This window comes from Adiantum capillus-veneris, chromosome 26 (assembly GCF_014529385.1).
Source record: "Adiantum capillus-veneris isolate H3 chromosome 26, ASM1452938v2, whole genome shotgun sequence".
NCBI classification, from domain to species: domain Eukaryota; kingdom Viridiplantae; phylum Streptophyta; class Polypodiopsida; order Polypodiales; family Pteridaceae; genus Adiantum; species Adiantum capillus-veneris.
Window position 1 is genome coordinate 135,774,390 of NC_140956.1, and position 144,179 is coordinate 135,918,568.

At 42.7% G+C, this 144,179-nt stretch overlaps 1 protein-coding gene across 1 annotated transcript; it reads right to left on the minus strand.

Annotated features, from left to right (window-relative positions):
* Window positions 1-13,305: 13,305 nt before the first annotated feature.
* Window positions 13,306-72,475, minus strand: LOC147424247 (pentatricopeptide repeat-containing protein At2g03380, mitochondrial-like). The gene is made up of 2 exons (XM_086501296.1): window positions 72,235-72,475; window positions 13,306-17,075 (listed from the first exon to the last, which is right to left on the minus strand). Exons 1-2 carry the CDS (start codon window positions 72,296-72,298, stop codon window positions 13,825-13,827), a joined length of 3,315 nt encoding a protein of 1,104 aa, XP_086357422.1. The 5' UTR covers window positions 72,299-72,475; the 3' UTR covers window positions 13,306-13,824.
* Window positions 72,476-144,179: the final 71,704 nt, after the last annotated feature.

The following is a 144,179-nucleotide window of genomic DNA, read 5'->3' on the forward strand; positions in this document are numbered from 1 at the left end:
GCCAAGACCGGCACCCGTCCCTCTCCCACATATGATTCCAAGAGTACCTCCACCGGCCCTGCCTCCTCACATAGGTGACTTGGCAGCGTTTGCTCAAACCATAGGTCGATCTATCGCGGAAAATATGCGTCATGCATCTGATAGAGAGCCTAGAAGTAAGGCAGTACAAATTGCCAAACTCACGCAAAAATTCAATGGGGACGAAGATGCTAGGAAACACATTGAAGTGTTTGAACAAGTATGTGATTCCTTAGGGGAACGCAACGAACTACATAAGTGCAATGCCTTAAGCTTGACATTAAGTGGGAAGGCTGGAGATTGGTATAGAACCCTAAGGGTGGACGAGAAAACAATCTACCCTACCCTTCGAAGGTTGTTTCTAAAGGAGTACATACGAGAAGGTGTGCTTTGGGGTGTAGCATCTCAGCTACAGAAGGCCGAACGTAAGGAAGGAGAGTCAGTAAGGGACTTCATTAGTCGTCTAAAGCACTTAAACTCTCGCTGCCCTGTAAATGAGCGCTTCAACAATAACCAACTGCTTGATCGATTCATTCGAGGGTTGAGGAATGAAGGAATCTATAATGGACTAGTGATTAGAGGTATCACAACCTGGGAAGATGTCACTGCCAATGCAATCCAATTAGAGGACAACTTGATGATAGCAGGCATGAGGGTGTCTACTGACACGAGATCCACTAGCTCACAAGCCATTGAGTATGAACCCATGACTGCAAAGCCCATTGCCAATGAGCCAAAGGTATTTGAGACCTTCTTGACAGACCTCACCAAGGCAATCCGAGAGTCTCTTAAGGATAATCGACCCCCTCAAAATAGTCACATGTATCCAAGAAGGGAGCAACAATGGTGTTCCATTTGCTTAGGTCCACATAGCACTAGTGAGTGCCCTACGTTTAGAGTAAAATTTAATGGAACTTGCAACGCATGTGGTAGGTATGGTCACCAAGCTAAGGATTGTTTAATGATCAAACGTATGATGGCAAATAGACCACCTATAGCCTGGACGGATGCACCTCGAGCTCCTGTATTGATGCCTACTCCACCTGTTGAGCAACTACCGCAACACATGGTCCCTAGATCTCAAAATGTTGTACAAGCTACACCGCTACCACCTCCTGTGCTAGGACCGCAGCCCCCGCATCCAAGAGTCGCCCCTATGAACCAAGTGGGTTGCGAGCCATCAAATGCTTATCCAGATGGCTGTGAGGAGGAAATAGACACTAGTATTGCCTACAGACTTGATACATTGGAAGAGTGTCCTATATACTACATGGAAGATTGTTGGGGGCAAGTCAAGCCGGTTTGTCAAGCTGCTGCTCTCGCATCCAGAGGTCAAAATATCAACACCCAGGCTAGGAGGCCACCTCTTCAATGCTACGAGTGTGGTGGACCACATCGAGCAGCGGAGTGCCCTATTAGGCTGCAAAAGAATGCTGCACAGATGCAAATGAATCAAGGGAGCACGTCTGCAATGCCAATACTCACATGTAATCGTTGTGGCATAGATCACTTGATTGCCCAATGCCCCTATAACCCAAATGCGCCTAAAATCACACCCCTGAATTTGGTCGAAATTGCTAGTGTGACGTCGCCAATACCACCCGTCGCACCCGCTTATGCGATTACACGGTCCATGCTTCAAGGGCCAGGCCATATCCTCGAAGAGAGAGATACCGCGTCAGTTATCCAAGCAAAGAAAAAGAAGACACGAAGGAAGAAGTCACAGAATACGGAAAATTCAAAGCCAAGTTCCAAAACAAACATAGGAACAAGAGATGACCCCGTGTATATGAATGACCTCGAGGATGATTCAAATTCAGTCGAGACAATGGAGACTAGAACCAATACCACAAAGGGAAAGACCGACAAAGAAAACCGTAACATGGAACCAAATGAAAACCGAATAAGAGAAAACCATAAAGAGCCTCTGAAAACACCACAAGTGTTTCCAAATCCAATCCAAGACCCCCAAGATAAACCGCAGGGGCAAAAAGGGAAGAATCGTAAAAAGAAGATTGGGACGTACCCAAACCCAGTAGACGAGATTGAGCAGGTGAAACATCTAAGAGGTTTAGTGGAGGAGACTCAAAGGAAACTAGAACCAGAACCCATGCATGTCAAAATTCATGACACAGTGTTTCCCATGCAAGTTCATCCACCCCACATGAACCATAGACCGTTAGCCATATCTAGTATCATCCAAGAAGGGAGTGAGGACGGGACATCAGAAAGTGAGCATACACCTTTCTTGTTGGAAAGGATGTTTAACGAAGGAATACCTGATCCCATTGAGGAATATGAGATTCCATCCTCACCAGTTCTTAGTCAAGGACCTACACCCTGCAAAACGCCAATGAATGTTGCCAAACTAGTGGACTTCATGTCTTCTGAGGTCCGAACCACGATCATAGCAAAGCTGTATGGAGATCCTGAGTTATTCCTTGCACTTCGAGCATTCCTTAACGGAGAGCTACGAACGGGATTACCGCAGTTTGCGCAACCAAATAGGCCTGACTCGATTATGATTGATGAGGAAAATCATGTGCAATCACTTGACTTAGATGGACACGAGTCTGTGATTGAGGTACCCATTAACGAATTAGGGCAGTATTTTGAAGGCGACGAGTCTAATGCGACCCTACCCATCACTACCAAGGGATTAACTATAAAGGGAATTCTTGATGGTGGTGCAGGAGTTAGCATCGTTACAAAAGATTGTTGGGAATCCATGGGAAAACCCCGCCTCAGTGTTACTAACATTGTGGTAAAGATGGCAAATGGTACCATAGCCAAACCTATGGGGATGCTCAAGGATCTTAAGATCAAAGTTCTAGGACACAAGGTACGACATACGTTCATTGTAATGGATTTCTCTAAACACCTTATGTCATATGAAATGATTTTAGGACGACCATTCATGAGGGAAGCACAAATGGTTCATGATTGGTCTAAAAATCATGTCTATTTGCAATTCCAAGACTCTGTCCTTAGAGTGGATTTGGTGACTGGTAAGGTACACCCCTTAGGGAGTAAAACCATTATTGATCATCGCTCTGACACCACAGTTCACTCAGCCCCACTGCAATATTGTTACACTTGTAAGAAGGATACAGACATTGGCCAAGATTCTCCTTATATGGATATCCTACCTGGGATGACTGAGTCGGACAATGTGGATTGGGTCCACCTAGCAGCAACCATAGACACTTGGGGAAATAGGGGGATGACCTGGGTAACACCTGAGGGGGATGAAATGCCTATACCCTTAAATATGCTACAAGCAATGCATATCGCTTCCGACAAGACTCATCCTAAGGTAACAAAGAAAACATACAAGTGGGTCCCTAAAGCTTCCTTAGCGACCATAGCTAGTGCTAAAAAACAGAAGCCTTGTAAGAAACGTACCACTCGCTCCAAGAAAAGTAAGAAAATGTTGCGATGGATCCCTAAACGACTATTGGAAGCCCAAGGCTACTATCAAGGAAATGATCAAATCTGGGTGCCAAAACGTAGATTGTGCTCTTACCTATCACCTGACCCAAGTGAGCCCAATCCCGTAGCTCCAAAACGAATCAATGATCGTGGAAAGGAAAAAATCACAGAATGCTACACACCCGCTCCCGAGCTAGTTTGGGTACCAAAGAAAGAACGATTTGTTCCACCTAGCTCAGGAAGGGGGGAGTCCCATGAAGATTCTAGCTCCTCATGTAATACATCCATAGAGGTAAAAGCTTCTACACAGCCTCCATCTATAGTAGTGGACCTCCATGAAGCTACAAAAGAATCCACACCTCCCAGTGTTCAAGAATCACCTGATGAACCACTTCAAGTTCGATCCTGGGAGAGTACCTTACCACCCTTGCAACTTGACGAGGCACCTAGGGTAATAGAAAACTATTGGCAAAAATCCTCACCTATTACCAACTGGAACAATTGGTTTCAAAGGGTGACAAGCTCATTTCAAACGGTATGATCTACCCAAGGAAGGGGGGAGTGTTTGTGGACAGTCATCATTCATTTGTTTCCCACTCAACCTTTTTCCCTGACCTCTCAATCACCAATCTTAGGGAATGTACATATAAAGCTTTATACTCACAAAAAACAAAAAAATAAAGAGCAAGAGCAATTAGCAAACGAGTATGCACATTAAAGTCAAAACATTGACTCAGACCTACACATGTCACATCTGGTACAGTGAAACAGAAACCTATGCCATAAAAAACCTTTGATCCTCATCACTTGAGTGATGGAGGGTAGGTAAGATTAGTACGATAGGAGTGTTTCTGTTTTAGAGTTGAGTGATTAGCGAAGTTCTCTTTTCCCACTAATGTGCCTCCTGGAGGTATTCCTTTTGTTTCCTAGTGTGTACAGGAGCGTGTTGCTATTGATAGGATTTGGACCTTCATGGAACCTTTCTCTCGTTCACACTTCAAATCAAGCGCGACCATCGACACAAACAGGTGTTTCTTGTCCATTAGCATTGCCCTTATCTTTTTGCATCCATGTTTGTCTGCCTTGATTGTGATTGGTAGAATAATATTCATCGCATTTGTTTAGTATCAAACATTTAATTCAATGTAATGTTTTGTCATAATCACTTGTTTAGGTTTAAAAATCAAGCAGTCCGACTAAGCTAGTTTGACCAAGCTAGGTATTAGAAATCTTCTCTTAATACCATGGGGAATGCCTTCCTAATAAGCAATGGTTACTTAGGTTCTTAGTCCAATTTAGGCAGCATTGTATGAAATATACTAGGGCTTTCTAGTGGGATTAACCCTATTGACCTTTGCCTTAAGTATTATAAAGGGAGTTTACTAATGTGATGAGCCTGGGGAGGGTAACAGTGTTATATGACCCCCCAAAGTTACAAAATTTAAATGCTGAAAATGAACAAACAAAAAATCAAAGTGCCACAATGTAAAATTTTAAGCTGGAAGAGAAATCTCAGCTTGATTTGGTACTTCACTCACATGTATTGCCTATGGTACTTGAGCCCTAGAGGTTCCCAGTGTGGGCGCTTTTCCTTGAAAAGCAAAAAACCCAAGGCATACAAAATAAGCACTCACTTCATAATTGAATCAATGTGAAAAGACTTTGGGGGGTCAATGAAAAAGTAATCAGTCAGGTGATGATTTCATGAGAAATTCCTTTTATGGTAGCTTAACTACAAGGTTTTCTAGATATAGCCTCTAGTCAGCCCTCGAACATCAATACTTGGCTCTCGCGATTAAACAACTTAATTGACCACAGATAATTAAGAAGCTTACCCATGGTATTAATATTCGATCTCTAGTGCCTTTCGACCGTCAAATTAGCGACCCCAGACTTGTTTAATTTTCTACCTTTACATCTGTTTATGCATTTGATTACATTGCAATTTAATGTTCATTGCTAACAAATTGTTTGAAATTCTTTGACCAATCAATTTTTCTACCTAAAACTGCATATGCTTTTTAAGAGAATGCAATTACTGTGCCAATGTTGTTTGATTTTGCAGTGACTGAAGAAGGCTAAGGACATTCATCTCAAATGCTCTTCCACCTCGACGACCCAGCTTCAACTCAATAGCTTCCGAGGACGGAATCTACATCAGGAAGGGGGGCATGTTAACCCTCACGGCACACGGACACCCTATGATCTATAAACGTTGTATTATTTAGAGTCAGGTACCGGGCTTGTCGGACCAATAGGGAAAGGTAGAGTGATCGCCGATGAGAGGCGCACTCTAACACGAACATGCTAGGGTTAGTTGGCTGAGCATGGGCGCCCAAGTGTGAATGGGGTGAGCTCCTATAAAAGCCAACTAAACCTAATTTTTACTCATTCTCTCATTTGTGCAATAGAAGAGTGCTCTTGCTCCATCTCCATCTTCTTCTTCTTCACCTCCTTGTGTGTGTGTGTGTGTGTGAGAGAGAGAGAGAGAGAGGGAGAGTGTGTGTGCGATCGAGCATTACGAAGGCACGACGGCGGCGAGGCGGTTGAGCGCGGCACGACTGCAGCTTCTTCTTCATCGCGGCGAGGAATCCACCACGAAGGCGAGCGTAGAGCGGTGAGTGACACACCCTTTGCTCTCTTGAGCTTGCTAGTTTAGGCTTGTTGTGTGCTTGGAGCCGTTTGTGGCTCGCACACGGTGTATTGGCAAGTCCCTTGCTTCAACAGTGCGGCAAGGAGCGCACATTATCCAACCGCACAACATGTAGATCTTGTGATGTCTATCTTTGTCTATTTTCATCTTTCATGAAGGACCTTTGTTGTATGACTAGAAAACCTTCTGTGATGTGAAAGGTCCTCGGAGCCAATAGCATTATGTAATGAAGTGGCTGAGTAAACCTCCTCCATTAAAAAACATTCCATAAGCACTACCCAGGATCAAAGATCTTGAAATATCTTTCGCAGACAGATTTGTATGGTATGGAATCACTTACTGAATTTGGTTGAAGAAATTTGTAGATCTTATTGCTATCCATCATTACTTTCATCACTATAAATGTTGCTTGGTGGTATAATTGTTATCCATCATTACACATTTGGTTGCATTCCAAGGAGGTACCAAAATCACGATCCATCATGATCAAGGTCCTGGAAACTACAACAGAACATACTACGAAGGTCTCCCTAGGGTTTACGAACACTCTATGGTTGGAGTGTCAAAAACCAGTCATAAACGCTCTCAAATCAGTAGATTTAGCCTACTAACACGTAAAGTTACAAATCACAATAAAATCGACAATGAAAGAACTTGAATGAAAGAGCATCAAACAAGGAACACAATGCAAGTTTCAAAACTTGAATGTCATTACTAGAGCTCAAGATATGATGATTACAAGTTTCCAAAGAGTTGTCACTCTCAGTCGTACGCTCAGTACTTCAAAACTTGATAATGATAAGGGTCTTTTTCCCACTTTACAACATAGGCTTTATACCTAGGGCTCTCTTGGACAATGGCGGACTTGACAAAACTGGGACCTTTTATAACTTTTACAACTTTACATCTTAGAGCTTGCCTATCTATAATCAGGGACTACAAATAATAACAAGGCTTTTCAAAAAATGAACAAAAAGATATGGAATTTTAAGGCTCATGGAAAAAGGAGTCGACTCGAAGAGCGCCCGTCTGGCTTGACCGCCAACAATTTTAATTTAAGTTTATAGTAGGATTAAGGTTTGCATTTTTCTAGTTACGTGTAGGGTAGGTTTTCAATCCATGTTTTAAGTTTAGGTCGTAGGTTTAGGTTTGCCTTTTAGGTTTACAGTTTAGATTGAAGGTTTAGGTTTTCATTGTTCGAATTAAGTATAGGTTTGAATTTTTTGTTTCCTGTTTAGGTTTAGGTTGCACGTTTAGATTTATATTTTAGGTTTAGTTTTAGGTTTGCATGTTTTAGTTTAGGTTAGCAACAACGATTATGGGTTGTTTGATCGAAATTCCTATCTCTTGGTAAAGGTTTTCAGCCCTTGTAATCAATGCAAATGAGTTGTGCGTCACACATGGTGTGTTGCATAGCACCGTGTCCGCAAATACAGCGACTTCAGTCCATCAATTATGGATCTTCTATTACCAATTACAAGTAACGACTACATGTGAGCAACAGTAGTGAGACTCTTATTTTTTACTTATTGGACTTACCTTTTATGAAAAAATGAAGTTCTCAATTCTTTATGACTCAGACAATGGCCATCATGCAGCAATTTTGCAACCCACAAGGCATGTTTGCATGCAACCACTCAACCAAAAACCATGGAGGCTATTTTTGAAGCATCATCAAACTCGCACGGTGATGACAGTGGCACATCACATCGACAATGCCCTTCACCTTAGGCACTCACGTGAGTCCTTATAGGCCCGATGCTCTTGTAATGGACCAGATAGATGTTGTGGTTGTGGTGCCACCAATGCTTCCACATCGCCTTGTAGCCACCAATACACCCATATCTCTCCTCTCTCTTATTGTTTCCACATTCATTTTAGCTAGGGCATTGAAAGGTTCTCTTATATATGCTCTTGTGTTCATCCATGCACTCTATTTCACCCTCCACTACTCTCTCTCTCTCTCTCTCTCTCTCTCTCTCTCTCTCTCTCTCTCTCTCTCTCTCATGTGTGATGATCTGGTGTAGTTTTGCTCCCAATTGCACAGATACGGTGCTCTTTTTCCTTGATAAAAACCTTAAATTTACGCTTCAATTTGTTGTCTTTACCATTTCATGAAAGCTTCAGAACTTCATTAGACAAGCCCAAGTAATTATTTGAAGAGGGGAAATCCTAAGTGGTGGCCTCACAGCCTCGAACACAGGGTGGAAACAGCATCGGACTGTACTAGCACCTTCCCTTGCAATGGTTGTATCTCCTTCATTAGATGTCCAGAAGAGCTTCTTTTTTTCTCTATAAACTCACCTCAGCTTAAGCAAGGATGAAACCGTCATTGCTGGGGCATTTAGGACTAGACTTAATGCATTAAGACCAAGAACATGTAAAAACAGAGCATAATGAAGACTAGCATAGAAGCAAGAAGACAGAGATTCAATGAAGAAATGCGGGTATGTATTCATAAATAAAGGCAAAGGAAACATGGTTTCATACCTTGATAAGATAGGTACATGCTAAATGTGAAACCATCCTAGTCCAAGAACAAGGTGAAATTTCACAATAGCCTTCTAAAAAGAAGATCAAAATGTGAGAGAATCTACATTTATTTTAACTTTTCATACAACTCGCAAAAAGGTAATGAGCAAAAGAAAACATATTACAAAAAGAGAAATTAAAATGAAAAATGGGCTCACAAAAAATATATATATATATATTCTCTAAGGGGTAGTCACATGAGGCATATTTATCAGTTAATTTTTTTAATAGCTATGCCTTCATCTTGGTCATGCACAGAAAACTAGTAAGCATTGCAGAACTATGCATAGGTTGTAATTTTCATCTTTCTTTCTTTTTGCAGTACTCAAGTATTGTATTAACACCAAAAACAATTACAATGGCAGCCCTGCACAAAGAGTGCCAAGGCATCCATAGAGCATTTCCTACGACAATACAAAGGCTAGGACAAGATCCACCCGATAACTTCCATGTATGGCTAGAACTGGAGCCACCCAAACATCATAGATATAAATGTGCAGAAGGGGCCTCAGGCACAATCCAATAATGCTAAGAAGATAAAACATACCGAGGATACCACCATCGTGAGGCGGTGGCCACCTCTGCTCAGAATGTTCAGTGAAGTGTCTAAGGGGCAGCCGAAGCTTTTAAAAGAAGACTGAGTATCACTGTCACCACATGACCCAGAGCTTCCGGACCACTAGCTCAATCAGAGCATCTCCAAGAGAATAACCAACATGCTACAAACCACAAACCACAAAGACCAATCCCATCACTAAGATCCACCACAATAGAAAACTTATGTTAGTGTTGCCCAAGGACCAGAAGCCCTTCTTCAACCTCTTGCATACCATGCCTTCCATGGAGAACTGACACACCGAAAAAATGGACCTGCACAATCCTTAATAGCCCCTAAACTTTGTTGTGATGCACGCTCTCCATGCATCGATAGTACCCCTCACAACGGGCTTCATCCCAAGCCTAAGTGTGCAACCCTACCAAAGAAATATCAATGTTCCTCGTATTTCTGTAGGAGGTCCCTTGGGCCCCTGGGATCCAAAACGCAAGGGATACCAAAGCCTGTCGTGAGGAGAAGAAACTGCCCACAGATAGGGCCCTCTCCACCGAGGGCACCCCCATAACCAAGGATTTTTCCTTGCCTCACTCCCATCCTCAACGGTAAAGAATCATGCAAACCCTAAGAAACGCACTCTCATCCTCAGTGATAGAGAATCACAATCATGGATCTTAGCAAAAAGCTTGACATCTAGCCGAGAAATTGGAATTATTTTTGGACTACATAAGTGGGTTGCATTTTGGAAGCAATTGTGGACCATTGGATAAATCTTTCTAGTTAGTGCCACATGGCAAGCTAATGATGACAAACTTCCTTTTTAACTCTTTTTTTAAGGTTGCAAGAGGGTGGTGACATTTGTTTACCTCCCTTTTTAAACAAAGGCATTGGGATATTGGGCCACAAAGAATCTTTCACTTTGTTTTCTCTTCGATTTCTCACAATGCTTCACAATGTTTTTGGACTACATAAGGAGTCCTTACTAAAGCATTGGATTTTTGGTGCAATTGTAGACCATTGGATAAAGCTTGTAGATTAGCACACATGGAAAAAAACTTTCATTTTTTATATTTCTTTTAGGTCTTTGTGAGAGGTTTTGACATTTGTGGTTTTTATATTTCTTTTAGGTCTCTTTAAAGAGGGCCATTGAATATTGGGTCACACACAATCTTTCTTCTCTTCCACTTTTTTTTTGCTCAATTTTCTACAATGCTTCCAAGTGGTTTCTCAAACATTATGTTTTATGCTTTTGAAATATATTATAGTTCAAATAGTTTATTGTTACACGTTTTTCAAGAAACTTAATATTTTATTGTGATAACAAATGTTTTTAAAATATTTATGTCGCTTTCTTGTTTTCTCTCACAAACATTATTTTGTATGCTTACACTTGTTTTTTGAGAACTTAATATTTTATTGTGACAACAAATGTTTTAAAATGCTAGTAGTCACAATCACTCACTTTCTCATTTTTCCTCTCAGAAAGAAAGCTCTTATTATTAAATTCCTCTCAATAGCCTGATGCAAGCCAGAGTGAACTTTCACCTTGTTTAAATGAGGTAGACTACTCCACTTTCACTTCATCCCAACCGTTGATTATAAACCTCATCATATAGTCCTTTTCAAAGAAAATAATTTAAATCAACAACGCATTGATTTTCACCAGTCAACTACGTCAGCTTTTCACATGCAATTTGTGCACAGCGGCCACAACCGACACAAGTGACCATGACACTCGACACAAGGGCGATAGTCACATAAGAGATGATGATGGAGATTGCAGCAGGCATGATCGACTCAGTGACGAAGATTGGGGTAGACATCATTGGCATGATAGGAGCTATGAAAAACAAAGAGAGAGGATGATTATAAAAGAGATCATAGTGATAGGGATGCGATGATCGTAGAACCCACAGAGTACGATGAATGCCAAAAAAAAAAAAAAAGATTGTACATGTGTCGTAAATTTCCATATATATGATTGATGTATGAAAGTTGAAGAGACCATGACAAAGAGAATTAATGTAGAAGGGACTGTATCCATAGGGAAGCAAGAGCATGATGATCGCGAGGATAGGTGTAATGAATATGTACGGATAGATTAACGCAGAGGCCCGAGTAGGAGGGATCCAGTCGATAGAAACCATGGCTCTTCAAAAAGGCATCAACCACATGACATGCCGGAGTGGAAGAAGGGTTCATTTGGTAAGGCACCAGCATTTGGCCGGCAATCAAAGCTTTTAATATATTAATACAAGGGCAAACACAAAATTTCTCCATTACAAGATGAAAAATGAGCTGGTTAGGTCCCCAAAGAGTTACAATGGTAAGGCTTTGGCCTCTCAACCTACGGGTTGTGGGTTCAAATCCCCCGTTGGGTCACTTTCTAGAGGGACACCTTGTGCTCACCTAGTGTTCACGTTGCTAGGACTCTTGCCTTTGGACACTCGACTGCATCCCCTCCACCCGTGGAGAAGGTTCCTAGGTGGTTGCTACGAGTTCCCTCTGTCATTTCCAGCACGTGGTGTATCGATTAGGTGGCCATGGTGATGCGTATGCGTCGCTCTTGCCCAATGGTACGGGGCCCTTTCCTGACCATGTAACATGGAAGCACCTCCCCTTGTGGAGGCTTCGATGTGTCGGGAAAAAAAATGAGTTGGTCAGAGCAGTCCATAAGAACAAAAGAAAATCAACAACGAGTGTCTACAAACCGACATACAAAACTCTGTGTCAACAAGTCATAAAAGTCTGTCATCAGCTCCATGTCTATGCGTTTGCTTGGACTTCACAACTAGTCTATGGGTAAGGGCATGGATTTTATTCTTTTAATTTATAGAGACGGACACCATTGAGTGCCAACTATCCACCATACTTTTGTGGGGCACTTTTGCATGACACACTATATATGGTTTGTAGTTTGTTTCGTTTCCTCATTGCAAGACGAAAAATTTCACAATTCACATGGTTTTCCTATAGCTTGACAAAACCACATTCTCTACCGTGCACACTTAGACGAGAAGCCTACTTAATGAACAAGTCAATAGTCCAAGTTAATTTTTTCATTTTTCTAACTTTCAATCTATTGTGTGTAAACGAATCGTTTCTTACCCACAACACATCAACAATAAACCATATTAACAATTTTTTATGGCATGACCAACCAAGTAAAACTTGTGTTTGTGAACAGAGTATCCAAAACAGTTGTACTTAGGTTTGGATATGCACAATTTCAATGTCCCTAATAGAGGATCTTTACCCTACGCTACCCATCACTCTTTTATGAACCCACTTTGCCGACAAGCCCACGCAATGATTAAGAGAGCCGAGTTTCCTTGTGTATTTAAAGAATTAGTAATAATATTAAAATATTTAAGTAGTTGGTTTGTAGTAGCGCTTCAATGGAAAATAAAAAGGCTCTTTCAGGAAAAAGAGAGTATTATGAGGGTTTCTATTTTCTTTTACCTTGTTCCCAAGCGCTATTAAGTAATATGATCTTCTTCTGCAAGAGGAGTGTCACCTTCTGAAAGTCCACTACCTTCATCTGAAAACATGAAAATTACTCCACCATGGCAAAAAGACTTTCTGGCTGCATCAGCCATTGCTGCACCCACATTGGAATGACCTCTTTCCCTCTGATCAGCTGCATAGATGTGCTAAAAGTTGTCCCCAAAGAGTTGGTCTAACAGTAAGGCTTTGGCTTCTCAGCCTATGGGTTGTGGGTTGAACACCCCCGTTGGGTCTCCTCTAGAATGGACACCTTGTGCTCACCTGGTGTTCATGTTGCTAGGGCTCTTGCCCTTGATCACTCAAGTGCATCCTCCTCCCGGGGTGGGTCACCCAAGGAGGCGGCTCCTAGCTTGTTGCTACAAGTTCTCTCCATTCTTCCCAGTACATGTGGTGCATTAGTTAGGTGGCCGTGATACCTACGTGTGGCTCTTGTCCGATGGTACGTCACCTGAGGAGGAGGTTCCTAGCTTGTTGCTACGAGTTCTCTCCGCTGTTCCCGGTACATGTGGTGCATCAGTTAGGTGACCATGGTGATACCTACGAGTAGCTATTCCTGATGGTACGCGACCCTTGCCCGACCATGTTTCATGGCTAATTTTTGCAAAGGATAAGCACCTCCCCCTGTGGGCACTCTAATGTGTTGTTTTTTTTTTTTTCTGAAGTGTCGTTAAAAGCAACAAAAATTGAAGCTTCCACCTCAAGTCCATTTTTGCCGCATGTTTTAAAGCCTAAATGCAGGCTCTTCATCTCTAACTGTAGTTGCATCGACGATTATTGGAACTAGATCGAGTTGAACTCTTTGCCTGTGATCAGCTACATATATGTCTCTAAAAGAGACAAGAGTTGAAGCTCCCTTATATCTGATTGGGCCATGTGTTTAGTTGCGAGCTCTGCACCTCTCAAATAGTAACAAACAACCAGCAAAGCATGCAAGATGGAGACATCCACACAACAGCAGCTTCAATATCATGGTAAATATATCGAGTAGCGACTCTGCACGTAAGGTGTGATGGTGCATGCACTTGCGAGGACCAGTCTTTCATTGTGCATACAGTGCCTTCTTTAACATGCTCATTAAAGAAGCCTCGTGGAAGGCAACACAGACTTTTGTTACATCCTTCCTTTGACATTATCGAGAAACGCAATCGTCAAGAAGAGTGTTACCTAGTAACTGTCCACCCACTTCATCAGAAAACATAGAAACCACTCCATCATCAGCATCAGGCCACCAAGATTTTCCTGAGCGGTTTGGCGACATCATATGAACTCCCTCTTGGTTCTCCTGTCTGTGATCAGCTGCATATATGTTGCTAAAAGAAACATAAGTTGAAGCTTCCTTCAAATCTAATTGATCTGCATGTTTAAATGCCCACATTGCAAGTTTTGCATCTCTCAAACGGTGACAAGCGCCCAATAAAGCATGCCAAATGGCAGCATCAACACAAAATGGCAGTTGCAGTATCACTGCTCCTGCTTTGTCTAATTGGCCGGCACGGGCGAATAGATCCACCATGCATGTTAGGTGTTTTAAGGTTGGGTTGATGCCAAATTCTTGTATCATTAGCTCAAAGTACATTTGAGCCTTGTCTAATTGGCCTCCGTGACTGCACGTATTGAGCACTGTGGTGAAAGTGACCAAATCCGGGTCATACCCTTTCGTTACCATTTCATGCAATACATTGAGCATGCTGTCATCCTGTCCAAGCAGGGCGTATCCAGCAATTAAAGCATTCCAAGAAACTACGTCCGTAACTGAAAGCCTGTCAAAAGTTTCTCGCCCCTCCATAGCTAAACCACAATTTGCATACATGTCTACCAATGCACTACTAATTGTGGAATTGTCTAGCCATCCTCTTTTTGTGATCTCAGCATGCAGGTCATGAGACTTGTCTACAGCTCCTAGGCTGCCACAGGCTTTTAGCATGCACACAAAACTAACCACATCAGGCATGATGCCTTCAGATTGCATCTGGTCAACACAGTTCAGGACTTCCTCACCAAGCGCGTGCTGAACATAACCCGTAAGAAGTGCGTTCCATGAGACCACATCACGATATGAAAGCTTCTCAAACACTTCTTGTGCTTTCTTGATCAGGCCACACTTGGCATACATGTCCACCAGTGCAGTGCCAACATGAACATCTTTTTCAAGCCATTTGGCCTTCTCAATCTCAATATGTACTTCCTGGCCCTTGTCTGCCCTTCCTATGCTGCCACACGCCTTCAATATACAAACAAAAGTAATGGCATCTGCAGACAGGCCTGCTACTTGCATCTGCTCAAAACAACTCAATGCTTGTTCTCCTAGTCCATGCTGAGAATAGCCTGCAATCAGGGAATTCCAGGAGACCACATCTCGAATCGCAAGTTTATCAAACACTTCTTGAGCTTTTTCAAGCAAGCCACATTTTGCATACATATCAATGACGGAATTAGAGATCATTAAACTCTTCTCCATTAATCCCTCCCTCAAAATCTGATTGTGGATTTCTTCACCCTTGTCTATGGCACCTGTGCTGGCGCAGGCTTTTAGGACACAAGCATAGGTAACCGCATCAGCAGACAAACCTTCTACTTGCATTTGTTGAAAGCAGTTAAAAGCTTCCTCACCATGCACATCTTGTGCATGCCCTGCAATGATTGAGTTCCATGAAACAGAATCCCGAACTTGGAGCTGATTAAAAATGTCCTTTGCTTTCTCAGGAAGGCCACATTTTACATACATAAATAATAATGCATTTGCAATAACAGCATGTTTCTCAAGCAATCCCTCTCTTAGAATTCTGGCATGTACATTTTGGCCCTTGTCGAGGGCCCCAACACAGCCACAAGCCTTTAAAACAGAAACAAAAGTTATTGCATCTGGAGAAAGACCCTCCTCGTCCATTTTCTCCAAACAGTTTAGTGCTTCTCCACCATGTCCATGTACAACGTATCCAGATATTAGTGCATTCCATGAAACTACATCCCGCTTTGGCATCTCATTGAACAGTTCTTGTGCTTTCTCATATAGGCCACATTTGGAATACATACCAATCAGAGCATTGGAAACTACAGGATCTTTTCCAACCAGCTTATCTTTAGCCATTTGGTTATGTAACTCTTGGCCCTTATCCAGTGCTCCTAAGCTGCCACAGGCTTTCAAGACACAGGCAAAGGTTATTTCATCTGGACGGAAGCCTGCAAATTGCATCTGCTCAAAACATTTCAGAGCTTCTTGGCCTTGCATGTTCTGTGCATATCCATCAATGAGAGCACTCCACAGCATTGCATCACGAACTGAAATCTCATCAAAGACATCTTGTGCTTCTGCCATCATGCCACATTTAGAGTACATATCAACAAGTGCAGTGCCAACGACTATATCTTTCTCCAATAATCCATCAATAACAATCGCAGCATGGACTCCTTGACCCTCATGCACAGCTTGTATGCTACTGCAAGCTTTCAATATGCCAAGAAAGGTGACTGCATTTGGAACACAGCCAGCTTGCTGCATTTTGTTGTAACACCTCAATGCTTCCTCACCATGTCCTTGCAGGACAAACCCTGTCATGAGCGCAGTCCATGTGACGACATCGAGTGTTGAAAGCTCATCAAACACCCCTTGTGCTTTTCCAAGGAGGCCACACTTCACATACATATCCACCAGTGCATTGCCAATCACTCGGCACTGCTCTACCAACCCCTCCTTGACAACCTGAGCATGTATGTCTTGGCCTTTGTCTAATGCTCCTAGGCTTGAACAAGCTTTCAAGATGCAAGAAAAGGTGACTTCATCAGGAAAAATTCCCTCCTTTTGCATGCGTTCAAAACAGCTAAATGCTTCCTTATCATGCTTGTGTCGAACATACCCTGCAATTAATGCATTCCATGATACTACATTTTGGATAGAAAGCCCATCAAATGCCTCTTGTGCTTTTTTGAGTGCACCACATTTTGCATACATGTTTACTATTGCACTGCCAACAAAAACATTGTCCTTAAATATGCCTCTCTTGGCAATGCTAGTATGTATTTGAATGCCTTGACGCAAATCATGTCTCTCTGCACAAACTTTTAACAATTTTACAAGAGTACTTGGCGCACATGTACCAAGGTCAATTCCCTCATTGCCACTGACCGTGCTAACCCCTTCTTCCTTTTTCTCCTCGTCCTCATTCTGTTGTAGCTCATCAACCACCTTTTCCTTGCTCGTGTTCTCCTTTTGTGTAGAGTACTCTGCATTGTAATACTCGGGTGATCTTGCCTGCACTTCAACATGCAGTTCTCGTAATGGTATGCGCCCTGCAACTTCTAGCTCTTCTTGAACCCAACATTTTTTATTGGAAATACTATTGGTAGACAAAGGATCCCTGGTGCTGACCACAAGCTTTGAATCTGAAAATTTCAAAAGAGATGCATTCATCTTCAAATTAAACTTCTGAAATAGATTAACGTGCCAACAAGCAAAAAATGATATCAGCCATGCTACTTGGCTTACAAAAATGCAGAAATAATGAGCCTGCAGATGTGCATGTGTGTGTGCACACATGCATGGCACTCTCTCTCTCTCTCTCAGAAGATTCGAGCCATACTCTCTCGACATCCAGAGTGCAGATGAGGATGGATCCTCACCATTTCTTCCATCTTTGTTTCTCACACTGTTACATCCAGTTTACCGGGTACCTATTGTATCAGCTGCTACACCCACGTAGTTTTAGATTGTAGTAGTAGTAGTAGTATTTTGTTCCACTTCTAGTTCTTTTGTACCCAGACATGGTATTAGATTCACTATTTTGTAACTGATTGGTCTCATAGGTCATTTTGGCCTTTTGAAGACGTTAATATAACATTTCATTTCATTTCTCTCTCTCTCTCTCTCTCTCTCTCTCTCTCTCTCATCACGCCATCTCTCTCTCTCTTTACCATGCTTTCGTTTAGGGTTTGCTGCTGTATTTTAGGGTTCGCGACCTGTTTTTAGGGCTCGCGACCTGTATTTTAGGGTTCGCGACCTTTTTTTTTTTTTTTTTTTTTTTTTGGGGTTGTTGGACAAATCTGCGTTTTAGGGTTTACTGCATTTTCTGCACTCTAGAAACATCAATCCTCTCTTCTCTCTCTCTCTCTCTCTCTCTCTCTCTCTCTCTCATGTCATCCCCAACCTCACATATGGCAACAAGCAAACTCAAATATATGCTTCACTCCAAACGAATTTCCATCATTGAATTGGAAATGAAAGCATGGAGAAAAGAGATGGAAGATTGGAGGAACGCGAAGACCGTTTTCCTCCGAGAAAATGAAGAAAAGGAGAAGAGGTGGAAGGACGAGAAGGATCATCTTCTCAACAAGATCACCACGTTGGAGAATAGCATTTTGGACCTCCACAAAGAAGTGTTGGAAACACGGTCAAAAAATGGGCTTGAAGAGGGGGAATTTCAGCCCTCTTTGAGAGAAGAAATTGACATCATCAATGAGGAGAAGAAGTCATGGGCCGCGGTCATATCCGAAACGCAAAAGAAAGTAGAGGAGGCCGAAAAATGGATTGAGGTTGCCAAGAAAGGGAAAGGTAAGGAAGCTCCTTGTACACCCACTCTTATCAACATGACCCTCGAAGAGGAACAAAGGAGGATGCGGGCTCTACATGTGAGGGTAACCGGCCTCAAGGACATAAACAATGTGGAAAAAGAGGTCACAAGCCTCACATCAATGATGGGGGTGGAGAAGCCTTCACACACAAAGGCATGGAGAGTGGGCAAGAAGAGTGAGGGCCCCGGAGAATCTTCAAAGAAAAGAGCTCTCATACTACGCTTCCCTTCATTGGAAGAGAAGAAGGAATTCTTGAGGAAGAGACCTACTCTCAAGAAGACAGGTATTTTCTTAGGCGATGACCTCACTCTCTCACAACTTGCGCATATGAGAGAAGTAATGCCCGAGATTCAAGCGGCAAGGGAGAAGGGGAAGATGGCCTTTTACAGAGATGGTCGGGTGGTGATTGTAGAGCGGCGCTCTACATGACGGTGCGAGACCTATGGGACCACATTGAGGATGGCGACTTGGAATTGTAATGGGTCTATGAGGTTGGATGTTGGTGCCTTTGAGGACAGTTTCAGAGACAAGGACATTGTTTTCTTTTCAGAGACTCACCAGGCCCCTGGCCAACTGTTGCCACATGTGGTGGGATACAAATGGGAGATAGCCCACAGAACAGTCACGAGATCTGAGCATGGGAGTAGAGGTTCAGGAGGAGTAGCGGTGTTGTTTAGGGAGGAGCTACAGCCACTACTACATATTGTACGGAGAGATGATTAGGCTAGATACATGTGGGTGAGGCTGAGAGCTGGCACACGTCGATTTCTATATATTGCTATATGTTACTTCCCCCCCAGTACGTCAGTATATGCTGTATCCAGAGGGCAGTCGCCTTTCTCAATTCTAGATGATGATATATGGGAGTTTTCTAGGGATGGTGATATCATCCTCCTAGGAGACTTCAATGCTCGAACGGGCAACTGTCAGACAGTCTTCTACGACACTTCAGATGAGATGCTTAGAGAGTTGGATGTGGGTGAGCTGGGGTTTGACAGATGCTCACATGACAAAGAGCAGACTGAGTATGGGAGATACCTCACGGAGATGACGACTACACATGGGCTAGCCATACTTAATGGCTTACAGCGGTTTCCTGGAGCAGCAGGCTTCACATGCTTTCCACACAGACATGGGGCCAGTACAGTGGACTATGTTATGACACAGCCGAGCTTTATTCCTTGTATTCAGGATTTCACAGTGGGAGCCAGACCAGTGGGCGTAGCGGTGGATCATGCTCTCTTGACACTGTCCGTATCTTTTCAGTTTAGTACAGCCTAGAAATCACGAGGCAGGTCACACACCCGTTATACATTTACACCAGAGACTGACTCGGTTTATACAGAGGCGATCTGGGATCGTCTATGCACAGTTGCTCCAAGCCTCTCAGTAGAGGAGTGCACTACTTTTCTGACTGAGACACTACATGATGCAGCATCAGAGGCATACCCACACACTCAACCGGATCGGAGGCGACATTCTGGGAGCATGCCCCAGAATAGTTGGTATGATGAGGAGTGCAGAGAGATGAGAGCCCAGCTTCAGAGGGATCTTCATTTAGGAGTCATCACCTACAGACAGTCGCGGATTGCTTTCCGGCGCCTTGTGCGAAAGAAGAAACGAGCTTACCTGGCCCAGATGGAGCGAGACTTGTATCAGTTGTTCTTGAGTAGAGACTCAGGCGAGGCATGGCGACTCTTCCATGAGCACTCCCCTCCCCCAGTGATTACTTCTCCTGATGTGTGGGGCCAGTATGCGACATCGTTATATACGGTTCCTGGGCAGGATCCCCTTCCAGATCCTACAGAGCCATGTCCACCTACGAGCACCTTCTTTACCACTGAGATGGTAAAGAGAGCCATTGACAGGATGAGGACCAGGAGGGCTTACGATCATGACGGTCTAGTAGCGGAGCACTTTATACATGCTAGGGATATGCTGATGGAGGTTCTTGCAGTGTTGTTCAATCGTGCCATGTGTGAGGGATTACCTGAGACTTGGAGGTTGTCTACTATTGTGCCTATATTCAAGGCAGGTGATCCTACGGAGCCTGGAAATTACCGCACTATTATGGTTGGACACACACTGGCACGATTGTATGCATCCATTATTGAGCAGCAGTTGAGTAATTGGGCAGAGGGTGAGGGTGTACGGGCAAAGGGACAGGCAGGTTTCAGGAGGGGTTTCTCCACTCTTGACCATATTCTGACACTCAGAGCTATCATTGAGGAGGGCAGGTCACATGGGAGACGGATTTATTGTAGCTTTGTGGATTTCCGCAAAGCATTTGACATGGTACCGAGAGCTTGACTGATGCGCAGACTGCAAGAGATGGGGGTGCCCACAGTGTTGATTTGGGGGATTATGGCTTTATACAGATCAGTGATGGGACATGTACGCACCCCAGAGGGGATATCTGACTTAGTTCACTCCACTATCGGGGTGAAACAGGGTTGCCCATTGTCTCCTACTCTATTTGGTATGTATGTTGATGAGGTGTCTGATTACATTGACAGAGAGGGTGATAGAGGTGCCCAGCTGGCAGGGACGTGGATCCCATTGTTGTTATATGCTGATGATATTGTCTTGATCTCTGACTCACCAGAGGGTATGCAACGACAGTTGGATGCATTACACAGTTTTGCAGAGGATAGTGGATTGTCTGTAAACCTTGGTAAAACCAAGGTCATGGTGTTTAACACCACACCGCAGTGGATCAAGAGATCGGCACCGACCTTCACGTATGGTCAAGAGATTGTGGAGTATACAGATGCATACACTTACCTTGGGATAGTCTTCACTAGGCCGAGGTTTTCTTTGGGGAGAGCAGCAGAGACTAGACTGACCAGAGCTTATGCGGCCTTGGGAGGCTTGGAGAGGATGTGTTCGCAGGTTCAGTTCCAGGAACCTCGGACAAAGTTATGGCTCTTTGATACTTTAGTAGCCTCAGCTATGATGTATGGGGTACAAGTATGGGGACCTTCTGTAGGCCAAGATGGTTGGAGACGTATGGAGAGGCCCTTGGTATCTATGATCTCCCGATTGATTAGAGCCAAGGCCTCCGTACCTCACGCGATCATTCGAGCAGAGCTAGCTGCCCCCCCCATGGAGATTGAGGCGCTTACCAGATCAGTGTCCTTTGTGCATAGCCTATGGGATACTACTAGAGACAGATATGCTAGACTGGCCCTTGAGTCTTCCAGACAGTTAGCTCTACAGGGGGACACTTCATGCTGGTATGCACAGATGACTTCATGGTTTCAGACGCATGGCTTCACCATGGACAGGTTGCCCCCTTTCCAGTATTCTCTTCAGGCACCCTCGCTGTCTCTTACACGGGTGGAGATCACTAGACTCATTCGTCAGGACCTGATCCAGCTCGACACCAAGAGGACATGGATAGAGCCGCCTCAGGAGTTGAGCACGAAGATGGCTTTCTATAGAGAGCATCTTCTCCACCTCACAGGAGATGGGTTTGTGATTCGACCCAGCAACATGGACACACATATGTCTCATGGTTTGCGTTGTGCCATTGGTCAGATACGCACATCCTCACATCAGCTCGAGATTGAGACTGGTAGATTCAGAGGGATACCAGCAGACAGCAGGATATGCCGATTATGCCAGAGAGAGCCAAAGACAGAGTTGCACTACATATGTCATTGCACAGTGTTCTATGAGATACGGGGGCGTTTCCACTGCTTATTCAGAGAGGGTTTTGGTCCTCTATCTAGGGTCATGAGTTATGAGGATCAGAGATGTCTTGGACTATATCTACTTGAGTTACACAGGTGTAGAGACACTTTACTGGGGAGAGCTAGAGAGAGGCAGTCCTAGAGACACATTACAGATTTCTTTTCACTAGATATGGGACAGCCAGAGGAGCAGCCACCACTGCAGAGCTCGTCCCACACTCATTCGACCACTACTGGCACTCTCATCGACCGAGCATTGGAGCTACAGAGATACAGACGACCGCGACTGAGGAGAGGAGCTACACAGCATCGACGGAGACTACAACAGAAGATTCGAGCCATACTCTCTCGACATCCAGAGTGCAGATGAGGATGGATCCTCACCATTTCTTCCATCTTTGTTTCACACACTGTTACATCCAGTTTACCGGGTACCTATTGTATCAGCTGCTACACCCACGTAGTTTTAGATTGTAGTAGTAGTAGTAGTATTTTGTTCCACTTCTAGTTCTTTTCTAGTTCTTTTGTACCCAGACATGGTATTAGATTCACTATTTTGTAACTGATTGGTCTCATAGGTCATTTTGGCCTTTTGAAGACGTTAATATAACATTTCATTTCATTTCATTTCTCTCTCTCTCTCTCTCTCTCTCTCTCTCTCTCTCTCTCTCTCTCTCTCTCTCTCTCTCTCTCTCTCTCTCTCTCTCTCTCTCTCTCTCTCTCTTTCTCTTTGTAACTTTCGGGTCTCATAGGTCATTATGGCCTTTTGAAGACGTTAATATAACATTTCATTTCATTTCTCTCTCAGAGCTCATTTGGGGGGTCATGGCATTATACAGGTCAGTAATGGGGCATGTACGCACCTCGGAGGGTCTATCTACACCAGTTTACTCCACTATTGGGGTGAAGCAAGGCTGCCCACTCTCTCCTACTCTATTTGGTATGTATGTGGACGAGGTTTCTGACTACATTGAGAGAGATGGTGATAGAGGTGCACAGCTGGCAGGGATATGGATTCCACTATTGTTATATGCTGATGATATTGTGTTGATCTCTGACTCTCCAGAGGGGATGCAACGTCACTTGGATGATTTGCATAGGTTTGCCCATGAAAGTGGTTTGTCTGTCAACCTTGGTAAAACCAAGGTCACGGTATTTAATACCACCCCACAGTGGATCAGGAGGTCAGCACCCGCATTCACATACGGCCAGGAGACAGTGGAGTATACAAATTCTTACACTTACCTTGGAGTGGTTTTTAGTGGACCAGCATTTTCATTGAGGAGAGCAGCAGAGACTAGATTGACCAGAGCCCATGCAGCATTGGATAGATTGGAGAGGATGTTTTCAGAGGTTCAGTTTCAAGAGCCTCAGACAAAGCTCTGGCTCTGACACTTTGGTGGCTTCTGCATTGCTCTATGGAGCTGAGATATGGGGACCTTCATTGGATCATCACGGGAGGACAGGTCGCACTAATGGATGGGGAGACATGGAGAAACCTCTGGTCTCTATGATCTCGCGGCTCATTAGAGCCAAGGCTTCAGTATCACGTGCCATCATCCGAGCAGAGCTAGCTGCCCCCCCACTAGTGGTTGAGGCACTCACCAGATCTGGCTCCTTTATATACCGCATGTGGGAACTCCCTAGAGACAGATATGCCCGCCTTGCACTTGCGTCCTCTCAACAGTTAGCCATGCAGGGAGATACAGCATGCTGGTATGGGGAGATGACATCATGGTTTTAGGCGCATGGGTTCAGCATAGACAGATTGCCCCCCTTCCAGTACTCACTGGATGCACCCTCTCTGACTCTTACACAGTCCGAGATCACCAGGCTCATCCGCCAGGACTTGACTCAGCTAGTCACCAGGAAGACATGGATACAGCCAGTACATGAGCTGGGCACGAAGATGGCTTTCTACAGAGAGCATCTTCTCCAGCTTATGGAGGAAGGTTTTATGTGACGAGGCCCAGATACATGGACACCCACTTGTCTTATGGGATACGATGTGCTATTGGCCAAATACGCACATCTTCACACCAGTTGCGGATCAAGACTGGGAGATACAGCGGAGTACCAGCAGAGGCCAAGACATGCCCCCTGTGTGACATGGAGCCTGAGACAGAGTTTCACTACACATGCCACTGCCCCGTCTACTACGAGATACGAGGCCGCTTCCACTGCTTGTTCAGAGAGGGATTTGGACCACTCTCCAGAGTCATGCGGTACGAGGATCAGAGATGCCTGGGTTTGTTTTTGCTCGAGCTGGGCAAACACGGAGAGAGCCTGACGAGAGGACAGGCTAGGCAGTCTCAAAGACAAATCACAGACTTCTTTAGAGCAGACCCTCGACACCCGGAGGAGCTACCAGCACAACAGAGCTCGTCGCCTTACACCAGAGGCACACTAATCGATCGAGCGACCAAGATGGGGAGATCGAGACGCCCACGACTACGGAGGACTACACAGCATAGACGGAGGCTGCATCAGAGGATCCAGATCACTTTGGCCCGACATGCACGACGCCCGGTCAGACTACTGACCATGGAGGAGATTGATGAGATCCGCCAACGACCGATGCTGGATCTCTTGTGATTTAGCTATCCCAGCTAGCTGCTTAGTTCACACCTAGCAATTTAGGATTCCATAGCATAGTATTTTTATTTTGTCATTTTGTTACTTTTGCTACTCTGACTTTGTATCAGATCCACCACATTGTAACTTTCTGGTCTCATAGGTCACTTTGGCCTTTTGAAGACGTTAATATAACATTTCATTTCTATGTGTGTGTGTGTGTGCGGTGTGTGTGTGTGTGTCAGAGTGATGACGTGGCATGACCACCCCGGACAGAAGATGACAACATGGCAGACTACGCGCAGCAGTACGAATTTCCGCATATTGCACTGACATGCTGACGTGGCAGGCTGTACGGTTTTTCGGAAATTAGGCTAGCTGCTTTTCAGGAGTCCCCAACGCTAGCTTTTGAGAGCAGATGCTTTTGGGTTTATAGATTTTGAACTATATGCTTTTAGGGCTCTGCTTTTGAGCATCCCTTGTAAGTTTATAAGAACCTCTGGGGCCTCACTATGGAGAGCATCTGGACGCAGAGTCTGAGAGTAGAGGTCCCTCGGAAGTTGTAACTTTGCTCAAGCATTTAAATTAAAATATATGTTGAAACGGACACCACGTTTTGGGGCCAATACCTCTGGGCACGGAACTACAGCGGGCCATGTCGACTAAAGTGTGAGAAAGTTGTGAAGTATTTTAAGTGATTCTCTCGTGTGTCGTGCCAGATTTACGACTTGGGGTGCCCAAGTCTTGTAACAATGTTACAGAATCGTAATGCCCAGCTCAAGGACTTTCCATGTGTATGTACAATTGTGTGGGTTCATGCGCGTATGCCGAGGTAAGAGCCTCTTGTCCAGGTACTGGATTGCTAATTGTTGTACTGGATTGCTAATTGCTGATCCTCCGCACGTACAGGTGAATTCGGAGAGACTTCACGTGAGAAATCTCGTCCGATTCAAAGGGCAAGTAGTCCTACAAGTGCAAGAGTACAAGGGCTTGCCCGAAACAGTAAACACAACATGTTGTGTATTTTTGCGGGTTTTGATCCCTAATACCCCCAAGAGCTTCAGGGAACAATGGGCTAAATCAAGAAATGGGAGGAGGAAAAAGCCACACAGGTGGACGGTAGTGCCCTGGACCATGGTAAGAAAGGCCCTGGGCGCCAAAGTCGCACGAGGAAGGCCTCTCTGCGCTCCCTCATGCGGTCGGAGCTACCCTAGAGTCTCTGGACTGGCCCTTGAGAGTGTGCACCAATTCCAGCCAAAAATCCCGAACAGTCTTGGCCGGGGGGACAAGACGAGCCTCAAAGATGCGAAAGCAACGGGCCCGCCAAATGAACCAGAGTGTCAGGCCGCAGATGAGCTCCTAGCACATCTCTCGCTCGGTGCACCACTCCTGGGGGGTTAGCTCTATGGCTAGCTGGAGTGTAGGTCGACCCCCCTGGATAGCTATCATCCTGCTGGTGGAAGCCACCTCAAACTGGAACGCAGGGCCCGCAAGTGTGGACCAAGCTGCAGCACCCCAAGTGTACTGTCGGGCTGTGAAGTGAGCGGGCATCAGACAAAACCCAAAGCCAAACCTGCTGTGCCATGGGGCAGTCCCACAGATAGTGTCACTGACTCTCCAAGGGGTGACCACAAGCTGCACAGACTGCCGAAAAGCCACTGTGCACTAGCCAACTCCCAATTGCTATAGCTCTGTGTGCAACTAGCCACTAGAACAGAGTGGCTCACCTCGGCTATCTCGAGTCCCACAACGGCGCCCAAAAGTCTAACAAAAACTCAGTTGGGAGACCCTCCTCTGCTAATAAAATGCTGCAACAGGACGAGCCTCTCTCCATGTTGCCAGTATGTGACGCCCCAGTCGAACAGTGTACTAAAAGAAAGGGATCGCACAGTGGTCGGCTGAAGAGGAGTCTCTCCAAAACCACTCTCCAAGGTCCCACTGCACTCGTGTCAGAGGGCAGCTCTCCCAAGCTCAAAGCCTCCAATGGCCTGACTCAAGACTTGCTACTCGTATCTTCTGAAAACAACACTCTGCAACATGTGGAGCCTCTACTGAGATTGTGAAGTCAACGCTCGCCCTGGATCTCCAAAAACATGGAGGGTACAGACTCTGAGCAAGCACAAACTGCAATGAGGAACTCCAATCGCGTGAAGACCCCCATCCATCTGGGAGCTACTGTCTGTAGAGGAGTGAGCCACTTAGCTGGTAAGGCCTTTGTGATGTCTTGGCACATGCTCTGCACCCCTCTTATGCCCTGGAGCTAGGTGCTCTTAATCTCCTCTGGCAAAGCTGAAAACTGAAGTCAATCGCCTAAAGTGCGTGTTTGACCCCTTGCCATGGGACCCCAAGAAACATGAGGCCTACTACCAACCAAGTGGCCTCTTTGAGTGCTAACCATGGGTTCCAAACAAGGGACTGTCTCAAATGCTCCTCCGTGCAAGTTGGGTTGGTGCTGCTCCAGGCCACGCCACAGCTGCTCCCAAGAGCGAAGCAGACTCACAGCGAATCGATCCTCCAGTCTCCTGCTCAGACCAACTTTACGCATCTCTGTAAAGATCCACCTAATGGATGGAGTCCAAGGGCCTCCTGTATGAGGCACTCGAGCTCTCAGCGGCAGTAACTCCTTCCAGGGCTCCTCCCCTGGAAGCAGTCCTCTAACAACAAACTTCCCAAGAAGGGCTCTGCTCTGTTGTGCTGGGTCTAAAATCTCCAACCCCCCTTGAGAACATGGTAGAGTGATGACCTGCCAAGCTACTTTGGCCCTGGCTGATTGAGTATCATGCCCTTACCAAAGAAAATTCCTGATCAGCCTCTCCAATTGGCTAATACAAGAACTCGAGAAGATTCTGCACGACATAATGTACCACATAGTAGCCAACAACACTTGGTTGGCCACTACAACTCTGCATGCCAAAGAGAGCCGAGCTCCAGTGTAGCAACTTCCTCCTGATGGACAAGAGGAGTGAGCGGTCTACTGCTCAGGAGACAAGTCCATGTGAAACGAACACGCGAAGTGGATCTCCTGGCTACACAGATCGCCTACAAACAGGCGTCGGACGAACCACCCGACCATAGCCACCATCCGGCAGCTCCCTTGTGCTAGGGCCAGCATCCGAGGACGTAGGCGTGCACCTGTAAGACCAAGAGTCCCATACCACCCGGCCTCACCTCCTCGAGGTGACCTCGTGCACTCCTGGCCTCGCGAGCTAACCACTGGCACTCTACTAGTAAGGGTCGATAACTACAAATGAGGTCTTGGCCTCCCTTGTATAATAATGGCCGGCCACAATGACCGAGTTTACACTACGTCCGCCTGGACACTAGACGCCCATCCCGACGACGTCTAGGCTAGATCCCCTCTCTTGTGAGCGAGACATAACATACTTCCCCCCTTAAGAACCATTGATGTCCTCATAGATGAAGTGGGGATACTGAGTTTTCAAAGCTCTAACTGAATCCCAAGTAGCAAACCTTTCAGATCAACCCTTCCATTTAATTAAGTACTCGTCATAAGCCTTTTGGCACGAATGACAGGTACGATGATCTAAAACTGCCTCTGATTCTCGAGGAATATGTTCAGTTTGCATATCTTGCCATACATTTTCCTCGATAGGCACAACAACGTAGGCTTCGCCTAATTTTTCTCTGAGGCGGTTGACATGAAACACCGGATGTACACTACCATCCGAAGGAAGAGCTAGTTTATAGGCAGCTTGGCCAATCTTCTTTGTGACCAAGAATGGACCACAATATCTAGTTGAAAGCTTATAATGCTTTCATGTTCGCATAGTCTTGGAATCCTCGGGTATCTTCAGATAGACCCATTGTCCCACATCTACAGTCCTTGGAAGATCTCTTTTGATTAGCATAAGTAGTGACTCGATCACGAGCCGTTCTTATACTATCCTTGGCCAATTTGAGCATTTCTTGCATGTCGTACAAGAAATTACGAGCTTTGCGTTCCTTACTTTCTCTAAGCCAACAGCAATCGGGGATTTAGGCTCGAATCCATACATCAACATGAATGGACTAAATCCAGTAGCAAAATGCTTGCTACTGTTGTAGGCAAACTCTAATTGTCGAAAATACCTTTCCCAATTAGACTGCCGGTGAGAGACGTAAGCCCTCAACATGTCCTCTAACGTATGATTCATCCTCTCAGTTTGTTTGTCCGACTCAGGATGGTATGAAGAAGACATACTCAACTTCGTCTGAAATTACGAGCTTGGCGTTCCTTACTTTCTCTAAGCCAATAGCAATCGGGGATTTAGGCTCGAATCCATACATCAATATGAATGGGCTAAATCCAGTAGCAAACTGCTTGCTACTATTGTAGGCAAACTCTAATTGTGGAAAATACCTTTCCCAATTAGACTGCCGATGAGAAACGTAAGCCCTCAACATGTCCTCTAACTTCTGATTCATCCTCTCAGTTTGTCCGTCCGACTCAGGATGGTATGAAGACGACATACTCAAGAAGATGAGCAAACACATCTCGCCAAAATCGGCCAGTGAACTTAGTATCTCGATCATTGATGATATCCTCTGGCAGACCATACAGCTTGTAAAGCTGATCGACAAATAAAACCGCCAGCTCATGGCTTTTTACTGTCAACTTCGTTGCAGCAACAGATTTCCCCAATTCACGCTAGCTTGCTGACGTGGCAGATTGTACGGATTTCCTGGTTTTGCGCTGACATAATGACTGGACCAGATGCTTTTGAGTTTGAAGGATTTTCATGTAAACTGCTTTTGGGCCCAGGGCCTTTAAATATGAGGCCATGGACTCATTCTTTGGCTTGCTTCTGGACGAAGGTGCAGAGGATGGAGTACCGGCTTGTACTCAGTTGTTGCAATAGAAAGAAAAACCGAAAGGGGCGCCAAGGTTTGGGGCCAATACTCTCTGGGGTGGAATTCTACCACTCCATGTCGCGTATGCTCTCTCTCTCTGTCAGTTTCAGTTGTTATTGAAGTGCTAAAGTCTGTTCAGTATGTTTTTTTCTATTGGCACATGGTGCCCGTCTTGTGACACCCGTACTGGCTATCCGTATCGTCTGCCACTCAGGAATCAGCGCATTATGCGGGTTTCCGTACACATTGCCACGTCAGCCTGTCGGTGCATTTCCCGCAGAGTGTGTGTGTGTGTTTTTATGTCCAGGGGCCTGCCACGTCACCAGTTTGTGGCAACGCAGGCGTGCACCTGTAAGGCCGAGCATCCCATACCACCCGGCCTCACCACCTCGAGGTGACCTCGTGCACTCCTAGCCTCGTGGGCTAACGATGGGCACTGTGCCCGTGGGGGTCGATAACCATAGTAGCTAAAATACGCGTATTTTATTTAGATACACGACGTCCCGTATTGAAACATACAATACGTCCATAGCAGCTAAAATACGCGTAGTTTATTTAGAATACACGACGTCCCATATCGAAACGTACAATACGTCTCATAGCATTTTCTATTCTAACGTTTTTTTGCTCAAAACGTATGTCTTTTTCTATATATACCTTCATAAGTTCAGAATAGTTTGAACTCACGAATTATAAGAGGGGATAAAGCACTCATAAAACTATAAAAGCAAGAGACACAAGAAAAGAAAAAAAAAAACAAAAACAAACAAAATAAATCACTTTTGTTTGCTACGAAACAAAATTAGATAAAACAAAATATTATTAACTTCAAAATGTTTTTAAAAAAGACATGCGTAAAATAAGATGACACAACTTACTTGGCTTAAAACAAGTACTCAACTTTAAGCAAAAGAGGATAAGACATCTTAAAAACTTAATCCTAGAAATCAAACTTCACACAACAACTTCTAAAGGAACACATTCGTAAGTCCTCAAGTAAGCTAAATACGAAATTGAAAAATGAATACTACTACAAACCTACAAAGAGCAAAGATCCAAACTTGACAAAATGTCTTTTTCTAGTTGATCAATTGGGTTTTAGAGCTTCATGGTGCTTGTTTATGTATACTTTTGTCTAGTACGCGTATTGTACACCGGGTATTAAACATCCCGTCCCGTACCGTAGCTGCTATGAATACGTCTCATAATGTTTTCTATTCTAACGTTTTTTTGCTCAAAACGTATGTCTTTTTCTAATTGATCAATTGTGTTTTAGAGCTTCATGGTGCTTGTTTATGTATACTATGGCTAAATATTGAAGAGTCATTGAGGAGGTCCATGAACCGCTTCATTTGTTCTTATTAAAGTATCATATCTAAAAAAGTTGACGCATTTTACTTTTTATTCTCAAAAATACGTCTAGTACGCGTATTGTACACCGCATATTAAACGTCCCGCCCCGTACCGTAGCTGCTACATCAATAACTACAATGCGGCCTTGGCCTCCCTTTTACAATAATGGCCAGCCACACTGGCCGAGTTCATACTACGTCCGCCCGGACACTAGACGCCCATCTCGACGGCGTCTAGGCTAGATCCTCTCTCCTGTGAGCGAGACATAACAGAAGGCCAACCTGACAGCCCAAGTAGCAAACTGTAGTCCTTGGGGGAATCCATCTGAAACCCTCATCTGGCGACCACTCAGGTATCGGAGCACTGCCAACCCAGAAAGCAATTGTCTTCCTCCAGTTGATCAGTGCACCTGACGTCCAGCAAAACACCTCAAGTGCCTGCTGACACCTGTGCAAATTGACCTCCTGGCCCTCCAAGTACAAGGCTGAGTCTTCAGCAAACTCAGCATCAAGAAGCTCATCTGCCCTAATAGGGAGCTCAAGGCCACTTAGGCCAACCTGCTGAGAAGTCAAGAATCTGCTCATTGCCTCAGCATAAAACAAGAAGAGAAAGCGGGCAAGAGGGCAACCCTACCTAGCCAAACGCGTGAGCAGGAAACGCTCCCCTCGGTCCCTTGCCAAGAGCACCTGATTGTGCACACGCCTGTAGAGAGCTGAGACACATTAACCCAAGCATCTGTGAAACCCATCCTGCGTAGAGTGCCTTCCAAGAAGTCCCAGTCAACTCTGTCATAGGCCTTCTCAAAGTCGAGAAGTAGTATCACCAAATCCTCTCTTCGGAGACGGGCAAGGGCAGACGCCTCCCAAAAAGTGAAGATGTTGTCAAGGATGCTGCGCTCCTTGACAAAACCTATCTGAATCCCATGTATAATGCTCTCAAGTAGTGGTTGAATCTTGAAACTCGGAGCCTTTGCTAGAATTTTGTAGGATGAGTTGAGGATGGTAATGGGTCGCCACTGCCGAATCCTCTCTTCGGAGACGGGCAAGGGCAGACGCCTCCCAAAAAGTGAAGATGTTGTCAAGGATGCTGCGCTCCTTGACAAAACCTATCTGAATCCCATGTATAATGCTCTCAAGTAGTGGTTGAATCTTGAAACTCGGAGCCTTTACTAGAATTTTGTAGGATGAGTTGAGGATGGTAATGGGTCGCCACTGCCGAATCTCATCCAAGGAGCCTCCCTCCTTGGGAATCAGGTAGATCAAACCCTCACTCATGCTGTCAAGCATCTCGCCAATGAGCAAAACGTATTGAAATGCGCTACACAAATCTGAACCAAGCAAGTCCCATTACTCCAAGAAAAAGAGGGGGGTCAAACCATCCTCCCCTAGACAACTTCCACGAGGAAGTGCTGTGTAACAGACTTCGACACTCCAAGTCAAGAATCTACCGCGACAGCACCAAATAACCACTTTAAAATAGTTCACAGTTCACAATTGATTTACACTGGCTCGGCGGAGTTCCGTGCCTAAAGATATTGGCCCCAAAGACTGGCGCCCCTTTCGGTATTTCTTTTTGTATTAATCTGAGTTCAAAGTACAAGAGTGCGGTTGGGTCTCACTCTCAGACTCTACGTCCAGATGCTCTGAGAAGTGAGGCCCTGCCCACTTATTTATTGGTACAAGGGATGCCCAAAAGCAAAGCCCCAAAAGCATTCATCTTTTAAAAGCTTTTAAATAAAGCAATTATCCAAAGCTGCCAATTCAGCCAGCCAGCGTAAAACCAAGATTTTCCGTACGGCAGTGCCACGTCAGCAGCTCCGCGTTTTGCACCGCGTTTTTCGAAAATCTGTATGGCCACGTCAGCCTGCCGGTGCTTGTTCGGGGTCTGTGTAACAGACTTAGGGTTTCCTCAAGGGTTAGGATTAGGGTTCCTGGTAAAATTAGGGTTTCAGAAGTTAGGGTTTCTCTGGCAGCCACGTCATCACTTTGTGACATACCCCCCTCTTGAAAGCATTGTAATCACCCCCGATTACGCCTGCAAAACAGACAGAGGCCATAAACCGTCTTAGCAGACACTGACTGTTAGCACCTACGTACTAGGAACACACATCTAGCACATGTACCAATCGACAGTCACATCACAGGACATCACTAGACATCACATGACATTCAACATTCATGCGGATCTTAGACCATGATTTATCGGCAATGTAGCTAGCAATCGCATCTAGATCCAGTCGTGTCACGTGACACATCCCAACCCTATGTGTCCGTGGACAAGCTACACCACAGCAGGGTTCAGTCAGTCCATTCAGTCTAGATTTAGAAGTGATCTGGCACTTTTGTGAGTCTATTCGTAGACCGTGCATGCCCAGTCACTTAGTATGGATGCATATCCTCCGGTTACACACAGCATGATCATGAGTATTTCCTTCAGAATCCATCAGATTCAATCAGGGGAATTTTCCAGTGCATTTAGCCTATTTTCCTATTTTTGGTTCTTTTCACTTATTATTTTTAAGTGACTTTCCAACAAAAGTAGGTAGGGCAATTTTGCTAAGTCAAGATATAAGCAAACCCAAGTTAGCACTTTCTGGCAGAAGAGGCAGCAGGAGCTTCCCGCTCAACAGGCAACTTCTCAGCAGTACCCCCCCAGCACCCCCAGCGTTTTTGGACCTCCATCTTCGTGGGCAATTTCAGCACTTAGCCTTGCCACCATCTCCCCACCCTTGGCGTTGCCTCCCACAGCATTTAGCATCGCCATAAGCCTTTTCTCTGGCGTTTTTCCCACAACAAATACAGCCAGCCATAGCGTTTTTACTAACGCTAGACAACCAGCAGATTTCAGCGTTTTTGTAGCGTTTTCTCAGCAGGTATACATTAGCCTTTGCAGCGTTTTCAGCAGGTGATAACAGCCCTAAAAACGCAGCCTGACAGATGCAAGACTTCAGCGTTTTTACCATCAGCATGACCCCCGCCAAATCCATCATTTTCAGCCATTAAGACAGCAGTAAAACAGTTGATTTCAGCCCAGAAACAGTCCACGAAATTCAGCCAATAGAAGATCACAGATTTCAGCCTAAGTCGTCGTCGTCATCACCGTCGTCGCCATCGGCATGGTCCCATTGCATCAGTCCATTGCATACGCATTGTACACCTTTGTGCAATCAAAGTAGACCACTCTCACCGACGAGAGTGGGGCCTTCGGAGGAGGGTTTTACAACATCTCAGTGTCGTATCTCTTCTCTCTCCTTCTCTCAATCTCATTCACTTGCACGCACAATATCCACTCACTTTGTTCGTGATCATAGCACTCTCCATAAGACGGAAGGCTCTCTCCTTCCCTAAGAACTAAAAGGAACCTTGAGCAAATATAGATCACTAATCTTGAGAAAATACAACATTCATTCCGCTGCACCTTACAAGTTGGGACCTCATCGATGCCTGATTGACTAACCCCTATTGCAACCATGTCTATTCAAAATCAATTAGACCAAATGCTGTTGTCATTTCGTCTATCAGTTCCTGCACTTAAAACAAGTCAAGAACAAATCAGTTTCATATTCAAGAATTCCATTTCATAAAGTCATACAGCAGAATACTATCAGCTCTCAGTATCCCTGAAGCTCAAAGAGACATTCAGTGACTTAGTATCAAAATCGACGCATATGTTGACAAAGGAGCGGAGGAACTCCCCTCTTGTGCATCCCACTGCACCAGATCTCCAGCCAAGCTGAATTCTGGGTTCCATTTGGAGTAGTCTATGCTAAACCAAAAGCTTCGAGGTAAAGTTTCACAATCTGAGGAGTATCTGCTAGGTCCTCCTCCTCCATCCACTTCGCATCCAAAGCAAGATAGTTCTTGAACTTAACCAAGAACCGCCTTCGGACTTTACCTTTATTCTTTGTGTCCTTATGTGCCAAAATCTGTTCAGGAACAAGGATCTCCTCGTTTTCTTCCACTTCGGGTTGCTCATCAGGCTCCCCATCATCAAGCACATCAGCTTTAAAAGTTTTCAAGAGACTCACATGGAATGCATTGTGAATCCTCCAAGTGTCAGGCAGTTTCAGTCGGAAGGAGACATCATTGATCTTTTCAGAGATCTGGAAAGGTAAGTAGTATCGCATACTAAGCTTTGGAAAAAGTCTCTCCTTTCCCTTCTGCTTTCTCAGGCATGCCTTCTCAAAACGTAAGAGCACCCAATCATCCTCCTTCAATTTCAAATCGCAACGATGGCGATCCGCTGCCTTTTTCTGTCGTTCTTGAGATTTCTACAAAGCCTCGCGGACCTTGGCAAAAGCCGTGTCTAAGTCGCGCGTATACTCATCCGCTTCAAAAATCTTATCTTTCATGCTTAGGAAGGGTGGAACCTTCGTAGCACCTTCAACAATCTCAAATGGCGCCTTCCCCATCGAAGAGTGTATCGTGTTATTGTAGGCAAATTCCACCAAAGATAGATGGTTTTCCCATTGAGTCTTTTGATCCGAGATATAAGACTTCAATAAATCTAAAACCACTAAATTGGCAATCTCAGATTGCCCGTCAGTCTGCGGGTGGAACGATGACGAGAACTGCAACCGCGTGCCAATGTTCTCCCAAATTGCCTTCCAAAGCAAACTCGTAAATCTGGGGTCCCTGTCGGAGACAATCGTCTCAGGCATGCCATGTAATCTGAAAATCTGGGCCACAAACAATCTCGCTAAGTGATCCGGCTTGACTGTTTCTTCACTGGAATGAAATGAGCCTGCTTGCTAAATCTGTCAATAACAGTCCAGATACCATCGTGACCACTTTGTGTTCTTCGGAGATCAAAAATGAAATCCATTGCAATACTTTCCAAGGGGCGGGTGGGTATGGGCAAAGGCTGTAACAATCCCTGTGCTTTATGCCTGTCAAACTTGACCTTCTGGCATACCAAGCAACTGCACACAAACTCTTCCACATCCTTCTTGAGTCTCGGCCAAAAGAAGTATCCTTTCATGGTGGTAGCGATGCCGCGGTGACCTGTAAAAGGTGGACAGTGGCATTCAGTCATAACCTTTTCCCAACGGCTGTGTAACGCACAACATGGTTTTTCTCATCAAGTAGCCATCCCGAATGGAATATCCCGCTACTGTCTCCCCATTCCGTATCCGTGTGAAAACGCTGCAAAATTTGTATATGTGGCATACTGGTCGACCATATCCTTGAAGCTCCTACGATGTATCGCGGAAATAGCCAGAACCAACGGCTCTTGAGACAAAGCATCTACCACCACATTCTTTTGTCCCTGAACATAGACAATCTGGAAGTGAAACTGTGACAGATGTTTCGCCACCGCATTTGCTTTTCCGATAGCTGCTTCTGTGACAAGAAGAAGTAGCGCAAACTCTGATGGTTTGTAAAGACAGTAAAATCCGCTCCGAGTAGGTAGTGCCGCCACTGAGTAAGAGCATGGATAGCCGCCAAAAGCTCTTTCTCAAAAATTTGTGTTGTCATTTCCGGCCTTGAGAACAATAGGCTCTCGTAAGCAATGACATGGCCTTCTTGCATTAAGACCGCACCCAGACTACGACCACAAGCATCACAATATACTTCAAAAGACTTTTGCAAGTCTGGCAGAGTCAAAACTGGTCCCGTAGTCAATTTCTCTTTCAATGTCTGGAAGGCAGTCACCTCTGTGGGTCCTCACGAGAAAGGGACTCCTTTCTATGTCAAGATATGCAAAGGGGAAGCAACCTCTGCAAACTTTCGGATGAACCGCCTGTAGTACGAACACAATCCCAAGAGGCTTCTAACTTCATGGACATTCTTCAAATCGGGCCAATCACGGATAGTCTCTATCTTGGCCGGATCCATTTGCACTCCTGCTGCTGACACAATGTGTCCCAAAAAGTGTATCTCTGGTAGGAAAATTTCACTTTTCTTTGCATTAATCACTAACTTGTGATCTCGTAATGCCTGAAAAACCTGAAGCAGATGATCTCTATGTTCTGCCTCATTCTTGGAGAAAACAATAATATCGTCAAAGAAAGTGCCAACAAATAGCCTGTACTCTCGAAAAATCCTGTCCATCATCCGGTTAAATGTCGCAAGATCATTGGTTAAGCCAAAAGGCATCACCAAAAACTCAAATAACCCAAAAGTCGTCCAAAAAGTTGTCTTGTAGACGTCTCCCGGTGCGATTCTGATCTGATGATATCCACTCTTCAAATCAATCCTGCTAAAGCACGAGGATCCCTGTAATCTGTCGAGTATATCATCGATCCTAGGAATCGGAAATCTGTTCTTGATGATGATTTTGTTGAGAGCTCTATAATTGATGCACATTCTCCAAGATCCGTCTTTCTTCAAAACCAACAACACTGGAAAGCAATACGGTGAAGTACTAGGCTGGACAAGACCCTTTTCCAAGAGGTCTTTCACTTGGTTCATAATCTCTTCATTCTGTGCTCGGCTCACACGGTAAGGTGGCCGGTTCGGTGGGGTGCTTCCAGGTATCAGATCAATGGTATGATCTTCAGGACGAGCAGGTGGTAACTCGCCTGGTAGGCCCTCTGAGAAGCAATCGGCGTGAGTGGAGAAAATCTTGGCGTTCTTTATCAAGTATAGACATATTTGTCCTATCCTCATCACTCAATTTTTTCATAAAGATCGGGTAAATAAACAGACTGGATTTCATTAATTTAGAAATGGCCGAACCCGATACAATAGGGACAGACTCACCCTTCAGTTTAATGTCAAGTACAATGGTTCTGCCCTTCTCTGTAGTCAATGTCGCTTTCCTCGCCCGATAGTCAACCACGGCGTTGTTCTTGTGGTATCAAGCAATTCCCAAGAGAACATCACAATCTTCCAAAGGCCTTATGTAAAAGTTCTCATGCCCCAAATACCCCTGACAATGCAACCGAAATTTGCCAATAGCAAGTGTAATGGCTACATCCCTGCCGGGTGCCGCTAGAACAGCCTCCGCAAGTTCATCCGATCGGGAGTGATCTCGAGCCACGCCGCCAATTCCGGTGAAATGAAGTTTGCCTTGGCTCCTCCATCAAAGAAGATCAAGGCCTCTTGGTCTCACTTTGCCCCAAGCTCGGCAAAGTTCTGTACTCTTGTCCATTGTGTTGGGATCGGTACCCACACAATCTGGAACCAGTCCTGTTTTCATCTTGCCTTTTCTTCCACGTTCCTCAACAGCTCTCGAACTCTCAGGCCTTTGTCGTCCTTGTCATTCTGTTCTTTCTGTGCCTTTTTAGGGCACTTCGCGGAGATATGTCCATGTTCCCCGCATCCAAAGCACTTCCCCTCCCTGATGAAGCGAGCTCTCTTCTGAGGAGTAAGGTTGGGTCGTGCATCCTTCTTTTCTGGGTTGCTCTTTCTCTTTCTACTTTCATTTGCTAAAGTCTGTTCGACTCGTTGTGTCATGACCTCATCGGTGGGGTAGGTCAGACTACCAGAGTGAATGGCAAAACCCCGTTTCGCATGACTCATTGACTCCTGAATAGAAGCTGACTTCTGTTCCAAGCAATGATCTCGGATCTCTATAGGTAGACCCAAGGTAAACCGCTCAATCTGTTCTCTGAAAGAGATCTTCTTGAATGAAGAGGCGGGTAGAAAAGAGCTCCAGAATCTCTCGCAATAAGCGTCCACTGTATCTTTCTTGGTCATCCGAAGATGGTTCCAAGCAGCTCGTATATTGCGTTCATACTTTGAGTCAGCCAAGAAGAAATAAAAGCTTCTTAAATTTCAGCCATTTAACTGGCGCAGTCTTGTTTAAAAGAAGCGTGAGCGTCCTCCCACGAAAGCGATGTTAAACTGCTATACAAAAGATAAAGCCTTCGAAGCATCTCTATATCCCGAAAACGTGTCAAATTTAATTGACTGTCCACCTTCCTTAAACTCTCAGACCTTCTTGCTTTTATCTTCCAGAAAGTCATATTGGTTGGCTTTATAAACATTCTTCTTCTTTGCATAAAAGTTGCCGCCGTCAGAGTCTGAACTGTTTGTAGACGAGTCCTCTGTAGAACTGTCACTCATTGGGTGAGATTTAGACTTCTTTGCCTTTTTCTTACCCTTTCCGAAGCGTTGTTTCTTGCTTCGCTTTTTGCCTTTGCGCTCTTCTTCGCTCGAGTCAGATGAGCTAGAAGAACTGTCAAAAGAAGAAGAAGAAGAAGAAGAAGAACTGGTTACTTCTTCAAATCGAAGACGCTTCTTCTGTTTCTTTGCCTTTTCAAATGTCGACTGATGACCCAAATAACCTGGAAAGTCAGTGCCTTTCTTCTGCTTTTTGCCGTGCTTTTTAGCTTTATTTTGCGCGTCAAAAAGCTGAGCAATCCGTGCATCAACCACCTCTTCTAATTCCTTCTCTGAATACTTCTTGTGAGCAGAAGGTTTCTTGTGAGCGGGTTTCAGGGGTGGTGTTGTGGTTTTCTGCCACTGCTCGTGCACTTCCTGAAAAGAAGTCTCGCTCATATATTTTGCAAATATTGGGTCCTTCACAAAATTGAGCATCATCTTTGTTGCATCGCCGATCAATTGACGACGCTCCATCTCTCATCGCTCCACCTGAGTAGGCCGAGGCGGGCCATACTCCTTGCCGGAATCTTCGTTGTGATCCCTTCCCGCATCTGCGGATGCAGAGGGAGTCGACTGATCCTTGCGTGAAGCCATAGATGCTGCAGAAAAAAAAAATGGGATCGGATTTCCCGTAGAAGAGAAATCGGCCGTGCTCTGATACCACTGTAACAGACTCGGACACTCCAAGTCAAGAATCTACCACGACAGCACCAAATAACCACTTCAAAACAGTCCACAGTTCACAATTGATTTAGACTGGCCCGGCGGAGTTCTGTGCCTAGAGATATTGGCCCCAAAGACTGGTGCCCCTTTCGGTATTTCTTTTTGTATTAATCTGAGTTCAAAGTACAAGAGTGCGGTTGGGTCTCACTCTCAGACTCTGCGTCCAGATGCTCTGAGAAGTGAGGCCCTGCCCACTTATTTATTGGTACAAGGGATGCCCAAAAGCAGAGCCCCAAAAACATTCATCTTTTAAAAGCTTTTAAAATAAAGCAATTACCCAAAAGCTGCCAAGTCAGCCAGTAAACTTCAGCTAGCGTAAAAGCAGGATTTTCCGTACAGCAGTGCCACGTCAGCAGCTTCGCGTTTTGCGCCGCATTTTTCAGAAATCTGTACGGCAATCCGTACATCCTCCACGTCAGCCTATTGGCGCTTGTCCGAGGTCTGTGTAACAGACTTAGGGTTTCCTCAAGGGTTAGGGTTAGGGTTCCTGGCAAAAAATTAGGGTTTCAGCCGTTAGGGTTTCTCTGGCAGCCACGTCATCACTTTGTGACACTGTGAGGGCCTCATGGAGCTTCTCTAGCTGGAGAGGAAGCTCAAGTCTCTGTCGCATATCCTTGGTAACAAGGCAAGGCATCTATGTCCAAACTTGCTTCCTGCATGCATCTTGGCGCTCTGACTGAGGCTCAGCTGACAGCAGATCTCGGTAGAAGTTAGTAGCAAATGCACGCATATCCTCAAGCTCTGAGGCCACTGATCCGTCAGGTCTCCTCAACTGACTAACATTGGTGTGCGCATGACGTGGCCCCACTGACTCAAAAAACTCCCCAGTAATTCGGTCTCCCACCACCTAGGTCCACTGAGATAGTTGTCGATGGAAGACAAACTCATGGCGCTGCTCCTCAATGCTACTCAGCTCCTGTCTAGCCTGTTGCATCTGCTCCTTCAACCAAGGGTTGTCTGGATGTTGTTCCTACATCCTCTGTAAGGAAGCAACTCCTCGTCGAAGGCGCTTCTCATCCTCCCTGGCTGCAGCCAAACGGGCTACAGACTCCTGGAGGAAGAAGCGACTAAGCTCTGCCACTCCAGAGGCCACTTGAAACGAACATAGGGAGTGGATCTCCCGACTACACGGACCACCTACAGACGCGTCGGACGAACCACCCGACCATAGCCACCATCAGGAAGCTCCCCCGTGCTGGGGCCAGCGTCCGAGGACATAGGCGTGCACCTATAAGACCGAGCGTCCCATACCACCTGGCCTCACCTCCTCGAGGTGACCTCGCGTACTCCTAGCCTCGCGGGCTAACCACTGGCTCTTTGCCAGTGGGGGTCGATAAATGCAAATGAGGCCTTGGCCTCCCTATTATAATAATGGCCGACCACACTGGCCGTGTTCACACTACGTCCACCCGGACACTGGACACCCATCCCGACGGCATCTGGGCTAGATCCCCTCTCCTGTGAGAGCAGGACATAACATACTTCCCCCCTTAAGAACCATTGATGTCGTCATCAATGAAGTGGGGATACTGAGCTTTCAAAGCTCTAACTGGTTCCCAAGTAGCAAACCTTTCAGATTGACCCTTCCATTTAATTAAGTACTCGTCATAAGCCTTTTGGCGCGAATGACGGGTACGATGATCTAAAACTGCCTCTGGTTCTCGAGGAATATACTCAGTTTGCATATCTTGCCATACATTTTCCTCGATAGGCACAACAACGTCGGCTTCGCCTAATTTTACTTTAAGGTGGCTGACATGAAACACTGGATGTACACTAACATCCGAAGGAAGAACCAGTTTATAGGCAACTTGGCCAATTTTCTTTGTGATCAAGAACGGACCACAATATCTAGCTGAAAGCTTATAATGCTTTCCTGTTCGCATAGTCTTGGAATCCTTGGGTATCTTCAGATAGACCCATTGTCCCACATCTAGAGTCCTTGGAGATCTCTTTTGATTACCATAAGTAGTGACTCGATCACGAGCCGTTATTATACTATCCTTATCCAGTTCGAGCATTTCTTGCATGTCATACAGGAAATCACGAGCTTGGCGTTCCTTGACTTTTTCTAAGCCAATAGCAATTGGGGATTTAGGCTCAAATCCATACATCAGCATGAACGGGCTAAAACTAATAGCAGAATGTTTGCTACTATTGTAGGCAAACTCTTTATTGTGGAAGATAACTTTCCCAATCAAACTGCCTGTGAGAGACATAGGCTCTCAACATGTCCTCTAACGTCTGATTCATCCTCTCAGTTTGTCAGTCAGACTCAGGATGGTCAAAAGACGACATACTCAACTTCGTCTGAAGATGAGCAAACACATCTCACCAAGATCGGCCAGTGAACTTAGTATCTCGATCACTGACGATATACTCTGGCAAACCATACAGCGTATAAAGCTGATCGACAAATAAAACCACTAACTCATGGCTTTTTACTGTCGACTTCGTTGGTATAAACTTCGTCATTTTTGTGAGCGTATCGACCACAACCCAAATAGCGTCATTGCCCCGACTAGTATTTGGCAAACCAACGATAAAGTCCATGGAAATACTCTGTCACTTGGCATCTGGGATTTCCAATGGATGTAGCAGGCCAGCTTTCCTAAGGCGCTCTGCCTTATTGACCTGACATTGAGCGCATCCTTTCACATAGCTCTCTATGTAAGAGCGCATTCTTGGCCAATAGAAATATCGCTTGACCAAAGCCAAAGTTCTTTGAATGCCTGGGTGCCCAGCACTAGGAACATCGTGGCATTCGCACAAAATCCTTTATCGAACCTCATCGATTTCCGGCACGCAGACTTTACCATTTCTGAACAATAGTCCACCTCTAATGGAATATTATCGTTGTCTCGTCTCTCCAGCACGACTCACTTGGGTCTCCCAACCACCCAAGCCTGTATGCGAGTCATGCCCCGCTTCGACCTCGTTCCATATCTTGTCAAAATGGCCATCGGAACGACATAGCCCTCGGAGAGAGAGATAGAAATCCGTCGAGATTTCAGCCATAGACAAGGTATTAACCTCAGAAATCCTGCTGAGTGCATCGGCAACTTGATTGCTGGATCCTTTTCTGTATCGGATCTCAAAGTCAAACGCTTGCATAAGTTCAACCAATCTAGCCTTCCGACCCCTAAGATCACCCTGATCACAGACATAGTGCAAGGAATGATGATCTGTCCATGCAACAAATGTAGAGCTATACAGATAGTGTCGACATTTCCTAAAGGCGTGAACTACAGCGTAAAGCTCCTTCTCATACGTCGGATAACGCATCTTAGCGTCAAAAAGCTTCTTACTTTCAAACACAACAGGACGTCCATCCTGGTATAACGCCGCACCAATGACATAATCACTAGCATCCGTTTCAACCACAAACGGTTTGCTACGATCCACAATGTGCAATATTGGTGCAGTAGTCACCAAGTGCTTTAGTGTCCGAAAGCCCTCGTCGAGACGCTCATTCCAGACAACAGGGGGTTACCTTTACGATGAGGGCCCGAAGTCTTCGGCCCTTTCACCCCTCCTTTTAAAAGTTGCATAAGCGGAGCAGCAACTTTAGAGTAATCCTTGATAAACTTGCGAAAGAATCCAGTAAAGCCTAAAAAGGACTTTACTTGGCGCACATTCTTCAGAATGGGCCAATTTCGGACTTTATCCAACTTTTCAGGGTCAACGCGAATTCCATTGCGAGTAATGATGTGACCCAAGTACAGAAGCTCTTTCTTGAAGAAATCACACTTAGAAGCCTTAGCATAAAGCTTCTCAATTCTAAGTACTTCGAGAATAGCGCGTATATGCGCTAAGTGCTCAAAAAAACTTCGGCTGTAGATCAAGACGTCATCGAGAAATACAACAACAAAATTGCCTAAAAAGGCTCTCAGCAGATTATTCATCATCTGCTGAAACGTAGCTGGAGCATTGGTCAAACCAAAAGGCAAGACCAAAAACTCGTAGTGACCATAACGCGTATGGAAACCTGTCTTAGAAATATCTTCCAGTTTGATCCGTATCTGGTGATAGCCTGATCGCAGGTCTATCTTTGTAAAGTACAGCGCTCCATGGAGTCGATCTATCAAATCGTCCATGCGCGGGAGCGGATACTTGTTCTTGACAGTGAGCTTGTTCAACCCCTTATAATCCACGCAAAAGCGCATAGTGTTATCCTTCTTTCGAGAAAGTAACACTGGCGCTCCCCACGGGGATTTACTTGGCCGAACAAAACCCCTGTCGAGATAATATTTCAGCTGTAGCTGAATCTCGTCCTCCTCGGTTTTACTAAACCGATAGGGTTGCTTTGAGAAGGGCTGACTACTAGCCACCAACTCAATGCCATGATCTACTCCTCTCGAAGGCGGCAAGCCAGGAGGTAGATCATCAAGAAAAACATCCTTGAAATCAGTCATGATTTCTCGGATAAGGTTGGATTCGTCGGAATTCCCAAGTTAAACAAAAGAACATGAAACATTTTTACGAAATTCAGTGACAGAAGTACCAAGCACTAACGAATCAAACCAAGCAGATGGTACACATTGATAAAAGTCAACATCAGAAGACTTTGTATCTTTATACATTTCCAAAGCAGTAACAACTGGTATTGCAAAACCATTATTTACAGAATTCTGATTACAAAGCGACACAGATACATGAGGCATGCCCTGCTTGACAAAAACAAGAGAGTGATGTACATAGTCTATATACAATGAGTCTTGTTTATCATAAAACCATGGAATTCTTAAAATAACATCTGCTCTATCCAGCAGCATGATGTGGAAATCCAGGTTCTCTTTGTAATCAACAAGCTCGAGCGAAAAATCTGGAACCATCCGATTCCATACATCCGTATGCTGGCCACGAGCCATCTTCACACGATACTCATGGTCATTGTCCCGCGTCCGCAGACTCAGTTTCTACACCAATTTTGCATCCACAAAATTGTGTGAGCTTCCATTATCAAGGAGTATGGTCACGTCGTGACCATTGATCTTCCCGGGGAAACGGAGAAGATCGTGCTTACCAAACACTTTGGTGCTAAAAGTACAGTTAGTGCATGAACTGTGCGCTAAATGATGGATTTCAACTTAAATGAAATTAAAGTTACCTGAGATCTCGTCAATCTGAACCGAAGGCCGACCTTGCGGGTTCTGTGTCTTCTTCTTCTTGGGGCAATCCTTGATTTGGTGACCTGTCTTGCCACATCCGAAGCAAGCCCCCTTCTTCACTGCATCAGCAACTGAAGCATTTTTGGCTTTCTTCTTCTCTTGAGAAGATCTCGGCGGTGATTTGAACTTATGCTAGAATCGGGGTCACTTCCTCGAAGCACCCTCACCGGATTGATGGTCTGCAGTTCTTTTCTTCTCATAATTTGCTCCATTTATCAAATGAAACGTCCTGGCCTTTGCCACTGCATCCTTGACGTCAGTCGGGGCTTTGTCCTTGATTAAGGCCCAACGATAATCTTCATGTAATCCCAGCAAGTACATGTGCACAGCGTGCATGGAATCCACCTTGCAGAAGGTGAGCGCTTCTTTGAAAGCTGTCGTATACTTATCAAAAGATAGAGCTTTCATCGAAAGACTCTACAATTTGGCGTAAGCTTTCAAAGGATCCATTTTGGCGAAATCCCTCTTGAATTTCACACAAAAATCAGCCCACGTCGTAGGCTTCTCTGTCATGTCGCATCACCAAGTAAGCACCTTACTGCGCAGATAGAAAGGAATCGTCTGAATCCTCCGTTTATCATGCTCCCAATGGAGGTCAAAATACGTGGTCCACTGATGCAGCCAGTTATTTACAGCCAGTTTCGTACACTCCTTCTCTTCCCATGAGAAATTTGTAGTTTTGTACGGAATCGTGGCAGTTGGACCACTATGCATGATGGAGCTGATGGTTATGCTGTCTCGTGGGTGTATACCATGAGGCTATACCTTGCACTTTCCTTCAAGGGTGAATCTGGGTATATCCTGGATTCATCTAGGTATATATACTAGGTATATATATAGGTATATCTAGGTATATATACACTCTCTGAACTCCCAAAAGCAGCATTCTGCGTCCGCAGTTGCTGCAGATGGGTTTCGCCCTCGGAAATACGCGCAGTCGTCGACTGAGGCATATTTTTCAGAGCGGTAAGTCGGGAACTAAGCCCTTGCACAACCCCTTTGAGAGAGGCCAAGCGAATGTTCTTCTGCACATTCGCGTTTTCCAGAGCGATAACACGTTGATCAAAGCTCTGGAAAGTACTTGTAATCCATGTATAGAGAGTATGCGTGAACGGAATTTGAATATTACCTACCGCATCGTCGCGCTACACATCCGAGCTGGAGGAATCCATGGCAAAATCCGTGAAAGACCGAAAATTTTACGTGAAACTGGACCTTTTTAGCAGTTTTTGATCGCTAGAAGTTGAATTCCCAAAGAACGCTACGCATCGGCGTAAGCATCCGGAGGCAGGCAAACGATGGCGAGAGCACGGGAGTATGAGCAGGTGAGAGAGAGCAAGTGAGAGAGAGGAGCAGAAGAGCCAAAATTGAGTTCTCTGTAAACTTCTGCAAGTCTCTGTAAGTGAGTTTTAATAAACTAAGCTTTCATACCTTCTTTAAAAGAACTCAAAGTGTCCATGCCCTTTTTTTAAATAACTCAAGTGTCCTTGACCATTTAAATAAAAGGCCACTTGGGAGAGTAAATTAAAAAAGGCAGCGTGGAAAAAATTTAACGAGCGGCCAGCGTTTGCAAACGCGTGGAGATATTAAGAAAATCGCATGGGCCGTGTGGATGCCCGTGGCCAGCACGCGAAAGGGGCGCCAACAAGGAGCCAACGCAGAAAAAAAAATTCCACGCAGAGCAGAAGAACTCCACGCTGGTCTGCAATTGAAAATTTCCCTCTCTCTCCAACGCTGAGGAAAGCCACCAGCAGATTGGCAGGTTCAGAGCTCTCTCTGTCTCTCTTTCTCTCTCTCTTCACACTACCGAGAGAGTCTCCCTCTCTATTCGCTCCATGCCTTGCACAGAGAGCATTACACAAAGAGATTACAATGTGCTGAATTTACTCTAAAATCAGCAGTTCAATGAGAAATTCATTAATTTTCGTCAAAAATCAGTAAATTTAATGAAACACTTGTAGTTCCCAGCTTTTCCGCCTGCTAAATTGCTGGATTTAATCAAAAATCAGCGAAAAACACATTACACTTGACCTGCAAACATGCTCATGAGAAGAAAATGATCAATTAAACAGTTATTTCATCAAAACTTGCATGAAATAGTGGTTATCCGACTCTAACCAGCCCGTAGGTGTGCACACAGTCCTTCGTGCAGCCAAGCCAGCTCTGATACCATGAAACGAATGCAGGGAGTGGATCTCCCGGCTACACGGACCGCCTACAGACACGCGTCGGACGAACCACCCGACCATAGCCACCATTCGGCAGCTCCCCCGTGCTGGGGCCAGCGTCCGAGGACGTAGGCGTGCACCTGTAAGACCAAGCGTCCCATACCACCTGGCCTCACCTCCTCGAGGTGACCTCGCGCATTCCTAGCCTCGCGGGCTAACCACTGGCTCTCTGCCAATGGGGGTCGATAAATGCAAATGAGGCCTTGGCCTCCCTTTTATAATAATGGCCGGCCACACTGGCTGTGGTCACACTACGTCCGCCCAAACACTGGACGCCTATCCTGACGACGTCTGGGCTAGATCCCCTCTCTTGTGTGATGAGCGGGACATAACACCACTCCACCAGAAGGGGTGTCCTACGTGTCCAGACTCTCTGACCAAAGTGCCTCCACTCGCTCTCTAAGCTCTGGATCCAGCAAGATCTGCTCGGGGATGTGTAATGTCACACCCCCCCTTCTCTGTTTGTCTGTCACTGTGGGAATCACTGGCGCATGGTCGGAAAAAGTAGTCCCTGCAAGGATGCAAACAAAACCCCCCATGTCACAAATGTGGTCACTGGCATAGAAGGGATCTATCCGAGATAGATTCACTTCTCCTACTTTGCGATCAGAGCGAGAGAAAGACGAGCTGTCTGGGGGTCTCACAAAGTCTAAGTGCTACCAAACATCAGAAATCCTCATAGTCATACATAACCGCTCCCAAGCTACCAACTCAGCCCCGTGCACCATAGCATGGCCACCTCCAATCTTGTCAGAGTGGTCCTCCAACATGTTGAAGTCCCCCCCAACACACCACTGCTCTGCATGCGGCAGAGACTCAACAACATGAGACCAAAACTCTGCTCTCATGCACTTACCACATTGGGCGCATATATGTTCAGGAAACCCATGAGGCAACCCTAAACCTGGATAGTAATCCACTGAGCTCTGCCTAGCACAATAATACCTCTGCCAACAATGGCATGCTGCATAGAATCCGCAATAGACATACATACCCCTCCCTGGATACCTCCCGATCCAAATGCAGCTGACCAAAACATCCCATAGCGACCATGCAAAATCTGGCCACATCGTCTAATGCGGCTCTCACAGAGATGGTGCTCCTGTAGCATAAGAATATCAATCTCACCACCCACAAGGCATCGCTGAAGCTCCTAACGCAACCGACCCCTCTGGCGCTGAAACTAGGGCCCTCCTAATCCCTGTACATTCCATGAGACGATCCTTATGGAGTCAGTGAGAGAAAACAGATACTATCACAGCAGCCACCCTCACTATCTTTGAGGCCCGTTTGGATGGGAGTAATCCGCATCAGAGCGACCTCTAGACTAGCACGTTTGAAGTGACTGTCCCACCCAAGCCCAGGCCGAGCGTGCAGTCTGTAAGGCTACATCCTCTGTCCAAGAATCCTCATGTACAAATACATAGCAAGGACAGCTCTAAGTGTCAGCAAACAAATGCACCACGATGTGCCTACAACCTGCTGCATCCGGTGGCGTCACACTAAACTTGGCTAAACACCAAAGTGTCTGTACTAGATTTGTCACCCCTAGGTCCCCTGTGTGGTGTGAGAACTCAGTGACCTGGATCTGGAGCCAGTCAAGAGCTGTGTGCAGGGTCCACTTTGTAGGATCCCTGACGCACAACGGAAAGAAGCAACCTACCACTATCCAGAGCCTCAGTGCCTCGAGCTGTGAGAAAGAGGATGTGATGAGTTTGCCTTCCATCATCATGCCTCTCAATGGACCCAGCTGGGAGACAGTTCCTAGTGAGTTCTTTGAGACCGTGGGTCCTTGCCATGCGCGCACTAGTGTTTGTCAGTTGAGGAGACCTGATGGGTCAATAGTTACACAGCTTGAGGATATGCATGCAGTTTCTACCGACTTTTATCATGAGTTGCTTTCAGCTGAGCCTCAGTCAGAGTGTCAGGATGCATGCAGAGAGAAAGTTTGAGTTACCGAGGAGATGCGTCAAAGACTTGAGCTGCCTCTCCACTTGGAGGAGCTTCACAAGGCCCTCACGGCACGTCCCCGGGGTAGCTACCCAAGGGAGGATGGTTTGACTCCCAGTTTCTTCTTGGAGTACTGGGAGCTACTTGGTCAAGATCTTTGTAGTGCTTACCAGCACATATTGTACACTAGGGAGAGATGCCTGTAAGCATGAACGAGGATCTGATTTACCTTATCCCCAAGGAGGGAGGCTCCTTGGATGAGATTCGGCAATGGCAGCCCATCACCATTCTCAAATCAGCCTACAAAATCTTAGCCAAGCCTTTGAGTTTGAGAATTCAGCCGCTACTTGAGAGCATTACACATGAGACCCAGACAGGTTTTGTCAAGGAGCACAATATCCTTGACAACATCTTCACCTTTTGGCTTCTGCCTTCGCACGTCTCCAAGCACAAGATCTTTTGATACTCTGTCACGTGACACATCCGACCCTATGTGTCCGTGGACAAGCTATAGCATGACCAGGGTTCAGTTCAGTCAAGTCAGTCTAGATTTAGAAGTGATCTTGCACTTTTGTGAGTCTGTTCGCAGACCGTCCATGTCCAGACACTTAGTGTAGATGCATATCCTCTGGTTGCACACAACATGATCATAAGCATTCCCATCAGAATCCTTCAGGGGAATTTTCCAGTGCATTTAGCCTATTTTCCCTATTTTTGGCATTTTTCACTTATTATTTTTAAGTGACTTTTGTTGGAAAGTAGGTAGGGCAAATTGAGTAAGTTTGTATACAAGCAAACCAAAGCTAGCACTAAATGGCAGAAGAGGCAACAGGAGCCAAGCTCAACAGGCAACTTCTCAAGCAAGAACCTCTTGGCGGCGACTTTCCCTCCAAGCTGAGATCCCCCCCATGCTAGCGTTTTCACATTCAGAATTACCGCTAGGACCTTCCCAAGCCTAGCGTTTTGCATCAGCATCATCGCCACAGAAGCCCAGCTAGCTAGCGTTTTTGGAGACACATCAACCTAGCGTTTTTGCGGACCACAGCGTTTGCAAATTTGCAGCCTTTGCAACCTCAGCATGCAGCGTTTTTCAGCCATGAAGAACCTGCAAATTCAGCCCTAAAAGAGTAGCAGATTCAGCCCGGAAAGACCATCAGTTTCAGCCCTTAGGAACCTCAGTTTTCAGCCCTAAACCTGCAGAATTTCAGCGACAAAGAACTGCAGAAACAGTCCCCAAAATCAGCGTTTTTGGACTAGCCGCAGATTTCAACCCATAGCATTTTTGGACAGCAGATAGAAGACTGCAGATTTCAGCCCTTAGGTCGGTCTCGTCGTCCCCGTCGTCATCACCGACATAGCTTAGACTTGCCTCAGTCACATGCATTCAGTTTGTACCAGTTTGTGCAATCATAAGTAGACCACTCTCGCAGACGAGAGTGGGGCCTTCCGAGGAGGGTTTTACAACATGTCTGGTGTCGTATCTCTCTTCTCTCTCTATCTCTCAGTCTCATACACTTGCACGCACAGCGTCCATTCACTTTGTTTGTGATCATAGCATTCTCTCATTAAGAACGGAAGGCTCTCCCTTCCATTAGAACGAAAAGGAACCTTGAGCACAGTTTGGAGCACTCATCTTGAGCAAAGCACAAACATTCATTCCGCTGCACCTAACATACTCCTCGATTTTGAGAAGGCATACGACAAAGTTGACTGGGATTTCTGGAAGTACACTCTGCACATGTCACAAAGTGATGACGTGGCTACGGATAGCAAAAACCCTAATTTCTGCCAAAAACCCTAAGATTCCTGCAAACCCTAATTTTTGCCAAAAACCCTAATTTTCGAAAATCGCGGAGGCTATTAAAAAATTTAAAAATAAAAAATTGGATCTTAGACCATGATTTATTGGCAATGTAGCTAGCAATCACATCTAGGTCCAATCGGGACCTCATCGATGTCCGATTGACTAATCCCTATTGCAACCATGTCTATTCGAGATCAATCAGACCAAAATGCTGCAGTCATTTCGTCTGTCAGTTCCTGCACTCACAAGAAGTCAAGAACAAATCAGTATCATTATCAAGAATTCCATTTCATAACGTCATCCAGCAGAATACTGTCAGCTCTCAGTATCCCTGAAGCTCAAAGAGACATCAGTGACTTTAGTATCAAAATCGAGGCATTTGTTGACAAAGGAGCGGAGTAACTCCCCTCTTGTGCATCCCACTGCACCAGATCTTCGGCCAAGCTGAGTTTCTGGGTTCCGTTTGGAGTAGACTATGCTAAACCAAAACATCGAGGTAAAGTTTCACAATCCGAAGAGTATTTGCTAGGTCCTCCTCCTCCATCCACTTCGCATCAAATGCAGGAAAGTTCTTGAACTAAACCAAGAACCGCCTTCGGACTTTACCTTTCTTCATATCGTTATGTGCCAAAATCTGTTCAGGAATAAGGATCTCCTCGTTTTCTTCCACTTCGGGTTGCTCATCAGGCTCCCCATCATCAGGCACATCACCCTTAACAGGGATCAAGAGACTCACATGCAATGCATTATGAATCCTCCAAGTATCTGGCAGTTTCAATCGGAAGGAGACATCATTTATCTTGTCAGTGATCTGGAAAGGTCCGTAGTATCGCATACTAAGCTTTGGAAAAAGCCTCTCCTTTCCCTTTTTCTTTCGTAGGCATGCCTTCTCAAAAGTAAGAGCACCCAATCATCCTCCTTCAATTTCAAGTCGCGACGATGGCGATCCGCTGCCTTTTTCTGTCGTTCTTGAGACTCCTACAAAGTCTCGCGAACCTTGGCAAAAGCTGTATCCAAATCTCGCGAATATTCATCCGCTTCAAATATCTAATCTTTCGTGCTCAGTAAGGATGGAACCTTCGCAGCACTTTCAACAATCTCACATGGCGTCTTCCCCGTCGAAGAGTGTATCGTGTTATTGTAGGCAAATTCCACCAAAGGTAAGTTCTTTTCCCATTGAGTCTTCTGATCCGAGATACAAGACTTCAATAAATCTAAAATCACTGAATTGGCAATCTCAAATTGCCCGTCAGTCTGCAAGTGAAACGATGACGAGAACTGCAACTGCGTGCCAATGTTCTCCCAAATTGCCTTTTAAAACAAACTCATAAATCTGGGGTCTCTGTCGGAGACAATCGTCTCAGACGTGCCATGTAATCGGAAAATCATCGTGATCATTCTGTGTTCTTGGGAGATCAAAAATGAAATCCATTGCAATACTTTCCAAGGGGTGGGTGGGTATGCGTAAAGGCTGTAACAATCCCTGTGCCTTGCGCCTGTCAAACTTGACCTTCTGGCATACCAAGCAACTGCACACAAACTCTTCCACATCCTTTTTGAGTCTCGGCCCAAAGAAGTATCTCTCTACCCCCTTCATGGTGGTAGCAATGCCGCGGTGACCCGTAAAAGGTGGACAGTGGCATTCAGTCATAACCTTATCCCTCAACGGCTGTGTAACGCACAACATAGTCTTTTTCATCAAGTAGCCTTCCCGAAGGGAGTATCCAGCTATAGTCTCCCCATCCCAAATCCGTGTGAAAATAATGGCAAAATCTGTATCTATGGCATACTGATCGACCATATCCTCGAAGCTCCTATGATGTATCGCGGAAACAGCCAGAACCAACGGTTTCCGAGACAAAGCATCTGCCACCACATTCTTCTATCCCTGCTCATGGACAATGTGGAAGTAGAACTGTGACAAGATGTTCGCCCACCGCATCTGCTTTTCCGAAAGCTGCTTCTGTGACAAGAAGTAGTGCAAACTTTGATGGTCTGTAAAGACAGTAAAATCCGTTCCAAGTAGGTAATGCCGCCACTGAGTAAGAGCATGGATAACCGCCAAAAGCTCTTTCTCATAGATCTGTGCTGTCATCTCCGGCCTAGAGAACAAACGGCTCTCGTAAGCTATGACATGGCCTTCTTGCATCAAGACCGCACCCAGACTACGACCACAAGCATCACAATATACTTCAAATGACTTCTGCAAGTCCGGCAAAGTCAAAATAGGTCCCGTAGTCAATTACTCTTTCAATGTCTGAAAGGCAGTCACCTCTGTGGGTCCCCACGAAAAAGGTACTCCTTTCTGTGTCAAGATATGCAAAGGGGAAGCAACCTCTGCAAACTTTTGTATGAACCACCTGTAGTACGACCACAGTCCCAAGAAGCTTCCAACTTCATGGACATTCTTCCAATCGGGCCAATCACGTATAGTCTCTATCTTGGCCGAATCCACTTGCACTCCTGTTGCTGAGACAAAGTGTCCCAAAAAGTGTATCTCTGGTAGGAAAATTTCACTTTTCTTTGCATTAATCACTAACTTGTGATCTCGTAATGCCTGAAAGACTTGAAGCAGATGATCTCTGTGTTCTGCCTCATTCTTGGAGAAAACAATGATGTCGTCAAAGAAAGTGCCAACAAATAGCCTGTACTCTCGAAAAATCTTGTCCATCATCCGGTTAAATGTCGCAGGAGCATTGGTTAAGCCAAAAGGCATCACCAAAAACTCAAATAACCCAAAAGTCGTCCGAAAAGCTGTCTTGTAGACATCTCCTGGCGCTATCCTGATCTGATGATATCCACTCTTCAAGTCAATCCTGCTAAAGCACCAGGATCCTTGTAACCTGTCAAGTATATCATCGATCCTAGGAATCGGAAATCTGTTCTTGATAGTGATTTTGTTGAGAGCGCTATAATCGATGCACATTCTCCAAGATCCGTCTTTCTTCAAAACCAACAACACTGAATAGCAATACGGTGAAGTACTAGGCTGGACAAGACCCTTTTCCAAGAGGTCTTTCACTGGGTTCATAATCTTTTCATTCTGTACTCGGCTCACACGATAAGGTGGCTGATTCGGTGGCGTGCTTCCAGGTATCAGATCAATGGTTTGATCTTCAGGCCCTCTGAAAAGCAATCAGCATGAGTGTAGAGAAAAATCTTGGCGTTCTTTTGATCAGGTCAAAACATATTCAACCTTTATCCAGCGTTCAGTTCTCTCCCAAAAGAATGAGTAAGAAACTGAAGTTCATCGAGTACAATCTCTAAGCCCTTCATTTATCAAAGTCGCTTTCTCGGCCCGGTAGTCAACCACGGCGTAGTTCTTGTGGTATCAAGGGATCCTGAGTAGAACGTCACTTGCGTGCCCTGAACACCCCTGTCATTGTAAACAAAGTTTGCCAATGCTCGGTGTAATGGCAACATCCCATCCGGGTGCCAGTCGAACTACCTCTGCATGTGGCGTCAGTCTGTCGGGCGTAATTCCAAATCGAGCCGCCAATTCCAAGTGAAAAGAAGTTGGCCTTGGCTCCTTCAAAAGAGCTTCCTGATCCTTCACTTTGCCCCAAAAGCGGCAAAGTTTGTACTTTCATTCATTAGATTCGGTGCAGGTCCCACGCCATGTGGTACCAGTTCTGCTTTTCTATCTGTCTTTTCTGCCACATTCCTCAACTGCTCTCGAACTCTCACACCTGTCGTCGTCTTTAGCATTCTGTTCTTTTTGTGCCTTATTAGGGCACTTCGCGGAGATATGTCCCTGTTCCCCGCATCCAAAGCACTCCCCCTCTCTGATGAAGCGAGCTCTCTCCTCAGGAGTAAGCTTGGGTCGTGCATCATTTTTCTCTGGGTTGCTCTTTTTCTTTCTACTTTCATTCCCAGAAGTCTGTTTGGCTCGTTGTGTCATGGCCTCATCTGTGGGGTAGGTTAGACTGCCAGAGTGAATGGCAAAGCCCCGCTTCGCATGACTCATCAACTCCTGAATAGAAGCTGACTTCTGTTCCAAGCAGTGATCTCGGATCTCTGTAGGTAGACCCAAGGTAAACCACTCAATCTGTTCTCTGAACGAGATCTTCTTGAATGAAGAGGCGGGTAGAAAAGAGCTCCAGAATCTTTCACAATAAGCATTGATTGTATCTTTCTTGGTCATCCGAAGATGGTTCCAAGCAGCTCGTATATCTCGTTCATATTCTTGCGTCAACCAAGAAGAAATAAAAAGCTTCTTAAATTTCATCCATTTAACTGGCGCAGTCTTGTTTAAAAGAAGCGTGGACCATCAAGTACGAGCATTCCCCTTAGAGTAAGAGGCAACTCTCCGAATCATGGAGTGCTCTGAATAGCGTCCTCCCGCGAAAGCGATGTCAAACTGCTGTATAAAAGACAAAGCCTTCGAAGCATCTGAGTATCCTGAGAAAGTATCAAACTTGATCGAGTGGCCACCTTCCTTAAACTCTCGGACTTTCTTGCTTTTATCTTCGAGAAAGTCATACTGGTTGGCTTTGTAAAATTTCTTCTTGTTCGCATAAAAGTTTCCGTTGTCAGAGTCTGAATTGTCCGTAGACGAGTCCTCTGTAGAAGTGTCACTCACTGGGCGAGACGTAGACTTCCTTGCCTTTTTTCTTGCCCTTTCCGAAGCGTTGTTTCTTGCTTCACTTTTTGCTTTTCCTGTCTTCTTCGCTCGAGTCTGAAGAGCTAGAAGAACTGTCAGAAGAAGAAGAAGAACTGGGTAGGCCTTCAAACTTGACGCGCTTCTTCAGTTTCTTTGCCTTGTCGAATGTCGACCGACGACCCAAATATCCCGGGAAGTCAGTGCCTTTCTTCTGCTTTTTTGCCGTGCTTTTTGTCTTTCTTTTGCACGTCGAAAAGCTGAGCAATCCATGCATCAACCACGTTCTCCAGTTCCTTCTCCGTATATTTCTTGTTCCTTCTCCGTATATTTCTTGGAGGCAGAAGGTTTCTTGAGAGTGGGTTTCGGGAGTGGTGTTGTGGTTCTTTGCCACTCCATCTGTACATCTTCCAAAGAGGTTTGGTTCATATATTTTGCCATCTTCAGGTCCTTGGCAAAATTGAGCATCATCTTTGTTGCATCGCCAATCAATTGACGATGCTCCATCTCTCTTTGCTCCGCTTGAGTAGGCCGAGGCGGGCCATACTCGGTCTGAATCTTCGTTGTGATCCCAGCCCGCATCTCCAGATGCCGAGGGAGTCGACTGATCATTGCCTGAAGCCATAGGTGCCGCGGAAAAAAAAAAAATCGGAGATCGGATTTCCCGTAGAAGAGAAATCGGCCGTGCTCTGATACCACTGTAACAGACTTGGACACTCCAAGTCAAGAATCAATCGCGACAGCACCAAATAACCACTTCAAAACAATTCACAGATCACAATAGATTTGCACTGGCCCGGCAAAGTTCCGTGCCTAGAGATATTGGCCCCAAAGACTGGCGCCCCTTTCGGTATTTCTTTTTATATTAATCAGATCAAAGTACAAGAGTGTGGCTAGGGTTTCACTCTCAGACTCTGCGTCCAGATGCTCTGAGAAGTGAGGCCCTCACCACTACTTTAAAGGTTACAAGGGATGCCCAAAAGCTTCAAATCAAAAGCAATTGCTCTCTCTCTCACAGAGAGTCAAAACTTGAAAGCAAAAGCATTCTCTCTCTTTTTCTCATATTGTAGAGAAAAAGCAAAATTTGCGTCGCTCATCATTTCCCAAAAAAAAAAAAAATTTATAGCCTCCGCGATTTCCGGAAATTAGGGTTTTTGGCAAAAATTAGGGTTTGCAGAAATTTTAGGGTTTCTGGCAGAAATTAGGGTTTCTGCTATCCGTAGCCACGTCATCACTTTGTGACAGTACAGGATGGGGTTTTCAATTGTTTTGATAAGAGGAGTATCAGCTCTCTACAAATGTGCAAGCAGTCAGGTGCTTTTGGCAGGGGGAAGAGGAGAACGCTTCATACTCACGCGTTCGGTTAGACACGGTTGTCCTCTTGCCCCCTTCTTCCTGTTTCTCTTCTATGCTGAGGCGATAAGTGTAACAAACTTGGACACTCCAAGTCAAGATACTACCACAACATCGCTGAGATTCACTTCAAGACAGTTCACAATTCACACTTGAGTCGACACGGCCCAGCAGAGTTCCGTGCCTAGAGATATTGGCCCCAAAGACTGGTGCCCCTTTTGGTATTTCTTTTTGTATTAATCTGTGTTCAAAATACAAGACAGTGGGAGGGTGCTCACTCTCAGACTCTGCATCCAGATGCTCTGGGAAGTGAGGCCCTACCAACTTATTTATTGGTTACCAGGGATGCCCAAAAGTAGAGCCCCAAAACCAAAAGCTTAAAGGCTTTTCAAAACTAAAGCAACTTATCCCAAAAGCTTCAAAATCAGCCAGCGTAGGTTTCAGCCGGCGCAAAAGCAGGAATCCCTGTACGCATGTCAACGCTTTTTGCGGCGCAAAATCCGGAAGTCCGTACATCTTGCCACATCAGCCTGTCGGCGCGTTTTACCGGGGTTCTGTACTGTCTGTTGCCACATCATTGTCCGGGCAGTCTGCTGCCACGTCAACAATTTGTGACATACCCCCCTCTTGAAAGCATTGTAATCGCCCTCGATTACGTTTGCAAAACAGACAGGCCATAAACTGTCTTAACAGACACTGACTGTTAGTACCGACGCACTAGGAACAACACATCTAGCACATGTACCAATCGACAGTCACATCACAAGACATCACAGGACATCATTTGACATCACAGGACATCACATGACAAATCACATTCAAAAATCATTCCAAATCTCAGACCATGATTAATTGGCAACGTATTTAGTAATCGCATCTAGATCCAATCGGGACCTCACAGATGCCTGATTAACTAATCCATATTGCAATCATGTCTATAGAGATTTATGAGACCGAAATGTTGCAATCATTTCGTCTATCAGTTCTTGCACTTAAACAAGTCAAGTACAAATCAATCAGTATCAATTTCATTATCGAGAATTCTAGTTCATAAAGTCATACAGCAGAATACTGTCAGCCCAGCAGTATCCCTGAAACCCAAAGGGACATCAGTGACTCTATATCAAAATATCGGGGCAATCTGTCTATAAAGGAGCGGAATGACTCCTCTCTTGTGCAAACCCGCTGCACTAGATTCGCCCATGCTGAAATCGGGGTTCTATCGGAGTAGACTATGCTAAACCGAATGATTCAAGGTAAAGTTCCACAATCTGAGAAGTATCTGCTAGGTCCTCCTCCTCCATCCACTTCACATCCAATGCGGGATAGTTCTTGAATTTAACCAAGAACCGCCTCATCACTTTACCTTTAATCTTTCTATCTTTATGTGCCAATATCTGTTCTGGAACGAGTATCTCCTCGCTTTCCTCCACTTCGGGTTGCTCATCTGGCTCCCCCTCATCGGGCACATCGCCTTTAAAAGGCTTCAAGAGACTCACATGAAAAGCAGTGTGAATTCTCCAAGTATCGGGCAGCTTCAGTCAGACATCATTTATCTTTTCTTTTATCTGGAAAGGTCCATAGTATCTCATGCTAAGCTTTGGAAAAAGCCGCTCCTTTCCCTTTTTCTTTCTCAGGCGTGCCTTCCCAAAACGTAAGAGCACCCAATCGTCTTCCTTTAATTTCAAATCACGACGGTGTCGATCTGCTGCCTTCTTGTGTCTTTCCTGAGATTTCTGTAAAGCCTCCCAGACCTTGGCAAAAGCAGTGTCCAAGTCCCTCGTGTATTGGTCGGCTTCAAAAATCTTATCTCTCGTGCTTAGGAAGGGTGAACCTTCGTAGCACCTTCAATAATCTCAAATGGCGCCTTCCCCATCGAAGAGTGGATCGTGTTGTTGTAGGCAAATTCCACTTAGGGCAAAAACTTTTCCCATTAAGTCTTTTGATCAGAAATGTAAGACTTCAATAAATCCGGAACGACTGAATTTGCAATCTCAGATTGCCCATCTGTCTGCAGGTGGAAAGATGACGAGAACTGCAACCGTGTGCCAATGTTCTCCCAAATAGCCTTCCAAAACAAACTCGTGAATCGGGGATCTCTATCAAAGACAATTGTCTCAGGCATGCCATGTAATCTCAATATCTGGGCAATGAACAGTCTCGCTAAATGATCCAACTTGATTGTTTTCTTCACTGGAATGAAATGAGCTTACTTGGTAAATCTGTCAATAACAATCCAGATACCATCGTGCCCACTCCGTGTCTTCGAGAGATTAAAAATAAAATCCATAGCAATACTTTCCCACGGGAGGGTGGGAATGGATAAAGGCTGTAACAATCCCTGTGCTTTATGCCTGTCAAACTTGACCTTCTAGCATACCAAGCATCTGCGTACAAAATCGTCCACATCCTTCTTGAGTCTCGGCCAAAAGAAGTATCGTTGCACACCTTTCAAGGTGGTATCAATGCCACGGTGACCTCTAAATGGTGACAGTGGCACTCGGTTAGAACCTTTTCCCTCAACGGCTTGTAACGCACAACATCGTTTTCTTCATCAAGTAGCCATCCCGAGTGGAATATCCCGCTACTACCGAATACATCTGAAAAATCTGGATATGTGGGGTATTGATCGACCATATCCTCGAAGCTTCTATGATGAATCGCGGAAATAGCCAAGACCAACGGCTTCCGGGACAAAGCATCTACCACCAAGTTCTTCTGTCCCTGCACGTGGACAATTTGGAAGTGAAACCATGACAAGATGTTAGCCCACCGCATTTGCTTTTCCGATAGCTGCTTCTGTGACAAGAAGTAGTGTAAACTCTGATGATCGATGAAGACCATAAAATCGGCTCTGAGTAGGTAATGTCGCCACTGAGTAAGAGCGTGGATAACCGCCATAAGCTCTTTCTCATATATCTGTGCTATCAATTCCAGCCTTGAAAACAATCGGCCCTCATAGGCAATGACATGGCCTTCTTGCATTAAGACCGCACTTAGACTACGACCACAAGCATCACAATATACTTCAAATGACTTTTGCAAATCCGGCAAAGTCAAAATTGGTCTTGTAGTTAATTTCTCTTTCAAAGTCTGAAAGGCAGTCACCTCTGTGGGTCCCCACGAGAAAGGGACTCCTTTCTGTGTCAAGATACGCAAAGGGGAAGCAACCTCTGCAAACTTTCTAATGAACCGTTGGTAGTAAGAACATAAGCCCAAGAAGCTTCTAACTTCATGGGCATTCTTCAAATCGGGCCAATCACGTACAGCAGTCTCAATCTTGGCAGGGTCTATTTGCACTCCTACTGTTGAGACGATGTGTCCCAAGAAGTGAATCTCTAATAAGAAAAATTCACTCTTCTTTGCATTGATCACCAACTTGTGATCTCGCAATGCCTGAAAGACCTGTAGCAGATGTTCTCTATGTTTAGCCTCATCCTTGGAGAAGATTATAATGTCATCAAAGACAGTGCCAACAAAAGATCTGTACTCTCTAAAAATCCAGTCCATCATTCGGTTAAAGGTCGCTGGAGCATTGGTAAGGCCAAAAGGCATTACCAAAAATTCATATAAACCGAAGGTCGTCCGAAAGGCTGTCTTGTAGACATCTCTCGGCGCGATTCGGATTTGATGATATCCGCTCTTCAAATCGATCCTGCTAAAACAAGAGGATCCCTATAGTCGGTCAAGAATATCATCAATTCTCAGAATTGGAAATCTATTCTTGATGGTGATTTTATTGAGAGCTCCATAATCAATGCACATTCTCCAAGATCCGTCTTTCTTCAAAACCAACGACACCATAGAGCAGTAAGGTGAACTATTCGGCTGGATAAGACCCTTTTCCAAGAGGTCTTTAACTTGGTTCATAATTTCTTCATTCTAGGCTTGGCTCACATGGTAAGGTGGCCGGTTTGGTGGTGTGCTTCCAGGTATTATATCAATGGTATGATCCTCAGGACGAGCTGGTGGCAATTTGCCTGGCACGTCCTCAGAAAAGCAATCGGCATGAGTGTGGAGAAAATCTTGGCGTTCTTTATCAATTCAGACATATTTGTCCTATGTTCATCATTCAACTCTTTCAAAAAGATCGAGTAAACAAACAGATTGGATTTCATTAATTTCGAAACAGACAAAGCCGATACAATAGGAACAGACTCGCCCTTCAATTTCACATCAAGTACAATGTTTCGGCCCTTTTCAGTAGTCAATGTCGCTTTCTTCACCCAATAATGGACCACGGTATTGTTCTTATGGTACCAAGGGACTCCCAAGAGAACATCACAACCTTCCAAGGGCATTATGTAGAAGTCCTCGTGCCCCAAATACCCCTGACAATGCACCCGAAGTTTGCCAATGACAGGTGTAATGGCCACGTCCCTGCCAGGTACCGCTAGAACTGCCTCTTCTTGTGGTCCAATCCAATCGGGTGTAATCTCGAGCTGCGGCGCCAATTCACGTGAAATGAAGTTGGCCTTGGCTCTTCCATCAAAGAAAATCAGGCTTCTTGATCTTTCACTTTGCCCCAAGCTAGGCAAAGTTATGTACTTTCATCAATCCTGCTTGGGTCAGTACCCATGCAATCTGGAACCAATCCTGCTTTCATCTTGCCTTTTTGTCCACGTTCCTCAGCTGCTCTCGAACTTTCTTGCCTGTCTTCATTTTGTTCTTGCTGTGCCTTTTTAGGGCACTTCGCGAAGACATGCCCATGTTCCCCGCATCCGAAACACTTCCCCTCTTTGATGTGGTTGGCCCTCTCTCGAAGAGTGAGCTGGGGTTGTGAATCCTTGTCTTTCTTTTCTTCGGGCTCTTTTTCTTTCTACCTCCATTATTAGAAGTCTGTTGGGTTCTCTAAGTCAAGATCTCATCAGTGGGGTAAGTCAAATTGCCTGAATGGATGGCAAAACCCCGTTTCGCATGACCCATCAATTCTTGAATAGAATTTGACTTTTGTTCTAAGCAGTGATCTCTGATCTCTATAGGAAGTCCGCAACAAAACTGCTCAATCTGTTCTTTAAACGAGATCTTCTTAGATCAAGAAACTGGTAGAAAAGAGCTCCAAAATCTCTCGCAATATGCGTCTAGAGAATCTCCCTTGGTCATCCGAAGATGATTCCAAGCAGTTCGTATATCTCGTTCGTACTCCCAAGTCAGCCAACAAGAAATAAAAAGCCTTTTGAACTTCAACCATTTAACCGGAGCTTCCTTGTCTCGAGCATTTCCCTTGAAGAAAGAGGTAGCCCTCCGAATCTTGGAGTGCTCTGAGTAATGCCCTCCAGAGAAAGCTATGTCAAACTGTTGTATGAAGGCCAAAGCCCTCGAAGCATCTCGGAATCCAGGAAAAGTGTCAAACTTAATTGACTGTCCACCTTCTTTAAATTCTCTAACTTTCTTGCTTTTATCTTCGAGGAAGTCATACTGGTTGGCTTTATAGAAATGCTTCTTCTTTGCGTAAAACCTATGATCGTCGGAGTCCGAACTATCTGAGAATGAGTCCTCTTTAGAACTGTCAGAAACTGGATGAAACTTAGGCTTCTTTGTCTTTTTCTTGCCCTTTCCGAAGCTTTGCTTTTTGCTTCTCTATTTCCCTTTCCTATCTTCTTCGCTCGAGTCAAAAGAGCTAGAAGAACCATCACAAGAAGAAGAAGGAGAAGAAGAAGAGCTGGATAGTCCTTCAAATCGTACACGCTTCTTCTGCTTTCTTGCCGATGCAAAAGTAGATTGATGACCCAAATAACCCGGGAAGTCAGTTCCTTTCTTCTGCTTTTTGTCGTGCTTTTTCGCTTTGTTGTTTGCGTCCAAAAGCTGATTGATCCGTGCATCAACCACCTCTTCTAATTCTTGTTCTGTAAACATCCTCGGAGCAAGACGTTTCTTGAGTGCCGGTTTGATGGGTGTCTGTGGCCTTTTGCCAGTGGGTGTGCACCTCTTAGAAGGATTGCTGAGTCAAAAATTTTGCAAATTTCGGATCCTTCGCAATGTTAATCATCATCTTTGTCGCGTCGTCAACCAATTGTCGACGTTCCATCTCTTCAATCTCAGCCTGAGTAGGCCGAGGTGGGCGGTACTCTTCATGCAAATCTTCTTCGTGATCTCCTCCCGCATTCCCAGATGCAGAAGAAGTCGACTGTTCTCTATTGGAATCTATAAGTGTCGCGAGAAAAAGGATCGGATTTCCCCATAGAAGAGAAATCGGCCGCGCTCTGATACCATTGTAACAAACTTGGACTCTCCAAGTCAAGATACTACCGCGACACAGCAAAGATTCACTTCAAAACAGTTCACAATTCACACTTGAGTCGACACGGCCCGGCGGAGTTCCATGCCTAGAGATATTGGCCCCAAAGACTGGCGCCCCTTTCGGTATATCTTTTTGTATTAATCTTTGTTCAAAATACAAGAGAGTGGGAGGGTGCTCACTCTCAGACTCTGCGTTCAGATGCTCTGAGAAGTGAGGCCTTGCCCACTTATTTATTGGTTACAAGGGATGCCCAAAAGCAGAGCCCCAAAATCAAAAGCTTAAAGGCTTTTCAAAAATGAAGCAACTTATCCCAAAAGCTTCAAAATCAGCCAGCGTAGGTTTCAGCGAGCTCAAAAGCAGGAATTTTTCTACGCATGTCAGCACTTTTTGCGGCACAAAATCCGGAAGTCCGTACATCCTGCCACGTCAGCCTGTCGGTGCCTTTTAAGGGGGTTCCGTACAATCTTCTACCACGTCACTGTCCGGGCAGTCTACTGCCACGTCACCGGTTTGTGACAATGAGTAGATTTTTGACTTCAGAGGAGATTGGTTTGCGTGGTTTAGAGCTCCCAATTAGGGGAGATGAGCTGCCGGACACTGAGTTTGTTGACGACTCAGGCATGTACTTGGAGGGCCAAGAGGCCAATCTACACAGGGGTGAGCAGACTCTTGAGGTGTTTTGTTGTGCATCGGGAGCACTGATCAACTGGAAGAAAATAGTGGCTTTCTAGGTTGGCAGTGTTCCTACGCTAGATTGGTCGCCTGGAGAGGGCTTCAGGTGGATCCCCCCATGGACACTGTCACAAGACGGGCACCACGTGCCAATAGAAAAGAACAGACTGAACAAACTTTCAGCACTTCAATAACAACTGAACTGAAAGAGAGACGACACGCGACATGAAGTGGCGGAATTCCACCCCAGAGAGTATTGGCCCCAAACCTTGGCGCCCCTTTCGGTATTTCTTTATATTGCATCAACACAGTACAAGCCGGTACTCCAGGAAGCATGCCAGAGAATGAGCTAGCACATATTTAAAGGCCCTAGGCCCCAAAAGCAGTTTACAGTGAAAAGCCTTCAAACTCAAAAGCATCTGGTGCAAAAGCAAAGTCAAAAAGCTGCCAGCGTAAAATCCAGAATTCCGTACAGCTGCCACGTCAACAGTCAGCGCAAAACGCGAAAATCTGTACAACCTGCTATGTCATCATATCAACGCAAATTTTCGAAAACTGAGACATCATCAGCTACGGGTCCTACTTTATTTTAAACTTTATGTCACTTTAGGCCCCATCGGATGGGGTCCCCATAAGTTGGTAGGACTTCTTCTTCTGTTACTTGTTCTTAGGGTTTAGGCCCCTCGGCCGGTATCTGCAAGTTGGCTCCATTCTTTAGGGCTTTGACACGTCAGTAGTTGTGACATCTCCCCTTCTTGAAAGAGAGTAATCGTCCGCGATTACAGCATATCTGCAAAACAACTGAAGTTAGATCAAAAACAAATTTAAAAAATTATGAGGGTCATTCCAAGGGTCATTCCAAGGGACATTCAGTTTGCTCTTTTTGTTAAGGAGTTAGCTTCTCCTTTCGGCTCTTTTGATCAAGGAGTTAGCTTCTCCTTTCGTTCAGATCGGAACTCTTGATATTCTGGCGTAGTAAAATTAGCCATCACACCCAGACCATACTGACCTTCCACAGGTGTCTTGATGCACTAAAATTACATACCCAGGCAATCTCATCCAATTAGGAATATTTAGTGGTTGGCACATCACAATGCAACACAAATGCTCACATATGCATGTTACAAGACATAGAAACATAAAGTCGTCGATGAACACTCCCCCCACAAATAACCATCCAGGTCCGGGCCATGAGCTGTTCAACGACTCCCTCATCACTCCTCCCACAAATAATCTAAAAAGGTCCGGGCCATGAGACATAGAGGCCTTTTACAACCAAACGCCCCCCAGACCGCAGCCTGCGTCGTTTGGAGGTGCTGAGAGTTTGCTCAGACTTCTTAATACTCCTCTCGCATAACCATCCAGGTTCGGACAATGAGTAACTACAACAATACTCCCCCCGTAAATAACCACAAGGGTCCGGGCCATGAGTAAAAACAACAATTTTCAATCATTCAATACTCCCCCCGCAAATAACCACAAGGGTCCGGGCCATGAGTATGAACAAGCATTCGCAAACATCATTTCTCACTACTCCACCCGGGAGTAAAATCACCAATCATTGAAACCAGTATTAAAACCAGAGTCAAACAATTCAAATCGGCACCACGACAGGTTCAAAACAGATACCATCCATTTCAAACAAATTCCAAACAGGATCACCAAACAAGTTCTCAAATAGATTTCAAACTTAAAAAGCAATCTCGACATCAACCGAGCTCGAAAAGTCGACTAACTTTCCATCCTGAAACCTGCACCAAAAATTAGGGTTAGATTCCTTCCATAAGCTCATAGCCGAGCACAGCATGGTCCATCAGCTCTTAGACAGACAATGTTCCTCTGGCGGCGATGGCAGTCCCAAGTCATAGCAGTCACACCGAACCTCCAAGGTTATCAGCTCGAGAAGAGACATCTATTGAGAGATGTCGAGAAGTTTTAAGATATAATCTGCTAGGGTTTCCATGGCAAGCATTTCAGGATACCCCACTCTGCCAAAAGTTGCACTCCGAAGGAAGATGTCAGAAATTATATAGCTTCGGGCAAAATTTTCTTGAAAGCTTGAACAGTCCTTGGAAGTGTGCTTCTTGGTAGCTATAGACTTCCACCACTACATGGCACTGCCACCAACTGACCACAGCCACCATCCGTCAGCACCCCCTTGCTTGGGGCAGCGTCCGAGAACGTAGGCGTGCAGCTCTAAGACCGGGCGTACAATGCCACCCGGTCTCACCTCCTCGAGGTGACCTCGCGCACTCCTAGCCTCGTGGGCTAACCACCGGCACTCTACCAATGAGGGTCAATGATTGCAAATGAGGCCTTGGCCTCCTTTTATAAAAGTTACGCCACATTAGCCAGGTTCACACTACCTCCACCCGGACATAGGACACCCATCCCAACGGTGTCATAGACTAGATCCCCTCTTGTGATCGGGACATAACAGAGGTACGACATTCCAAGAAGAGTGTACCTAAGTAGAAGACAGGATCCTTTCACTAGAATCGATGCACCTGTAAACCACGTAGCTGGAGCACCTCTAACTATCTTTGTCTCCTACATCTCCTTTGCTTTGCCTCTTGAAGACGTTTAATATAACATTTCATTTCATTTCTACTACTTGATCTCTCTACCTCTAAATCTAACTCTATTAAAAGTACTTGCACCAGGAGACTCCCTTGTCCTCTCTAAAAGAACCTCCCTTCTCTCCCGTACCTCTATCCACCCTCCATGCTCACATGCTATTGGACAAAGCATGAAGCAAAAGAGAAACACGAACAGGGGAACACGCAAGAAGAGAGAGAGAGAGAGAGAGAGAGAGAGAGGGAGAGAGAGAGAGAGAGGTAAAGACAACAACTCAATAACTTCAAAGGCGAATAATACAAGATAACGAGAGAGTGAACAAGGGCAGCACTAATATAGTAAGCCAACTCTCAAAGCAAAACCTCTCAAAATACGCAACACAACAAATAAAAGATAATATGAGCAGAAACTGCTTGGGCAGACCCTCAGGGAGTGCTGGATCTTTTGACAGCCTAGGGGGGCTGTCGAGTGGCTCTACTACACCCTTTGCCACCCCCCTTAACTTTGCTAACCCGCTTTTCTCGAGCGGTGCAGACCGTCCGTCTAACAGAGAGATCTTGGAGAACGACCTGCTGCCCACCACCTTTGTCGATTTCCAAACTGATGAGGTTCACCACCGAGAGCCTCTAACGAGGTCCTTATCCCCATCCCGTCGGGCATGGAGTGCCCCACTTGATATAGACCCTATTTCTGTTAATGTTATTGGCCCAGACAGCTCCTCATCCGTTTATAGGCAGGCTGGGGGTGGCTCTAACCCTGGCTCTGACTCCATTCCTCTCAAGCGCTTTATTATAGCATTGCGTCGAATATGGCCAGCGTCGGCTCTTGCGCAGGCCCCCGGATGGTTTGAACGATGGTGGAACGGAAGCGCGCCCCGACCAGCGCGCCCTAGGACGAAAAGCACTTGGGCAATCATCTGCGCGGGGCAATTCGATTGCCTTGATCAGACAGCCCTTTTGCAAATAGGGGCCTTATTATTGCTCGTCCTATTTTCTGGTATACCTATTGTACGACAGTCAAGTGTGAGGCACACCTGGGGTGGCAGTCTCCGCTTCTGACAATGGAACGCCTCGCGGGCGCGCGATCTATATTACTAAAGGCCAATTTAGGAGAGAACGGGATCGTCGAAAGGGTAAGGAGAAGCCCGCGGAGCAATTACTAAGAACTACCCCCCCTACAAGGACGTTGCCAACTCCAGACTACACTGCGCTTTATGAATACCCACCCCGGTGGATCCCTTTAAAGGAGGTGGATAAGATATGCCAATAGATCGATTTGACGAGGTTCCGCTTAGACTACAGAAGGGCGAGGTAATAATAGTGGCGGGTTACTATGGATTAAAGAGTGCTACCAGTGCAGTGAAATATCCCTTAAGAATGGATTTTGAGGTGGTTCGTTGGCCATTAGGTTCATCCAACCTTAGGTGTTTTGCGTACTCTTTTATTTCCCACTGGCTCGAGACTGCTGCTTCCCTTGCAATCGTCTGAGATAAGATGGTACAAGATGACCCTTTACCTTGCGAGCGGTAAGACCTACCAAATACCTTTGGTGGGCAAGTACAGCAAGTTTGAGGGGCCTCAGAATACCGAAAAGATGTTCGAGGTTAGCCTTATTCCTAACCAGGGGTCTAAAGCTACAAAGACGTTCCGCCTTCGAGGTGTAGCTGAGGCCTATGACCAGTTTGACCACCCTGACCTCAAAGCACCCGAGATAATCCAACAGCCAGATCCTTGAAAGGTCCCTGGTCCATAGTTACAGGGGACGGGGGGGACGGGCCCTAGGGCCGAGGGACGGCCGTAACCGGGCCGGTAACGGCTGGGAACGCCGAGGGACGGACGGAAAACGGGCCGGACGGGCGGGTCACAGGGGGACGGACCTAGGACGGCCGGGGCCGGACGGACCGGACGGGGACGGCAGGGGTCGGCCGGGGTCGGATTCAAAAAAAATGGCCGTTTTTTACCGTTTGCAACGGCTCTGTGCAGCCCCAACTGCCATATTTTTGAAGCCTTGGCCCTTGGGAGGCTATAAAAGGCTCCCTTGGGCCTCTTAATACTCATAGTCTCAATGCTCAATGCTCATTCCATTTCCCTCAAGCTCAAGGCTCAAGTTTGAACTTTGAAGCTCTCCTCTCCCTCTTCTACCCACTTTGAAGCTCTCCTTTACTCTCTCTCCACACAAGCTCTCCTCTAACCCTTCTAACTTCTAAGCTCTACTCTCTCGAGTCTCTCCACCATCATGTCATCTCAAGCCAACTCCACTTCTCAAGCCGCTTCTTCTCGAAGGAGGCCCGCCGTGCAAACGTGGTCGTGGTGGGATGAAGTCGACTTTAGCTCGCGTGGCAAAGGTGGCGGTGCAAGACCATGGACGTGCAAGCTATGTCCATACAAGAGATCGGGTGGTTCAAACAAAGTGCGAGCCCATCTTCTTCATGAACCAGGTCACGAGGTGAAGTTTTGCCCTCATGTAGCTCCCGAGACGAGGTTGGATCTTCTTGAGAAACTCACGGTGTATGAGGTTGCGGAAGCGGCCAAGAGGGGCCGTTTTGTTGCCGTTGATCCCTCCGCCACGGCGACACCGCGAGAGCAAAGGAAAGCCAACCTTGACGACATCTCTCGAACCTTCAAGAGCCATGGATCTACACCGTCCTCTTCCCTTCCGCATCGCCAAACCACTCTCAACGAAAATTGGAATCCTAAATTGAAGGAAGAGGTGGATAGGTCGGTTGCCCGATTCTTCTTCCACGACCACATTGCCTTCCATGCTTCGCGGTGAGTTTCCCTTGGCATATACACATTGCAATCTTCCATTTTGTATTCATAATGGGTTATAATTTCTCGACTCTCCATACTAACGCAACATGCTCTATTTTGTGTGGATAGGTCTCCATACTTTCGAACCATGGTTACGAAAATAGGGGAATATGGCTCCTCTTATGTGCCACCTTCATCGGAGAGGCTTCGCACCACTCTCCTTGACAAAGAGAAGCTTGCCGTGGAGCAAGAGGCCCAAGCAACAAAGGATTTGTGGGAGACCAATGGCGTCTCTCTTCTTGTAGCTGGATGGAGCGACACCCGCAAGCGGTCCATCCACGGGGTGGTGGCCTACTCTCGGGGGGAGATGTACTTTGTGGAGTCACATGATGCATCTGATAGTGGCAAGGCCGCCGAGATGCTTGCTACGGAGTGGACAAGCACCATAGAGATCACCGGCCCGGAGAATGTCCTTTGTATGGTTGCAAATGGAGAGGCGTCAAATAGGGCAGCCGGAGCTATCATTGAAGACATGTATCCCAGCATCCATGTCACATTTTGCATGGCGCATTGCCTCAATAACCTCCTCAAGGACATAGGAAACTTGTCATGGATTTCACCCACCATTGGTGACGCCTCTCGAATTGTCTCCTTTGTGCTCAACCATCAAAAAGTGCGCCATGAATTCTCAAAGAGGAGCCACTTGTCTTTGCTCAAATATTCAGAGACAAGATTTGCATTCAATTGGCTTATGCTAGGCCGCTTGTCTACATGTGGCGGAGCCTTAAGGGGCCTCTTTCTCAGTGATGAGTTCCAGGCCATGCCGGAGTCTACATCAGCAGTAGGATTGAAATGCCGAGAATGGGCCAACGACGCCGCTTGGTGGGAGGAGGTGAAGACTCTTGACGCCATGGTCAAGCCTATTCTACACCTACTTCGAGTGGTGGATGGCTTGCAGCAATGCATTGGCAAAGTCTATGAAGCCATGGATCGGATGATAGAGGCACTTGAGAAGCTTGTGCCTGACCCTGTTCAGTATGCGGAGATTCATGGCTTGTGTGAGTCGAGGTGGAATGGATACTACTCTCCACTTCATGCGGCAGCTTATGTGCTTGACCCTGAGTTTCAAGGAAGGCGTCAAGAGACCGACAAGGAGGTGAGCAAAGGATGGCGGCTTGCATTGGAGCGCCTTGAGCCTAGCAGTGACATTAGGCGCAAGATTAGAGACGAGCTACTCAACTACAGGCAAAAGAAGGGCTCCTATGGATGTGTAGATGCACAGCTTGATCGCAACAAGATTGGCTCGGTTTTGTGGTGGGAGGACCATGGAGGAGATGGCCCACATTTGCAGCGCTTGGCTGTTCGTGTCCTTAGCCAAGCATGTACCACTAGTTGCTTGGAGCAACTATGGAGTGTGTACAGCCACATTGCCTCTAAGAAGAGGAATCGCCTTGGGGTTCAGAGGGCCAATGATTTGGTGTTTGTGAGCGCTAACTTGCGCATGCTTGCCAAGAGCGTCACACACAAGGCAGATCCTTTCATTGAGTGGGAGATGGCACAAGAGAATCCATCTATAGCCGATACTCTTTTGGAGGAGCTAGAGGAGAATTTCGAGCCTCAATGCGAGCCTCCCGAGCCGGAGCCCTCATACATTGCTGACGACCTCGACTACGACGACGATGTGGAGATTCAGCAGGCGAGCACTTCTTGAGTTTGATGATCATTGATCACTCGACTCTCGAGTCTAGACTCTTGAGTCTACGACTCTACCTACTACATAGCCCTTTATACTTTTTGTTATCCTTGAGGCCTCAGGCTTGTCCTAAGTCCTTTAGGCTTTTTGACTCTTGAGCCCTTGTGGCATGCACTTCTCATTTTGTATCGATCGATCATCGATGTTTTATTAGCACATTTCAGCCTATATGACTCGTGTTCTTCGGTCTATTTAGTGTAAATTTATGGTCAAAGTGATGCTCTATGTGTGTGGCATGTGTGTAGGTCAAAAAATGCCAAAAAAACTCTCTTTTTTTTTTGCCGTTCCGACCCCGTCCCCGTTTCCTGACTTTTGCCGTCCCGACCCCGTTCCCGACCCCGACCCGCCGTCCCATGTAACTATGTCCTGGTCACCCCAATGAGTTTTCCAGTTGCAAGCAGCGTTGAGGGGGACCAAGAGGTCATGATCCTACGATACGTAAAAATCCTAGAGGCGGAAAGGAGGGCACGGCAAGGGGATCCTAAGCGATGCAGGAAGATTCGTGCCCATCCATTTTTCAGCCGCCTTCTACATGGGATTTCATTAACCGTGCATAAAACAGGTGGAGGGAGATAACTAATGGTTGATAGAACAGAGGGGGAGCCACTGGCTCAATGCTTGATCCCCTTGTCGTCTTTAGAGTTTGAGTTGATCTGCGACCTTTTGAACTGCGGGTGCCACTTGTTTTTCCAAAAGGGAAAACAACGTCTCCCAGCGGATAAAGAACGGAGGGTTATCAGAGAAGATTTAGTAGGAGATTGCGCAATAAGGGCACCAGATCCCAGAGGGTCTATAGGGTTGGGGGTGGATTCGCTACCTCACGGAATTGGCCTTATAGATATGGACGATCCCTTTGTTGCGTGCGCAATTAGAAACTACCTTGGGAATGACGGTTCCTTTATACAAGAAAGGACTCCCTCAGGTGGCCTTCATCTTTGGGAGCGGGGGATTCCTCTCTGGGAGAAACCTATGAAGGGCGGTTTGTGTTCAGCAGACGCCCATGTAGAGTATTTTTCCAACGGGAGAATAACCATCTTGGGAGAGGGCCATGAGGTATATAAGAGGGCCCCCCTTGCCGGGTTAGGCGTGTTCCCACGTCCTCTCTGGCCCGCCCAGGAGGGCTGCGTAGCTGAGGTTAGAGCGCCTATTCTTAAGGGTACCCGGTGGAACACTCTTTACGGACAGGTGATGGGTAACCGGGCTATGCAAAAGGAGACCCTCCTCTCTCAAGCTCACTATCTTTGCGACCCCCCCTTTGAGAAGGAAAAGGAGCTCGACCTATTGAAGATCCTTGAAAAATGAGTAGAGGAACAGGCGGGCGAACATAGAGGAGAAACGGCCAAGTTGGACCTCGAGTTGGACGCCCACATAGGGGGCGTTACTGGCCGATTGGTTTAAGGATACCTCGGCCTACCTGCTTCCAGACGAGGAGTATAAAAATCAAAAGGTGGGATAGCCCACCCGGATGGGCTTACGAGATGCTCAATAAGATAGAGGAGGTAAACTCTATATGTCCCTATACATGAACGTAAGCGCTAACACCCCCTCCCAACAATAGATGATCATCGAGCAAATGAACAATTCAATGGAGCATGCATTAAAGGGTTTGAGTGAGCCAAAAGATTCACCTGCACTGGATGGAAGCTTTGTACATGGCCATGGCGGAAGCTCTAGAACACATGACCGATCCATGCTCTTCTCCGATCACCAATGAAAATGTGCGAGGAAGAGAAACTGTACATGTTTCTAGGAGCGTATGCGTCGGAGAAGGATGGAAAATCAGGAATTGACGTCCTAAGATGGCCCATTAGTTTCAGGCATTTTATTCTGCGTTGGAGAAGGATGGAAAATCAGCAATTGACGTCCATTACTTTCAGGCATTTTATTATATCGCATATAGTGGTGTGCGCTTAAAAGTTTGAATATGCACCTCATGGCTGTGTCTCATCCTTGAGGCCGTTGTCAAAAAATCAAAATAGCCAATTGAGAAGAGCGGAAGTAGGGGGTGTAAAAAATCAACAAAAAAAAAGAATCTAAAGTGATACCCTCTGCAGCGAGGCAGTGCGCGACAGTTGATGCGAGGAGTCAGCGAGGCGAGATGCAATAGATGAAGAAGGTATGGGGCACGAGGGCATCGCACGCAGGGAGTTGAGGGCGCTCGTGCAAGACGGTGTCTTGTGCAGGGAAGGGATGACGTCTATAGTATTTTTTATTTTAAAGTCTCGCGGCGTTAACAGCACCTCGTGGCAGCAGGGTTGGCTGAGGGAAACCTTGTGAGTTCGAAACTCTCATAGGACCTTAAAAGGTTAAGGGGCCATGATGGTTGTAGCCTTGATATAGGGGGGGGAATCTTCCCTATATATGAATAAAGTATTGAAGTTGCCAGTATTGGGGGTATTGTGGGAATATTTCCCTTAAAATTTGAGAGTGTGAACACACAACTACTTTGCAAATGGTAAGAATTAAAAAAGTGATAGTGATGTGGACTTTGCCTCATGGCATAACTTGTGTTGATAGCTCCATAGCATCTCTCTGTGCATGTATGCGTCGGAGAAGGATGGAAAATCAGGAATTGACGTCCTAAGCTGGCCCATTAGTCTCAGGCATTTTATTTTGCGTTGGAGAAGGATGGAAAATCAGGAATTGACATTTATTGCTTTCAGGCATTTTATTATATCGCATATAGCGGTGTGCGCTTAAAAGTTTGAATATGCACCTCATGGCTGTCTCATCCTTGAGGCCGTTGTCAAAAAATCAAAATAGCCAATTGAGAAGAGCCGAAGAAGGAAACATTTCCCTTAAAAATTCAGAGTGTGAACACACAACTACTTTGAAAATGGTATGAATTAAAAAAGTGAAAGTGATGTGGACTTTGCCTCATGGCATAACTTGTGTTTACTTGTGTTGATAGCTCCATAGCATCTCTCTTCGAAGCTTTCGCCAAAAGCTCTGCGACCTCACATCACAAATGATATTTTGCATTAAAAGATGTATGAAGGTGAAAATTTGCACACGATTATTTTTAAAATGGAAAGAGATGCATTTCGTGCATTACATTGTTGGAATTAGGGTTGCAGAGAAACACACACGGCTTGGAGAAGACGAAGGAAGCTCAAGGCACACAATAGAGAGTGTGTTACTTAGTGTGCAATGGAAAGATAGATAGCCCTAGAGTGATGGGCGTATATAAAATGCTCGGGGGGGAAAACCTCCTAAATAGGGGAAAAATGCCCCAGCGGTCCTAGTGTGTTCACACACATCACTACCACATGTATATGGTAACAAATCCCCCCTGGAGTGATGCGGTGAAAGAGAGATGGCACATGAGTAAGGGAAGTGCCATGCCGTAAGGACATGATCGGTCCACAAAGGGGAGTAAGCCCAAAGCTTTGCGGAAAGCTTCAAGCTTCTCACGAGACAATGCCTTTGTGAAAAGATCTGCAAGGTTGTCCTGTGTTGGCACATAAGCCAAGCTGATCTCTCTTGTTGAGAGCCTCTCCCTGACATAGTGGTAATGCACCTCAATGTGCTTTGTGCGAGCATGAAAAACTGGGTTCCTCGCAACTGCCAATGCGCTCTGACTGTCAGTGTAGATAGTGTTGGCCACAGTGTCGTGTCCAACACCCAAATCAACCATAAAACGTCTAAGCCATACACACTCAACCGTAGTTGTGAAGACTGCCCTGTACTCAGCCTCACAACTTGAAGTGGCCACAGTAGGTTGCTTCTTGCTCAACCATGATATACATGAACTGCCAAACATGAAACAAAAACCACTTGTGGACACTCGCGTGTCAAAACAACCAGCCCAATCTGAGTCCGAAAAAGCATGTAAGTCTGGCGGCAATGATCCTCCCTTGGGATAAAACAAGCCAAGATGTAAAGTGCCACTAAGATAGCGGAAAATCCTCTTGACAGCCTACCAACTCTTAGACCCTGGGCTATGCATAAATCTGCTGCCCTATGAGACTGCAAACTGAATATCCGGCCTCGTGTTGCATACATAAATGAGGCAGCCAACAGCAGTTTGGTAAAGAGTGACATCAGCAGGATCGCCAACATCATATAGACTCAAGTTCAAACCTGTTTCCATGGGAGTGGCAATAGGTTTGCAATCCTCAAGTCCAAACTTACATAGCAATGTCTCTATGTAACTTTTCTGACACAAGGCAATACCACCATCACACTACTTAAACTGTATACCCAAGTAATGATGCAACAGCCCCAAATCTTTCATCTTGAAAGTAGCATTCAAATCAGCCTTAAATTCAGCAATATGTCTCTCATTTGGTCCAGTGATCAGCAAATCATCAACATAAAGAACCACAATGAGAAGTACATCACCCTCACGCTTTACATACAATGTGCTTTCTGTTGGACTGTTACGAAAGCCTCGTTTAACCAAATGAGTGTTAGCTTTCTCATACCAAGCATGGGGAGATTGCTTCAACCCATACAAAGCCTTCTTACATCTGCACACTTTGTCCTCTTGTCCTTTTATGACAAAACCGCAAGGCTGCGTTACATAAACTTCCTCAAATATGTCACCATTCAAGAAAGCAGTAACAATGTCTAATTGATGTACATCCCAACCAAAATGAGCTACCAATGCACATAGAAAACGCACAGTAGTCATACGACAAGTGGGAGCAAAAGTCTCTTCATAATCAATGCCTTTTTGCTGTGCATAACCCTTTGCAACAAGTCGAGCCTTATGGCAATCGATCTCACCATCCGGCTTGCGTTTCAACTTGTAAACCCACTTCGTACCAATGGCCTTTTTTCCAGGAGGCAAATCACATAAAGTCCATTTGTCATTTTCTATAAGTGCATCATATTCTGATTGCATGGCAGCCATCCAATTTTCTGAATTCTGTGCTTCATCAAAAGACAGAGGCTCCTCAACATCATGTAAGCTAGACACAGCCAAAGCATAACAATCTGATGCATAAGATGCATGGCAAGAGCCTGAACGAGTACGGCTAGGCAAAGGTGCATCCAATTTACTGTCACGCAAAGTGTGCACGTACCAACCAATTTGGCATACCTCTAGCCTGCTCATTTTCAGCCCTTTCCTCATCAAGTACATCATGTACATCTGCATCAGTAATAGGCTGATCTGTAACATTTTCAAAAACCCCCATAGGTTGTACATTTGCCTCATTGGAAATTACATTCGTATTTCCACCACTGAAAAGAGGTAACAAAGTGTCATAAATGTCTTGTGAGCTTACATTACTGTCTCTAGTACATGATAGCAAGGGCTGAACAGAATCTTCCACAAACACTACATCCCATGAAACCAGAATACGTTTTGTTTGCGGGTGATACAACCTGTAACCTTTGCTTTCAGCACTATAACCAACAAAAATACATTTGACAGCCTTATCATTCAATTTTCTGCGCTGCACTTGTGGCACCAAAGCATATGCCAAACAGTCAAAAACACGCATGTGCTCACTAGAAGGCTTTCTATCATGCCATGCTTCATATGGAGTAATAGACTGCAAAGCTTTCGTAGGACATCTGTTTAATACATAAGTGGCACACATGATGGCCTCAAGCCAAAAAGAATGCGGCAAAGCTTGACTTTTGACCATACATCGTGCCATTTCCGTCAGTGACCTATTTTTTCTCTCAGCAACACCATTTTGCTGAGGTGTATAAGGCACTGTACGTTGGTGTTTTATCCCACGACTAGCCAGAAATGCATTAAATTCATGAGACATATACTCCCCCCCTCGATCGGAACGGAGGGTGCCCATAGTACATTTTGAGACATTTTCAGCCATAGCCAGAAATTGTTTGAAGCACATAAAAACTTCAGACTTCTCTTTAAGAGGAAATACCCATGCATGACTGGACTAATCATCAATGAAAGTCACGAAGTATAGGTAATTGCCCAAGGATGGAGTTTGTATGGGCCCACAAACATCACTATGCACAAGCTGCAACCTGCATGTGGCTCGAACTGAACCATCCTTTGGAAACTTAGAACGCTGCATCTTACCCAAAATACAGCCTTCACAAACATGTTTGACAGGTGCTTCAAGAGGCGGCAAAGAAGCAACCATATCAGATTTCTGCAAACACAGCAAACTGGCAAAATTCAAATGACCAAAACGTGCATGCCAAAGTTTTGCATCTGAAATAGACCTTGAATCTGCAACAGCACTTGCAAAATTTTGTCCACACTTGTCATACAAAGTGGGCTTATACAGCCCACGGCACACAAGGCCAGATGCAACAATTTCATCACCAAAACTGAGATCATGAACTGTACATCTGTCATCCACAAATTTGACTACATGTCCAAGTCTAGCAAGGGCGGATACAGACAAGAGATTCTTCTTGATCCCAGGTACATAAGTGCATCAACAAGTGTGAAGGAACTGCCATTTGCAGCAGTAAGCACAATATTTCCAACGCCCTGAATCGGATAAGAGGCATTGTTGGCACAAGTGACTGAATTCCCATGAGGGACAGACTCGAGAGAGGTAAACAATTCACAATGTGAGGTAGTGTGCTTTGTAGCACCACTGTCGAAATACCACACATGTGAATCTGCAACAACTGACAAGCATGCATCATGGACAACAGGATTGTAAGTGCACTCTGTGCTAAAAGCCCATTCTGCATCAAGATCAGCATCAAAGTCTCCTTTCACAGAAGACTCAACAATGGCTGCATTTGTAGCGGAACTAGCATTTGCAGTGGAACCACCCTCTTTCTTCTTAGCCTCTTTGGCCTTCAACTTAGGACACGACTTGATCAAGTGATCATTGGCTTTACAATAATGGCAACGCATCTTCTTTTTGCCCTTATCACCAGAATTGCCCGACGAATTGTTGCCATCAGAAGCATTAGGAATAGAAGTTTTGCCACTCGTAGCAAAACCATAAGAAGTGGCTGCATTGCTGTTACCACCCTTTCTTTGAGAAGCAATAAAAGCCTGTTCAACTGCACGCTGCCTAGTCCTGTTTTTTCTGGAAAGTGACTCTTGCAACAGCAATGTGCATAATGCATCAAACTTGACAACTTCAGGATTTCCTTGGGTCATAAGTCTCCAAGTACTAGCAAAAGTCTGGTAGGAATCTGGTAAGGCATCAAGAATAGTCTACACAAGGGAACTGTCTGAAATGACTTCACCTGCATAAATAAGTTGCTCATTGATATCCTTGACACTAGCAAGGAAAGTGTCCATATCATCTTCCTCATGCATAATCTTCGACTCCAGCTCTTTACGCAGCAAAGCAATTTTAGCCTCATTGCGACTTGCATAAAGACCAGCCAAAATATCCCAAGCCTGTTTTACAGATTTCGCTGAACGGATGTGAGGAACAATGGTGCGCTTCACAGACAACGCAATCAATGCATGAGCCTGCCCATCCTTAACATCCCAACGAGCTTATTCTGCCGTAGGCAAAACAACTCTAACAGCAGCAATCCTTGCAGCAAGACCTGCAGCATCCTCAACATCGCCTACATCCTCACAACCAGGACGTACATCAATGTCCTGCACAATATTTGAGACGCCCTTTGACACAAGAACGTGTTGCATCATATAAGCCCATATAGGGTAATTGTCCCCATCCAACCTGTCCTCAGCAATAAACATCTTGAACACATCTGTGTTGTTGTTGTCAGCCATGGTAAATGCTGCACCTGATGTGAAAACTACCCGAAAATAGGAGAAATGGAGCGGGAACAACACGTGCTATATAGCACAAACCGTAGAAGACTGTAAGGCACCTGTTATGCAGAAAATGGCACTGACAGAAATTCTACACAAAATGACAAAATAGCATGTGCAGTACTGCCTATAGTGGAAACAGAGGCCAAAATGAGCCCGAATCAAAAATCTGAGCAGACCAAGCTCTATGAGCTTGCCCAAAATATTTGTTGATCTGCGAACGCTCGCCAAAGCTCACTGAAATCGGAGAAAGTGAGCAGGCGTGTACTGGAGCAGTTGGCGACTAAGCCCGGGAGGACGCAACCTTCTCTAATACCAATTGTTGGAATTAGGGTTGCAGAGAAACACACACAGCTTGGAGAAGACAAAGGAAGCTCAAGGCACACAATAGAGAGTGTGTTACTTAGTGTGCAATGGAAAGATAGATAGCCCTAGAGTGATGGGCGTATATACAATGCTTGAGGGAAAAAACCTCCTAAAGAGGGAAAAAATGCCCCGGCGGTCCTAGTATGTTCACACACATCACTACCACATGTATATGGTAACATACACTGCTTGTGTCCATTAAAAAAAGAAAAAACCATACGTATGATATTTATGCATTGTGTGGAGTTGGCACCGTCCTCCACATTTATAATAATACCGTAGGGAACGTGTCTTTTCCTCGCCACTTTTATATCCTCCAATGTTGAAGGGCTTCTCCTCCACTGTTGTGGAGGGACTTTCTTATAATAAAAATATTGTAGTTACACAAAGAAGAACGCATTACTGTTGATTTATGTCGGCTTATGATATTCTAAATTGTCATGTCATTGTGTATTCACCAAGTGTCCCTTCGTTGGACATCACAAAAGTTCTTCAATCCTTGTCACATTCATTTACAATCATTTCAATGCAGATGATGTAAATTCATTGTTTTGATGCATATATATGATAAAATTATTAATCTAGCACTTTCAAGATCACATATGGGAGATTGAAATATGGAATATAAGTATACCTTTGAAATTGGCCGTATGCATCGAAGCACAACCTTGGATGGATCAACTCCAAAACCTTCCTTACGTTGTTCTACCACTTTGCCACTAGTATGTGTTTTTCCATCAACATCCTTTTGCGGCAGCTATTGCCAACATGTCGACTGTCACATTCTTTTTTGCTATCATGCTTGCTATTACCTGTACTACTTTTTATGTTCTTGCTCTTAGGGTAGGTTGAATCTAATGTATTGTTCTTCTATAGGCACAAACATACACAAATTCACACTCTTTAGGGGAGGTCTTGAAGGTTACAGAGAGTTGCACTCCAATTAGAGCCCAAGGAGTAGGTAAACGCTCTTTCTCTATTCTACCCCGGCAATCAAGTAGGCGCTACAAGTAGATCTCTCTATCTCTCTCTCTCTCTCTCTCTCTCTCTCTCTCTCAAGTGTACCACATTTAGCTCTTGAGAGGGACTCGGATTCTTTCTCCCTCCACCTCTAGTAGCCCTCTTTGAGGGGCCTTCATCCCCATTTTCTCTCCTGTGTTTTTCTTCAAGAAGTGCCTTGTTTCCTCGACACTTTGCAATGTAGGCATGCACTGACAAAGCATCTATAGGTTCATTCCATCCAGTCTCAAGACGGATACAATCTCGTGCTTCATGTAAGACTTCTTTAGTCAACTTTCCCTTCATAGCTAACTGCATCGCCGATGGCCAGACATCTTCACCATCCTCACTCATGTCTTCAATATATTTTAACCCTTTGAGCATGACTTGACTAGCCTTTAAGCCAAATGTTGCTGCTTTAACCATTGAGATAGCATGACTGGTTTCCATGTCCTCAACTAGCTTTTTCATCCCTCCTTTGCCAAAGTTGGTCGCCAAGGGCTTCCTTGTTTCACTAAGATGTATCATCCCTTCTTTGAAGAAGACAAGATCTTTACCCAAGGCATCTTTGAAGCTTTCACAGTCCCTTCTTGGATGGTCTGGGATGTCACACCAGATGCACCTATTTACAAATCCCTCTGTGTTTTGAGGTCTTTGACTTGATGACTGTCTAGATGTTTGTCCCTTTTCTTCAAGCCTTGCTAGCTTTAATTTCAGCTCGCGTATGCCCTTCACAAGTTCTTCAAGCATAAACCCATCATCCTTAGAAGCTACAATAGCAGGTTTTAGCTGCTTCTCAATAATAGCAGGAACTGGAGCACCATTGTTCACCACCATCTTGTCTCTTCTGTGTTGTCTTTTCGCCAACAGGGAGACTGCATCTTTGTAGACATGTAGTAGTGTTAGTGTGTATACGCGCTTCACCAGGGGCACTTTTCTCCCACTGGGTTTTTCCCCTTGGACATCTGGTGTGAAAGGACACCTTATCTCTTAGGGTTTCATATAAGCTTTGTAGCTCTGAGTTTGTAGATACACTATTATTCCAATACAGAGAGATAGACTACAGAGATCTCGTACGCAAGCTGTGTGTCTTCTCCTTCTCCATCTTCTTCCTACTATGAGTTGTTGTCTTCCTTCTGTTTCCTGTTTCATCATCTTCAACAATCTTGTACATCATTCCACCTTGTCTTCAAACGTTGCTCTGCATCTTTGTCTTCCAAGAGAAGCTCTAACTTTTCTTTAATTTCTTTGCCCGCTGCTTGTAGGAAAAGTTCTACCTTCTCCCTATCCAAGGATGCTTGTTCATTTTGTGATAGTTGAGCATAGCGTCGCTCAAACTCTCTGAGAAGCTCTGTAGCAGAAATCCCTTCTTTATGCTTTGCAACCCAATCTAAGAAAGTTCTTTTGGTCACCCTCTCAGAGTCCTCCATAAAGTAGTCTTCTTTTAGAGCAATCTTGAATTCCTCCCAATTTCTTCCATGAGCATTTTGAATTGCCCTAATACGGTCTCTGATCTCTCGGACACAAACTAGCTCAAAATTTCGAACCATGTCTTCCTTACACACTCGGTTTGACTCCATTTCCTTCATATAATCTTGTAGATACTTTTTGATGTCCTTGCCATCAAACTGGTCAATTCTCTTCACAATGGACTGTAGTGCTTTTGTGGTTGAAATCTGGCTTCTTTCCGCTGCTTGTTGTTGCTGCATGTACATGGCAAATGCTTGAAACATCTTCATGACTGTAGGATCAAAGTGCATCCCATGTGTCTCTTGATTTTCATCCATGGCTAACAAAGTGTCTATATCAATTCACAAACTCCCACCCCAACAACTTCGCATCAGGTTCACCAGAAATGTCGAAATGTGTGCGGTCTAGCTGGAAGGTGCAAAACCTTTGGCTGTGAGAGTTCGTGATGAGAGTCACAAACACTTTGTGAAAAAGCGTTTGTGGAGAATCACCAACCCTCTTTCTAAGGGTGACAGAGAATCTAAGAGCGTTCACGACAGCAAAGTCACAAATCCTCTTTCCTATCGTGCTTGGAAATTGCTTGTTTTCGTAGTTGAGATTATGATAAGAGGATCACTAAATCACATTCAATTTCACTTTAAAAGACCATTTGAAAACAATAAAGTTTCAGCCATGAAACCTCAATGCTCATACAAGCACAATTCTCAATCAAAACCCAAACCTCTTTCATGGTATCATGTAGCCTCGCCCCCAATTACATAGTCGTGGCATCAAACAGTTGAAAGGAATGCTCGAGCTTCCACCTTCACGACGACAATTTTCTGATTTTTCAAAGATTTACGAGCTTCTAAAGTGAAGCCCACACACCATTTTGATAAGGGGAAACCTTAATTCACTCCCTCACAAGCTCAGATACAAGATTGCGAAGAGGCGGGACTGCCCTACAAATAGATTGAGCAACCATGGAAGCCATTACATAGTAGTGATAAATTGCAAGATTTTTCTATAAAAATCCCCCTTCTCTCTCTTTCCCACGGAAATATGAGCTGATGTGTCAATTTTTGGGCCATTTTGCCACTTTGGACCAAAACTAGGCCATTTTCAGCTCATTTTTGACCCAAAAAATATCATTTTTGATGAAAAAAATCCCAAACGGAGTCAGGAAAATCCCTAAATTTGTGGGATCACTCACATAAGCATAAAAAGCATAGATAAGCATAATTTTTCATCAATATACCATGTTGGGTCACTTTCCATGCAATTATGCAACGGCGCCTGTTAGTTGCTATTTTTGGTAGTTTTTGCCCGCATCAGTCTCTTTGTAGGTGAGATGAGTGTGCCACCATGAAACACTTGGACTATGTACATTGTCAAACCAAATTAAGCATCTATCAGGTGAAAAAGCACGCAAATGAGCCACATCCAGGGCCACGACTCCCCGAATAGATATGTACATGATAGCGACCACAGTAGCCGCTTTAGCATATATCACGATATGTACATTATTGCTTTTCTTTCCATGCATTGAGAAGTGTCAAAAGTGAGGTGAATGTTTTTATTTCACACTATGTACGTGCCACGGCACGACAACGTGTGCTATGTTGTTGCACATAAGAAAGTTATGGAACATTTTTAAATATATGTTAATGCTTGTAAAGGTTCTCAACTTCTCATATCATATGTTGTCAACAATAGTGTTTGGAGCACTAAAGAGTAACTTAGGATGTTTTGGAAAAATACCAAATAAGGGAGAAAAGTGTTCATTTCAACACTAGAGAATACAATGTGAAGTTTTGCCAACTCATTGAAGCATGGTTGGAGATATGGTATGTAGATTGTGTTCGCTTGTGGTTTCTATCTAAGCATGTATGAGTGAAATCTCATCCCATCCAAGTACAAGCCAAATGTGCCATCGCATATTCCTTTTGCATGTCCATAGGATAAAAGAATGTAGCCACTTTCAAGAAGACAAAATATAAGCAATGAAAAACCAACTTGCAAGGGTTCTTGAAATGTACAACAATTTAAGATATAAAGAAAAATTCTATCACTTCAAAACATAAGTGTTTTGGATGATATTAGGTTGCACCTAAAGGTAGCCATAGCTTAAGCCACCCAGGTTCACGACTTGGGGCTCCAATGTTCATGCATACTATCACAATATATTTTCGATGCATTCCCACAATACTTCCCACCTTGTGGATTACCATAACATCATGAATGTCTGCCGCCCTATCCCAACCACAGTTGTGGCGTTTACCATGGATACAATGGAAGTGAGCCCTAAAGGAGGCGATAATAAAACTCGATCACAATGTGCTTTTGTGCAGTCCCACTAAAATTCCCACATCATTGATTACCACAACACCATGAGCTACTACACCTGTCCCCAACCACAACTAGCTAGGTATGAGGTACTCCCTCCCAAGTAGTAGCTCATCATATTGTAGTGGCTCATCATATTGAGCGGTAAAGGCCGTTACATGAAAAAGAGTATATGTTTCCTATGTGAGAAAGTGAACACAAGGAATCCCAAGGCCTTGTGGGTTTCCAAATGATGCTCAAGTCGCTATGAGTTTAGGAAGCACATGCACAAATTATTATTGCATATTTCATTTGGGAACTTTTGTTGCAACAACAAAATTTTCTTAAACGAGTCAGTGCACATCCCTAGCTTAGTGTCGGAGCGCTGATTGTAGATACTAAAGAATGTAGATAAACAACAATAAATGCAAAAAGTCTCAATGAATGCGCATCCTAGCACGTCACCAGAGGGGAGCACTTACCCAAACAATTTCTAATCTAGAAAATCTTTCCAAATGCCTCATGTGTAGGCCTTCTCAAACTTCTTGTGTACTTGTAGATGTTGGCTCAAGGCTTGAGGTATAGCTTCATACCCCATGCACATGGAGACTGCATCGCCACATGCGTGCCTCTAAGTGAGATATGCATTGTTTGCGATGAGGTTGAGCTACCATGAAGCCCCTAACATAGGGGCTCATGGTAATGATCCCCTCCCACCAAAGTTGTAGGGTTGTGGCTCGACTACGACTTTCCACATCAGTTGAAACAACACACCGTCAACCTCCAAGATGTTCATGGCACCTAGAAAATCACCTAGCAAATAAGAGACGTTCTGAGGCTCATGTTTGTAGCAACAAAATGCTTTCAAACCACGAACTTAAGTTGGAGCAAAGGCCTGCACGTCACTACTTGAATTGCCGTTAGTTTTGACGGGACTTGACGAGCGTTGATGATGAGCTTGTAAAACAACGCACGTTAGATTTGAATTTAAATTAAAGCGACATTTAATGAGGAATCCCCTACGTCAGGCCTTGCGTCATCGTCTTTTCTAGACTTTACTTTACTTGTCAAGTTTGTGAAGCCATGCTACAAAGACCTTATATTGCCACTGTGGAAAAGAATGGTGCGTCACTGGTTCTTCCTTGTTTCCGTTGCCTGTAGGAGAAGAAGGGACTGCTCTCGGCTCAACTCAACAAGGCCACTGTAGCAACACAATATACATGAGTTACATGCACACAAGCAATAGAAGGTAAGGCGCTGCAGCCTGTGACTTTAGACTCCCAAACTCTGAGATCAAGTTTGAGAAGCCATCACTTCTGCCATTGTAGAAAATAGTGGTGCGTCACTAGCATCCAGCTTCTTCCTTATTTTCGTTGCCTGTAGGAGACGAAGGGACTGCTCTCGGCTCGACACAACAAGGCCACTGCAGCAACACAATATAGACGAGTTACATGCACACAAGCAGCAACAGGCGAGGCGCTGCAGTCTCAGACTCCAGACTCCCGAACTGTGAGATCTGAGGAGCATCTATAAACTATCTGCTTGAACTTTGAATACCTCACAAATGTGTACCACCTCCTAATGCACACCGACTGTGAGGCTCCAGCAGTGCTTTCGGGACTCATGACGGCTCAAGCAAAGTCGTTTTGTTTTTGTTAATAGAAGCATGCAGATGTAGCTCCGTCCAAGAAGGTGTTGGTAGTCGTAAATGGATATGTTGTCTCAATGAGTGGTAGGTATAATCATATGAAGAAGTAGTTGCATACGGCCTCGAGGACTGAAGCGCGAGCCCGGCAAACCTGCTGTAAAACTCAATCCTATTGAGAATGTGGATGGACTCCCTGGCTAGCTACATGCGCAATGCAAGAGGAGATGCGAGTGTTGCCAATGGAACAACCCACAACGAAGTATTCAAAAGAACCGAGCCTCAACTGTCATCAACAGACGTATGGTCATCTGCTCACCTTTCGCGACTTTGTTTAGGTATCACCTATGGTTATTTCTACATTTTTTATTTTCTCCCCATTATTATTAAGAGTCAATACATCATTTGAGAGCTCCTTGTCTCCTAAAACAATAAATATAAAACCTTAAAGTGAAAATATAATAGGTAGAGGTATTTGTTTGCAAATGAATACGCTAAAATTCAAGGACTTGTAGACTTTCTTTCTTACAACTTTGTGAAAAAAAAAGGTAAGTTTCAAATTTTGAAGGTGGGATTACACTAACCCTTAGCATTCTAAGTAGCTTCGTACCTTAAACCTCTAGCTTAGAGTAAGTTCGAACATAAGTTCGAGCATATAAGCAGTCACTAAGCAGGAGGCTTGGACTTAACCTTAAAAAAGGACCCCAACTTGTGCTTCAATAAAAGCTCAAATTTAAGAAGATTGAGCCTCTACCTTATCCTATCTGAGTAGACTCTCGAAGGAAGAGGTTTGAGCTTAAATTTAGTAAATTTCCAACCTCTACTTCAGTAGAGACTTATATTTAAGTAGCTTGAGTCTCTACATCAATGGAGGCTCGAACTTAAGTTCGAGCCTGAACAAGCTTGAGCTTAACCTTAGTAAAGGCGAAGACATGTGCTTCAATAGAGGCTCAAGTTTAAGCATCTTGATCCTGAACCTTAAAGAAGGCTCGAACTTAAGTTCGAGCCTCTTAAGAAACCTCAAAGGGAGAGGTTTAAATTAACCTTTAACACTAGGTTGGTAATGGGACACTTTTATGTCCTAGGATACTTTTATGTCCTGTTAAGTGACCATTTTCCTTGAATTATGTCAAGAGTTTCAAAATGGATTTTGAGGTGCTATATATCTAGAAAGTTGTCTTGTGAGCTGAAAAAAACTCGACATTCTTTTGGAATACCAATTCCATCTTTAACCTTGTCCTTGCACAACATTTCACAACCTAAACTGTGTGAAAAAAGGGTCCTGTTTTTGGCTTTTTTCAACTTTTTGCAACTATACCACTCTATAATTCATTTTTATGAGGTCTATAATGCTAGAGAACTATCTTTAGTAGTCCTCAACATGTCCTGATGTTTCTAGGGAGAAATAAATATTAAAGTTGTAAGTTATGACCAAATTATAAAAATTATCAAATCCCGTTTTTTAGCCAATTTTAGCTCTTCTATGATTTTTTTGGTGGATTTCATGATATCCAAATGCATTTTTTATTTTCTATGTCGCATATTGTAACATAAATCTAATATTCCTTGAGTTTTGGGGCACCTAATACCCTATTTTGCATAGTACACAACGATGGTTGATTTTTTCAATTATAGAAGAAAACGAAACATTCTAGTATATCAAGTATAGCTTTTTCAATATTGTTAGTTTCTTGTGACAACTACATGTATTTTGTAGGTAGTAACCATATCTAATCATAAGGATCAAATTTGGCTAGATATTGAATAGTTTCTATGGGATTCTACAACTCATAATGTTGAACCCAGTTTTTTCATGTTTGCTGTTTTTAGCACTTCATCTTTGTCCCTAAGATTCCCCTTGGTAAGAGATGTATTATTCTTTTGACATGGTCCATGGATCCTTATGAACATAAAGGACAATAGGGAACTAAGAAAACATGCGTATATTATTTGTATTGAACGTGGCTATAGAAACTTTGATGATAGGTTTGCAGAATGGTAAAAATTCAACTTTTTTGTACCTAATTATTTTGGCAAAACAAAAAATAGTAAGTGAGAAGCAATCATATGTTCTGATCACCAACCCATTGAAGTTAACTAGGGAATTTATCTCAAGTCCTACAAAAATCCCTAATCTTATTTTTATGCAACAAAACGTAAGAAATGACTGTTTTGATGAAAATGCACTGGTCCATCAACTTTGGAGGCTTGGTGTGACCAAAAGATGAGAAATTTTACAAGTTTCTTATTTTTTCCATGTGTAGTAGGCCTTGAACTATAACCTCATGAAAGGATTTTACAAAATGAGTGGATCTACTATGGTTTTGGAGGTTTTTTTCAAAACCCTGAAAGGACACTTTTATGTCCTGTTAGGTTACCAACCTAGTGTTAATGGGGTCTAGCCCATGTCACAAGAGGATCAAATTTAAGAAGCTCAAATCTCTACTTGAGAGGAGGCTTGAACTTAAGTTTGAGCTTCTAAAAACAACCTCAAAGAGGGAGGCTTGAGCTAAACCTTAAATAAGGTTCAACCTTGTGCTTCACTAGAAGATCAAAAGTAAATAGCTTGAACCTCCACCACAAAGGAGGTTTGAGCTCTAAGTAGTCTCAAAGAAGAGGTTTCAACTTAACCTTGAGGAATAAATGTATAAACATATGCTTTAGTATAGGATCAAATTTATCGATCTTGAGCCTCTAGCCCAAAGAAGGCTCAAACTTAAGTTCGAGCCTCTAAGAAGCCTCAAAGGGGGAGACTTGAAGCTAAAGTGTCAATACAAGCTCAAATGTAAGGAGCTTGAGCCTCTACCTTCTTAGAGGAGGATTGAGAGCCTTTAAGTAGCCTTAGGGTAAGAGACTTGAGGTGAGGTTACTTAGCAAAGTTCAGAACATGTGCTTCAATAAAGGCTCAAGTTTAGTTAGTTTGAGCCTCTACATTAGTGGAGGTTGGAACTCAAGTTCAATCTTCTAAGGATTCTCTAAGGTAAACGTTCGCACTTAAGTTTGAGGCTTTGAAAGAGTCTTGAAATTAAGTGGCTCATGGGTCTTGCTTAGTGGAGAATGGAACTTGAATATGATCCTCTAACAAATCCTTGAGATGGATATTTAAACTAAATTGCAAGCTTCTTACTGATTGGAGACTCACATTAGTATGCTAATTCAAGACAATCGTGTGGGGTTTTATACTTGAATTTGAATGTTCTTCCTTAGTCCAAGAGTCACATTCATTTGATAATTTAGGACAATCATTTGGGGATCTATACTTGAATTTCAAGCTTTTAACAAGTGAAAGTTCAAGCCTTGCCTTAACATTCTTGTGTAGCACTTGAATGTGAGTCTAACCTCATGAGCTCAATGTAGCTACTATAGCACATGTAAGTGAGGCTTGTGCTGAAGCTTTGAGCCTCATAGACTAAAGCTTTGAGCCTCACCTCCATATGTGGAATAGCAAATGCAAGTTGGGTTTTAGTATGTGAAGCTCAAGTTCATCTTGCCCGTGACCTCCATATGCTAATGTACGTCAAGGACATCATGAGACTTCATACACTAAATTATAGGTTTCTAGCTCTTGAGATTCTAACTTAATTTTAAGACTTAGATGCATAATCTACTGTAGAACTAGCATGTGCGATCAGCCTAATGAGCTCATTCTAGTTCGTTATGTAGGTAGATTGCTTCTGTGCACATACTAACCACCATAAATCTTCTTTTTCTAGCAACATGTTTTGTTAAAATTCCAAGGCTACATTCCACGATCAAGCTCATTTTAGCTCTCTTCCACGTTGATATTGAATTGCTAATTGAGAATTGAGAATCATGCATTTGAGCCTCAATTGAACTTATTAACTAGGGATTCAATTCTAAGTTTGATGCCCCCTTAATATAGCACTTGCAAGAGAGGAACATCCAAAGGCATGGGACCTTGTTTCTCAAACTACTAGGGTTGAAGTACACTACATGGGGTACTCCAATGAGAGGCTCCAGCTTGACCAAAAGATGCACTTGCAATGGGCCTCAACTTCAAGGTTTTGTTTCAAGTGAGCCTCAACCATATGCAATGAGGGTTGAACTCTTCATGGGGTACTTCAATGAGAGGCTCCAAATTGAGTAAAAGATGCACTTGTAATGGGCCTCAACTTCAAGTTTCAGTTTCAAGTGAGCCTCAAACATATGCATGTTTCATAATATGATAGCCTAGGTACCTTGCACTTGCAAAGAGGATCTTAAATCCAAGTTGGATCCTTAGCCAACATAGCTGAAGCTGAAAATAGAGATGGGTTCGACACTATACCTATGGATAATGAGCCTCACCTTACCTACTGACATATGTATCTTTCTTACATGGCTCAAATCTTGTAGTATAATTGCTAAATGTAGATGCTTGGGAATAGTGCATGCCTCCTAAGAATAATAGAACTATCCTTTCATTTTACTAAAAATGATAGCAAAGATAGAGATGGATTTGACACTAGTCAAGTAGCACAAGAACTTCTTGTGCCCTTTGATCAAGATTAGTGTAAAGATAATAGTATCAGCAAACCACTAAAAATGTGGTGCAGGTGGGGCACAAAACTGCTCTTATTGGGAGAGCATCTACAAATACCTCAAGATGAATGTGTCCAAAGGATCCATAGCATGTTCCAACAAGAAGGATTTGAGAAGATGATGAGAATAAGTATCAAGATAGTGCAATTTTTCAAGACTCCTTTACAAGTATGGAGCTACAAGAGAACTTGGCAAAGGTATATAAAGGATTGTAGTTGATGCAAAGCTATACATAGCTTACTTGAGACGGTGGGTGGGACAATGGTTGGGTGATTGCATAATCTAATTTGAATCATATATGGTTTTCAAGTTGAAAATAACTCGATGAGGTCTATGCACTCATTGTGATCCATTGTGATTTTCAAGTTGAAAATAACCCAATGTGATTGTGAATAATTTTTGAGTCATTTTTTACTAATAAGATGAAGATATATGTTTTTTTTTTCAAAAAATTAATGTGTCTACCCAAAGTGGTTTGCTTTGGGTTCACTTCTTTTAAAATGAAGATTACTAAAGCAATGTGTTGTTAACTCCTTTTGTATCTAAGTACATGATGTTATCAACTTCATCTCATCATTAGTAATTGCCAAGGCTACATTACTTTGATTGAAAAAAAATATGGCATATCTAGTAATCAAGGTGCATGCATGGATATGTATGGTTATTGATTGACACGAGAGTTGGGGGGGGGGGGGGGGGGGGGGGGGAGAGAGAGAGAGAGAGAGAGAGAGAGAGAGAGAGAGAGAGAACCTTGTATTTGGAGTTGGGAGTTTATAAGAAATTTTAGACATGTTTCCAATATTTCTAATGTTAGCTACTGAGATGGTGCTAGTTATCTTCGGGAATGGAAGTTAGTGTCTTGATTTCCTTTCTTTGCAATTATGCAATCAAACAGCATAAGCCTTTTAAAACTAGTTTGGTATCTGCACACTAAAATATCCTCTGGACATTATAATGTCCTAAAACTTGGCAAAAACCATAGGTTGTTTCTATGCTTTAAACAATGTTAGATAGATTTTTATAGGAAAGTTACCAACAAAGAAAATTTAAATATGCAAGAACAATCCATTTTCAATAAGAAATAAATAAATTACAATTCAAATGGACACATCAGTGTCTCGTATTTTTTACCTATTTTTGTCCTATATTAAATGATTTTTTTCCTAGGTCAAATGAATTTTGTTTGTCATAGTACGTTATGTGCCACTCCATATAATTACAGACACCACATTTTCATGTGGTTTAGAGCCATTGTATTTTTTTCTATATGATTTATGTACCACATACTAGAATCCATACACACTTTTGTAGACATAATGTTAAAGAACCTTTTTTATAGTTGAATAGTGATTCTCAAAACATCTTTGAGTATACCCATGGGACACTATATCACTTGGTAGAAATTCATTATGATTTTGCTTTGGTATTTTCTTCAAAATGATCTCAAAAGGACATTGTAATTTCTGATTGTGGTACCAAACTAATGTTAGAAAAGAAAAATCACGGCATGGTTAATTGGATGGGTTGATGCAAGAGGAAAGGATGACTAATAAGGAGCATATTTCTAGGCATTTTCAGAATAAGATCCCATGTATTAGAGTAGAATGGAATTTGGCACATGTATCTAAACCAAGCAATAAATGATAATATTGGGTTCACTACTTATTTGGTGTTTCTAAACACCACCATCTATTTGAGATACTATCAATTCCTACATTACGTTGAGAAAGCTCTTTGATTTCTCAACCATTGATAGACAAAAATATGTGTGTAATTTCGTAATTTCTTGTAATATGTGATTTATTAGATTAGGTTATCTCTATAATACAATATAATTATATCAATATCACTTGTTATCTTGGTGTTTCTAAGCACCATATTCTTTTAAAATTTAGATGTTCTTCCATAAAAACATTTGATTTTCTAGGTATTCTTGATATAGTTAGTGTAGTCATATCAATGGCAAAAACAAAATCCATTCATATCAAGTATTTTCTACACAAGGAAAAATTGGGAGTCCTTGATAAATTTCAAGGGCATCCTTCACACATTCATGTTTAATGTATTCATCCATGTGATTTTGTACGAACACAATCATATATTTATTGAAGGACGGATACATTTTAATGGCATAACCAAGGGATTGCAAACAAATGTTATCTACAACTACATAGTAATACTTAGATTTCAAGTAACCTTCGAGTACATCCATGTTGATTTTATATCCACACAATCATATATTTATTGAAGGAAGCATACATTTTAATGGCAGAATCAAGGGCTCGCTACACAATAATACTTCGATTTCAAGTACCTTTTAAAGAAATGGGACTTGAATAATTCCCAAAATTCCTAAAGATGTCTTTTGTTGACGTTTTTTCTATAACATCAGCCACTCTGTTCAAGAAGAGTTGAGACTGGTATATTTGTTTGTGATTTTTATATATGTAGATAGCGACAAACACTTTAAATCATTGGCTCTATACACAAGGTGCAGTAAATACAAATAACACTTTCTATGGGTAGCAAGTAGGCATGGCCTCACTATCAAGAAACTAATTCACAGGATTCCATGAATAGATTGAGAGAGCCTCAATGTAGGTAATCTCTTCCTTGAACACCCAAGAAAATCTAGTATGACTACCTCCTTTGGGGTGTTGGAAAACTTTCTCTTCTATTCATAAAGAGAGATGATTATTTCAAGATCCAGTTGTGAACAAGATTTTAAATTGAGAGGATTTGTTTTTAATTTATAAACTGATTGTGGCTATAGGAGTGGTATTTCCAAGGGTATTGTTGGGTTTGTGGCCTTTGGCCTAACGTCGATAGCTGGTGTGAGAACATCTCTTATACAGTAAGTAGTCCATTAAGCAACTAAGTATGTGAGGGTACATGTCTTAGCACATGTGGCAGATGAGTTGCACAAGAGCCCAAACGACATCCTACTCAGCATGGCTATTCCAAATTTTATGGAGCCACTCTTGACCTTCGGAGAGTTGCCCCTTTACCCTTGGGAAAAGGTACCTGTGACCCTTGAGAGGTGCATCTAGCCATATGAGTTACTATTTAAGTAGCAAGCTCTTGTACACACTTTCCAACCTCAACCTCAACCTCATCAACCATTTTCTACATCTTACGAGTTTATGATTAATCAAAACATGTTTTGAGTCTAGACTCTCTCTCCTCTCTCTCTCTCTCTCTCTAACTATAAGTGAAATTATCAATGCTACCATCATGAATGCTAGTCTTGTCGATCCACCCTAGCACAACATGTGGTATCAAAGCTTATGATAGGATTAGCATTCCTTTGCATTGCATAATTTTTGTTTAATCATGTTTCCTAATCACCCTTTTAATTTTATTCAACGATGGGATATGCATTCTTGAAAGGATGCATCACTATCCACATCCATTAAGCTAATGAAGGAGGATTAGTCATCTCATTAGAAGTCGCCAACATGCAATTTTGCATTAATGGTTGCATTCATTTTCATTCTAGACCACATTTGTGTTGTTTTTGTGTTGATTTTTAAGTAGTTTTCCTCTTCAATCAATTTCATCGACTTTGTTTTCTCCTTACATCACCCTCATCATTTCGAAGTACAGCCTTCAAGCTCTGAATTTTGATCCATAGAGCCCCTCCAATCATCATCCCCAACTTTGCTATTATTAGGTATGTGTGGCAATTATTTTTTTGTGCGTGTGGAGCTCTACTAAGACGAATTTTTGCAACCTATTTCCAGCTTACCGCCCACAAGAAATCCCGAGGCTTTGTGGCTTAGTGCATTAACCCTATTTGGGGGGTGGGCATGAGGTAAAGTTCTCAATTTGCAATAAATATTTTTGGAGGAGGAGGTTGGATGGACTTGTATGAGGTGGTAAATTACATAGCAAGCATTAGCGGGTCAGCAAGGAGCTATTCCCATAGTAGCAAACACGCCCTTTGACCTACACCCGCCGAACACCAATTAGCATTTGACTCTGGCCTAATTCTTGGTTCGGGTTCATTGGGGCGAGTTCCCATATGCGCTCCCTCTTTTCCTGAGGCCCTCCTCGCTAGCCGACATCCTGACCCTGCATGCTTGTTGAGTTGCCCATTGTCCCTGCTGCCTGACTCCGTAAGCCTGCTATCTCGCGTGCAATGACTCAAGATTCTAGCCCTCAACATCCCTACTAAGGGCCTTTCCCATAGGCCAAGGAGAGTTTTTCCCCCCCTCCACAAGGAAGCATTGCCATAGCTGCAAACAGCTTTTTGAGCTTCACCTCAAGCGAAGCCTGCAATCTTTAAAGGCCTTTTTAAAAAAACTTGAAGACGGGGTTCCAAGCAATCAAAGAAGAAGATTTTCCTCAAGCTTTGACTTCAAAAGCTTCACAAGGCTTCAACTTTCTTGAGCATTCAAAGATAAATCTTTAATTTCTCTATCATTCTTACTTAAAATGTTGTATTTCAAAGTTAAAAATCTTGCACCCATGGCACATTACAAAGCAATGTATGCCATATCCATCATAAAGGATATCATCATGTGCATTTGTACGGAGCTCAAACACTTGAATTGGGATAACTCCCAATTTCATAGACCGCTCCAAGGCACGCCAAGTGTTTGCAGAACAAAGGATAAGGTTCACTTAAAGGGGAGTAGCATTGATATCAATAGTAGCATTAAATCATTTTCATAAGCAGTTTTTAGCACTGCATTTAGCATTGCATCAAATAAAAGTGTCAAGAACTGCTATGAGCCCAGACACTTAAAGGATTACTCGAGGTTTAAATGGCATGTAGTGGTAGCACTAGTGAAAGGGTGGTGGTAATGCATGTGCTAATCTCCACCCAACCATGCTATCTTATAGCCTCCCCTTAGCATACACACTGTCCAGACGTGCCGGTGATCTTGCCCGTAGGACCCATGTCCTTGCATTGCCCCCCCTTGGAGAATCGTTTTTGTCCTTGAAAATGAACGTAGGAGAACATTTCTTAAGTGTGGAGACATTCTCCCATGTAGAACCTTCTTCAGGTCTATCTAGCCACTTTACCAACACCTGTCGTCTGACATGATGTCTGCTGCGAAGCTCATGAGAATCCAAAATCTTTTCAGGCTCATGAGGGATGCTTGGTGGTTTGATAAGGTCAACTGACACACCGGTGTCAATGACATTATCATTCTATCTTAGCTATTTTTGTAAACGGCTAACATGAAAAACAGGATGAACTCGTGAGTACTCTGGAAGAGCTAGCTTATAGGCCACTTGACCTATACATTTGAGAATGGTAAACGGTCCACAATAGTGTAGTGAAAGTTTAGCAACTTTTCCCGTCTTTAGACTTTCTAAATGCTCCGGAACTTTGAGGAAAACCTTGTCTCCTTCTTCGAAAGTAGCAAGACGATGATGCTCATCTGTGTACTTCTTATATCAATCTTGAGCTTGCTTAACATTTTGTCGAGCAACTCGAAGCATGTCGAAATGGTCTTGAAGAAAATCCTTCACTTGTTGTATCTTCTCTTTAGCCAACCCCACCGTAAACGGGTGATCTAGGTTGAAATCCATACAAAAGCATAAATGGACTAAACCCTGTAGTCACATGCTTTGAACTATTATAAGCAAATTTCAATATAGGTAAGTAGTCTTCCCAATTGGTTTGATTCTTACTAACGTACACTCGTAGCATATCCTCTAACACTTGATTAACTCTTTCTATTTGACCACCCATTTCTGGATGATCAGCTGTACTTAAATTAAGTTTAGTTTCAAACTTTTGGAACACAACTCTCTAGAAGTGATTATCGAACTTTCGATCTTTGTCGCTAATGATACTAGCTAGTAGATTGTAGAGTTTATATATATGCTCTACAAATAGCCGTGTTAATTTTGGTGTCTTAACCGTAGTCTTAGTGAGAATGAATCGATCCATCTTGGTGAGACGGTCTATAATTACCCATATGGCATCATGGCCACGATTTGTAGTAGGTAGTCCTACTAAAAAATCCATAGAGATACTCTCCCACTTATCCTGTGGAATATCTAAAGGATGTAAAAGGCCACCTACCTTGAGGTGCTCTGCCTTATTAACTTGGCATTGTTGGCAGTTCAGTACGTACCGTCTTGAACATCATGATGTAAGCCCGGCCAATAAATTGCCGTCAAACTAAGGCATACGTCTTACGAATACTTGGATGACCAGCACTTGGACTATCATGACACTCAAATAAGATTTGGCGCCTAGTGTCTGAGTCCTTTGGAACACATACTCTACCTTTGTGGAGTAAGTAGCTATCATCATTGGAAAAATTCTTCCATCGCTTAAGCTCTTCATGAGTAGGGGTGGAGCTCTGTGTATTGGAGTTTCTATTTTGCGCGTGCAGAGACATGTTGATCTGGCTGTTCAGAGACATGTGAGTGTGAGGGATTTCTTTTTAAAAATGCACTCCACACTTTAGCATATGATTGATCTTGTGCACACTTGCCACGTAATGACTCTAAAAATGCACTCTTTAGTTCCGTGAAAGCAAGTGAATTAATCTGAGGCATCCGACTTAGTGCATCCTCTTCTACATTATATTGCCCCTTGCCATATCGTAGCTTACAATTATAATCTTGAAGGATTTCTACCCATCTAGTTTTACGACCCTTCAAGTCTATTTGAGTAGTAAACCATTTGATACTCTCATGGTCCAAAACTACTTCAAACTCGGCACCATATAAATAGTGCCTCCACTGTTGTAAAGCGTGAATTATGGCATAGAGCTCTCTCTCATAAACATAATAATTTCGTTGAGCTCTATCTAACTTTTTACTTTCAAAGGCTATAGGTCTTCCCTCCTGGAGAAGTACCGCACCAATGGCTTTATCACTAGCATCAGTCTCTACCACAAACGGCTTAAGTGGGTCGATGATTGCTAGGATGGGAGAAGTGGCTATAGCTACCTTGAGCTGTTCGAAACTGCTTTTTTGGGCTTCTTCCCAAGAAAAGGTCTTACCTTTTGCTTTAAGTTGATACGTCATAGGAACAATGATTTTGGCATAGTCACAAATATAATGTCAATAAAATCCAGCCATGCCTAAAATTATTTGAAGCTCCTCAACCGTGTTGGGATGTGGCCATCAAAGAATGGCAGCGACCTTGTTAGTGTCCATCTTGATGCTAGAATAAGAGATCACATGACCGAGGTAATGTATCTCTGTTTCAAAGAAATTGCACTTACTTTGCTTAGCATACATCACGTGAGCTCGTAGCTGTTCAAACACTAATTGTAAGTGTTCTAAGTGATCATCTTCAGTCTTACTGTACCTTGGCTTCTTTAGCACTCATAGAATAAGGTTGTTTACTCACCGGTTTAGTGCCTGTCAAGACATCTATGCCATGCTGCACATCACGTGTAGGGGGTAAACCCAGTGGTAAATCACTTGAGAACACATCACTATACTCCATGAGTAAGTGAGTCAAATTTTGCCGTGCAAAAGGAGAAAGTAAACTAGAGTTATGCTGGGATGGAGAATCTTGTAATTCCTGTAATGTTTGTTTTACAACAGTTGCACGTTGCTCCATAAAATTAAAATTGAGAGCACTTTGCTCATTAGATTTGTTACCACTTTGTTTATCAGTAGAATTCATTGCACTTTGCATACCATTAGAATTCATTGCACTTTGCATACCATTACTAGAATTCACTGCACTTTGCTCTTGAGAATTCACAAGACTTGGAGACAAGCAGTAACACAAAAAGACTTAATCTATCAAATTTTCTTTCTACAAAATAGAAAGCTCGGCTATACTACATATAAGAGGTGCAGATGGTATATTTTTCTCACCAAGCAAAAGCACATGTTTACCATTGGCCATAAAGGATAAAGAGTTGTGTTCATAACTAGTGTGCAATGTGTTTCCTAAACCATGCAGCCACTCCTGTCCATGATCTTGAACAATAAGCTCAACCCCTTGAACTACCGTGTCCCATACTTCTTTATCATTCCCAGACATCTGATCCACCACATACTTGCGATATCAAGGAGTCTGTGTAAGCTTCAAGTTCTTGACTAGCTTATAATTCAAGAAGTTATGAGTTGCACCATCATCCACTAAAATACGAACACGTTGTCCGTTAATAGTGCCATGCATGCGAATCAAATCATGGGGCCAAAGGTGGGTTGCCACATTGAAGCAGGCACACAACACTTGTGATTTTCTTCCATATGAAGAACCTCTAAAACAAAATATTTAATGTGAGGCGTTGCACCGTGTGCATGGCCTTTTCTTTGCCTTGAAAAAGAGGACAATCTTTCTTGTTATGTTGGTCCGAAAGACTTCTAAAACACAAATTGTGTTTCTTCACACGCTCAAAATCGGCAGTGCTGAGAGACCCATGTGGAGTATCTTGTGAGTGCTTAGGCTTCTTAGCCTCTCGTGGGCTTGGAGAGATAGATTGTCTCTTATTCCTCTTGGAACGTGTGGGAGATCTACGTCACCATTGGCTCTAGCCACATTGCTCTTAGCAAAATTATTCTTAGTGTAGGGAACATTTCCTTTCCTCTCTTGGTCATCATCATATCTTTGGGCATGGCTGATGGCTTCTTCCAAAGTTTTTGGATGTTGGGTCTTGACATGAAGACGATAGTCTTTGTCAAGACCCCTATTAAAACCCCGTATCTTTTGGAATTCATCTAGAACTTCTAGTTTTAATATGATTTCCTGATACTTTGAAAGGTACTGTGTGAGAGAGAGGCTAGACATGCGGCATGCATCCCATGCTAACCAATTCTTATCTTCTTCATTGGAGTCCAAAAACTCTTTGGAGAAAGAAGCTTGAAATGCAGCCCAAGATGGAGGACGAGCATCTATCAGAAATGTCATCCACAACTTATAGGCCTTTCCTTTAAGAGATAGACTTGTTTCCACGTCCGCCTTTATATCCGGGGTGTGTCTCAATCGATGAATATCACTCCATTTGTGTAAGAACGTATTGAACGCATCCTTGTTGCGATCACGCTCTTCCTCGTGAAATTCAGGAATGGTGATATTCTATCTTGAGTCATGCATTGCTACCTTCTGCATCTTCTGCAGCATTTGACTCTTGGACTCCTTGAGTCGTGCGAGCCTGGTTCCTTTGAACCGTGCCACTTGTGGGTCCTTCAGTCGTTTGTGAATTCATAAATTTCATAAGTAACTCCATAAGATTGGTAACATTTGCATTAAGTACAGAGAGGTTGCATTCAATTATGCTTTGGTGATTTTCCAAAGTCTTGAAAGAAGCCATATCTACAAGTCCATGATCTCCTAGATCATCATCATCATCATGCATATATGTGTCAGCAGCACCCATGGTGCCCTGATTTTGATCTACATGCTCAAAATTAAAAGTGTGTGTAGGTGGGATATCCTCAATGGCCATGGTAAACACAAACTAATGAAAATAGAGAAACAACGTTAACTTGTACCTTGTGAAATTGAAGTCTTTGTGTTTTGTATGCTCCACGATTTGCGTTGCATGCGAACCTCGCTTTGTGGGAATTGTAGCGCTTCACGTCTGCTTCATCATAAGAACACCTTTGTTGCCTCTTCACAAAAACCCATCGTTTTTGTGAAGGCTTTTGTTCACTTTGAAGCTAACTCCTTCAGGAAAAAAGAACTTTTGGAGGAAAACTTGCCTTCCTCCAAGAAGTGAAAAGGAAGGGTGAAGCTACTTCCTTGAAGTTTGAAGCTTCCCCTGTTCTTTTAGTTTCCTTTCAACACAAGTAGGCTATCTTTCCTTGTTATACACATCAAGGGTCAATAGCTTGATGGTAAAGTGTTGGCCTCTTATCCTCATGGGGTGGGTTCAACCCTTCTTCATAGAGAAACAACGTTAACTTGTAACTTGTGAAATTGAAGTCTTTGTGTTTTGTATGCTCCACGATTTGCGTTGCATGCGAACCTCGCTTTGTGGGAATTGTAGCGCTTCACGTCTGCTTTATCATAAGAACACCTTTGTTGCCTCTTCACAAAAACCCATCGTTTTTGTGAAGGCTTTTGTTCACTTTGAAGCTAACTCCTTCAGGAAAAAAGAACTTTTGGAGGAAAACTTGCCTTCCTCCAAGAAGTGAAAAGGAAGGGTGAAGCTACTTCCTTGAAGTTTGAAGCTTCCCCTGTCCTTTAGTTTCCTTTCAACACAAGTAGGCTATCTTTCCTTGTTATACACATCAAGGGTCAATAGCTTGATGGTAAAGTGTTGGCCTCTTATCCTCATGGGGTGGGTTCAACCCTCCTTCATGCAAGGGTTAAGCGAGCCTTTCTACGCACGCAACCAACGGCGCCAACAGAACCCTTCGGAGCCTCGGTGCCATCGAGTTTCCGGTCGAGTTTTCCTTGGTTTCCCATTGTGGAGGGCATTGATGGGGCGGTCGCTGTTGTTGTCTATCCGCACGTTGCGCATAGGAAAGCGTGTCCCTATCTTCTTTTGCTGCACAACGGAGACATTGCTGTCTACGGAACGTGAGAGAAAAGCAGAACGTTGTACACACATGCAACCCGCTTTTCACCTCCTCCCAAAAATAGCTCGGATACCAGTGAAAGGGTGATGGTAATGTGTGTGCTAGTCTCCACCCAACCGTGCTATTTTATAGCCTCCCACTAACTTACACACTGTCCGGCCGTGCCGGTGGCCTTGCGTGTAGGACCCAAGTCCTTACAACTAGCATCCGGACAATAGCATTGTAGAAGAGATGGATATGAAGCCAGTGGCTCGTGACTTGGCAATGAACATGGAGAACTACTTCTGGTACGTGTGACTACCTAGTCTATGTGGCATTGAGTCTCGATCACTTGTCCAGTTTATAGTCCAAGGGCACGTTTTTTGGGTTTGTGGCCTTTGGCCTAATATCAATAGCTTGTGTGAGAACCATCTCTTGTTTAGTAAGCAATGCAGTTAGCAAATAAGCATGTGAGGTGTAATGGAAATGGTCTATGAACTTTGAGGATAGCGGAATTAAGAGAACTAGAGTGAGCATTTTTATGAGATTGCTTTGAGAACATAGAGGGTGAAATTCATTAACGGTAGCAACATGACCATTATACTTAATTAAATTGGCATGAACAATACTTTTGCAAGAGAGAAAATTAGAGAACATGACAACAATTGAGGACCGGATTTATATGGAGCGGTCCCCGTTCCAATAGATTTATGTATTAAGATTCTCCCATAAAGAGAGACTTGGTACAATAAAATCTTTGTGTTCCTTGTGACTTAGGTGATGCAATGAAGATGGAAAGCTTCATGCATCACAAGCATAACATAAGCTTTGTAAAAGCATTAACCATCCCCGGACTTAGTCCCAAGGCCTCAAACACCTTCGAAGGTGGAGAGAGCTAGCGGGGAATGAGGGTAGGGAAGAGGAAGAAGAAGTAACATATGAGAAAAAGACAGTTCCTCACTTATCATCACTCTTCTTGCATAGCATAACCTAATAGCATAATAATGATGATGAATAAGATGGCAAGCTTAAGCATTGGAGCAAGGCTCTTGGTTCAATTTGAATTCCATAGCCAAGAGTGTTGGTGTAGGCTCTCAACTTCTCAACAAACTTGGAGAAGGAGATGGAGCTCTTGCACGTTGCACTTCACACAATGAGAGAGAGAGAGAGAGAGAGAGAGAGAGAGAGAGAGAGAGAGAGAGAGAGAGAGATTTTATTATCGTCCTCGGAGGTCAAATATGACCTATGGGACCAAAGTTACATGTGATGTAGTATGTGTACGGCTGATGAGTGACTCTCGATGCTCCAAAATTGTAGTGATGAGAGTCGCAATGGAGAGCCCACACTTTGGCTGGGAGAGGAAAGTGTGTAGGTCTAAGTTATGGCTGAAAATGTGAGAGAAGCAAGTTCGGATGTGATCAAAAGCTGAGCACTCTAGTAGTGTGTGGTACTCAGACTCTCGAACTTGCAGTGAGCATAATGTGCACAATCGATTTGACTCTTCTCCATTGCCCTAACGCCCTATCTCGCATCGAAGGAAATGGGAGCTAAGCCGAATTGCTGCGATAGTGCGTATCGCGGACAAGGGAATAGGCTCAAGCATGTAAGTGTGAGTACGGTTTCCTCTCTCAGCGAAGAACATGGTTTTGTAGTTGGGGGCAATATAGGTGGTGTAATGTATGAAGCGTGACCCACCGGATTTCTCCCAAGCCGTAATACATTGGCGCTGTAGAAAAGCTTCATTCACTTGAGAGTCAATTGAAGCATCATGTAGCAAGTGTAATGCATCCCATCTCCCAAACCACTTCTTTATGTCTTGCATCCATCCCGTGCTCAAGATCTTGCTTTTATGCGTCTTTTGAACTTTTTTGCTTGCTTCCCATGCAATTGTAGGAAGTCGATGTGAGGGGTTTTGACGCATCTTTATCATGTACTCCACAACCCTTTCCATGCCCATAACCTCAATTGGAAGAGATCCCGACTCAAGAAGTAGGAGCATATATGGTGTTTGTGTCTTAACTTGGAGAAAGTTTGTAAGAAAACGCTTTTGGACATTCTCAAACTCTTTCCAAGTAGACTTTGAGATGCTCCCACCCCACACTTCAACTCCATAAAGAAGAACCGGTGTCACCAATGCATCAAAAAGATACTTCTTGAGAACCCAACACTTGATGTTTCCCGCATTACACATGTTCTCAAATGCATAATATGCTCTCTTTCCCGCTTCCAAACGACGCATAGCACATTCATGCCACTTGTGATTGGATGGAACCTCAAGGCCAAGGTACTTAAAGCTCTCAACAACTTCAATTGTCTCGTTGTTATACACAATGCATGGCTTCTCCTTATGGTTGGTTTTCACAAGCATAACCTTTGTTTTGGATTCATTTACAATCAGCCCACTATGCAAGCAAAAGTTTTCAAGGACAACCATAAGCTTTTGTGCATCTTCTAAAGTGTGTGCTAGAAGCACTACATCATCCGCATACAACAAAAGCATGATTACCGCATTGCAAATAGTGACCTCTTCAATGCCTTCTTCTTGCATAAAGTCAAGTACCATTTGTTCCAATTGATCGATGCATAGACCAAAGAGAGTTGGTGACAATGGACATCCTTGTTTAACCCCAATAGTGCTTACAAAAATTTCTGAAATTTCTCTTCCCATGCGCAATTGACAAATCACCTTCTCATAGATTCGAGAAACCGCAAGCATAAACTCACTTGGCACTTGGAGTTCTTCCATCCTTCTCCACAAATTGTTACGTGGAATCATATCAAAGGCTTTCTTAAAGTCCACAAAACAACAATACAATCGCTTGCCTTTCAACCGAATTTCCTCCATGAGAACACGAAGAGTGACAAAATGATCAATGGTGCTATGGCATCGACGAAAACCCGCTTGTCCCTTTGCACGCTTGTCATTCTCTTCAGCCCAATCACTCAATTTCATCTCCATTATGCACCCAAATAACTTTGCCATAAGAGACCCAATCATTATAGTCCGGTAGTTGCTTACATTCTTTACATCCCCTCCTTTATGCAAAGGCTTAACCCAATTAGTACTCCAATCATAAGGCATACTATGTTGAAGTGCAAGGTTGAACATATCACACATCCACTCATGGGTAAAATCTCCCGTCCATTTGATCATCTCAGGCTTGATACCTTGAAGATCTCCCGCTTTGCGAGTGGCCAACTTTTCAAGCCCACCGCATACATCCTCAATAGTAAAAAAAGACGGCATACATGGGAGTGAACCATAAAATGGCATTTTTTCAGTATTTTCTTGCTCATATAATTGCCTACAATGTGTGTACATATCCACTAAACTCAAGTTACCAAAATTCTCAACCCGCTTGCCTCTCAAGTTTCTCCAAAATCTTCCACATGTATGTGCCTTTTCTTGGACTTGAAATTCTTGTTGCTTTACTTCCCATCTTCTTCTCTTCTTTTAAATCAATGCCTTGTATGTATGCAAATGACTTTGATAGTTGTCTTTGTCCATAGTTGCATCAAGCTTTATCAAGGACTTTCGAGCATCTTGACATTCTTTATCAAACCACCTTTTGCGTGATCTATCTTTGTTGATACCATGGAGATGCTTTATGGCAAAGCATTCTTCCGCACAAGAACAAATAGCTTTCTTGAAAGCTTCCCATTTAGTTTCCAATGGTGCATCACATTGAAGCTTTGTCATCCATAATTTTTGCTCAACCATTTCAATGTACATTGGTGCCCGTTTGAAATCCATACATACTGATAACTTCTCTTTCCTTTGACTGAGATTATCATGCTTAGTTGCTTCTCCACATGAAAGGTCAATACATAAGGTGCGGTGGTCGGATTCCGGGGTCCATTGACCAAACATAAAACTCTTTATGCGATACTTGATGGCTTCAGAGAGTAGCATATAGTCAATCACACTATCCCCATTATGTCTTCTACATGTAAATCTATTGGTTCCACTCCACAAAGATACACCATTGGCAATGAGCATACCCGTGCTATTACACATGTGTAAAAGTAACTTTCCATAGTGATCCGGCTCTTTCTCATCCATTGAAGTACGATCATACAAGTGAACTTCCTCCAACTCCCTTGAAATGTATGGCATATCAAATTGTTGAGTATCATGTTGCAATGTTTTTGTGCGAGCATTCATATCCCCAAATTTACAATAACATCACCTTCACCTTTGAAATAAGCAATGTCCTCTTCCAAATCAGAAAATGGTTGATCTCTATCCATGCAAGCATAAAAGGGAGAATCATGATGAGGAATGTAGCAACCGGCTACAAAAATGGGTGCTCTTTTTGGTGTCATAATTTTCAGCCATACATAACGTTTAAACTTGTCATCTTTCACAATTGATACAAAATCTTCCAATCCTTTCTTAACCATACATGCTAACCCTCCTTGTCCTCTTCGTTGCTTGAGATTCTTTGACCACATCAATGAATGTACATTGTAATCCTCCAAGCCGTTAATCCTTTGTGTATCATGCTCCCAAGTTTCAACAAGAAGTACAACATCGGCTTTGCTTGTTAGTTCATCAATGCCAACCCCCGCATTCCATGGGTATCCATTACAATTCCAAAAGCATATTTTCAATTGTAACTCGGTCTCATAGGTCACGCATCCCTATTTGCTTGAGAGACTTGCCTCCTCCTTGGGCACATTTTCTTCATGAGAGATTTCCTTGTTTTTATTATTCTTTTCCTCATATGCCTTGCGACGCATATTTTGTTGCTTAATAGTGCGATCTTCACATACAAAACATTTTTTATTTCTCAAATAGATCCAACTATTATCAAGGATAATCTTTCGCTTGGTCTCATCCGGCATGGTGCATACAATTGGCCATTCTCCCGAGCGAGGAGCTCCTTGCTTCCCCACTCTATGTGCTCCATAGACCATAACTCCGGACATGCCAAAGTGGGTTTTGAAGAAATCTTCAATAACAATGGCAAGAGAAGGAGGCGTCTCTAACTTCTCTTCGGGAATTCCACGAATAACAATGTTCTTGGAACGTCGCTCCCGTTCCTTCAACTCCTCCACATCTACATTCTCAACATTCTTTGTTTGAACCATAGCTTGCATGAGTGAGGAATTAGAAACCACATTGCTACCACATACATCAGCCCAAGACTTGTTTGTGCATACATTTTTCATGTCGCATACATCCCGGCTCATAGTGTCAAATTTCTCCTCTTTCAATACATGGTCATGCTCTACTTTGCTCATCCGCTCCTTCAAAGCATTCAAGTCCACAAGAGAGCGTTTACATTCCTTGACTTCCTCTTCAAGTTGCATCAAACGTGTTGTTTGCATCTCAAGTGTCCTCTTGAGATTCTCATTCTCAACCACAAGTACCCTTAGTGTGCCATTCTCCATTGCAAGTGCTCGTAAGTCTTCGCCTTGTTTGTTTACGGTCTCTTGCAATGATACCAAGTACGCCATGATCATGGTTTCCGATGTCGTTGGTTGGGTGGTTGTGTTGCTATCTCCACACTTAGGAGATTTTGGATCATTTTCCACAATGGTTGTGGATCTTGTTGAAGAAGAAGAACCCTTGCGAGTGCCGGAAGACATTGTATGTAAAATAGGAGATGATAATCAATTTTGTTGAACCTGTTCACTTTGGAAATGCTGCTACAGAAATGCCTTCTATAACTCTGAAAATTTATGTCTTTACATCAATGCGTAGAGGACTTCGTGCTCTTCGATTGAGGCTATAGATCACCCAAATCGGAGTTCGGATGAAGAAGTTATGATCAAAAGAGTGGACTGCTGTCTACTAGGTCAAAAACGGCTGCACTGAGAGAGAGAGAGAGAGAGAGAGAGAGAGAGAGAGAGAGAGAGAGAGAGAGAGAGAGAGAGAGAGAGAGAGAGAATACCTTGCAAGCAAGCCCCTAGCTTCCTTGGTCGACCCCTCATTGTAGCTCAAGCTTCAAATTGATTGGACCCCTACAAGCTTAGCCAATCACATGCAGAGTGATTATCAAGCAACCATGCTAGCCTTAGGACAAGTGTCCCCCTTTCCCCTTTGAGAGAGAGGACTTGATAAATTCATAAACAATAATTTAATTAACTAAATTATCATTGGACTTGAGAGGACAACTAATAGGCTTTAGGCACCTTATGAGGGCAACATGAAGAGGAACTTGACATGTATTTTTATCGCTTCTTTAGACAAGACTTGCCTTGTGTGAGGGTGTGAGTGTTCTCTCTCATGCCGCTACAATTAGGGCTCGTCCCCCCTTGAGTAGGGATCTAGTTTGACTTTTGGAACACCTTAAGCCCCTTAAGCACCTTAGCCATGGAGCACCTTAGTACCTTATTCATTAAGCACCTCAAGCACCCGAGTCAGCAAGCACGACAAGCACCTCAAGCTTGGTCCGGGTTCCCACCTCAAGCGCAACCCTAGATTGCCTAAGGTCTAAGAACTTTTAACACTAACCTTTGGAGTTTTTTAGTGAAGCTAACCCTAAGGTCTTAAACCTCCATTAGCTAACCTTGCTCTTTGAGAGACTATCTCTCATTTGGACCCCTTTAACCTTGCCCCCCCCTTGAGATAGATCCATAAGCACATGTCTATATTCTAACCCTTGTTACCTTTTATTCTGCCACATTAAATGATCAATGTAACATGAGAAAATCAGTTGGGCTGGTTATATATTAGATTTTATGACATTACCTCTCTCTTGAAATCATAGTCATCCTTGACTATGAGGTATAAGAGATAAAGCCTTAGTCATTAGTCGATGGTTCTTAGTGGGTAGAGGATCCCTTTTTACCCTATGACATCATTCCAAGAGGGATGACTAGTCCATTGGGGGATTGGGAGACTTAACTGCCACAAGCATGTCTGCTCTTGAGTCCATTTCATTCTTCCAAAGTAGAGTGATAAAATTCTACTTGGTGTTTAAGAGATGTCGTCATCACAAACATGATTATAAGCATGCAAACTAATTAAATTTGTGCCAATAAAAAGAGAATTAGTCTTATATGACAAAAACATTGATCGTTTATAAGAAATATGTACATTTGCTTACTCTAATGTAGCATTGAAAGCATTGACAAGGTTCATACTATCTTTAAGCTGTATTCCTTGCATCTATCTAGCATCTTCAAAAGGATAATTTTTGAACTTAATAAGATATCGTTGGATAATCTTACCATATCTTAGCACCTTGTCTTCATGCCGAACTATAGCTATGGGTTGTAGTACCTCTTCTTGGTCTTCGATTTCTGGGGGGTCTTCAATAATTGGTTCACTTGGTGGATCTCCTTTGTAGGGCTTAAGTAGGCTCACATGAAAAGCATTGTGTATGAACCAATGGTTGAGAAACTTGAGTTAATAAGCCATGTCATTGATTGGCTTCAAGATTTTAAAAGGACCATAGTTTCTTTTTACTAGTTTAGCATAATACTTTTGATGGCCCGTAGATTTTTGCCCGTTGTTTGCCTTAATTGAGCCTTGGGAAACTTGAGTAAAACCAAATCATTTTCTTTGAATGTTAAGGCCCTTTTGTGCTTATCAGCAACAACCTTTTGCCTTTGTTCAAAGATGAATATAGCCTCCTTAATCTTTTGGAAAGATTCTTGTAGGTCACGGCTATACTCATCAGCAACGAAGATCTTCCCATGTACTTTAAGTAGCAAGGGACTTTTAGGTCTTCCGTCTATGATCTCAAAAGGTGCCTTTCCCATAGTAGTATGGACAATATTACTGTATGCATATTCTACAAGGGGTAAGTATTTCTCCCATTGTGAGCGTTGATCTACTTCGGTAACATAAGTCTTTAGTAGAATCATAAGATTGACTATCTCACTTTGGCCATCCATTTGTGGGTGATAGGCCGAAGAGAACTTCAATCTTGTACCTAGATTTTCAAAGAGACCTTTCCAAAAATTAGTGGTCATTCTAGGATCTCTATCTAACATGATGGATGTTGGCAATCCATGGTGTTTGGAAATTTGAGATATGAAGAGAGTTGCCATTTGTTGTGCCTTAATATTCTTCTTGACAGGAATAAAGTGTGCTTGCTTGCTAAACCAGTCGACTATTGTCCATGTTCCCATATTCCTATGGATAGGCTTGGGTAATCCAAAGATAAAATCCATGGATATACTCTCCAATGGTGAATTAGGGATTGGAAATGGAAGGAGTAATCCATGCTGCTTCCCTCTATCATACTTGGTTTTTTGACATACCACACATTTTGAAACATACTCTTGCATGTTCACTTTCATGGTAGGCCAATAGAAGTATGTCTCTACTCCTCAAAGAGTAGGTTGAATGCCTCTATGCCTCGCATAGGGAGGAGCATGGGATTCATACATGACTTTCTCATGAAAGGAGTGGGTAACACATAGTCTATTGCCATGGAGAAGATAACCATGCTGCAAGGTGAATGGTTCTTATTTCTTCCTCAATGCAAGGGCTAGCATTATATCTTCAAAGTCAGGTTCAATAGCATACTCATCTATCATAGAAGATAGATAATTGTGAGTTGCTATAGACATCGCATTGACTCTTGGTTGTTGTGAAAGTGCATCGGCCACTTGATTGTGCTTACCTGCAATGTGAGCAATATGAAAAATTGCAAAATAAATTTTCCCATTTCATTTGTTTGTCGGAGAGCTTGGTTTGCGTCATGAATTAATTGAGACTTTGGTGGTCTAAATGCAGTCCCCAATAGATAGTGCTTCCATGTGTCTAGGGCATGTAGAATAGCTAAAAGCTCTTTTTTGTATATGCCCAAGACTCGTTCATCGGCATTGAGCCTTTGGCTCTCATATGCTATCGCATGCCCTTCTTGAAGCAAGACTGATCCAAGGCAATCACCACAAGAATCACATTAGACCTCAAATGGCTTTGAGAGATCCGAAAGCATAAGGACTGGCTGGAAGGTAAGCTTCTCTTTGAGCTTGTTAAAAGAATTTTTCTCTTTAGCAGTCCATGAGTACTTAACGTTCTTCTTTGTTAAGTCATGTAATGGTCTTGCTATTTGAGAGAATTTTTCTATGAAGCATCTATAGTATGTACACATACCAATAAAGCATCGTAGCTCATGTAGATTCATTGGATTAGGCCATGCTTTTATTACCTCCAACTTTGATGGATCTATACGGATACCATCTTGAGAGATAATAAGTAAAATCTCTATAGGAATGCAAACTGCTTATAAATTATCAAGTCGTCTTCAATTCTCTCCGATTTATGAATTCTAAACCTTACAAGGTAATTTGGAGGATTGTTGCCATAATGTAAGGATGATTGTTGCAATGCCATGTATACATTTGATGAAGCATAGCTAGTCATGTGAGCAATTCCTTCTTTGTTTTGGTTCCATTATGTTTGGTGCGAACGAAGTGATCAAGTGGTAGGTCTTGTCCAGATAATGCATAATAATGATCATACTATTTTCCCATACAAGCAGTTTTTCCCACAATGCTAACATTTACTATGCTTGCACTTCTAAACTTATTGTTGTAGTGATCATTGATTGCTTATTGTAGGAAGTTCAATCTATTATTGTGATTTTTTCAAGCAATGTTTGGCTTCGTTGAAGAAGGCATCATTGTCTGAGCACTATTAACATAGTGCGGTACAACTCACTCTTCTTTTAATTGATAAAAGCTTGTTCTCTCTCAAAGCTTGAAAAATCACCTAGAGATGTTGCTTGTGTTCCTCCAAGGACTTGGAGTAGATGATGATATCGTCAAAGAACACTCTTGTGAATTTGTGGTAGTTTTATCCATTAAATGATTGAAAGTGGCTGGTGCATTAGTCAAGCCAAAAGGCATGGCTAGATATTCATAAAGACCAAACGTTGTACAAAACGCGGTCTTTATGATATCTTCATTCACTATCCTTATTTGATGATAGCCACTTTTAAGGTCATTCCTACTGAAGTAGGTAGAGCCTTGTAGCTTATCAAAAAAATCTTAAACCCATGGTATGGGAAATTTGTTTTTCATAGTGATATGGTTTAGTGCTCGATAGTCCACACACATGCGATATGTCCATCTTTCTTTTGCACTAAAAGGACTAGAGAACAAAAGGGAGAGGATCTAGGCATCACCATCCCTTTGTCTACCAATTCTTGTACTTGCCTCATGATCTCCTCTTGTTGAGCTTGGGAAACTCGATAAGGAGGCTTGTTAGGCATTCAATGGTCATCATCCCCTTGTTTTGGAGGTAAGTCCATAGGGATATCATCGATAAAAACATCTTGGAATCCATTTAGAATATTAGACATGTCTAACTCTTCTTGATTCCTACCATTTTCATTTGATAAAACATTAGCATCATTTAGAGACTCTTTGACAAAAATCAGGTACGTAGAAATTGTGCTTGTCATTGACTTATCAAAAGCAGGTGAATCTACAAGTGGTATAGTACGACCGGACTCATTAGAATCTATATACATGCTCTTTTCCCTATAGGTGAAGTACATTCTCCTTTCAGGGAACGTCATGTTGACAACCATGCGATTGAACCATGGTGCCCCTAGGATAACATCCTCATATTGGAGAGGAGAGATAAAAAGTCTTCTTTGTTGATATAGCTTTGAACATGAAGCCTCAACTTCCAAATCAAGGGAGTAACAGAGGCTTGCTGTCCCTTGAAGGCTCCATCAATAGTTATAGTATCTCCCATCTCAAAAGCTTGAATGCCCAACTTAGTGGTCAACTCCATTGATATGAGTTGTGAGTAGAGCCAAGATCAAACAGGATGAAGGCATCATGCTCCCTTACCTTTCCCCAAGCATAGGAGAGAGGTGATCCTTTGCAATGAGCATCCTCTTTTGGAGCTTCGATCATGGAAGCTCTAGGAGTCTCATTGCAGGTATTTCTTTTGGGGCAAGAACGATAGCCATGTCCTTGCTCCCCACACTTAAAGCATTTGTGGTCCTTACAAAAAGCTTCAAGTTCTTTAGGAGAGAGTTATTTTTACCATTTTAAACTCCCTTCTCCTTGGACTAATTGTTGTTGTTGTTGGAATTGCCTTGGGAAGAGTTTTGGGCATTGTTCTTCCCCTTTGCATCATTTTTATCTTTGTTTTCCATGGGCTTGGCATTCATTTTAGCCCCTTGTTGGAAATTGATGCGCGAAGCAACCATAGTCTGGTGGATTACTTCGGTGATAGAACCAGGCTGTTGGGAGTTCACACACTTGGCCATTTCTTCAAGTAATCCCGCACAATTTTTTTTCTTTTGCTCGACGAAGTCTATCTTTTGAAAGACGGTAGCATTGAGTTGTAAATCCCAAAACTTGTCCATATATTTGGGAATAGATTCTTTGGAGAACAACTTCAAACTCCGCCATTCGGTAAGCACTTTGTCCTTTGCATCGCTTGCAAGGAATTGCTTCATTATGGAGACTCGTAGAGTTTTCCATGTCTTTTGGGCTTCATCGTTGCCACGAAGGCTAGCCCAACATTGACGAGTAGATTTCCAAAAGTGCATAGCTACATGATGTAGCTTGGAGGACTTTGTGAAGCCCTCGTCTCCAAAGGCCGCATCAAATTGCTGGATGAAGGCCAATACTTTGTCAAAAGCACCAAAGGTGCCATCATAGGTAAGAAAAGAGATACTCTTTCCTCCCTCTTTGAACCTCTTGAGCTTTTGGGACCTTCTCCATGCATGGTAGGATTTGCGACGTCCTCTCCTCTTGTATTGTCTAGGAGAATAGCTGTTGCTTTTGTCAAAAGAGGAGGAAGGTGAAGAAGAAGGAGAAGAGGGTGACCTCTTTCTTGCCTTTTTATTCCTTTGTTTTCTCTCTTCCCTTTTGGAGTGCCAAGGAGAAGGACTATTGGTTGACCGTTTCCTCGTAGGAGGAGTTGGGGACCATCTGTTGTCTTTATGGAGCCACATCTTCAGAGGAACTTAATGTTTGCTTCTTTCTTGTTCTTTGGATTCCTCCTCTCTTATGGGAGAGTGTCTTCTTCTCGGAGTCTCATCAAGAGGCCTCCTAAGATCTCTCTCCTCTTGGAGAGGAAGGGAAATCCCATACGCACGAAGTTGTTGAGTAACTTTGAGTTGCAAAGCACGGTTGCCCATAGCTTGTTGCAACCTAGTAACTAGATAATTGACAAACATGGGGGCATCATCATTAGCACCTTCATGTGCAAAATCAAAGTTGTCAACATTCATTCTACTCTCTTGGTTATTGTCATCCATGCTAATTAAACTTATGTACGAATTACTTTGTGCTTTGATACCCTCAAAAACCTCAGTTGCTACTCTTCTTTAGCTTTGAAAATTAGTTCTCAAGTAGCCACACTCGTGGTTTAGACACTGTTCATTGCAAAGACTAGTGGAGAGAGTCTAACATTAATCGGTTGATTATGGTTCTTGTTGAGCCAAAGGCAAGCCCCTAGAGACTCCATTATTAAGACTATAGTTCCCAACGGTGTACCTCGAACTAAGTTCTTTTCAACCAAGATAATAGATCCCTATCCCACTTACCCTATTGCAATGAGCAGGTCCAACCTTTCATGGACAACTTAAGGACCTCTTTTCTTAACTAAGAAAAGAGAAACCAATAACTCTGATACCAATGTAATGGAAATGGCCTATGAACTTTGAGAATAGAGGAATTAAGAGAACTAGACCGAGCATTTTTATGAGACTACTCTGAGAACATAGAGGGTAAAATTCATTAAACAGTAGCAACATGACCATTATACTTAATTAACTAGGCATGAAAAATACTTTTGCAAGAGAGAGAATTAGAGAACATGAAAACAGTTAAGGATCGAATTTATGTGGAGAAGGTCCCCCCTCTAGTAGGTTTTTGTATTATAGATTCTCCCATAAAGAAAGACTTGGTACAATACAAATTTTGTGTTCCTTGTGACCTAGGTGATGCAATGAAGATGGAAAGCTTCATGCATCATGAGCATAACATAAACTTTTGTAAACGCATTAACCATCCCTGGCCTTAGTCCCTAGGCCTCAAACACCGTTGAAGGTGGAGAGAGCTAGTGGGGAATGAGGGTAGGGAAGAGGAAGAAGAAGTAACATACAAGAAAGAGACAGTTCCTCACTCATCATCACTCTCCTTGCAAGCGTAATAATGTTAGACGATGGCAAGCTTAAGCATTCGAGCATGGCTCTTGGTTGGATTTGCATTCCATGGCCAATAGTGTTGGTGTAGGCTCTCAACTTCTCAACAAACTTGGAGAAGGAGATGGAACTCTTGCACTTTGCACTTCACACAATGAGAGAGAGAGAGAGAGAGAGAGAGAGAGAGAGAGAGAGAGAGAGAGAGAGAGAGAGAGAGAGTATACATTGCAAGCAAGCCCCTAGCTTCCTTGGTCGACTCCTCATTCTAGCTCAAGCTTCAAATTGATTGGACCCCTACAAGCTTAGCCAATCACATGAAGAGTGCATATCAAACAACCATGCTAGCCTTAGGACAAGTGTCCCCCTTTCCCCTTTGAGAGAGAGGGCTTGATAAATTCATAAAAAATTAATTTAATTAGCTAAATTATCATCGGATCTCTTGAGAGGCCAACCAATAGGCTTTAAAAACCTTATGAGGGCAACATGAAGAGGAACTTGACATGTGTCCTTGTTGCTTCTTTAGAAAAGGCTTGCCCTGTGTGAGGGTGTGTGTGTTCTCTCTCATGCCCCTACAATTAGGACTCACCCCCACTTGAGTAGGGATCTAGTTTGAATTTTGGAACACCTTAAGCCCCTCAAGCACCTCAGTCATGGATCACCTTAGCACCTAAGTCATAAAGCACCTCAAACACCTTTGTCAGCAAGCACGACAAGCACCTCAAGCACCTCAGTCAACAAGCACGACAAGCATCTCAAGCTTGGGCCGGGCTCCCACCTCAAGCACAACCCTAGCTTGCCTAAGGTCTGAGGACTTTTAACACTAACCTTTGGAGGTTTTTAATGCAGCTAACCCTAAGGTCTTTAAGCTCCAATAGCTAACCTTGCTCTTTGAGAGACCATCTATCATTTGGACCCCTTTAACCTTGGCCCCGTGTTGAGATAGAACCATAAGCACATGTCTATATTTTAACCCTTGTTCGTGTTTATTCTCCCACATTAAATGATCAGTTTAATATGAGAAAATCATTTGGGTTGGTTAGATATTAGATTTTATGACATGAGGGCACATGGCTTAACACATGTGGCAGATGAGTTGCACAAGAGTCCAAATGCCATCCAGTTAACATGGCTTTTCACATTTTATGGAGCTAATCTTGATCTTTGGAGAGTTTCCCCTTGACCTTCGAGAAAGGATACTCGTGAACCTTGAGAGGTGCATCTAGCCATATGAGCTACTATTTAAGCAACAAGCTCTCGTACACACTTTTCAACCTCAACCCTAGACTAGTAAACCATTGTCTGCATCTTATGAGTTTATGATTAATCAAATCATGTTTTGAGTCTACTCTCTCTCTCTCTCTCTCTCTCTCCTAATTACTAGTGTAATTCTCAATGCTACCACCATGAATGCTAGTCTCACTGAATCCACCCTAGCCGAACACATATGACCAAGATAATACCAAATAACTCCATGAATGTTGAAGGTCATTGATTGGCCTCTTCACAATTGTACTTTCAATTGTACTTTCAAGGAAAGAAGTCCTCAATCTTCCAAGAGTTAGTGAGTAAGTTTAACTTCCCAAGTTGCTTACGATCATTTTTGGTGGCATGGTAGACTATGCTGGTCATGATTAATTGCTAATCTAAGTAGGTGTCTATAGAATCTAACCAAGGGGTTTGAATTGCCAAGGCAACACCTAAGATTATCTGTTAAAATATTTGTTTATTTTCACTAATATTTCATTTAGTGTTTCATAGGTCCAAGACATACTAGGTCTTTTGAGGCTAGACTTTTGGTAATGAACCTTGAATCCGGGTAAGTGGACACTATTTTCAACCTCAAGGTAAGCATATAATTTGGTTCCATTTTAGTTTTGAATATGCTTTGTTTGAGTTTTCCAAATAGAATGTATAAGCTAGAATGATTTCATCTATTTTACTCTTTAGACACATGCCAAGGTCATGTAAGAGCATAGAATTCTGGGACAATACCATACGATATGTATTTCTATACCTAGTAGTTACATACCTAAATGGTAGGGTTTTGTTTGACACATGTTGTTATTCATAAGGGTGACATATGGCCTAGGAACTTATGGTGTTTGGTTTAGCCAGTGTGGACAGGTTTATGAGGGTCCCTCTCACTCATGTAGTTGGGTGTTTACAATTTCCTCCACAGAGAAGTACATCTCATACTTGATGGATGTCATTTTTTTGGACATCCTTATATGAGACATATTCCACATGTGGAGAACATGAGTCTAAGGGATTGGCCCTTTGGATCCTGCCATTTCAATTATATGTCACAACAAAGTCCCTAGGTGCTAGTCAGATCCATTTATTAGACCATTTTGAGCACGTCATATCATGAACAATTTTAGTGGCCAAAAAATGGGATACCTAGTAAGACTTGTTAAGGTTACAAGTATTGTGAAACAAATTTAACAGATGGTTGTTTACACATGTAGCAAAGATATGTTCTATTAATGAACACGTTTCATTATTGTCACCTAGATGTGATTACTTTTCACACTCTATTATGGTCCAACTATGTTAGGCTTTATCTCGACTTTTACATGATTGCAGAGAAAGTATTTAGTTCTTTCCCTATGTGCTATCAACAAAACATTTTCTATAAGCATTGGTGATTATAGTCATGAAAATGCAGGTCAAATCCATTTTTGTAAAGACATGCACACTAGGTGTTATGGTCCCTAGCATTTAGCAAAGGCAGCTTTGGAACGACATGCAAATTCATGAAAGTGATAGCTTATAGATAATTCAACAATATATATGAAAATATATCTATGAGATTAATTGTGGGTTTACCAATCACCATTAGAGTTCATGGCTCGGTTTGGGTGTTGGTAGATAAGGTGATTAAACTCGATAAAGTTTATTCAGTCCACTATTCAATCTCTCAAAGTTAACCAAGTTGGTTTTTCTTAACATCACTGATTCTTCAACATTGATGCAAGGAATTGTAACCCAAATTAACCAATCATTTTTTTGAAGGTTGTCTTAAACAATTGGGAAACACAACTCAATTTTGTCAGTTATCTAGAGTCGATAACTAGTTTACTAGTGTTGATCTTGTACTAAAGGATAAGCTTACCGCATATTTTTGAACAAAGCAATCCCTTTGGAAAGGTTATCTCTTTAGTTGGAGTCTTCTTATCATGAAGCAAAGCATGCTATAACTAGATTTAGTCCACGTTTAGGTCAATTTCTCAACCTCAATCACTAGTAATGGTGGGGTTTTTTGCTGATGAGAAATGATATCAAGTCAAGGACTTAGTCTTTGCTGATGAGTTATGTCAGCATGTTACTTTCATGGAAAGTGAGAAGCGGTATTCTTTAAGACACCTCGTAGCTGTGGAAACTCATATAAAGTACTCTAGTGAGTTATAAATAGACTCTACACAATATGTTGCTTATAAGCCAGCTACACAAATGGTTGCAAAGGGACAACAATGTGGAAAATCAAGATTTTTTTCTTGGTTTCATTGAATCTCCAATTGAACCATGTATCAGCCACATGAAAATCTAGATTTGTGAGGGATGCCATTTTGGAATCCATTAGTATTTTTTTCTTGGTTGCATTGAATCTCCAATTGAACCATGTATCAGCCACATGAAAATCTAGATTTGTGGGGGATGACAACTTGGAATCCATTAGTGTTTTTTTCTTGGTTGCATTGAATCTCCAATTGAACCATGTATCAGCCACATGAAAATCTAGATTTGTGAGGGATGCCAACTTGGAATCCATTAGTGTTTTTATGAAGATATTACCACTTTTGTTTTCTAGGACAAAAATTCTTCTCCAAGGGGGGAGTTACGTTGGCCTAGGGTAAGACGGGCCAGGGCCAAGGGCCAAGACATCCATGCAGTACAAGGGCCTATATTTAGCAAGCCAAGGGTCTATATTAGGCATGGTTGGGTGGTGATTTAGATGTGCTAGTCCCCAGTCTCTCATATTTTAGTCCATTAGTTTTTTGACTTGAGTCACCTAGATGCTGGTAACATTCATAGCCATTGCGCATGTGCATTAGACTATTGTGTTCAACTCATGGATTTCCTTTCAAAGGCTTCTTTTTTTCTTTCTAGTAGTGCAACTCTTTGTGTCGGTTCTTCTATGATAACTGGAGGTGTCACTTTAAGGCATTTAGAGCTCCTTTCACCCACATTTTGTTTACCTTTAGTAGCCCTTTTTTTTGTTCTTCAGTGTTCAACGGTTCAAGAACACTTTTTGCTGATGGTTGATCTTCAAAATTTGGTTCTTCCATAGGGCCTTCGTCGCTCTCCTTGTCCTCATCTTCAAAAGGTTGCATTAGTTTCCTCTTTGATCTTCTAGTAGTGTGACTGGTGTCTTCTTGCTCTTCTCCTTCCTATTCTTCATTCTTTACACTTGCTATTCATCAGGCATTTTTGTCGGGTGTAGGTGGTAGGTTAGCCATCACCATTGCATGGTAGAAAGTCCTTGTGAGCACTTTCAAAGCTCCCAAATACATGATGCCATTTATTTCTTTTGTACTCTTTAGGGTGCTAAGCACATAGGATGCATGATCTATATTCATTGGCAGCTTTTTCTTTATGGCGATTGTGAATGTTTAAAGCTATTGAATGATTTAGACATGTGCACCTTGGTATTATCCTTGCTAAAAAGTAGAAGTGTTGGTGCAAGAGTCGAGTGGGTGCTAGTTTATGAATCATATCCATAAAAATTGTTGCGGCAGTGTTTCCAGTAAACATGCCTATTCTTTACTTCTCTTTAGATCATGGATTCACGGCAGCTTTAGTGCCTCTACTACTATGTACTTTCTGATAACAACCTTTGTAGCTTGGCCAATGTAATTTGTAATCTTTGCAGTGCCATCCTCTTGTATTGAGTTGTGTAGCTCATATGCTCTTTGCAGGTTGACTCCATAGAGCTCCATAGAACGATAACAAGCCCAACGTTTTGTGTGATTTTTTGAATTCTGGAGTTTGAGCTATGCCATCAATTTCCTTTGGAAGCAATTGTAGCTCCACCGTGTGGCTTTCTGCACCTCTAAATCTTCCATGAAAGATAGCCACATTGTGTTTTTTTGATGAATTTTAGAACATAAGGCTTATGAAATTGGCTAATTTTGTGAGTGGGAGTGCATTGGCTATCCAAATTCTTTCAAACTTGGTATGTAATCTTGTGATTACATAGCGTAACAAAGTGTACCAAAAATTTGTGAAGCTGGGTCAATTCTGAGCAAAAAAATAATAAGTGTGTTTACTATCTACCTATCCATTTGTTCCACTTTTTCACATTTTGGCTATACATACTTGTCCTTGATGAGATGAATCTCTAAATATATTTTTGGTAACTTGAATTTGGTTTCTCCAAGCATCCCTTGGGCCAAAGTTTTAAAATGAGAAGCTCTGGTGTGTTGTTTGATGAAGCATAAAGGTAAAAATATATATTTCTAGTTTTAGTTGATATATGGGCTCAATATAGCATGTTAAAACAAGGTGCAATTTTTTTTTCCAAAATTGGGTCATTTTGGGTTGCTAGATAATAATCGTGCTTATTATCCCCTTTTCTATTTTTGTCAAAACTCAAATTTTTAGTCACACACATGTTAACTAGGATAAAATAAAACTAAACTTTAGCAATTTTTGGCTTAGATTGTTTGACTTGTACACTTCTCTTCTTTGCTCTCTAGCATTTGCGGTATCGTCTTAGAGAAATTTGGGGTGTTGCTACTGCTCTAAGGTCTATTAAAAAATATTTTATTGGAGCTTTGGTCGTGGTAGAGACAGATTGCTTGCCATTAGTAAGGATGATAGCACATTTCTCTACTCCAGATATTGCCATGCTGCGATGGATAGCCTACATTAAGTCTCTTAATCCTAGATTTTGTCATATTGTGGGTAGAGATAATCGGGTGGAAGATCTGTCATCAAGGGCTAGGTTTGAAGATGAAGAAGAAATGATTACCATAAGTGATGATGTTGGCTTGAAGTTTTATACGTCTTCTTATTTACATGCAAATTGTGGTACTATTGCTCATGTTGTGGAAGTATTCTCTGAAGTGTTCTACGAGGGAGAGTGGATTTTGACCGGTCGCTACCTTAGTGATGGGCCTTGAGCTAGGGAGGGTGCCATCGAGGAGAAGAAGCCATGGCGAGCTTAAGGGCATGCAAATGAAAAAGGGGATGAACGAGAGAGAGAGAGAGAGAGAGAGAGAGAGAGAGAGAGAGAGAGAGAGAGAGAGAGAGAGAGAGAGAGAGAGATTCGACACGCTTTGATATTGTATATTGTATTGTGAAAATCCTTACAGTATAAAAGATCTTTAGCCATGAAAAACATCTAAAATAACTAGAATGCATGTGTATGCTCCAAGAGAGTGTTCCCATGGATTGACACCAAACTTAATGAAGGCTTGGAAACTCAACAACCCCCCCTCAAGCCCAAACTACATACATCACTCTCATGATATCTCGAGTTTTTGGTGTACTTGACAATCGTGAGTTTTAGGTTCTCTCACAACCAAGGATTTTGGTGTATCCATAACCTGGTGCTACTCTTAGGCTACCATCAAATGGAGTTTTTGGTTCACTGCCAAACCTTGGGTTTAAGGTGTACCCAGTAACCTCACGAAAAGTGGGACAAAAAATAGGACTTGAACAAAAACTGGTATTTTTGGGAGGTCTTACCACTCATATATGTGTGGCAGTGTCTAACCTGTACAAATTTTTATCATGGAAATAGTTGACAATTTATAGGCTAAAATAATGATTTGATTGAAAAGTGTATGATGGTTTTGACAATAGACAAAAGATGAAAAATCTATGACACTAAACTGGCAAAAATAGCTTGTGAAATCTTGTACCGCAATCTCGAAGGAGATCTTCATGTGTTGCATATGTTGATATGTCAAGTGCTTGAAGCAAATAGTTTAAAGAGTCTTCACCTAGATTCAATTGGTTAAAAAGTACCTTGATTCAATTTGCATACGTGGATTGACCATCTTCTTGTGACTGCTTCGTCTACGCCGTTGCCAAGTATTGTCGATGTCGACTATCCAAACTGTGCTCATACCACCTCTTCGCAAACCCTTTGCTTGCTAAGTTTGATTTGTTGCACCTTCAACAGGCTTTGAGAGCGTTTTGGAATGTCGGAAGAGTACGAGACACCGTGAAATTAATATGTAATGATGAATATTGGAATTGTTTTTACAACAAACGCAACAAAACTTATCTTTTATCTTCTAAAAATTTTGTCAAGGCAGCTTCGCAGGCTCCAAACTTTGCAATGATAGTGACTCAAGGCTTACACCCTTTTGGGCAACGCATCTATTCTTTTGACTTACTCCCTATAGGGTAGCGTAGAGATTTGGCTTACACCCTATAGGGCAGCGTGACAACTTTTGATTAGTAGCTCCAAATACTCTCTCTCTCTCTCTCACAACAAAGTCTCCTCTCTCTTCATCAAATATGGCCCACCAATAAACCTCTCTCTAACATTTCCCTGAATTGCTACAGTGGGTTCGTAGAAAAGCTCTCCCGCTCTCTCTCGATATGGTCGGGGACGCCCTCTCAGTAGCAAGAGCTTCTCTTGCTCTTCCTCATTCTCTCTTTTCTAAGTTCCAACGAGAGAAATCCTCTCTCTCTCTCTCTCTCTCTCTTCTTGGTCTCAACAAGAGAAACCCTCTCTCTCTTCCCAATTTTACTGAAGCCTCCAAGAGCAAGACTGTCTTGCTCTCTCTTGATATGAAAATTCCCTCCTCGTGGCAGCCTGCATCCCCTCTATCAATCCCTCTTTGATTTGCTACAAAGTAGAGGTTCGTTCTCTCTCGTTTTTGATTTGCAATAGGGAGCCAAGCTCTATTTATCTCTAACGGACCCCATCCCTCTCATCATCCTTCGTTTTCACACAGAGAGTATCTCTCTCTCTCTCTCATTTATAGACAGAGAGAATCCCTCTCTCTCTCTTCGGCTATCTCATACAATGAGTCTCCTTCACTCTCTCTCTTGATCGTTCGAGTCTTTTTGCTCTCTCCTCATATATAGACAGAGAGAATATATATATATCTCTCTCTCTCTCTCTCTCTCTCTCTCTCTCTCTCTCGTTTATAGACAGAGAGAATCCCTTTCTCTCTATTTGGCTATCTCATACAAGAAGGCTCCTTCACTCTCTCTCTTGCTTGTTCAAGGCTTTTATCTCTCCCCTTGTTTATAGATAGAGAGAATCCCTCCCTCTCTCTTTGGCTATCTCATATAGGGAGGGTCCTTCACTCTCTCTCTCTCTCTCTCTCTCTTGTTCGAGTCTTTTTTCTCTCTCCTCGTTTTGCTACAGGGCAGCACCCTTTCTTTCCTTTGCTTCGACCTCCTGCATAGGCAACCTCCACCCTCATCTTACACCCTTGCTCATCTTGGCGACTCTCCTCGCTTGCGATACTCTCATACAGGGAGGCTATCTCCTTTCCTCTCAGTGTGGCATCCACCCTTCCACACCAACGCTGCCTCGGATGGTCTAAAAACAACGGTATGTCCCCTCCCTCCAATCGACACCCCTCGTCTTTTTGGTCCCCGCCACCCGCTTGTCAGCATGGACGTTCCAAAGAAAATATTGAGCATCATAAAACAAAAATAAGTGTCGATTCCCACCCTAACTCTCGAGTCTTTGCCCTTTCTCTCTCTCTCACTTTGACTTTGACTCTCTCTCTCAAATCAATTCCATAGAAGGGGCCTCTCTCTCTAATTACAGCAGTAGAGAGTCGCTCTCTCTATCTCCATGGACAAAGAGATTTGCCTCCACCCTACTTGGCTTCAGACCAATCATCATCCTCTCCCTTCTTGCCCTCAAAGGCTCAATCTCTCTCCCAGTTCCTCCCAATGATGCTACAGACACCCGCTCTCCTCAGATTTGGATGTTCCAAAACAAGATATAATTAACACCATAAAAAAAATGTGGGTTCACACCCCAACTATGGCTCTTGATTTGCTCTAGAAGGCCTGGCTCGCAAGACTCCTCATGGGAGCACATACACACCACAGTCACACACACACACACACACACACACACACACACACACACACACACACACACACACTTGCACATATAGTGGAAACTATCTTTTGAAAATCATGTTTAAAATGTGACATTAGACCATCCTCTTCAAAATCTTGTCTGGTCGCCATGGTACACCTCTAGCAATGGTCGATTTTCATCTCTAGCCGAGGACTTCATCGTAGCGTCTCCAAGCACATTATACCCTGTCAAAACAACCCCTCAAGGCAGAAATGACCAGTGCAAGCTCACTAAAATGATCAATCTCTTGTATAGACGCTCTCCTTCCAGGTCAAGTTTCCCATGTTTCTAGCAAAAAAAAACTGCAACACATGCCTTTAGCTTAGTAGAGGTGTTTAGTGAGGCTCATGGAGAAATGGAGAACTTCAGCTTGAGGAGAATCCAACAAGCTTGAGGAGAATGTAGTAAGCTTGAGGAGGGAAACGAGGTTCAAACTTCTATTGCAGAGATTTTGGGAGGGAAAAGTGAAAGGAAAGAAAGAGAAGAAACTTGCAAGGTGAAGTGAGAGATGGTGCAATAGAGAGAGAGGGAAGGAATGATCATCACATTTTAGGAGGGGGGCGGGGGGGGGGGGGGGGGGGGGGGGGGGGGGGGAGAAACTGGCAGCCACTAGAGAGAGAAAGGGTTGGTTTTTACCCAACTATTTAGAGAAAAGTTCAGTTTTTTGAATTTATAAGAGATTTTCTCTTTATATTATATAAAAGAGTACAAGTTTGACCACTTACTTTTAGGCCCTGCCATACCCACCATTTTAGTCCATATGGTATACACCCATTTGCCCCTTCCATAATATCCTTTTTAATCCCATGGAAAATAAAGAGCCCCCCTTAGACCCCATCCCCTTCCTAATGGCATGCAGGATGTGCAAGTAGCTTACAAACTGCTTGGTGGTGATAACTGACTAACTGCCAGTCTGCAGCCATCCATCTTGATCTGACATAAAGCATCTAGAATCTCTCCAAATCCAAGTAGACCGAGTCATCCTCCAAAACTTACTGGATTTGAAGATTCTTATCTTTCTGCAGTCGTTTCCTTAATGCCAATATTTTAGTAGAATGATTATGGTCAAATTCATAGTCAGTGTCTAACGCGATAGATTTCCCTTTATTTTGACTGTGATCTACCTAGCCTCCATATCCTCCAGCCGTTTGAGTTAGATTCTGAGTTTCTCCAACCAGTGGGGTGTGGTTTTCAATTGGCTTCTCTAAAGCTTGATTTGGAGGCTTTCACGTGTGTCTGAACCAGTGTTGTGGCCACCGGGTCTGTCCTCATCATTGTCACCATCATCAATTTTCTTCTGAGTTTTCTAGTCTTGATCCTGGGTTTTATCATCATCATTATCTTCCTCTTCATAGTCCTTATCCTAATTTTTTTTAATCTCCTAGATATTCCATGAGGGCTTCATTTGCTAGTGTTGTGGTGTACTGACCTGCTTTTTCTCGGGGCTTGGATTGAGTTGTCTCAATAAAATTCTCTAGGTTAGTCACATTGAGAGTCAAATATCCATTCTTTTCCACAATCTACACCAGATGGTGATAAATGTACTTTTGGGAGATGGCCTCTTTCATAAATTGATGTGTCTTGTATAGGTCCTTATAGTCTGCTCTTTTATCCTCGAGAAGTGTTGATCAGCATCTTACTGGGCTTTCTCTCTTTATTCCATCATTATTCTATTTTCTTGAGTGATCTTGTGGATGTTCTTTTCAAGTCCGTCCATCTCTCTTGCTTGTTGTTGTTCCCTTATCTGTAGAGCCAGATTTTTAGATGACCAGCTAGAATTCTCCTACCATAGTTTCTTCAAGTCATCATGGGTCTGATGAAGTTCATCCTGAAGTCTTGCTATATCATCACTAGAGGTAGATACCTAAGCTTCCATCATCTGACCAATTAGATTCACAATAAAATTCCATCCAGATTGGGTGGCTATCGCACAAGCTTCACTGATGACCTCTGGTTCTATCTCATAGACGGTCATTTGAAAAGGATATGGTAAAGCAGCCCGATCAAGTTTCTTCATGACCAGCTGTTCAATAGGTTTCTCTTGTTCAATGGTGGTTTGTTCTGTAGTGGTGTCAGTGCCAATTGATTTTTATTTTAGCCTTCAATCCTTTGACCAATTCAATTGGTCTTGGCTTCTTAGCTACATATCCGGTGGCTGTGAGAAATTATTTTTTCCCAACTAGCTCTTTTCCTTTGCCAATGTCATCATATAACTTTATTGTATTGTCTTTTGCCTATGAACTAGTCCTATCAGCCCTATCCTCCTCAGATGATTCCACATTAGTCTTGGTTGCTCTGGAAGCAGATACTTAGTCCAAAATTGTGTGAACAACCATAGGTACATGTAGAAAATCTGCCCAATACACAAATTTCTAGACATACCAAGCCTTGAATAGATTTCTCAATTTGGCTTTGGCAGTCTATTGTATGACACTATTGTACAAAACTGTGTGAAGTTGATACTGGCATCTGGGTTTTGAACATTGGCTAGTAGCATTGCAAACAGTTCCTCTGATAAATAATTTGGGTTATTCTTCAAACTTATGGTCTCAATAATAAATTGATATACTGAAGTGTGTTCTAGTGCTGCTACAGGAATTCCTTGAGCATCATCTTTGTGTTTCTTTCTGGCTTGGTTCTCTTCTCTAAAAAACTAGCTAACTTCATCGGTCATTGCTGGTGTGGTTTTTTAAGAATTTGGGAGTCTGAAAACATGTGCCAACTCTCCAAGTGTCAAATTCAGCTTCCTTTCATTGATGATAGCAGTACCCTTGTCTGCATGCTATGAAGCCAGTACCTACTGTGTAATCTGTCCATCAAATGGAAGTTCCGCAGCCTCGAGAATGACTTCTAGACCCCATAACTTGAGAAAATCTTGAAAGTTCTCTTGAAACACATACTTAGCTATCTTATTGTGTTTAACCACTCCTAAATACACTACAAATGATGTCTTAAAGCTCTCTATTTTTGTTGTCATCTTGTTGAGGGTTTCTTGCATGCTTTGTGAATTCAATTTTCTTCCCATGCAATATTTATACGAAGAGGTTTCAGGTAAAGGTGATTTACTTGTGGATGAACCATAGAAAGAGTAATGAGGCATCCCAAGAAGAGTTACTATCATAGAGGTGTATGTAGAAATGAAGTAGTTGGTCAACTCAAAGAGTGCTCTTTAGGTTAAGAAGCAAGTGGCACTAGAGGTTGCAAGTAAAATGTCGATAGGAGAACCCGTCCCATAGTTATACGTATCCTTGCCATGAATGCTCCACCACTCGTCACCCACCCTTGATCTCTATGCTCTATTTGTGATGTGGCAAACATGCATTGGCTTGTCTGATTGATCATTATTGGCAAGATTTGTATTGGAATTTGCTACGTTTCCCACTTGTGACTGATGGGTGCTATTAATTAACACTAGATTGGTAACATGACACTTTTATGTCCTGCTAACCAAGCAATTTCCTAGAATTATTGTAGGAGATACTAATTTGTTTTTTGAATGTTTTATATTCACAAAGATGTATTATGAGTTGAAAAAAACTTGGAGTTTTTTTGGGCTATTTATTTTGGCTCTAACATTGTGTTTGACAAGGATTTTCCAACCTAAACTGTCCTAGAAAATGTGTACTATTTTTTACAAATTTTAATAAAATTGGCCATAGACCACCCTAGAACACCCCTAAGTGGCTTTTAGGCTATTGCATAATTAGTCTTTTCCATTCTAAGGGTTTTCTAATGCTTCTAAGGCATGAAAAGCGTATATCATTTCAAAGTTATAGCCTAATTATAAAAAAATTACCATAGATTTAGAGAGAAATTTTACACTTTCATGTTTTTTTTGAATATGTCTACGCTATACGAGTGTACGTAGTTTTGATTGTGCATATAGTCTCATAACTATACAAGGCTTCTTTCATGAGTTTTGGAGAACCGAATACCCCAAAGAGCTAAAAATACAAAGTCGAAAAGAAAATTCCACTTTACCAAAATCACACTCATTTTGAATTAAAAATGTATTATGTTCAATATTGGTCAATACATTCAATGAACATTGTCAACTTCTAGCTTAGACCCATATCTAAGCATACAGAACCAATTTGGGTATAAGTAGCTATTTTTCAAGGAGGCTAGGATGGCTACAATGTGGAACCTAATTTTTCCATTCTCAAAGTTTTTGTGCCTTGTGGTTCTCTCTAGAATGATCATAGTAAAGCATGTTTGCATGTCTTTGATAGTTTTTGGGTGTCAATATGAGGGTGAAGGACCAAGCTATAGCAATAGACATGTTATATAGTGCATAATGTGGGTGTGGGCAAGCAAACATGGAGAATAGGTCAGTAGAATGCAAAAAATGCCACTTTTTTGTATCCAATTCTACACATAGTTTAAGAATTTTTGTGGCTATAGCAGCCATGTACTAAGACTAGGAACCCATTTAAGCTCATGGGAAAAATAGGTTTGTAGCATGAACAATTTTATATATGGTGTACCATGGGGGTAACCATGAAAGTATGCTGTTTTTGATAAAATGAAGCACTCCCTTGGCTTTGGAAGCTTGTCATGACCAAGAAATCAAGAGACATGCATGTTAATTATTTTTCATAATTGGAGTGGGTTCTTAGCTTGAAGCTCATGTAAGGAGTTTTGGAAATTCACACATATACTATGAGTATTGAATTTTTTCCCAAAACCTTGAAATGACACTTTTATGTCATGGTAGGTTACCAAACTAGTGTTAATGGTGCTATTGTATGTAATTGGAACTGAATTGGTTTGGCGGATGGAATATGCACTGGTATTGGAATTATTGGCTCTGATTGGCCCGTGGCTGAGATTGGACCCACGGCCTAATTTCATCATAAGTAGGATTTTACACTTCAAAATAAAAAACTAAGCATAGACACGGTATTGGGGTATCATTGCTAAGCATTTAGGTGCATTCTGGGTCGAAAACGACTAGGTCAAAAATCCACCACTGTTAATAATCGCAATTTTGGCACTTAACCGAAAGTGGGTTTTAAGGCCATAAGCATGTGTGATTAGGTCCTATAAACTTGTCCTAGAAGTTTCGTCACGTTTGGATGTCATATGATGCTGTAACGGATGTGATTTGTTTGTTGATGAGCGATTGGCTTTTGGTGATTTTAGTCAGTTGAGTGTAGCTTGAGTTAGATGCGAGTTGTTAGTTGTTTTTGAGAGATTGAAAACCTTTTGTAGCCTCTATGCACTAGTCGAGTCAGCTTCGTCCCATGGATTGACGATTTAATCGTGATTCTCGCTAAAATTGCAATAAGATAGAATAATGAGGTTAGACACGCGTCCCACATTTGGCACCGTTGTCGGGGATCGAAGAGACCTAAACTAGGGAAAAACACGAGCGTCTTGTGAAGTTATCCTTTAAGTTCCTCTATGATCTCATAGAGTAAAAACTTTCTTTTAGGGACCGCATAGCTTAAGATTGTCATCTTTTACTGTGTAGAGGTAGCTTGAAAGTAATCATACTTGTCGAGTGCCTTTAGGATTGTAGGATTGTAGAATTAGATTAAGATTTTGAGAATGATTGACAGACAAGACAACTCTTAAGATGAATGCTTAGGAAACTATAAAAAACAAGAAAACGAGTATTTGTGGATACTTTCCACAACCCCATTGCATGAGAACCTAGGAGTAGGGTAAGTAGGATCCGAGGTGGATTTCAAAACATTGCTCTCTCCAAAAGAATCATTGTGAGTTGTATTTGAAGTTGCTAAATTTCAGGTCTACGGCTAGAAATAGCACAAAAAGACTCCAAACCACTCAATCCGACTAGAGAGTATGCTTAAAAGTTGTATGCACCAGTGGATAAGTTCAAGGACACTTTGAGGTAAAAATTTCAAGAGTTTACAAAAACTCAAATTATTTAATTTTTCTTGACATTTTAGGCCAAATTAAGTTTTGACTTGATTCATAGGCTTTAAAAAACTCATGAAAAACTGTCCATGAAGAAAGTGCAAAAAATTGTTCACTTTGGGCATAAAGTAAATAATTGCGATTATGTACTTTCAGCTCAAATTTGACTAAGATTGATACCAGTGACTCATTGCATGTGTAAAAACAACTTTTGTAAAGGCACAAAAGATTTCGATCACCAAACTGGCAAAAAAGTGGATAAAAACTAAAGTTTGTACTGACTTTCTGAAACTTGAGTGTAAATTGGGAAAAAATTTTCCAAACTCAATGAAATTTGATTCATAGGCTTGTATTGATGTGGTAAACATGTGTACATGCTCACTTGACCAAAAAGATGCAAAAATTTGCCAGTTATAAATAATTGCGATTATTTACATCTACCCTATTTTTCAACTTTTTTGACCAAGTTAGCATACCACTAGTTTTACCATGTTGTAATAAGCCCACAAACCAAATTTAGCAAGATTTGAATCTTGGGATTATAAATTGTGACCAAAATTGCAAAGTTAGTTTGCGGACAAAAAATTGATGACCATTTGACCAAAATTAGTCCAAACTTGATGAAACATGGCTAGAGACTTTAAGTTGAAGTGCTTAACATATGTGTGTCAAGATTGGGACAAAAACTTGCAAAACATTAGCTAGAGTAAATAATCACGATTATTTATATCTGCTTCAAAATTTGGTCATCTTGCATATTTTAGCATACCATAAGGTCAAGCATATCAAGTAGACCACATAAATCAATTTTGTCGAAATTTGGATCACAAAAGTGAGACTTAGGCCAGATTCTTGAAATTAGAGTCTGCGGACACGAAACAGTTGATAAAATTGAACATATTTTGTCTAAACTTGTTGAAACTTGTCCAAGGACCTTAACTGGTTGTGTACTTGGAAAATCAAGCCAAAAGGGTAAAAATTTGATAAAAGTAAATAATCGAAATTATTTACTACTGCTACACAGAGCCACCTATTTTGACTTTTGAGCTTGTACAATGTTAAACCAACATAATACAAGGCCACCGAGAAAGTTTGGGTTCAATCGGATCCAAATTGGTACATGTTCACTCAGTTTTCAAGTTGCAGATTAGTCCTTTGATTTTTACCCTAGGCGAGTTTGAAAATTGCAACGGTTGATTCAATTAGCTCGATTTGCAGTGATACACAGACCAATCACAATAGTTAGCAAAAAATATACTGTCTTTGTGAAAAAATAGATAACTTGTTCAAATTTGTACAGGAATCAGGTTGCAGACGAGGAATCGGTAGCTTGACAGAAGTGCAATCCAGTCAGGTGGAAGAAATTGACAACAAGTCAATCCAAAGGTAAGTACTCTATCTAGGGCTTCATAAGTCTATATGAACCTTAGATCTGGTCGTATACTAGGAAATCAGGGCATACTTGGTGAAACCTCCAGTAGAGTATCCACTAAAGGAAGCGTGAATCAAGGCAATTCCTTGCACACTATCCCTGAAGAAGTATCAGACACTTTTTCTGATTCGACGCTCGAAATGTCTTCCTATTCGACTCATTTGGAAACTGGAACGACAATGTGCTATAAGCATATACTCTCTTTTTATAAGACTAATCGCCATGGAGCTCAGGTTTACCTGGATCCTAACGAAGAGTATTCCATTCGCATTGATGACCATGGTATTGAGTTCAAAGAATAGATTAGGCCAAACAAACAAGGAAAAATGTACATGGATCGAAATGGAACTCAATATTTACAACTCAAAGACCCTGACATGATAGACAAATGGGGTTTAGAAGTAAATACCATAATTCTAGATATGGCCACAAAACAAGGATTACCAACCTTACAATTTGAGGGATACGATCAAGTTGATTTAAAGCCCTTGAACCGGCTTAGTACTGATAATCCTAGGATCGGAGTCTATTGTTGGGAGGATAGAAACGTAAAAGATCTTTTGTGGACATTGCATGCCAAATTAGGACAACTAACGGCCATGAAGATCATCTATATCTTCAAGATCAAAGATAAGGGATCAACAGATCTACCAACCTACCTGTTTAGGTATTGTTATAACAACAACTTTGTTATGATGACTCCTGAGAAGGTAGAACAAACCAAATACCAAGGGTATTCCATAAGGGATTGGATATTGGGACAAGGGCCAGAAACAATTCCAAGAGATGATCATCGTGAGAGATCTTCTGAGAGTAATGTTAAGAAACCAGAAACCACCTCATCACGCAGAACACCGGGTGACACTAAGGCCAGTCCAGGGCTACATGAGTCACTATTTCCAATAGACTGGTTTGAAGGATTTGAAATAGGACCGACTACCAGGAGACTGGGAGTTGAACCAAATAGATGCGTCAGACCAGCTGATTTTCAAAAATGGGTCAGAAAGTACAATGGATCCGGGGATCCATATGACCACTTAGCAAGCTTTAAGCAAGTGCTAAGAGAAGAACGCATATTCGATTTCCATACTCAATTCGAGGGGTTTGGAATGACATTAGAAGAAAAAGCATTAACATGATTCCAAAATATTCCAGCAAGGTCAATCATGGACTTAAACACATTAGCTCAAGGATTTGTAGCTTCTTGTTCCAAAACAGGGATCAGACACAATATCTACAGCTTTAAATAGAAACATGGTGAGTCGAATGAAACAATACATTGCTAGATGCCCAGGGCTAGAGATACCTGCAAAAGAACAACTAGTATCATTGTTTCTAGAGAGACTGCTAAACAAAGAACTTCATGCTATACTCTATAGCAAGAAGCATACAACCCTAGAAGAGCATGTGTCAAATGCTATTGACTTAGGGGACAATTGTGATATTTTCAATGAAAAATATGTCCCTAAGGATAACCAAAGTGAGAAGACAACATCCACTAAACCAGCACAAGTGGGAACAGCTGTTGCATCAACACTTTCAGCCATAGAACTTACATGCTCAAAAGGATGAATGACATGATGAATAACATGCAAAAGTCACCTATCAGGGGACTAGGACAAGGGATACCTCAATAGGGACAACCAATTAGACCGCAAAAATGGTGTGCAATTGAGGGTAAATGGACCAACCATGAGGCCAATGAGTGTTATTTCCGACCAAAGTATGATGAGAATGTTCAGTACGCGCCCATGAGGCCACAAGGATAACCCATGTATAGATACCAGCCTAACATGGCACAGCTCAAAGACCACCGATGGGTATGGAGAGACCTCAACCCGTGTTGGGTCAACAACCTTCGTATCCAGGACATAATGTAGTGCTTGTAAAGTACATGCATTCAGAAGGAGTCATAGATGAACAAGCACTAGTGCTTGTTACACCCTATGCTGAGCCTAGTCCATCTACAATAATGGTAGAAGGAGATTGGTATAATTCACATCCACCACCAATGGAAGAACCTGTGACTTATGCTCCACCAGAGCTTGCACCAATGTATTATATGGCTAATCAAGGTGTTAGAACTCCTATGGTAAGACCCATGATTAAGCTAAGAATAGGAAACTGTCATAACTGTGGTGCAGATGATCATTGGAAAAATGAATGCCCAGAGCCTGACAAAAACCTCAAGGCGATTGAAGCTTATTGCAAACAATGCTGCAAAAAGGGAGGACACTTCCTGGAAGATTTTCCAAAAAATCCATTAAACAAAGGGAACATAGTAGTAAACATAGTCCAAATGATACCTAGTAGCTCATCTAAGAGTGATCCGATTGTCCCAATCAAGGTAATCACTAGAGCCCATGCTAAGAAAAAGAAACATAACTCCTTCGATGATTCAGAGAACACAAAAGTTGCTTTTCAAAAGACCAAAATAAGCAGAAGCAAAAGGTATGAGATGAGAAAACAAAAACAACGAGCTAAAATTGAGGAGAAAGCAAAACAACTATTCCAGGAAAATGTGAAAGAACCTAGAAGTGAAATCAAAGAAACAATTGTAAAATCTTGAGGATCAATTTTGGTTGATAAAACTTTTGAGCCTATTAATGCAGCCTTGGAAGCTTACCAAGCAAGACTTAAAGCAGGCCAAAACATGGAAAAAAAATGGAAAAACTATCCTTCTCCAGACATGGAAGTAGCTAAGCTTGAAGCTTATCAAAATTTGGTAAGAATCACACAGAAGTTGCTAAAAAAATAGAAACCCAAGCTCAAAAGTATGGCAAAACCTGAGGAGCTTGTGGTAAGAGACACTAAAGAAAAATCCAAAGTGGTGGTAGAACCCACCTTGAAACAAAAGAGCCAGAACTTATAGTGCCGACAACGAAGATGCCTTAGACAAAATTCCATTTGTAGAAGAAGAACGACCAGGACACTTATGGGAAGAATTTAGAGAGATCAATGATGGGAGCCTAACTCTAAAGTCAACTCCTATAGAGAAAGTTTGGTTAGACAACCTACCTCTTGATATGGACATGGATGTACAATCCCTGTACGGGGATTGCGGATCTGAAGCTTCAGAAATGTCTAATCCATTGACCTTGAAAACACTACCCTCTTACTTGGGAGATAACAAAGATGAATCCATAGTGTGTAAGACCACTCAAGTAAAAAGAGTGGAACAAATCCTGGAAGTAGACAATATTCATTTAATCATGTCTACACCCATCCAACGCACTCTTACTTTGGGAGACTGTTAAAAATCAGACCATATTTATGGAGTGATCTACAGAAAACTCTAGAGAAGGTGGGATAACGGGGCTCATCGTAAAAAAATTGAAAAAGTTAAAACACGAAATGGACAATAAAGAGATTCAATCTGTTCCGATGAACAAAGTTGGAGAATATTACGAAGGTGAAGAAGGAAACACCACCCTTCTATTGAAATATAAGGACATTGAAACCATGGCAATATTGAATAGTGGAGCAGGCATAGCCATAGCTATAAAAACAGTATGGGAATCCTGGGGACAACCAGCTATTAGACAAACTAGAATAAAATTGCAATTGGCTGACGAACACATTAAAAGACCATTAGGGCTGCTTGAAAAAGTGATAGTCAATTCCTGTGGATTGAATATCAACACACTTTTGGCATAGTAGACTTTGGGAAAAAATTCAATTACGAAATCATATGACCTTTCATGCGGCAGGTACAACTTATCCAAGATTGGGGAAACAACTATCTGTACTTGAAGCAAGTGGCAGCTATAACTAGGGTTAATTTAAAATCTCACACTTATAGAGATGTCATGAAAACACCCATAAAAGAGTTTGATTCAGTCTCTTCTGCTGAAACTAAGCTTCCATCTTGGTTAAACAAAGACACTTCTATTTGGATATGCGAAGCTTCAGAAAATGGAAGTATAAAAAGAGAAGAATGTATTTTAGAAAGAAATTGCACAGACGAAGTCTATGTACCTGAACCCTTTCTAGAGCATTTGTTTGAGCCATTTGAGTGGACTCAAATTTTAGTGACAATGGATATATGTGTGAATACGTCTATGCCTACTCAATTTCGCAATGAGGATGGCTACGACATAAATCCTATCCAAATGATTTCAACCCTCCACATTGAAGATGAAATTGAGGAACCCAAGGACTTAATGAAAGCTCAACAAGTCTCTTTAGATCTCTACTACAATGCAACAGATGAGTTAGACGAACGCTCAGCTACCTCAAAAGATTCGGGGTCAGAAAAAGAACATGTGAGAGCTAAGCTACTCCTAAAAGAAGGGGAGGAAAAGTTTTTTGACTTTCCTAACCAGAAATCGAGAAGACAAAAATGGTATAGATAAAAAAGAGACCAGAAACGTGAAAACAAGACCTATGCCATCAGTCTCACAGTTCTTGATGTAGATAGATGCACATGATTGTGTCAAGGACAAAATCACTGGAAGATATCCTTCAAACGAAAACCTAGCAATGTCAAAAACATTGAGAAAAACGAGGAAGGATACTCAAGAAAAACCAAAAAAACAGGAAAAGGAGTCAACCATGACACGAGTTGAACAGAAAAATAAGTATCAAGAGTTGAAAAAAGATTGAAAGGAGATATATACAACCAAAATGGAAACCACAGAAGAGGATGGTAAATATGTAATGAGTGTTTCATCCCATTACAAAAGATATACTCTCCAAGACCGAAAAATCATAGTAGAACAACCTGTTAGAGAACTACAAAAACAAGGTGAGTCCTACGAAGGGCCGGAAAATGTAATGAGTGTTCCATCCCATTACAAAAGATATACTCTCCAAGACCGAAAAATCATAGTAGAACAACCTGTTAGAGAACTACAAAAACAAGGTGAGTCCTACAAAGGGCCCGAAAACGTGCAAAAGATAAATTTGGTTGAACCAGGAGAAGAACCTAGGCCTGCCTACATTGCAAATGACCTAACATAAGAAGAAGAAGAAGAGCTTTTACTAAGCTTGCTAAAAGAATACCGAGATATCTTTACTTGGTCTTACAAGAATCTCAAGGGTGTTAATCCAAAAATCTATCAACATACCATATCCATGAGAGATGATGCAAAACCAAGTAGACAAAGGCCATACACATATAATGAGACATTTGCTACGAAGATCAAAGAAGAGATTGAGAAACTAAAGGAAACCGAATTCATTTATGAAATTGAACACACAGATTGGGTGTCTCCAATTGTGGTCATACCCAAGAAGAATGGAAATTACGAGTGTGTGTCAACCTCAAGAAAGTGAATGCAGCTACCATTAGAGACAACTTTTCTCTTCCAATCACTGAGCATGTGTTAGAACGAGTTGCAGGAAAAGAAGCTTACAGCTTCTTAGATGGATTTTCGGGATACAATCAACTTTTGGTTGACCCAAAAGATCAGCAGAAAACTGCTTTTGCAACGGAATGGGGTATTTTTGCCTATTGGATTATGCCCTTTGGGTTAACTACCGCTCCTGCCACATTTCAAAGATTGATGAATCATGCTTTTAAAGAATATCTAAGGAAATATTGTAAGTATATATGAATGATCTATGCGTACATTCATCAATCCGAGCTGATCATTTTGAACATCTCAAAAAAGTATTCGAAAAATATAGACTTTATAAGATTTGCTTAAATCCTGAAAAGTGCAAATTCATGGGTAGACAAGGAAAAATTCTTGGACATATAGTGTCTAAAAATGGCATAGCTATGGATATGGATAAAATTCATGTTATTGCTAATTTTCCTAGACCAACAACAGTCAAGCGGGTTCAAGCCTTCATGGGACATTATGGATATTACAGACGGTTCATTTACATGTACGCTATAATTGCAAAACCCATGTATAGCTTGATTACACACTTTGAATGGACTGATGAGTGTGAAGAATCCTTCATGAAGCTTCAGCAAGCTCTCACCTCAGCTCCAATATTGAAAGCACCAGATTGGAATAAGATATTTCACATACATGCAGATGCTTCCAATTTTTCCATAGGGTGTATACTAGCTTAACCAGGAGACGGGAAAATTGATATTCCTATTTCTTATGCTAGCCGGAAGTTGAACGTGGCAGAAAATAATTATAGCACCACCAAAAGGGAAGGATTAGGAATGATCTATGCCATAAAAACGTATAGGCATTACCTATTAGCAAACAAATTTATGTTCTTTGTGGACCACCAAGCCTTATTATACTTGGTCAACAAGCCATGCATCACAGGAAGAATAGTGAGATGGTTCATCATTCTTCTGGAATTTGATTTCACTGTGGTTGTAAAAAAGGGCACTACTCATCACAGAGCAGATCATTTGTGAAGGATTGTTTCAAGGGAATCATCTAAAGGAGTAGAAGATGATCTACCGGATGCATATTTGTTCTCCATGGAAATGATACCTCGATGGTCGGAAAATATGGTATCATTGATGACCATAGCTCAAGTGGATTCACAAATACCACTTCCTATTACAATCGGATTAATTGAGCAATCGGCTATGTATCAATTACTAGTTGGTAGGCTATACAAAAGAAATTGATATGGAATATTGTTTTTATGCATTAATCTTGAAGAGAAAAACCAAGACCTAAATCAAGCACATGTTACCATAGTGGGGCTTCACTTAGCAGAAGACCAAACTATGCAAAGGATCTTGAGACTTGGAGTATTTTGGCCAACTATGAGGAGTGATGTTTCCTCTTATGTAAAGGACTGTCCTCAATGTAAAAAAAACACCCATACCTCACGTATTTTTTTTTCAAATGTCACCTGTTCCTAAGTGGAGTAACTATCTAGTTACTTACTTATTGAGCCAAACATTTCCTCAGGATATGAGTAAACACCGTCAAAGAGCAGTTGAAACTGAAGCAAGAGACTATGATCTTATTGGAAATCAATTGTATCGGAGAGGTAAGGGTCAACATTTTCATCTTTGTGAAAATGAAGACAAATATATTCCGAATATAGAATACGCACATGCCGGATTAGCTGGAGGTCACTTTTCTAGTGTGACTACCGCAAGAGAAATCTTGATGGCAGGCATATGGTGACCAACACTTTTTGCAAATGCCAAAGAATATGTTCAAAGATGTGATGCTTGTTAATGAGAAAAAAATGCTAACATGAGTAGATAGCATCCGCTTAAGATCAATGATGGGAGCTAGATCTTTCACAAAATGGGGTATAGATTTTGTTGGGCCAATACAACCACCTGCTTATAGAACCCAAGCTCAATATATCATTGTAGCTACAGATTATTTGACTAAGTGGACCGAGGCTAAAGAAACTCAAAAGAATGATGCCAGAACCACTGCCGCATTCTTATATGAGTATGTGTTCACAAGATATGGACTGCCAATAGAAATTGTCAGTGATAGGGGAACTCATTTCCTCAATGAGGTAATCGAGTATTTTCTTAATGAATTTATGGTCATCCATAACAAATTAGCTCTGTATCACAAGAAATTATTATATGAGTATGTGTTCACAAGATATGGACTGCCAATAGAAATTGTCAGTGATAGGGGAACTCATTTCCTCAATGAGGTAATCAAGTATCTGCTTAATGAATTTATGGTCATCCATAACAAATTAGCTCCCTATCACCAACAAGCAAACGGACAAGCTGAGCATACGAATAAGATTCTTAGCTCCGTATTGACTAAAGTGGTTAGTTAAGGAAGGACAGACTAGGAAATGAATCTCCATGCAGCTCTATGGGCTTATCGAGATTCATTTAAAACAACTTTAAATGCTACACCCTTTAGCCTTGTTTATGGTCTTGATGCCATACTGCCAATAGAATTTCTTTTGCCAACACTAAGGGTAGCAAAGGATCTCGAGTGGAATGGACATGAATTGTCAGAGAGACTTGAAGATTTAGAGAAGCTAGATGAGCAAAGGCTAATTGTTGTAGCTCACATCTATGCACAAAAGCGAAAACAAAAAAAGTTTTTTGATTCCCATCTAATTACAAAAATCTTCAAAAAAGGGGACTTAGTTCTAGTCTATTCCCTTAAGCAACACATTCCCAAGTTTAAGAAAAAGGAAAACGGACCGTTTATCATTGAAGATGTATCTCCACGTGGATAAGTTAAGTTGTCCACCCTAGGTGGTGAACCAATGGCTAGTTAGATTAGCGGGTACCGTTTAAAGAAGTACAATTTGCAACTAACCAAAGAATTGCTAGAAAGAATGCATGCTGCCAAGCAAAGGAAGATAAAACGATAGCAGGTTATTGATGAAGCTCAAGAAGAAGCTCTGCTTCGGGTGCTCAAAAGGAAAGCTGCTCTCAAGAATCAACAAATACCTATTCCCATCAATACACTAGAAATAGATGACCGACAATGGAAATTGCCGAAAGATGCACTGCCGACAGACAATGGTTAGATGGGATGGACCTTCACATCAAAATACAGCTCAACAATCGTAGCACAAATGCTTTGGTCGATACAGGAGCTAGAGTAAATGCAGTCAGTTATTCCACGTACAAGAAAGCAACAACTCAGTTATTGACAACAAGAATAGCGACTATCAAAAGATGCAACAAGAACCCAACACCAACATTGGGAGTAGTCAACTTGAACGTGATAGTACATGGATGTTCATGTCCTCATCAATTTGTATGCTTACCAGATGAACACATGAATGAGATGATGATTCTTGGAATTCCCTAGATGCGGACATACAAAGCAATACAAGATTGGGATACAAATCAGCTCAAGCTAGCACCTAAAGGGGGGCAACTCATTGTTCCAATTGCACCAAGCAAGGAGGAATGAAAAAACAATTATCAGCAAAGAAAACCACAAAGTAATCAATATTCTCCATCCTCTTGACAAGAAAATGCTACAAGTAGCATGCAAGGAGTCAGGAAAATTTGGGTACCGAAAGCACAGCTTAAGGACAAACCAATTCAAATCTGGGTGCCCAAAACATCATCGACAAAACCAAAGACGGTTCTGAGGGTCAAAACACAGAGATGCACTTCTCCGAGAAGGGAACCTAACACAAAATGGATTTTGAAGAAAAAGGAGCACTTACCCTCCTCGAAAACTACTAAACCAATCAAGCAATAGAGAGTTAAGTCTCAAAAACCTCAACTACACCATTCTGACCGAGACAACCAAAGATATCAATGGCGAGTAAAAGTTTGACAACAATCATTATTGGTAACAAAAGCTCAAGAAATCAGCATGCTAAAGCATTCTAATGGTACCATCAAGCAAAGAGCACACAAGCTACAGGATTTGCTCTTTGGAAGACAACAACAACAAGCCTCGACATTAGCAACCCTTGAGTTAATCACTCAAGACCCACCTCTTGCACAACACAATCGCTTGAACTGCATTGATCTTCAAAGCATGGTAGAGTCACCCACGGCTATCCATAGACACGACTGTTCAACCTATGCACATAGTCATCCCAGAGTACGCCATCTAGGAGGGGTGGAATAGTACTAAGTAATTAAGGACAATGTTTGAAGAGGGCGGAAAAAAGTTTGATGGTAACGTGTGATTTTTTATAAAATTAACTAATAATGCTCTTATATATCATCAACATGGAAATTTAACGGATAATATCTCCCCGATGAGTGTAAATAGTGTATATACTATCAGAAAATCATTAAAAATTAGTCCTTTTTTATTATTTTTCTCGATAACGAGACTTAAAAATGGAGAAATCCAACAAAAAACAATAAAGCTATGTTTTTCAATGGATTTTCTTAATCATTGGATTTTCACTTTGCTTTTTTAGCGCATTTTGTTATTTTCTTTAATTTTTTTAATAAACAGATCAAAAATTAATAATAAATAGCAAAGGAGCTCCGATGGAAAAACTGAACACACGGTGCTGATAAAAAAGACAAGGCAGACAAGCAAAAAAAATTTCAATGAAATCGAAAGATGGAAGTGGGAAGCCTAAATTAGGCGGCCAGACCTACTTTTGCAGAATTCTTGCAGAATAAGCTACAGGAATCAGATTGGGGAAATTTTTGAGTCTAACATATTTTTCATGGCCTAGTAGGACTAACAAGGGAAGCTGGGGAAAAATGGTTCGGGAAGTCCAAGTATAGATACCCAAGGTAGGCTAAAACCACCTCATTTCCACTTGTTGCCTTTGGAGAGAGAGCATTTCGACCTCTTTCGCGCGTCTTTTTCAGAGTCTACAGTCACCTGTTTTCAGCGCCGTCTCACATGAGACATGAGGGGTAACTTCTTTACTCATCAATGATTCATTTTATACGGCTGATAGCTAGTCTAAACCCCTAGAAAAAACCCTAGAATCCGAGGCAATGCACGAAGACCTACGACCAAAAATCGACCATAACAGCCTGACAGCTCAACCAAATCAGATGAGATTTGAATTGTAGCATGCCCCAACATAATAGAAAACTTCTATATAACCAGTTGAACATTCGGCAAGGGTCGAGGGGGTTCCAAGTAGAAAAGCTAGGTTTTTGGCAGATGCTAGAATTGGGTTCTAACTCCACAGACAGCTTGCATATGAGGTCTACATACTATGTAAATGATTGGTTTCATGAAATCAATCAAGCAAAGCCCTCGAAAAGCAGAAAACAGCTCGAAAGCTACAAAGTGTCAAATTCGACATGCAGGGTCAAACTGAATCCAAATGGGCCAAAATTGGATGAGTTGCTTCACAACTATGTTGCGGACAAGTCCATAGCCTTAAAGGTGACTAACCAACTCAACACGTAGTGTAGTCACAAAAATCAGAGATTTCAGAGTCGACAAAGCACAAAGTGATGCCGGCAAGAACAAACCTTACCAAATTCAATTTAGGACTTGTTTTGGGTGTATAGAATGTGTTTAGGTCAAAATTTTTAAGTTTCACAAGAAAAATGTGAATGTTGTAAATAATCACGATTATTTACTTTTGCACTATTTTTGCTTGAAAGTTGCATCATCACATCACCTATCACTTGTACACACCTAACACAAGCCAAAATTCAAGTATGAGCCAAAATGATCACATATAACTTGGAAAATTGCCAAAAAACGCAAAGAAGTATTTGCAAGCCGAATTCTGAGTTATGAGCCACATTTCTTGATCCAAACCACCTCATATAACAAACACAGGGTCTATACAATGTCTAGAACCAAGTTGTATCCAAAAAGTTTATTTTGGTAGAAAAGTTAATAATCGCGATTATTTACTTTTTGGCCAAAATGTGAGAAATTTGCTATTTTGCCATCATACATCCAAAGTACATATGCCCTAAGGCCACTAGCCAAGTTGGAACAAATTTGGAGCTCAGAATCTCAGAATCTCTTTACATCTATTGTTTTAGAGACCTAAAGCCTAAATCTGACACTATTTTCACCCTATGCATCCAAATGAGCCCATATCTCATTCAGAGTATCGATTTGGTATATACTTCAAGCCTGTAATGCCAAGTTTGCAAAAAAGTTGAAGAAATTACTCAGCTTTAAATAATTGCGATTATTTACTTTTGTTGTAATTTTTTGTTTGGACTTTATAATTTTGTTTCTTACATGTTTTTATGCATCTAAGCATGTTCATGTTACCATATAGATGTGGTAGTGATGAACACACTAGGACCACCGGGGCATTTTTTCCCTCTTTAGGAGGTTTTTTCCCCTGTGCATTGTATATATGCCCATCACTCTAGGCTATCTATCTTTCCATTGCACACTAAGTAATAGACTCTCTATTGTGTGCCTTGAGCTTCCTTTGTCTTCTCCAAGCTGTGTGTGTTTCTCTGCAACCCTAAGTCCAACAATTGGTATCGGAGCAGGTTGCGTCCTCTCGGGCTTAGTCGCCAGAGCTGCTCCAGCACACGCCTGCTCACTTTCTCCGATTTCAGTGAGCTTTGGCAAGCGTTCGCATCTGATCCATCCGGTCATAATTTTGATTTGGGCTCATTTCGGCCTCCGTTTCCACTACAAGCAGTACTGCACAGGCTATTTCGTCATTTTGTGCATAATTTCTGTCAGTGCCGTTTTTTGCATAACAGGTGCCTTATAGTCTTCTACGGTTTGTGTTATATAGCACAGGTTGTTCCCGCTCCGTTTCTCCTATTTTCGGGATGTTTTCACATCAGGTGCAACATTTACCATGGCTGACAACAACAACATAGATGTGTTCAAGATGTTTGCTGCTGAGGACAGGTTGGATGGGGACAACTAACCTATGTGGGCTTATATGATGCAACATGTTCTTGTGTCAAAGGGTGTCTGGAACATTGTGCAGGGCATTGATGTACGTCCTGGTTCTGAGGATGTAGGCGATGTTGAGGATGTTGCAGGTCTTGCTGCAAGGATTGCAGCTGTTAGAGTTGTTTTGCCTACGACAGAACAAGCTCGTTGGGATGTTAAGGATGTGCAGGCTCATGCATTGATTGCGTTGTCTGTGAAGCGCACCATTGTTCCTCACATCCGTTCAGCAAAATATGCAAAATAGGCTTGGGATATTCTAGCAGGTCTTTATGCAAGCCGCAATGAGGCTAAAATTGCTTTGCTGCGTAAAGAGCTAGAGTCGAAGATTATGCATGAGGAAGACGATATGGACACTTTCCTTGCTAGTGTCAAGGATATCAATGAGCAACTCATTTCTGCAGGTGAAGTTATTTCAGACAGTTCCCTTGTGCAGACTGTTCTTGATGCCTTACCAAATTCTTACCAGACTTTTGCTAATACTTGGAGACTTATGACCCAAGGAAATCGAGAAGTTGTCAAGTTTGATGCATTATGCACATTGCTGTTGCAAGAGTCAGTTTCCAGAAAAAACAGGACTAGACAACGTGCAGTTGAACAGGCTTTTATTGCTTCTCAAAGAAAGGGTGGTAACAACAATGCAACCACTTCTTATGGTTCTGCTGCGAGTGGCAAAAATTATTTTCCTAATGCTTCTGCTGGCAGCAATTCGTTTGGAAATTTTGGTGAGAAGGGCAAAAAGAAAATGCGTTGCCATTATTGTAAAGCCAATGATCACTTGATCAAATCGTGTCCTAAGTTGAAGGCCAAAGAGGCCAAGAAGAAAGAGGGGGGTTCCACTGCAAATGCTGGTTCCACTACAAATGCATCCATTGTTGAGTCTTCTATGAAAGGAGACTGTGTTGCTGATGTTGATGCAGAATAGGCTTTTAGCGCAGAGTGCACTTACAATCCTGCTGTCCATGATGCATGCTTGTCAGTTGCTACAGATTCACATGTGTGGTATTTCGACAGTGGTGCTACAAAGCACACTACCTCACATCGTGAATTATTTACCTCTTTCGAGTCTGTCCCTCATGGGAATTCAGTCACTTGTGCCAACAACGCCTCTTATCCAGTTCAGGGAGTTGGAAAGATTGTGCTCACTGCTGCTAATGGCAGTTCCTTCACACTTGTGATGCACTTTATGTACCTGGGATCAAGAAGAATCTCTTATCTGTATCCGCACTTGCTAGACTTGGACTTGTAGTCAAATTTGTGGATGACAGATGTACAGTTCATGATCTCAGTTTTGATTATGAAATTGTTGCATCTGGCCTTTTGTGCCGTGGGTTGTATAAGCTCACTTTGTATGACAAGTGTGGACAAAATTTTGCAAATGCTTTTGCAGATTCAAGGGCTATTTTAGATTCAAGGGCTATTTCAGATTCAAAACTTTGGCATGCATGTTTTGGTCATCTGAATTTTTCTAGTTTGCTGCGTTTGCAAAAATCTGATATGGTTGCTTCTTTGCCGCCTCTTGAAGCACCTGTCAAACATGTTTGTGAAGGCTGTATTCTGGGTAAAATGCAGCGTTCTAAGTTTCCAAAGGATGGTTCAGTTAGGGCCACATGCAGGTTGCAGCTTGTGCATAGTGATGTTTGTGGGCCCATGCAAACTCCGTCCTTGGGCAATTACCTGTACTTCATGACTTTCATTGATGATTCCTCCAGGCATGCGTGGGTATTTCCGCTTAAAGAAAACTCCGAAGTTTTTATGTGCTTCAAACAATTTCTGGCTATGGCTGAAAATGTCTCAAAATGTACTATGGGCACCCTCCGTTCCGATCGAGGGGGGAGTATATGTCTCATGAATTTAATGCATTTCTGGCTAGTCGTGGGATAAAACACCAATGTATAATGCCTTATACACCCCAGCAAAATGGTGTTGCTGAGAGAAAAAATAGGTCACTGACAGAAATGGCACGATGTATGGTCAAAAGTCAAGCTTTGCCGCATTCTTTTTGGCTTGAGACCATCATGTGTGCCACTTATGTACTTAACAAGTGTCCTACAGAAGCTTTGCAGTCTATTACTCCATATGAAGCATGGCATGATAGAAAGCCTTCTATTGAGCACATGCATGTTTTCGGCTTTTTGGCATATGATTTGGTGCCACAAGTGCAACGCAAAAAATTGGATGATAAGGCTGTCAAATGTATTTTTGTTGGTTATAGTGCTGAAAGCAAAGGTGAAAGGTTGTATCATCCGCAAACAAAACGTATTCTGGTTTCGCGGGATGTAGTGTTTGGGGAAGATTCTGTTCAGCCCTTGCTGTCATGTACTAGAGACGATAATGTAAGCTCACAGGACATTTATGACACTTTGTTACCTCTTTTCAGTGGTGGAAATACGAATGTAAGTTCCAATGAGGCAAATGTACAGCCTATGGGGGTT

Bases quoted from the DNA above. Each gene is read 5' to 3' on its own strand.
- LOC147424247 (XM_086501296.1), bottom strand. From the start codon at position 72,298: ATGGATCGGTCATGTGTTCTAGAGCTTCCGCCATGGCCATGTACAAAG. The intron at 17,076-72,234 runs GTGAATCTTTTG...TGAAATTTTCAG, and splicing joins AAAGCTTCCATCCAGTGCAG to ATTCAAAGCTTGTGGTCAGC.